At 39.0% G+C, this 144,179-nt stretch overlaps 1 protein-coding gene and 1 long non-coding RNA gene across 2 annotated transcripts; one reads left to right on the top strand and one right to left on the bottom strand.

The window, feature by feature from the left end:
* Positions 1-57,737: 57,737 nt before the first annotated feature.
* Positions 57,738-97,665, bottom strand: LOC140519923 (uncharacterized). Its single transcript, XR_011972323.1, has 4 exons — positions 97,578-97,665; positions 72,510-72,590; positions 70,021-70,098; positions 57,738-57,834 (listed from the first exon to the last, which is right to left on the bottom strand). It is a non-coding gene; the product is annotated as an uncharacterized lncRNA (long non-coding RNA).
* On the top strand, positions 97,497-119,105 carry CIMIP1 (ciliary microtubule inner protein 1). Its single transcript, XM_072633447.1, has 4 exons — positions 97,497-97,683; positions 105,230-105,311; positions 107,731-107,835; positions 117,243-119,105. The coding sequence occupies exons 1-4, from the start codon at positions 97,616-97,618 to the stop codon at positions 117,396-117,398; spliced, it is 411 nt and encodes a 136-aa protein (XP_072489548.1). The 5' UTR covers positions 97,497-97,615; the 3' UTR covers positions 117,399-119,105.
* Positions 119,106-144,179: the final 25,074 nt, after the last annotated feature.

Here is a 144,179-nt window from a genome sequence, read left to right as displayed (position 1 = left end):
TTTTTTTCTTCCTCATCTAAAAGGATGGGGGAAAATACCTGTTCACCAAGAAAGTAACCTTCTATAGTCTTATTTTTTCCCTTTCTTGGGCTTTTTCCCAGTCAGTTATTTGATTTTTAAGTCATTTTTCAAGTTGAGAGTATACTCTAGGGACCTGTAAGTTCTCATTTCCTCCAAAATGGCACAATCAAGCGAGAGGAGTTTACTCCTCTCCTGGCCTGAGCTCTGGTCTGGGAGCAACCACAAACCTTTCTGCCCAGGATCTGTGAGTAGGGTTCCTTCTCCACAACTGCCTCCAGCTCCACTACGCCAGTGCTCCTTCTCACCTCAGGGCCACCACTCAGGGCTGAAATTCAGATCAGCTGCTTGATTCCCCCAGGGTCTTTAGGCTGAGGGCTCCAAAAACTGCCTGGGGCTGGGGCTAGGGCAGGACCCTGCTTCCTCCTCACCCAGGTGAAAGAGCTTTCTCACTGACCTTTGAAGCTATCTCTGGCATTTGTGTATTGAATAATCTGGGAACCACAGATGCCCATGATTCTGTGCCCTGAAGCCTGCTCCAGTCCTGTCCCTGCCATACCACATGACCAAGGCTGGGCTGTGCTCTGCTCTGAAACTGGTGGGATAGCCCTTTTCTGTCAGCCTTCCAGGCTGCCTTGGGCTGGAAATCTCTTTCATTCTGTCATTTTGTGGCTTCTGCTACTCTAGAATTTGTTTAGAGTCATTTTTACAGGTATTCTATGGGCTTTGGGGGGAAATCTATAGCAGGTTCATCCTTCTACTCTAATATCTTGGCTCTGGCCCCACCCCCCTTCAGCCAGATTTTAAAGGGGATTCCCAACAATCTGCTAGGATTCAAGGTCCACCAGAAATTCTGTTCTAAATGTAATCCTCATTCAGGAAATAATCAACCAATTATTAAGTGCCTTTATGTTCTTCACTATACTATTTTCTGTGAATAAAACGACAAAAGAAACAAAAATATCTCTACCCTCAGAGAGCTATTGCAACTGTACAATTATTGGAGGCACCAGAGAATCTTTCATGTAGCAGGTTTCCAAGGGCAGGACCAGCATTAAAGTAAGACTTCTGGCTATAGCTCCTCCTAGACAACAAAGCATCTAAACTCAAAATTCATTACTGCTTGCTCTGATGACTGGCTTCATTAGGAAAAACCCAATAAATTTAGCTTTATTAAATTAACAAATTAACTTTATTATTGTTACTATTATTATTATGGTTTTGTGATAAAAATCTAGAAAGAAAGAAAAAAAATTACTTTTCTTTCTCCACTCACCAGGGGTTAATTAGAATCCTGTTTCAGTTCTTCTCTTTGCCCCCATCACTTTGTTTCAAGGAGGTGGAAGGCAAAGAATAAAGATTTGGTACTTTTCCTAATGTATGAATTAGGAAGTTGTCCCAGTTACCATTGCTCCCAGTTAAAAACCATAGATAAAATTCTTATCTACATCCACAGCTAATGAAACTTTTCTTCTTCCTTGGTAATTGTGACTTGAGATAATACAGCAAAGCCATAAGAAGGAAGAAACAGAGAGTTAAAAGTATCATAAATTAACAAGTCAGAGCCCCACTTGAAATAGGGTAGTTATTCTTCTGTATCGCACAAACATATCTCTATTAGGTGGCCACGGAGGGACATTTTTTAATAACACTTGAGCTCATCTTTTAAAAAACAGCACGTTAATTAAATTCACAGATGATACTAAATTGGGAGATATTTCAGACAGCAGTGAGGACGGAGGAATAACATAAAAGGCCCCAGAGAGGTTAGGAACATGGGCAGAAAATAACAAAATGATATTCAATTTGTTAAAAATGTAGGCTAATGCATCTGGGAAAAATAAATCCAAATACTGATCTTTTGGAGGCATGATCAAAGGTAGAATGTGTATCAAGGCCAGTAGGAAGCCCCAGATGATGGGGAATGGTCAGAGAATTGTCAATTTGGGATGTGATCTGAGAGCAAAAATGGACAGCAAAATTTAGAACTTCCCTGATCTAAATCCTGTGTCCTGCAGGGCAGGACAGGGCAAGAACAGGGCAAGAATGGTGCCTTTCTAGGGGAAGCTGATCTCTCCTGGAATTCTTTTTCCTTTGGCTCTGTAATTTCCTAGTAATAATATATCCCAGAGTGAATTCAAAGAAGAAGCTGCAAAGAGTGATCCAAAGAAGGAAAAGCACTAAAGGTCTGTAACTTGGGACTGTGGTAACTGCCTCTGGTACTGGAGAGAGGCACAAATATCACAGAGGAAGAGAACCCCATCTTCTAGTAAATATCTGCTTTCCTGGTGCCTCATCTCTCCCTGTCCCCTTGCCATGGAGTGGAAAGGACACCAAACAGGTAGTCTGCAGGTCTGCATTGATTCTCCTCCAAGATTGGCCACCAGCTAGCTACATCACCTTGGGCAACTCATTTCCCCTGTCTGAGTCTCAGTTGTTGTACTTGGAAAATGGGAGTATTGAACAAACTAGGTAATTTTTAAAGTCTTCTCTAGCTCAGAAATCTATGATTCCATGAGGAATCAAAAGATAATATCCACCAAGATGCTGAGATCAACTAGTAGGAGATAAAAGGAGTTAAGAAAATTCAACATCAAGATAATTGATGACTAAACTTATAAATCAATCTCTCCTTCCACAACCTCCAAGAGGATTGAATGACAGCTACAACTGGGAGGTCATCAACAGAAATGAGGTCACTTTGAGATATCTCAAGAGTGAAGACATCTTTTGGCACTGAAAAAGGGACTGGTGGGAAGGAATAGATCAAAACTGCGAATACATTTGTTAATATGCTTCCCCCATATTTCTAGGCCTGATTCTTTCTACCACATCGAGAGGTAGCTAGGTGGTACATTGGTAGAGCACTGGGTCTGGAGAGTCAGGAAGACCTGCATTCAAATCTGACTTCAAACATTTGCTAGTTATATGAACCTGGACAGGTTACTCAACCTCTGTGTTTCAGTTTCCTCATCTGTGAAATGGGGGAAATTATAATATTTACTCCCCAGGGTTTTAGGAGGATCAATATCTCTTGCAAATCTTAAAGATTTCTAGGAATGTTAGTTATTATTGTTCTGATTACATCCAAGTCTAGATCTTCTTCTAGGTCACTTCCACCACGAAGCCTTCCCAGATCAAGTAATAAGTTTTCCCCACTCTAGCCTCACAAACCACTTGGTTCACACTTACCACACTTAGCATCCATTATACTGGGACCTCCTGTAGATCAGGGACTTTGTTTTGCCTCTTTTTGCATTCTCAGTGCTTAGCATAGGTCCATACACAGGCACATAGAAGGTATGTGGCATGCACACAGTAGGTGCATAATAATTTATTTATTGACTATTGACTATGAAAGTAAGATGAAATCAACATCTTGCATTTTTCCTTCATTAATATTCTCCTAGGGAAATAGCCTTTTAATTGCTTTCTGTTTCTCCTCTCTTCCTGGTCCATTCCATCCTATATACCAGCTGTCAAATTAATCTTCCTGCTACATGTTCTTTAATTGTAATTCCCCCACTCAAAGCCTTCAGTGACTCCCTATTGTATACCAAATAAGGGTCAAACTCCCTAACATGGCACTCAAGGTTCTTCATGTTCTGGTGGCACCCTATGTTTCCTGTTGTATTTCCATCACTCACCTCCACACTTTGTAATGCTCTAGCCAACTTGGATTCTATGCCCCTATGCTTTTTCTGGAGCTGTTCTCTAGGTCTAGAATGACTTCTTTTTCCTCTACTTCTCCATCTCCACTTCCAGAAATTTTTCTCCTTTCAAATCCAGCACAAACATCACCTCTTCTACAAAGCCTTCTCTGATCCTCCCAGTTAACAATGACCCTTCTTTTCTCTGTCTTCACCACACACTTAGTTTGTACCTTTTATATAATCTTCTCATGACCCATTTTGAGTTATTTGTGCATTGTCTTACCTTCCAGCCATATTATGAACTCCAGAAGAAGAAGGTGACTGTACCTTATCTAAGCTCTGGAACTTACTAACTGTGACCATGAGAAAGCTGATTCATGTCTCAGAGCCTCAGTTCCCTCACTTGTAAACTAAGAATAATAATTATCTATCTTATATTATTGATGCAAGGAAAATATTTTGTAAATATTAAAGTGCTAGAAGAAAACAGAAGGACAACCAGGAGGAGACACAGACAAACAGGACAACTTGGAAAGTGATGAGTTGAAGTGATTATATTCCTTAAGGAAAAAGCAAGATCTACTTAAGACAGGTTTACATTTTCATACGCAATCCTTGTCCTCCTATGTCCTATTGTGTGCATGGAAATGCTAATATTACTGTTTGTTAAATTCAAAAAATTTATAAGTGTAAATGATAAGTGCCAAAGAACCATGAGTAAATATTTTTAACAGCTACCCATAACGCATGATGAACTGTGCTCAGTACCATGGAAGATACAAAGATGAATGAGACTTCCTGACCTCTGTTTGGAAAAAAAGGCTTATTATTTATTAATATTGCTTGAACCTAGCTTTAGATGACTAGAAATTGTGTAATCCAAAGCTTACCATGGGTCATATTGCTTTCAGAGACCCTCCAAGGTAACTGGTTTAAAGGAATGCTTGCAACCTGACCCGTCCACCAAAGTCTGAATCCACTCAAAAAGCTTGTGTTTTTAGTTTCACAATGACTTGTATTTTGACTTTGACAAATTTTTATTGAATATTTATACTTGCCTGCTGATATATATCTCAAGAAAACTGCCTACATGCAGCAGCAGTACCCGTGCTGGTACCTTGTTTGGACTCTATAAAATGTAATATTTAACAGAGATTAAAGAGGGGAGGTCACACCTTTTCTGGATCTCATCTGCCAAATGATTCAATAATATTCTTTCTAAAAAATATCTTTTCAGGTTACAGAGTTTATTCTCCATCGACACCCATCAGTTACATGAAAGGAAACCTAATAATACAAGGAAGTATAGGAAGGTATAAAAAGTCATGGACTTCTAGACAAAAGACTGAAGTTTGAGTTCTGGCTCAGGGAAGTTTTGAACTATATGATTCAGACAAGTTCTGAGTGTAGTCTAGTACAAGAGAGCTCTGATCTTAGAATCAGGATATCTGGACTCACCTCTGCCTCAGACACCAGTTGTGGATCCTTGGGCAAGGGCCTCACAGCTTGTTTCTCCATCTATAAAACGTGAATAATAACACTAGCTACCTACCTTACTTGGATGTTTTAGGAAAGACCTTTGCAAACCTCCAAACACTAAATAAATGTGAATCATTATTATCCATCTTTGTATCTCCTCCAGCACTGGCTATAGTGGTTTGCAAATAGATGGTGCTTACCACATGTCTGCTGCAGATGAAGTTTGCAAATAAAGAGGCAGGAGTCTGTGGGGACAGGACACAGAAGGAATAAGAGGCTCCTTATACAAGCAAGATAGACTGCAGTCATTAACAGCACTGAGTTTGGAGGCAAGAATCCCAGCTTTGCCTCCTCTTATGTGTATGACCTCAGACAAATGACCTCCCTCTCTAGACCTCACTTTCCTCACTTATAAAACGAGAGAGTTGGACCCACTCTTCTTGGGCTACTTTCCAAGCCCACTGTTCTACCCTCTATTTTAGGATATGAGGACCACTCCCCAAACTCATTCCCAAATAAAAGCCCTACTCATGGTACTTCACCAGGTTAATACTTGTGGAATCCAAATGAACAAAGTAAGGGGTGAGGGTAGGGTACCATCTTAACAAGTGCCACCTACATTCCATGTACAGTCCAATTATTTACTTAAACCTCCTGTGCACAGTGTTTCCTGGGAGTTAACACAAAAACATCAAACAGAAGAGACCAAAGGAATGTTTTTGTTTTTTTGTAAGTTTGGCCAAAGGTATTTGAGTTCAAGGGGGTAGGAGAAAGCTCCAGTAAGCAAAGTCAGCATATAACCCTAGGTCTAGGATTTAAGTTTAAAAAATTCCAAGATTCACATGGACCCAAGAAAGGAAAAGTACTAAAATCTCCCCAGGGTTCTGTAAGATTTCAAAGCAGTTGTGAGGTTTCTTTTGTTTTGTGTGATGGCTCTTTTTTTTCCCCCACACATTTTTAAACAGTCATACCACTGGCTTTCAAAACCAGTGAACCACTTTCATTGTTGCAAAAGAAAGTCCTTTGATATTTTCCTATAGACAGACTCATTAATGATATGATATTACCCACTATATATCTCTATTTTCTACCCACCTCCAACCATCCCTATTGAACGGATCGGTACCATGGCACCCAACCAAATTGCTTCTTTTCCCAGGAACATCAGACTTGCTGATCTGAATGATCATCTCTTGAGTCTCTAAACAGTAATACTGACCTGCTGGGAGCACCGGGGTTTTAACAGATGGGTTGAGTTAACATCCTTTATAGATAAAGTAGGGCAATTATGGGACACACAAAAATGCCCGTGCACACTAACACAAACACGCACATTTCTCTATATTTTTTCCATAGTCTGCTCTCTATCTGGCTTTCCCCCCTCCACCATATTGATTGGCAGTTAGGTGGCACAATGGATAGAGCTTTGGGCTTGAAATCAGGAAGGCTCATTTTCATGAGTTCAAATCCAGCCTCAGACATTTACTAGTTCTAAGGCCCTGGGCAAGTCACTTTATTCTGTTTGCCTCAGTTTCCTCATCAGTAAAATGAGTTGGAGAAGGAAATGACAAACCACTCCAGTATCTCTGCCAGGGAAACCCCAAATGAGGTCACAGAGGGTCAGACACAATTGAACGAAAGAAAAGGCATCTGCTGGAGAATCGTAGGATTCTTTAGTCCAATCCTCTCATTTTACAGAGGAGGAAACTGAGGCAGCAAGAGTTTAAGTGGCTTACTCATGGTCACAGAAGTAGTAAGTAGCAGAGTTAGAATTGGAAACCCATCCCTTGGCACCAAATCCTGTGCTCTTTCCACTGAGACACACTGCCCCTTGGGTTTAACAGGTAATCTCCTAGACTCTGACCTTTCGGGGCTCTGATTGAGCTGCGGGGTAGAACTTTATGGTATGCCAGGGTGAGGAGAGAGGTAAAAGACCCTAAACTTTGGTGCAAAACAGCCCTGGAGTGAGTGTGGTTCACAACTACCTGGTACAAAGGGAAAACATTAACTCTGGAGTCAGAGGAACTGGGTTTCTATCCTGCCTCTGAAACCTACTCCCTGTGTGGCCTGTAAAATAGAGCAGGGAAGGGCCAAACTGGAAGGCCCAGGGGTCCCTTCCATCCCTAGAGCAATGAATCCCCATGATTGAGGACCACCGAAGAGCTATATTCCCAGAGATGTGCCAGAGCGCGCACAAGGAAAGACTAAAAGATCATGTAGCAAGCGCGGCTTGGGTTTGACTGAAACAAATCACTTAGGGGGACCTGAACTGCAAGTTTCTCCTTTCCTCTAAATAAGAGGTGGCAGACTTGAAGCCTGGGAACAGCATTTGCCTGGCCACACTTCCTAGTACTGCCGAATCAGATTACGGCATAATTGGGAAATGTTTAACAAATTTTTTTTAATGCAATAAGACATAGATAGTGTGAATATGTGGTTTTTTAAGTCAACGTACACCGCAGGGATCCCTACGTATGCTTTAGCAGCCCTCATTTTTATTTGAGTTTGACACCTCTGCCCTAAACCAAAACAAATTAAAGTAGGCACTTTCCTAGCCCCGAAGCATTTGTCTGGCTACCCCATACATTAGTGCTTCACGTCTTGAAACAAAGAACCAGTGGTATCCTTCGAAGGGTCAGTTAGGTTGGAATCCAAAGCATGTTTTGCAAAGAACAGGAGGATTTGATGAGTGGGATTCCAAAGCTGGAGTATGCTGGAAATGATCCCAAACACAGCTACTGGTTACTCATTGACCTCGACTGTCTAGAACTGATGAGAGGTAAAGCTCTCTCCAACTATCGCAAATATTTATTTGGAAGAAATGGCATTTTTGAGCGGAGTAGATGCAGTTATTTCTGGAGTGAACCCCTATGCAAAGTGATAAAAGACCCTTTGGGAAGCAAGTCTGGCTACTAACCTGACATGTTAAAGGCTCTTAATGCTAATTGTGCATATCGACATCTATTCCTTGACTAGTCTAAGGCTGAGCTCAGCAGAAAGAAAGATTTACTTACCCTTGTCCCCTGGCTAAACCCTCACCACCTTTTTAAACATTACAACTGAGGCAGCAAGAGGGAAGGAAAAATACTTTTGGAACAACTGTAACATAAAAAGCAAAGCCAATTTAATTATCAATACATGGCAAGCATGTGATATATATCAGTATTAATATTTAATGCAATTATAAATGCAGGGAAAGTAGGACTATAGAAATATTTCTTTATTGATATTTAATTATAAATGTATCTACATATGACATTATATTACATATCTATATTATATAACATATTTAAGCATTAACATTTAATAAAATTCTATCTGGCAAGGATGCATATGTTTATATATTATATTTAAGTATTGATATTTAAATTTAATTATAAATGGCAAGTATGTCTATATATACTGTGTAAAATATTTAATCATCAATATTTAATTTAATTATAAACATGTCTCTGCATGTAATATATTTACAAACTATTTATTAATATTTAATTATAAGTACATTGCAAGTATGTCTATACATGTAATATATTTATAAACTATTAATATTTAATTATAAACACATGGCAAGTCTATACATATGTATATATTCACATATGGCATTTACTGATGAATATTTAATTTAATATATGGCAAGTAGTCTATACTTATATGTTTATAATATTTACTCATTAATATTTAACTATAAATACATGGCATCTATAAATATATTTATATGATATATATTTGATTCAAGAAGCAATAAACCCCACAGATTATCTAATTAATTATCTGAAGGCTGTCTTTTTAAAAATTTTATTTATTTTTAGCTTTCAACATTCACATCCACAAGATTTTGAGTTCCAGATTTTGAAGACTGCCTTAAAGGAGTTTGGAGATAGATTTAATTCTCTGTTGGGATGAGATGGAAACTGGGGGGGTTATTGGATGATTTAAGGTCATCGAGAAAATCTGATATGGAGCCAGGAATAGGAATCTGCAAGACTATTTACTCTTCAAGAGCAAAACTCTGCCTGTCCAGCTCTACCCCTCCTCCCCCGCCTCCCCTCTCCCCCACCAACTCCCCACCCCCAGCATTTATCACTATTTATCATTATTCTTTCACAGCAGCAAAATTACTGGTCCCCACCCAACGATAAATGAGGATTTTAATCCTTTATGTAGAGTTTTATTTTTTTTAATTTATACATCTTAAAAGGAGCATTTCTATATACACAGAGAAACACAAAATCAAGATTCTCTATGAAATCATGAATCTCCATTTCATACCACTTGCTTTTCTTTTAAGTAGATAATATTCTGCACATGACTTTCAAAATAGTCCTGCTTCTCTGTGCTTCCTTCAGAACCTCGCTCAACCACAGTGTTCTTAAATGGCAGGTGCTAAACTATTGATAACAGTAACAGTCGTCAGAGAATGAGTGAAAAGCTAGGTCAGGCAGTGAAATCAGAAAGACTCACCTTCCTGAGTTCAAATCTGGCCTCAGGCACTTACTAGCTAAGTGACCAGAGGCAAGTCACTTAACACTGTTTGCCTCAGTTTCCTCATTTGTAAAATGAGCCAGAAATGGAAAACCACCCAAGAGTCAGAACATGACCAAACAGTAACAGTGAGTGGAAACATGATGCAAAACTACCATCTATCATTTATATGGCACTTTAAGGCTTACACGTCATTTTATTTGATCCTCATAACAACGGAAAGGAGGTAGATGCTCTTACTAGACTCATTTCAGAGATGACAAAAGCATTAAGTGACTGTGCAGGGTTTCGTGGCTGGTAAGTGTCTGAGGGAGGATTTGCATTCTATCCACTTTGTCCCCTAGTTGCCCTTCATAATGGATTTGGCTTTAAACTCTGCATAACCTAAGTTCAAATCCTGCCTTTGTCACATACTGCTTATGAATCTGGAGGTGAGTTCCTTAGCCTGTCAGTGCCCCAAGTAATCCACTAAACTGTAAGTTACAGATAATTTGGTGACCTACATCAATGAGGGAATTTAGACCAAGACCTCATTTCACAGATAAAGAAGCTGAGGCTAAAACTAGTTAAATGACTTGCCTCTGCTCCTAAGGCTGAATTCAAACCCATGTCTTACCGACTCCAATTGCAGTACCTTTTATGTCACCTTGACTCTTTAGGGTTTACCAAATATGCTCCTCCCAACAATCCTGTCAGAGGTATTGTGGGAGTAGTATAATATCCATCTTAATGAAGAAACAGAGCTTCCAAAAGATGAGTGCACTGGACACAGAGTTAAAAAATGTCGGAGCAAACACTCAAATCTATATCTCTCTACTCCATTTCCAATGCCTTTAGACTTTGAATGAATAAAAGAATGGATTATGGGATAAATGAAGAATGAAGGGGCAGCTAGATAGCACAGTGGATAGAGCACCAGGTCTGGAATCAGGAAGGCTCATCTTCTTGAGTTCAAATGTAGCCTGAAACACTAGCTGTGTGATCTTAAGCAAGTCATTTCATCCTGCTTGTTTCAATTTCCTCATCTGTAAAAATTATCTAGAGAAGGAAATGGCAAACCACTCAAGTATCTTTTCCAAGAAAACCCCAAATTCTGTCACAAAGAGTCAGACACAAGTGAAAAATGACTGAACCACAATACTCCCAGTCAAACTCCACCTCTTGGACCCTCCTACCTAGGAAATGAAAACCATTCCACGCATTCACACTTTGACCAGTGTTATTACTCATAAATCTAGGTATCAAAATATTTTAAATTTTAGTGCTTTCATTTTGCCTAAACTCCTCGTAGGGCATACTTAGAAGCTGGGAGCCATTTCTAGTTAAGTGATTAATGAACAGAAGTTAGGAATTCTGGGCATCACCAATTCAAAACAAACAAACAAACAAAAACCAACTAGACTGGGCAGGGGGAAGAGGGGGAATAAATAACTTCACATTCAACCAAACAAATAAAAACCCTCAGTCACTTGATATTTCCAGAAATGAAGGCAAAAGAGCAAAGACCCAAACCTTTGTTCTTACTGGTCTTCCAACTTAAGTTTTGCTTATTATATTGAGCAAGCACGCAGCAGAGAACAGGAAAGCTGGATGATAAAACTGGCTGCAAAGCACCTGTCTCCACCTCCACCCTTTCCTATCACTCTCTCTTAGGCAAGAGAGATGATTTTGGAAGAAAGGGGTTTACAATTCCTATGCATCAGACAGACTACAATTAAACTTTTCAAATTGTCATTTCTTGGCCTTTTTATTCAATCTAATCTCTTGCCTTCCCCTGTCCCCTTTTTTTCTTCAAAGCCATCATGAGCTAGAGGCTCAGATTCATCCAAGGAGGTGATACTTTACTGTTGTCTGCACCATTAGTAAAGTTTAAAAAAAAAACCCTCAGACTGGAAAAATCAGACAGCTGCATCTCCCAGGTTCACATGTGCTGGCTCCATCTGTTAAATCATTAAAACCCCGGGCTTGGCAGATTCTGTAGAAAAAATCCATTTGTTTTCACTATAAAGAGAAAGAGTAAACTTTCCTTCAGTTCTTATAGGTCTTTTTCAATTACTTTAATGTGCAAAGCTACTCATACCCAAGCAGGAAGCGTTTAACATGCTGCCGAGAAGAGATGGGGGCTTTCATTAAATTATATTCTATGTTAAATTATATGTTCTATAACTCCAGTAGCTTAACAGCCATTTAACAATAATAAGATACATTATGGCAAAGCTTGTAACTCCATTAAGGGGCTTCACAATTTGTTTCCTTCTAACATTCATCTTTGTGTAATGGGGGTTGGCACCCATGTTCAGAGAAAGCCTGGCCAACATGGAGAGGTGCTGGTCATGTCCATTTTCTGGGCCTCAGTTTCCTCATCTGTAAATTGAGAGGGGTTGAACTAGATTAGGGTTGCTAACTTCTTTGTGGTGTCATGAACTCCTTTGGTTAGCTGGTGACCATCTGTGGATTCCTTCTCAAAATAATGTTTTTAAATGCATAAAACATGTATAAGATGGCAAAAAAATTATATAGAACTATTAGAATTGCAGTTTAGCTCAGTCCTTACAGAGCACAGTCCCAGTTCTAAGTCCAAAAACCCTCTTAGGTTCAAGTCTCATGGCTTGAGTCCCATGGTTCCTCAGGGCTGCCATGCCAGGCTGGCTGACTATACCATCCTGCCTGTAATCTTGTCTCCCCATGGTTCAAACTCTTGAATCTGCATGGACTATCTCCAGCACCTAAAACTGAGGATAAACACAGAGAACAGAAACAAACACCTTCATCCCATTTCATAGAAATGGGGTAAAAGAATGTGAGGGGGAAGGAACATTCTTTCTTCCTTATTAACTCAGTTCATGGCATCCTTGCTATGGATAGACTGGGATCCTCACCCTGTGATGAAAAGAGCGCAGCTAAAAAGAAATTAAGTGGTTAGTCTAGTCAGTTTTTAAGTTACAGGCAGTCAGTCAAAGAAATTCTCATCCAGTGGTAAGGGATAAAGCAGGCTCCATATTAGGCAAACAAAGCATGCTCAAAAAGCCCCTCAAGGGCATCTCCCTAGTAGAACTGGGCATGCCCAGTGAAGCCCAGTTTATATCAAAATATTTTAAAAAACCAAGTTCACAGACCCCCAGGTGTATTAGCAAGGACCCTGGCATACACAGGAGGGCCTGCTATTCTTAGATCTGCTTTTCTAAAAGGAAAGAAACTTTTGAGGGGTCAACGATCACTTTAATCAAGCACATATATCAATTCTCTTAGTTCAGGGGGAAAAGTCAGCACCCTGAACTTCAGAGAAAATATAAACAGAGAAATATAGACCAACAGACAGGGCTTCCAACTGTCTGACTGTAAGCAATACATACATCACAGATAAACAGACAGCTGTCTGACCACAGTTACCAGAGAGAGAAACACTAACTTCAGGGCTGCTTAGTGGCTGCCCTGAGTCTCTTATGGCCAAACACTTCCAATGAGTAACCCCCAAAGGAAAACCTCACCTCAGAGTATTTATACACTTCTCAGAGCCAGAGGACATCACAACCCTTGAGAACCTTGCCTCATTAGAAAAATCAACAAAAGGTATTTGAGGCTTATTAATAGATGGGGTAGATCTAATTTACATTACACCAGGTTAAGAGCCCATGAACTGGGTGATCTTCCTAAATTCTTAATTTGGATGTAGAAGGTAGCTTAGAAATTATCTAGTTCAATTTTCTCATTTCAGAGTAGAGACCTAAAATGACTTGCCACCATCCATACAGTGGCAGACCCAGGGTTAGAAACCAGGCCTTCTGATTTCAAAAATAGTGTTCCTTCTCTATGATTCATTCCAACTCTAAATCCTGTGATTCCACAATCCAGTACCCTGAGAGAGAGGATGGAGAGTTGGGGAGGAGGGGAAGGAAAGATACTTAAATGAAGATGACAACTAAAAACCTTACCAGTCCTATCTGATTCCAAGACATCCTCAAAGAGTGGTGGATAGAGGGTTTGGGAGCAAGAGAAAAGTCCATTTTTTTTTTGTAATCCTAAACCACATGACCTAAAAGAAAAGATTTGGGATGACAGAAGAGTAAATGAGCTAAATCCAAAAACCAAAAATCAAATTGAGCTTGAATTTCCCAACTCAGAAAGCCATAGCTTTATCCTTAATTAAGACATTTTTAGAAACTCCATGAACTCTCTAGATGAGTTGTGATCTACACTGGTGGAGTGGGTACTCACACTAATAAAATAGAGACATATACAAGTTGCAGTTGGAAGAAATCTTAGGGCTCATCTCATTAGCCATTTCATTTTGAGAATAAATGAGATAGAAAAGTCAAGGCATGACTTCTAGGGGTGGAGCCAAGATGGCAGAGTATGTACTCAGCTGAGCTCTCCCAACATTCCTCTCCAAAGAACTTTAAAATAATGCCTCCAGATTGCTTACCATCATGGGGGAGGATGGCAAGGAAGGGAAGGAAAGAATTTGAAACTCAATTTTTTTTAAATGTTTAAAAAATTGTTTCAATATGTAATGGGTGAAATAAAATGTTATATTAAAATAAAAAATTGCATGGAATAAAATAATGCCTTAAATCAAATTCTGAGTGACAGAGCTAACAAAAGGTCAGAGTGAGACATTCTTCCAGCCCAAACTTTGTTAAACTTTCCCAATTCAGAAACAGATATCTGTGACATGGGGAAGAGGCTGGCCCAGTGCCCACATGGATGAAATACTAGTGGTGAAACTAGATGGTGGTAACAGAAGCAGCAGAAACTTTCAGAGATCCCAAGCTTCCAAGTAAAGGGGCCTAACAACTGGTCAGAAAGAGACTACAAGAAACCCGTGTTAGCACTGTACGCAAAACCAGACTCTTTTTGGCAGTTCCATGGCCTATACCCACTTCTGAGTCATAGTTCAAGGGCAAAGAAGAGCACTTTCAATCAGAAGGGAGTGGATCCCTGAAAGGTATAACAGTAAGCATCCCAACATACATGGGGAGGAGAGGGTGCTGCTATCACAGGTTCTTAGATCTACATTCATAAAAGGAAAGGCAACTTTTGAGAGGTTAAAAATCACTTTAATCAAGCACAAGTACCATTCTTTTAATCAAGCACATATATCATTCACCTACTTCAGGGGAGCCAGCACCCTGAACTTCAAAGAAAATACAGAGAAATCAAAGATTAACTGACAGGGCTCCCTCTGCTTGACCATAATTCAATAGACATGCCCAACTATCTGACCATAGTTACTAGAGAGGGAAGCACAGACATCTGGGTTTTCAAAGCCAGGGGGCCTCCTTGGTGGCTTCCCAGAATTCTCTTCTGGCCAAACAAACACTTCCAATCAGTAAGCCCCAAAGTAAAACTTCACCCTCAGAGTATTTATACCTTTTGTAGAGTCAGAGGACATCCCAACCCTTGAGAACCAGTGATTCATTAACAAAAAGTATGGGCCTTCCTACAAATCTTCCCTAATCCAACTCACTTTAATGGGCATGCCCATTAAAGGGTGGGGGGAAGATCTTTAATCACATTAACAATAAAAATACATATACTGTTTCTAGTTAAAGAAACTCTTGTTTCTGTGCATTATTCCTAGTAAAGACTCTTGGTTAATAAAGGCAAGATTCAATCAAAGGCATTTGATTATACTAAAACAAAAACAGCAAAATATCCCCCTTTACTTGACATCACAAAAGGCAGTCTCACTTCCAATCTCCAGGAATCAGCCTTGAGGAGCAGTATCAAATGAAATCCTAAGAAATCAGGGACCCTTCCTGGATAAGACTAGAGTGCAGACCAGGAGAGTAGTGACCATGCCTCTCCCAGTTCATACTATTTTGGAAGCACTCCAAACTCTCAAGTCCCCAGAACTAGTTCTGAAAACAGCAGTGCAAAAAAACCTGAAGCTTGAAACAGTGACCCTCTAAATTCCCTCCCTCATAATGGGAACAGAGCCCAGAATTAACATAAAGTTCCAAATCAAGAAATAAAGTGGAGAAACAAGCAAATAACAACAAAAAAAGAACCTAACCATAAAAAGGAATATCAAGACAAGACAGAATATCAAGTCAAGACAGGGACAAACTCAGAAGAAGACAATGAGGTCAAAACAGCTATAAGCAAAGCCTCAAAGAAAAATGGGAATTGAACACAAGCCCAAAAGGAATTCCTGGGAGAGCTAAAAAGAAGACTTTTCGAACTCAAATAAGAGTGGCAGAAGAAAAAGTGGGCAAGGAAATGAAACCAAAGGAAGAAAATTATGAAAGGACAATAGTTTGGTAAAAGAGGCACAAAAAATACTGAAGGAAATAGCACCTTAAAAAGCAGGATTATCCAAATGGAAAAAGAGGTACAAAGGCTCACTAAAGAAAATATTTTCTTAAACATTAGAGTTGGGCAACTGGAAACTAATGACTCCATGAGACATCAAGAAATAAAAAAACAAAGTCAAAAAACTGAATAAAAGAAGAAAATGTGAGATATTTCATAGGAAAAACAAACTACTTGGAAAACAGGTGCAGGATAGATAATTTAAGAATTATGGATTACCCAAATGCCTTGACCAAAGAAAGAGCCTAGATATCATATTTCAAGAAACTGTCAAGGAAAACTACCCAGATATCCTCTAAACAGAGTAAAATAGAAATTGAAAGAATCCACCAATTATCACCTAAAAGATAACCCAAAATGAAAACTTCTAGAATTATTATAATCAAATGCAAAAATTCCCAGGTCAAAAAGAAATCCTTCAAGCAACCAGAAAGAAACCATTCAAATATCATGGAGCCACAGTCAGAATCACAAGATTTAGCAGTAGAGAGCTTGGAATTGGATTTTCTAGAAGGCAAAAGAGCTGGGATTACAACCAAGCATAATCTAGCCAAAAAAAAAAAAAAAAAAAACTGAGTCTAATCCTCAGAGAGAAAAAATGATGTAACAAAGACCAAGAGATAGGAGGTAACTCAACCAAAGTCATACAGGCAAAAGGTAGCTGATCCAGGATCTGAACCCAGCTTTATGTCTCTAAACTCAGTGCTCTTTACACTAAAGCATGATGCTTGTGTCATACATATTCTTCAAGAATTAAAATATTAATTCTTTAAGGCCAACTACTCTTTCATGATCATGAAGACCAAGATGAAGTTCTTGGTCCAATTCAGTTTCACCACCATCCACTTTGTGCAAAGTCCTGTGATAAGGATCAGCAGTACAAAGGGGGAAAAAACCAATCCCTGTCCACAAGGAGATTACATTTTATGGGAGAATTCAACATATATGAAGGTATATAAATCTTCTCCTGATTACTATGTGGCTTTAAGGACAAGTAATCTATGGAAGATTTCTTTACTTTGATATGTGTTGCATGGAATGTAATAAATTCCTTGTGGTCAAGGACTGGTTTTTGTTTTTATTTTTGTACCTTCCTATTCTACTTAAGAAAATAAGATTAGTTTGAATATCCCCAAGTTATAAACTCTCAGGATAGTTATGAGGAACAAGTTTTAAATAAATTGCATGACATTTATCCAAAAAGAGACAGTCTTAGCTTCTGGTCCAGCTGATATGAAACATTAAAGAATGCCTTTTTTCCCGAGATGGCCCCTCCTGGTTACCCATAGGGATATGGGAGGGGGAAAAAAATCATATTGTCCTTGGGTATGGAACAAAGATTTTCTGTCTATAGTCCAATTCAAGTGGTATCTTTTCACATGCACAAGCTGATTGGAATATACACGCACACACAGAATGCTCACAAAAATAATTTCTCTCCAAAGCAACATACTCTGCCCTATGTTAACTCAATCTGTTTAGCTTAATAGAACAGGCTACATTTGAATCATTAAACTGTGTCAGTCTAGAAGTGAGAACATTCATGATTCTCTGACCCTGCCTTTCATATAAGAAAAGTGAGCTTCTCCTTGAGTATACATTTTCATCTCAGCAGTGCCTTCAGTAACCAAGAACAGGAGACAAGATTAGGCACCCTGAGGCAACACTAAAGAGTTTTGTTAAAGCAATAATTGTGTTTTACAATACATCAGGAAGAATGGGCTGTTGGCCACAAGTTGGGTGACGTCCACAGGAGCATTGAAGCAGTTATTTTGATAGCATTTCCATCTATTTGAATTTGACCTTTCCATTTTTTTTCTTCTTGCAAAGTGTCATGTGAAATACTCATTATTTTTTTCCATCACAACATGTTCTCCATCACGATCCCCATATTGCCAGACTCACGCATTCACAGTTGTGCTAGTGCCCTAGTAATGAGCCCTCCCTCAGCAGAAGAGGATGCAACTTCAGTTTGCTGTCCCTGGTACTTCTCCTGATGCAGGTGATGCTTGTCTTCTTAGCTCATCACTGCTACCAGAGTCTCTCATTCTTTGGAACATGTTCTCTTCTATTGGGGGAATTGTTGACTTAGCCCAAGAGTGTGCTGAAGATATTAGAATCCTCTACAGAATGAATTTGGGACAAAGACATCAGAGGGCATGTTCTTGTCATAGTACTTTGCTGATGGGCAGGAAGTCAAGGATCCTGTTTAAACTCAATATTCAAATCTTCCCTTAAATTTCATGTCTACCTTGCAAGTAGCTCTATTCTGGGATTTCTTTCTGTCAGGGCTTCACCCACACAAGACTACTATTGAAAATCCCTGAACTAGCTCTTTTATTTGGGTAATATGCTATTTTTAGAATCTTGAAGTTGGAGAAAATCTCACTGGTCAAATACTCCAACACCAACTTGAGCAAGAATCTCCTTGAAAACATTAAACAAGTGGTCCTCTAAACCAGTCTGTCTGCCTGAAGATCACTACCAATGGGAAACTCACAACCTCATGAGTCAATGCTTTTGTATAGCTCTAATTCTTATACCAAGGCAAAAATAAATAAAAATAAATTGTAAAAGGAACATGATTATGATTTGCAATTTAATCTACTCATTAAACAGAGAGATAGGAAGACAATCTTATGTGCAGTAGAAATCACTGATAAGCAATAGTCATTCTAAAAACAACAAAGTCACTGACTGCCAAGCAAGAAAGAACTCTCCCTGTGACACCTTGATCCTCTGTCAGGTTGGCTGCAGTTTCTTATGAATTATCATTCTGGTCTATAGGGCAGAGTAGATAAATGTCTATCCTGTGTTATTTGCAGACGCAGCATGGTATCATAGCATAAGTGATGTATTTGGGGGCAGGGCACATATACATATATAATATACACATACAAATAATATATGCATATATACTCATATAATATGCATATACATACATTTATACATATGTATATACACACATAACATATATATGCATAATCTATATAGCTCTACACATATATACACACTATATATTACATATGTGTATATGTGTGTGTGCATGCATGTGTGTATATAATACCCAAGGAGCCTGAATTCCTTACCTTTGATCATCCTTGACCTAATAATGGACACTCTTATAATTCATTGAAATTTCCCACAAGTTTTACATACACTATCTCATTTGAGACTCCAAAGAACCATACAAGGCAATCACTAGAGCTAATAATAAGTTCATTTTACAAATGAGTAAATTGATCCTCAGTGAGGTTAAATGATGTCCATCCATGATCATGCTGCTACTAAGTGTCAGAAATAGAATTTGAACCCAAGACTTTCTGATTCCAAATGCAATACTCATCAACTACACCATGAACTAAATGAAAAAGCAGTACTATTTTTGTTCCAATTGAATTGAAGTTGAGAGGCCTGGCTTCTAGTCTGAGCTCCACTACCAGAAAAATGTGACCAGGCAAATCCCATCACTCCTGGTTCCATCTATAAAATGAAGAGATTGGTCTAGAATGTCTTGGGCCCTTTTCATCTCTAATATTCTATGTTCCATAAATCCTTCCTACCTCTGATATTCTATGTTCTAAAGTGCCTTCTAATTCTGATATTCTATGTCATTACCAGAAAGAAAAAAAAAAGGCCAAGGACCCCACTGCATCCAGAGCCATTGCTAGTCATCTTCACCCATGCCTTGCCACTGGCCTCCAATGACTCTGGAGGACAGAATGAGTCTGATGACTTTGCACAGCTCCGCTTCACTGTAGCACCAATGTGATATTCAAAGTGCCTATGACAGCTATGAATATGCCAGCACAGTTCTGAATCACAAAATATAACAAACTTTCCACATGGAAGATAGAACCAAAACACTTATTCAAACACCAGAAAGCTCAATCCCAACACCAGAAAACCAAATCAATTATAGCAACAAAGAAATCTATACACAAAAGCAATGAAAGGAACACTACCATCCCCAAGCCTTCCCTCTGTTAGGCTTCCCACAAACCAACTCCCTTAAACAAAATCACAAACAAGCTCTCTCATTCATGCTAATTGCTGCCTGCTCTCTCTTTCCCAGATCTGACTGCTCTAAATCACTTCCTGCTCTAACCCTTCCTGCTCCATCTGTTCATCAAACTCCTTCCACCATGGCTCCATGTGACTCAGACCCAGGCAGGTCACATGGGCCTATTAATGGATGGGAAAGATCTTCCCACTTAAATTACCATTGCACTCACTTAAATCCAATTCACTAGCAAGTCAAGACATATCCTCCTGATGTCAATGGTCCTCTTCTAGAAGAAAGGGGGACAACAATGTCATTACCATAATCAAGAAGCCAAGACAATTGTTTTATTTCTGATCACCACTACCCCCAATCTGCCCTCCCTTCTATCAGTCTCCTACCACCTTCTATTATTCCCATCCCTTTTTACTTCCCTATAGAGTTAGATGGATTTCTGTATTCAATTGAATATGCATTTTATTCTCTCTTTGAACCAGTTCTGATGAGAGTAAGATGCAGGTTTTGCTCACCACCACCACCACCACCATGACCCAACTTCCCCTCCATTATAATAGTTCTTTCATGCCTCTTTTATGTAAGAATTTACCCCATTCTATCTCTCTCCTCCCTCTTCTCATAGTGAAATCTTCCTTACTCCTTTATTTTGGTTTTTGGAGCATGATCCCATCAATGTCACGTCATAGCCATACCTACTATCTATGTATACTCCTTCTAGTTGGCCTTATAGGAATAAAGTTCTTAAGAATGACAAATATTATTTTGCCATATAGGAATTTAACAATTCAATCCTGTTGAATCTCATGTTTTCTCTTTCTTGTTTCTTTTTTACCTTTTTATGTTTCCCTTGAGTCTTATATTTAAAGATCAATTTTTTTTGCTTAGCTCTAGTCTTTTAATTAGGAATGCTTAAAGTCCTCTATTTTATTATACATCCATTTTTGCCCAAATGATTATACTCAATTTTTCTGGGTAGGTGATTCTTGCTTGTTATCAGAACTCCTTTGTCTTCCAGAATATCCTATTCCAAGCCCTCCAGTTCTTTAAGGTGGAAGTTGCTAAATGCTGTGTAATTCTAACTGCAGCTCCACAATATTTGAATTGTTTCTTTCTGGCTTTTTACATTATTTTCTCCTGGACTTGGGTGCTCTGGAATTTGGTTATGATGCTCCTGGGAGTTTTCATCTTGGGATCTCTTTCAGGTGATGATTGGTGAATTCTTTCAATTTCTATTTGCCCTCAGGTTCCAGGATAACAGGGTAGTTTTTCTTGATAATTTCTTGAACGGTGTTGTCCAGTGATTTTTTTTTTGTTTTTTTTTTTTTTTAATCATGGCTTTCAGGTTGTCCAATAATACTTAAATTATCTCTCCTAAATCTATGTTCCAGGTCAGTTGTTTTTATAATGATGAATTTCACATTTTCTTCTATATTTGTATTCTTTGGGTTTTATTTTATTGTATCTTCATATCTCATGAAGTTATTAGCTTCCATTTGCCTGATTCTAATTTTTAAGGAATTATTTTCTTCAGTGAGCTTTTGTGCTTCCTTTTCCATTTGGCCAATTCTATTTTTAAGGAGTCATTTTCTTTGTGAGTTTTTGTATACCTTTTCCCATTTTTTGTGCTTCTTTTACCAAGCTATTGACTCTTTTTTCATGATTCTCTTGCATTAATCTCATTCCTTTTCCCAATTTTTATTCTACTGCTCTAATTTCATTTTTAAAATCCTTTTCAAGATGACAGAGAATAAAGATGCACACACTCTAGTTCTCCCCCCATAGCCCAGAAAATACCTGTAGAAATGGCCCTAAACAAATTCTAGAGCAGCAGAAGCCACAAAAAGATAGAGCAAAAGAGATTTCCAGCCCAAGACAGCCTGGAAGGCTGACAGGAAAGTTCTATGGCACTGGGCTCAGAGTGGAGTGCAACTCAGCCTTGACTGCAGGCCTCAGGGTACGGAGTCCTTGGCAACAGCTTCAGTTCCTAGATTACTCAACCCACAAATGCCAAAGGCAGCTTTAAAGGTCACTGAGAAAGCACTTTCACCTGGATGAGAAGGGAATGGGATCTGGCCCTGGTGGCCCTAGGGAGGCAGCAATCACTATGACATAGAATCCATTTTAGGAGCCCTCTGCCTAAAGACCTTGGGGGAATTGAGTGGTTGACCTGGATCTCAGTCTTGAGTGGTGGTCTTGGGGTGAGGAGGAGAGCTGGCTGGTGGAGCTGGTGAAGGTTCTGGAGAGGGAATTCTACTCGCAGACCCTGGGCAGAAAAGCCTGTGGTTGTTCCCAGACCAGAGCTCAGGTCAGGAGAGGAGTAAACTACTCTCGCTTGAGTATGCCACCTTGGAGGAACTGAGAACTTACAGATACCCAGAGTATACCCTCTTCTTGACAAAGGTCTCAAAAGTCAAGTAACTGGTTGGGAAAATGCCCAAAAAGGGAAAAAAATAAGACTATAGAAGGTTACTTTCTTGGTGAACAGATTTTTTCTTCCATCCTTATGAATGAGGAAGAACAATGCATTCAATCAGAGGAAGACATAAAAGTCAAGGCTTCTACATCTAAAACCTCCAAAATAAATATGCAGTGGTTTCAGGCCATGGAAGAGCTCAAAAAGGATTTTGAAAATCAAGTAAGAGAGGTGGAGGAAAAATTGGAAACAGAAATGAGAGCGATGCAAGAAAACCATGAAAAGGAAGTCAACGGCTTGCTAAAGGAGAAGCAAAAAATGCTGAAGAAAATAACACCTTTAAAAGTCGACTAACCCAAATGGTAAAAGAGGTCCAAACAGCCAATGAGGAGAAGAATGCTTTTAAAAAGCAGAATTAGCCAAATGGAAAAGGAGGTTCAAAAGCTCACTGAAGAAAATAGTTTTTAAAAATTAGAATGGAGCAGATGGAAGCTAATGACTTTATAAGAAACCAAGAAATTACAAAACAAAGCAATAGAATGAAAAAAATTGAAGACAATGTAAAATATCTCATTGGAAAAACAACTGGGGGGCGGAGCCAAGATGGCGAAGTAGAAAGACGCACATACACATAGCTCCGAACCCACAAACCACAGAACGGCAGAGGGGACTAACCCAGGGCGAATTCTGCACCCAGAGACCACGGAATATTGGAGCGAGGGAGATTTCTGTTCCAGAGAGACCTGCAAACCTCTCGGGGGGGATCCTTCGCGCCGTGGACTGGGCGCCGGGGCGAGAAGCAGAGAGCAACCCTACCGCGGCAGCGACAACGTGGGAAGAAGATCCTAGAGGGCTGCGAGACGGGATCTCCAGCGGCCACGCGGGTCCCCCCACCCACAGAGGGACCTGCAAACCTCTCGCAAAAGGTCCCTCGCGCTGCAGAAGCAGCGCCCAGCCCGGACCTGCGGCGGGGGCCGCGGCTCTGAGAGGCACAGTCCTAAGAGGGCTCCAGAGGCAGGATCTTCCGCAGCGGCACGGGCCCCCCCCACCAACAGGTGACTGACGGGGGTAGGTGAGAGAGTCTCTTTGGCGGGTTGAGAGAGGAGTGAGGTGCCCCCATGGCTCGGGCCCCCCCCGGGAGGTGGGGACTGAGAGGCGGCTGCGGACGGATCCCCAAGCGGTCGGGAGCCTGGATCCATTGTGGAAGGTCTGTGCATAAACAGCCTGAGGGAATTGAGCCAGAGAGGCGGCCCTGCCCCTGACCACCTGAACTTAATTTAACACTGAATAACAGCCCTGCCCCCGCCAAAAGCCCTAAGGCGGGAAACAGCATTTGAATCTCAGTCCTCCCAAACGCTGGCTGGGAGGAGTAGGAAGCGAGGTGGGTGTGAGGAGAACATTCAGAGTTCAGGCCACTAGGTGGAGAATATGCCAAGAAAAGGGAAAAGAAATAAAACTATTGAAGGGTACTTTATCGCAGAGAAAAAAACACTTCCTCCCCACCTTTCTGATGGGGAGGAACAATGCTTGCCATCAGGCAAAGACACAGAAATCGAGGATTCTGTGTCCCAGCCCACCCAATGGGCTCAGGCGATGGAAGAGCTCAAGAGGAATTTTGAAAATCAAGTTAGAGAGGTGGAGGAAAGACTGGAAAGGGAAATGAGAGGGATGAGGGAGAAGCATGAAAAACAGATCAGCTCCCTGCTAAAGGAGAACCAAAAAAATCTTGAAGAAATTGGCACCCTGAGAACTAGCCTAACTCAGCTGGCAAGGGAGGTGCAAGGGGCCAATGAGAAGAAGAATGCTTTCAAAAGCAGAATTAACCAAATGGAAAAGGAGATTCAAAAGCTTACTGAAGAAAATAGATCTCTCAAATCTGGAATGGTACAGATGGAAGCTTTGGACTTTTCGAGAAAGACAGATATCTCAGAACATACCGCGCAGATTCGAAAAATGGAAGATAAGGTGAAATATCTTATTGGAAAAACAACTGACCTGGAAAATAGAATCAGGAGAGACAATGTAAAAATTCTGGGACTACCTGAAAACCATGATCAAAAGAAGAGCCTAGACATCATCTTCCATGAAATTATCAAGGAAAACTGCCCTGAGATTCTAGAACCAGAAGGCAAAATAAATATTCAAGGAATCCGCAGAACACCGCATGAAAGAGATCCAAAAAGAGAAACTCCTAGGAGCATTGTGGCCAAATTCCAGAATTCCCAGGTGAAAGAGAAAATATTGCAAGCAGCTAGAAAGAAACAATTCAAGTATTGTGGAAATACAATCAGGATAGTACAAGATCTGGCACCTTCTACATTGAGGGACAGAAGGGAATGGAATAGGATATTCCAGAAGTCAAAGGAAATAGGACTAAAACCAAGAATCACCTACCCAGCAAAACTGAGTATAATACTTCAGGAAAAAAAATGGTCTTTCAATGAAATAGAAGACTTTCAAATTTTCCTGATGAAAAGACCAGAACTGGAAAGAAAATTTGACTTTCTAACACAAGAATGAAGAGAACCATGAAAAGGCGAACAGCAAAGAGAAATCATAAGGGACTTACTAAAGTTCAACTGTTTACATTCCTACATGGAAAGACAATATTTATAACTGTTGAAACATTTCAGTATCTGGGCACTGGGTGGGAGTACACACACACACACACACACACACACATGCACACACGCACACATACATAGAGACAGAGTGCACAGAGTGAATTGAAGAGGATGGGATCACATACTAAAAAAAAAAAAAATTAAATCAAGCAGTGAGAGTGAAATATTGGGAGGAGAAAGGGAGAAGTTATATGGGGCAAATTATCTCTTATAAAAGAGGCAAGCAAAAGACTTATTAGTGGTGGGATAAAGAGGGGAGACAAGAGAAAAACATGAGGTCTACTCTCATCACAATCCACTAAAGGAAAGAATATAATGCACACTCATTTTGATAGGAAAACCTATCTCATAATACAGGAGAGTGGGGGACAGGGGCACAAGTAGGATGGGGGGGAGGATAGAGGGGAGGGCATGGGGAGGAGAATGCAATACGAGGTCGACACTCATGGGGAGGGAAAGGACCATAAGAAAACAGAAGTAATGGGGGACAGGACAGGATGGAGGGAAATATAGTTAGTCCTATACAACACAACTAGTATGGAAATCATTTGCAAAACTAAACAGATATGGCCTATATTGAACTGCCTGTCTTCCAAGGGGAAGGGGTAGAGAGGGAGGGAGCCAAAGAAGTTGGAACTCAAAGTGTTAGGACCAAATGTAATGTTATTACCACCGGGTAACAAGAAATACAGGTTAAGGGGTCAAGAAAGCTATCCGGCCCTACAGGACAAAAGAGAAGACAGAGACAAGGGCAGGGAGGGAGGATAGAGGAGAGAGAAGATAGGTCACAGGGGCAATTAGAAAGCTTGGAGCTGGGGGGGGGGGGGAGGGGAAAAAAGGGGAGAAAATTTGTAACCCAAAAATGTGTGAAAATAAATGTTAAAAAAAAAAAAAATAAAAATAATCAAAATTAAAAAAAAAAAAAAAAAGAAAAACAACTGACCTGGAAAATAGATCCAGGAGAGACAATTTAAAAATTACTGGTCTACCTGAAAGCCATGATAAAAAAAAAAAAAAGAGCCTAGACGTCTTTCGTGAAATGATCAATGAAACTGCCCTGATATTCTAGAATCAGAAGGTAAAATAAATATTGAAAGAATCTACCAATCACCTCCTGAAAAAGATTTAAAAAGAAAAACTCCTAGGAATATTGTAGCCAAATTCCAGAGTTCCCAGGTTAAGGAGAAAATATTGCGAGCAGGCAGAAAGAAATAATTCAAGTATTGTGGAAATACAATCACGATAAGACAAGATCTAACAGCTTCTACATTAAGGTATAGAAGGACTTGGAATATGATATTCCAGAAGTCAGAGGAACTAAGATTAAAACCAAGAATCACCTACCCAGAAAAACTGAGTATAATACTTCAGGCATTGTTGATGAAAAGACCAGAGTTGAATAGAAAATTTGACTTTCAAACACAAGAACCAAGAGAAGCATGAAAAGGAACCTGGCTGATGCCACCACTAAGTCTCAAGAAGAAGAAAATTATCCCTCCAGCTAAATCTCCTACTGACTCTCTCTTAGCTTTGGATATCTGTCTTCTTCCATTCCCCTCTGCCAAGAGGAGGAGTTACTGTGACTAAAGAAGAGCATATAGAGAGTATAGTTTTGCCCTTTCCTCTGGAAACCACAGTAAAAGGACTGGAGACAACACTGTATAGTGGAAAGGGTCCTGAATTTACTATCAAAGAGCCTGGGTTTTCACCCTGCCTATGCTATTTCCTAAGGCAGTAGTAGATAAAGCATTTGATTTGAAGTCAAGAAGACCTCTTGCTTCAGACATTTAGCTGTGTGACCTTGGGCAAATCACTTAATTTGTCTGCCTCAATTTCCTCATCTATAAAATGGAAACAATGGCATCCCACCTTACAGGGATGTTCTAAAGTTCAAATGCAATAATAAATGTAAAGCACTTTGCATACCTTAAAAGTGTCACATAAATGCTATCATCATCGTCATTATGTGGTTAGGTGGAATAATGAACAAACTATTGGAACTGAATTCAAAAATACCTATCAAATCCTGCCTCAGATACTTCAAAACTATGAGACCCTGGGCAAGTCACTTATTTCTCTCAGTTTCAGGTCCCTCATCCATCAAATGGGGACAACAATGGTACCTACCTCCCAGGATTAATTCGAGGATAAAGTTATCAAGATATTCTTTGCAAATCTTAAAGTGCTGTATAAATGAATAAAGGTATCACTCGAGTTACTAAAGAACATTCTTTTAAGCTCTTTCAGGAGTTATTTTTGGGCCCAAAACCAAATTACATTTTAATTTGAGGCTTCATATGTAGCCATTTTGACACCATTGTCCTCTTCTAAGTTTGTGCCTTATTCCTCCCTATCACCATGGTAACTTTCTATATTCAATTTTTTTTGTTTGTTTTTTGTCCATTTTTTCCCACCCACTTTATGATTTGGTATGCCACATTTATGTGAGAGTTGGAGGAGTTTAGGGGGGTTCCCTGTCAGCCTCCCTTGGGTGTGGGGCCTTGTTGCTGGATTCCTTTGGAGGTGGTCTCTGCCAGATGACTATGGGCTCTCACTGATGGTCCAATTGACAATTGATCCGTGGGACAGAAAGAGAATAACTATTGCCAGTAACCTTCATGAAAAATATATCAGTCTTTCTCTTTCTCTGAGGATACATGTTTATAAATGCTGAGATACCCCAGCCTTCTGGGCCAGCTATTCTTAACTGGCCCTCTGCCTACAGAGTTGACAATGTTAACAAGAAGGGACCAAGGAAGATCTCTCTGTAGCAAAGTAGTATAGCTTTGGAGAGTCTAGATGGTGAACTGGCTTCTTTTATTTTCTCTTAGGTCATGTGTGCCCCTGGAGAATGCCTTGTACAGTAAGCTATATTATGGCCTTCCAGAAGTATTAGGGTACAGCACACATTTCTGAGCTTGGGCAATAATGATCTGATGCTGTGAGACCAGTGAAGTGTCTCTTTGACAACAACTTCTGAGACCTTTCCTTGCTATCATTCTATCTAAGAATACCTGTGCCAAATGCCATGAGAAGCTCTGAGGCAGATGTTCCAGGATTCTAACTTTAAGTTGTCTATTCCCTATTCTAAGGTCTGAAGGTTCCTTCCAATTCCCACATTCTGTATGTCAGGATCCTTATTGTTACTCTCTCTAAATGACATCTAAAGTCCTTTCCAGTTCTAACATACTGTGATTGTACTTCTCAGAGACTGAGAGGGGAGTTCGCCAGTCAATTTGATAATACCCTTGAGGAGCAAGCACATTAGAGTCATAGAAATAACATTTCAATGGCATATACTTTAGATTTTCTTGCAGCTTCTAAGAAAATGTTTTCAGACATGTTACCTATGTGTAATTGGGTAATGGTAACAGGGATATGCAAAAATAAAAGTTTTCTATTTTTAAAGAGACCCTCTTTTTCTCCTTTATTCTCTTTTCAGGAAAACCTTAGCTTTCTAGACTTAAGCTCTAACAAGTTACATTATTCATATTCGAAACAAAATGATAAGCAATCAAATGAAATTGAAGTTATCTGTGGCAGGGAGATTCTAATAATACAGACTTTTGTGACAATCAATCAACAGCCAATAGATAAAATAATGTGCCTGCTCTGTGCTTACATCTATGAGATGCAAAATAATAATAATATATATGTATATATATGTATATAATACATAATCCTTTCCCTCAAGAAGCTCACATTCTATACAGATTGAAGACACTTTTTATTTTCTTTATTTTTCCTGGGTTTTCTGTCTATGTTTTCTTTCACAGCATGACTTACATGGAAATGTGCTTTGCATGACTACACATGTACAACCTATGTCAAATTGTTTGCCTTCTCTATGGGGGTAGAAGGAGGGAGAGAATTTACAACACAAAATCTGAAAAAAAAGAATGTTGATATTGATTTTTACATGTAAATTGGAAAAAAAATAAATGCTAATTTTTTAAAAGAAGCTCATGTTTTAGTTGGAACTTATGATTATTCACATGATAAAATAACTAAGAATGCAAGGGATTCTAGACAATAAATAATAAAACAACAATTAGTATTTATATACTGCCTTAAGGTTTTCTAAGCACTTTAAAAATGTGATTTGATTTTATCCTCACAACAATCCTGAAAAGTAGGTGTTATTATTATTCACATTTTATAGATGAGGAAACTGAAGTAGACAGAGGCTAAATGACTTGCCTAGGGTCACACATCTAGGAATTGTCTGAGGCAGGATTTGAACTCAGATCTGCCTACCTTTAGTTCTAGCACTCTGACCACTGCATAAATCTAACTGCCTCTAGAATTTAGAAAAGATTCCATTCAATTAACACATTAAATATGTGCTATATGCCCAGCACTGTGCTGGGTGCTGGGAATATAAATAAGAAAAGGAAAGATCCTGCCCTGAAGAACCTTATAGGGGAAGACAACAAAATAAAGGAAACTAAAAAGGGGAAAGACCCTAGCATGGGAGTATCTTGATTCATGGAGTGGAAACTGAGTAGAAGCTACAGATGGAAAGGGGGGACTTAGTTGGAAAGTCCATCTCCTGCTCCCTATAAAAGAAGTCCTTGGGAAGAATTTAGTGCTCTATTCTCTAATCTTTCAATCAGAAGGGAGGGGAGCTGAGGAAGGTAGGAAGGGATTGAGTACCCAAAGATGAGTTAGCACCCTGGTGATGAGATATGAAGTGGTCAGCTTATCTTGGGAGGGGCATTTTGTTTTCTGGAGTTGGAACCAAGCAGAGCCCCAGAGACAAAGTGGAGGGAGCTGGATAGTCCAAATGCTTCCCTCTATAAAGGAAAGCTTTAGGAGACAAAAAACATGCTGATGTATAAGTGCTCAAAGGTTAGGGACACACAATCCTGAAAAAAACTGCAAAATTACCAAGTCCTTTGAAAGACTGATCCCAATTAGTTAAAATAAAAGAAATGCATTTAAAAAGAGCTCTGAGATTTCATTCAACACCCATCAAGTTGGTCAAGATAATATATAATAGAAATGGTCAGTGTTGCATGGGACCATGGGAAGACAGGCACGCTGCTATGATGGTGGGGCTTGAAATGATGCTAACACTCTAGAAAGTAATTTGCAATTACCCAAAAAAAGTCACTAATTGAGGGGCAGAGCCAAGATGGTGGAGTAGAAACACACAAATACGCTAGCTCCGAACCCACAGCCCATGAAATACCTGTAGAAAAGAGCTGCCAATAAATTCAGGAGCAGGAGAAGCCACAGAACAGCAGAGTGGACGTGATTTCTGTTCCAGAGAGCTTGAAAACCTCTTGCAAAAGGTTCTTCATGGTGCGGACGCGGAGCAGAGCCCAGCCCTGTGTTGGCCACCCAGCACCGAGAGGAGCAGATCCGAGCAGGCTTCAGGGACAGAATCTCCAGCAGCCGCAGGGGTCTCTTCACCCACAGGTGACAAGGGTCGGTGAGAGGGTCTCTTCAGCGGGTCGAGAGGGGAGTGGGGAGCCCCCATGACTCAGGCCCCCTCGGGAGGCACCAGTTGAGGTGGGAGCAGACCAGGGCTCCCCAAGCAGGCAGGAGCCTGGATCCATTGTTGAAGGTCTCTGTATAAACCCCCTGAGGGAACTGAGCCCGTGAGGCAGCCCTGCCCCAACCTGAGCAGCTGAACTTGATCTCACACTGAATGGCAGCCCCACCCCCACCCAAAGGCCTGAGGCTGGGAAGCAGCATTTGAGTCTCAGACCCCAAGGGCTGGCTGGGAGGATCCGGAGGCGAGGTGGGTGTGAGGAAAATATTCAGAGGTCAAGTCACTGGCTGGGAAAATGCCCAGAAAAGGGGAAAAAAACACAAGACTATAGAGGGTTACTTTCTTGGTGAACAGACGTTTCCTCCCCTCCTTTCTGATGAGGAAGAGCAGTGCTCACCATCAGGGAAAGACACGGAAGTCAGGGCTTCTGCATCCCAGCCCACTCAATGGGATCAGACCATGGAAAAGCTCAAAAAGAGCTCAGAAAATTTTGAAACTTATGTGAGAGAGGTGGAGGAAAAACTGGGAAGAGCAATGAAAGACATGCAAGCAAAGTATGAACAGCAGATCAGCACCCTGATAAAGGAGACCCAAAAAAATGCTGAAGAAAATAACATCCTGAAAAATAGGCTAACTCAATTGGCAAAGGAGGTTCAAGAAGCCAATGAGGAGAAGAATGCTTTCAAAAGCAGAATTAGCCAAATGGAAAAGGAGATTCAAAAGCTCACTGAAGAAAATAGTTCTTTCAAAATTAGAATGGAACAGATGGAGGCTAATGACTTTATGAGAAACCGAGAAATCACAAAGCAAAACCAAAAGAATGAAAAAATGGAAGATAATGTGAAATATCTCATGGGAAAAACAAGTGACCTGGAGAATAGATCCAGGAGAGACAATTTAAAAATTATGGGACTACCTGAAAGCCATGATCAAAAAAAGAGCCTAGACATCATCTTTCATGAAATTATCAAGCAAAACTGCCTTGAGATTCTAGAACCAGAGGGCAAAATAAATATTGAAAGAATCCACTGATCACCACCTGAAAGAGATCCAAAAAGAGAAACTCCTAGGAACATTGTGGCCAAATTCCAGAGTTCCCAGGTCAAGGAGAAAATATTGCAGGCAGCTAGAAAGAAACAATTCAAGTATTGTGGAAATACAATCAGGATAACACAAGATCTAGCAGCTTCTACATTAAGGGATCGAAGGGCATGGAATAGGATATTCCAGAAGTCAAATGAACTAGGACAAAAACCAAGAATCACCTACCCAGCAAAACTGAGTATAATACTTCAGGGGGAAAATTAGTCTTTCAATGAAATAGAGGACTTTCAAGCATTCTTGATGAAAAGACCAGAGCTAAAAAGAAAATTTGACTTTCAAACACAAGAATGAAGAGAAGCATGAAAAGGTAAACAGCAAAGAGAAGTCATAAGGGACTTATAAAAGTTGAACTGTTTACATTCCTACATGGAAAGACAATATTAGTAACTCTTGAAACTATTCAGTATCTGGGTACTGGGTGGGATTACATACACACACATGCACACGCACACACACATAGAGATGAGTGCGCAGAGTGAATTGAATAGGATGGGATCATATCTTAAAAAAAATGAAATCAAGCAGTGAGAGAGTAATATATGGGAGGAGAAAGGGAGAAATGGAATGGAGCAAATTATCTCTCATAAAAGAGGCAAGCAAAAGACTTTTTTAGTTTGGGGAAAAAGAGGGGAGGTGAGAGAAAAACATGAAGTTTACTCTCATCACATTCCACTAAAAGAAGGAATGCACACTCATTTTGGTATGAAAACCTATCTTACAATACAGGAAAGTGGGGGATAAGGGGATAAGCAGGGTGGGGGGGATGATGGAAGGGAGAGCATGCGGAGGAGGGAGCAATTTGAAGTCAACACTCTTGGGGAGGGACAGGATCAAAAGAGAGAATAGAAGTAATTGGGGGTAGGATAGGATGGAGGGAAATATAGTTAATCTTATACAACACAACTATTATGGAAGTCATTTGCAAAACTACACAGATTTGGCCTATATTGAATTGCTTGCCTTCCAAAGGGAGGGGGTGGGGAGGGAGGGAGGAAAAGAAGTTGGAACTCAAAGTTTTAGGAATAACTGTCGAGTACTGTTCTTGCCACTAGGAAATAAGAAATACAGGTAAAGGGGTATAGAAAGTTATTTAGCTCAATAGGACAGAGGAGAGGATGGAGACAAGGGCAGAGAGGAATGATGGAGGAGAGAGCAGATTGGTGATGGGGGCAATTGGAATGCTCAGTGTTTTTGGGTGGGGGGAGGGGACAAGGGGGGAGAAAATTTGGAGCCCAAAATTCTGTGAAAATGAATGTTAAAAGTTAAATAAATAAATAAACAAACAAACAAATAAATAAATAAACAAACAAATAAATAAAAAAAGAAAAGTCACTAATTATATTGCTCCTATCTTTTGATTTAGAGATCCCAGTGTTAGGTATATACTCTAAGAGAATTGATGGCAGAAAAAGGTTCAACATATGCCAAAATATTTATAAGAAAACTTTCTTTGGTAGCAAAAAAAATGGAGACAAAGCCAGTGTCCTTTCATTAGAGGAATGAAAGAACAAACTGTGATATATGAATGCAATGGAATATTATTGTGAAATAATGAAGAATATTAGGAATTCATAGAAACATAGGGAAGTTTGTATAAATTAATGCAAAATGAAATAATCAGAAGCAAGAAAGCAATGACTATAATAATAAAACAAGAATGTTTTATATGGTGCCCCAAAGGCTAACTTTAACAATAGGAGAAATTGAGGAAATAAGCATAGGCAGAGACTAGAGGAAACAAAATTGCAACTTTTCTTAAATGATATGATGGTTTACTTAGAGGACCCTTGAGAGCTAATTTAAAAATTAATTGAAATAATAAATTCAACAAATTGGCAGGATGTTAAAAAAATTCATATATATCATAAACATTTCTATATATCCCCAGGAAAGCCCAGTAGAAAGAAAAAGAAAAATTCCATTTAAAATAACAATAGAATGTATTAAATACTTGATGCTCTGTCTACCAGGTCATACATGGAAACTATATGAACATACCTACTTAGCACTTTTATGGAAATTAAAAATAGACCTAAATAATTGGAGAAATATGACTTGCTCATGGGCAGGCTGAGCCAATATGGTAAAAATGATGAAGCTATTTAAAGTAACTTACTAGTACCATACCAATCAAGCTACCATAGGATTATTTTATAGAACTAGAAAAAAATAACCATGAAATTTACCCAGAAGAAAAAAAACACAAGAACCTCAAGGAAAACAGTGAAAAAAATGTAGATAGGAAGGGGAGCCTAGTGGTATCAAATTTTACATTATTCTCAAATTATATAGTCATCATTAAAAATTATTTGATTTTGGAGTGGAGCCAAGATGGAGTAGAAGCAGGGACCTGCCTGAGCTCTCCCCCTCAAAACCCCTCAAAATGTCTGTAAAAAAATAACTCTAAACAAATTATAAAGTAGGTGAAGCCACAAAATGACAGAGTGAAACAGATTTCCGATAAAAGACAATCTGGAAGGCTGATAGGAAGGGTCTATTGCACTGGGCTTCGAATAGACCATAGCCTGGCATTGACTGCACCAGCACAGATGGTACTGGAGCAGGCCTCAGAGTACTAAATCACTGGCAGCTGTAGCAGTTTCCAGACTTCTCAACCTACAAACACCAAAGACAGCTTCAAAGTTCAGTGGGAAATCTCTTTCACTTGGGTGAGAAAGGAATGTGGTCTGGCCCCAGTCCTAGGATGGTAACAGCCACTGCTAAAGCAGCTGCTTCTGGAGCTCTCAGCTTATTGACAGTGGGGAAAACAAGTGGCTGATCTGGGTCACAATCCTGGGTGACCATCCTGGGGCAAGGAGCAGCACTAACATGGTACAGTGTGGAGAGAGAATCCTGCTTGCAGTTTCTGAGCAGAAAATCATGCTTGTGGTTGCTCACAGCCCAGAGAGCAGATCCGGAGAGGAGTAAATACCTCTTCTTTGATCATACCACTTTGGAGGAACTGAGAATTTATAGGTCCCTAGAGATATCTCTGAAAACAGCTGCACAAAACCCCTGAAACCTGGGGAAGTATACCCTCCACTTAACAGAGAGCTTATAAGACAAGTAATTGGCTGGGAAAATGACCAAAAAGGGGGAAAAATAAGACTATAAAAGGTTATTTTCTTGGTGAAAAGGTATTTTCTTATAATGAGGAAGATGAAAGCATAAAACTGGAGGAAGATCCAAGCATACAACTGGAGGAAGACAGCAAGGTCAAAGCTCCTACCTTGACCTCTAAGAAAAATATGAAATAATCTCAGGCCATGGAAGAGCTGAAAAAAGATTTTGAAAATCAAGTAAGAGAAGTAAAGGAAAAGTTGAGAAGAAAAATGAGAATGATGCAAGAAAACCATGAAAAATGAGTTAACAGCTTGCTAAAGGAGACACAAAAAAATGCTGAAGAAAATAACACTTTAAAAAAATAGACTAACCCAATTGGCAAAAGAGATCCAAAAAGTCAATGAGGAGAAGAATGTTTTAAAAAACAGAACTGGTCAAATGGAAAAGGAGGTCCAAAAGCTCACTGAGGAAAATAATTCCTTAAAAATTAGAATAGAAAAAATGGAAACTAATGACTTTATGAGAAATCAAGAAAGTATAAAATAAAATCAAAAGAATGAAAAAATAGAAGACAACATGAAATATCTCATTGGAAAAACAACTATCCTGGAAAACAGATCCAGGAGAAATAATTTAAAATTATTGGACTACATGAAGGCCATGATAAAAAAAGAGCCCAGAAATCATCTTCCAAGAAATTATTGAGGAGGGGGAGGAGCCAAGATGGCGGAGTAGAAAGATACACATATGCTAGCTCCTAACCCATAGCCCATAAAATACCTGTAAAGAAGAACTCCCAACAAATTCTGGAGCAGCAGAAGCCACAGAACAATGCAGCAGAGGAGATTTCTATCCCAGAGAAACCTGAAAAACTGAAACTAAAGGTCCATCCTGCACTGGACCCGGAGCAGAGCCCAGCCCTGCCTTGGCTGTGCGGCACTGAGGGGAGGCTTCAGGGATGGAATCTCCAGCAGCCTCGCAGGTCCCTCCACCCACAGGCACCAAAGGTCTGTGAGAAGGTCTTTTCAGCTTGCCAAGAGGGGAGCGGGGTGTCTCCATAACTCAGGCCCCCTCAGGAGGTAGCAGTGGAGGCAGCAGTATACAAGGGCTCCCAAAGCAGGTAGGAGCTCAGATCCATTGTTGAAGGTCTCCATGTAAACCCCCTGAGGGAACTGAGCCCCATGTGGTGGCCCTGCCCCCACCCAAGCACCTGAACTTAATCTCACACTGAATAGCAGCCCCACCCTGCTGAAGCCCTAAGGCTGGGAAGCAGCATTTGAATCTCAGACCCCAAGCACTGTCTGGGCAGATCTGGAGGTGAGGTGGGTGTGGAGAGGAAACTCAGAAGTCAAGTAACTGGCCGGGAAAATGACCAGAAAAGGGGGGAAAAAACATAAGACCAAGAAATTATTGAGGAAAACTGCCCTGATATTCTAGAATCAGAGAGTAAAATAGAAATGGAAAGAATCCACCAATCATCTCCTGAAAAAGATCCCAAAAGGAAAACTCTTAGGAATATTGTAGCCAAATTTCAGAGTTCCCAGGTCAAGGAGGAAATATTACAAGCAGCCACACAGAAACAATTCAAGTATTGTGGAAATACAGTCAGGATAACACAGGATTTGGTAGCATCTACACTAAGGAATAGGAGGGTTTGTAATATGATATTTCAGAAGTCAAAGCATCGAGGATTAAAATCAAGAATCACCCACCCAGCAAAAATGAATATAATACTTGAGAGAAGGTGGAATGGAATTTCAATGTAATAGAGGACTTCCAAGCATTCTTATTGAAAAGACCAGAGCGGAATAGAAAATTTGACTTTAAAATAGAAGAATCAAAAGAAACAGGAAAAAGTAAACAGGAAAGAGAAGTCATAAGGGACTCATTAAAGTTGAACTGTTTACATTCCTACATGGAAAGATGATATGTGTAACTCATGAGACCTTTTTCAGTATTAGGGTAGTTAGAGGGAATATAGACATAGATATATATTTGTGTGTATATTATATATGTGTATGTATATGTAGTGTGTATATGTAAACATATAGTGTGCAAACATAAACAAATTAAGGAAAGAAATTGCCTTTCAGATCTATGGAGAAGGGAATAGTTTATGATGAAAGAAGGGATAGAAAGGATCACAGAAGTCAAAATGGACAACTTTGACTGCATTAAATTAACAGGCTTTGCACAAACCAAACCAATGCAGTTAAAAGTAGAAGGGAAATGGTTAACTGGGAAACAGTCTTTACAGGGTTCACAAAGATCTCATTTCAAAGAAACATAAGGAACTGATTCAAATTTATAAGAATAAGGGCAATTCCCCAATTTAAAAATGGTCAAAGGTTACAAATAGGAAGTTTTCAAAGGAAGAAACCCAAGCTAATACTAGCCTTACAAAAAAAATATTTCAAATAAGTGAAATGCAAATTAAAGCAACTCTGAATTTCCACCTTATATCCATTAGTTTGCAAAATTGACCGCCAAAAAAGAAAAAAAGAAAACAACCAATGTTGGAGTAACTGGAGGGAAAACAGGCATATTAATGTAGCACTAGGGTAGCTATGGATTGGTCCAGCCCTTCAGCAGATCAGGACTGTGTCCCCTAAATTACTAAACTCTGCATACCTTTTGACCTATTGCCATCACTATTAGTTCTGTTCCCCAAAGCAAGCAAAGAAAGTGGAAAAGGGCCCATATATACAAAAAAAAAAAAAAACCAGTTCTTTTTTATAGTGACAAAGAACTAGAAACCAATGAGGTTCTCTTTAAGTACGAATAGCAGAATAAATTCTGGTGACTATATGAATGTAATGGAATACTAGTGTGTTTATTAAAGGCTTCGTTGCAGTGAAACCTAGAAATATTGGTATGGATTTGATGCAAAGTGATTATGAACAAAATCAGGAGAATAATTTATACAATAATAAGGACATTACAATCACAAATAACTGTGAAAGACTTAAAAATTCTGATTGATGCAACGATCACTAATGATGCTGGAGGACCAAAAGTGAAGCATTCTAGTCATTGTTTGACAAAGAGGTATTGAACTCAGGATACACCATAAGACATACTTTTTTTGGACATGGCCAATGTGGACATTTGTTTGGACATTTGAGCTTTGTTTTGATTTTGTTTTTTAACTGAAGGTGGAGGTAGGAGGGAGAAAAAATAGACTTTACTCAACTGGTAGGAAAACAAATTTAAAAGTAAATAAAGAATGGGGGAGGTATGGTTAGACTAATGAGGATTTGTGTGAAAAATATTTGAGAGTGTTTATGGACTAAAAAATCAATGAGTCAATGAGGTGACAGCAAAATAAATAAATTTTAAGTTGGATTATTAAAAGCATAATGTCCAGAATGAGGAAGGCAATAATGAATTTAATTTATTTACCTACTAAACTATAAGATCTTTCAACATAAGATATATTTCATTTATGTTAACATTCCCCATAGCCTTAATTCTGGTGTTTTGCACATACTTTAATAAAGAAAAAATATTGCTTAATGTAAAGAAAATGTGGTATTATGGAAAGTCTGGAGAAACCTGTGTTCCTAATCTGGGAACTGTCCTTGGCTTTTCTCTCTCCCCTAATTCCCAAATTCCTTCTTGCAATCCAACTTCCACACCTCCCAAGTTCTTTCCATTCTCTCTATTCACTTATCTTCTTCCCTAGTTCAGGTCTGTGTCATCTCTTACCTGTTTTGTTGCAATTGCCTCCAAATTGGTCTTCCTACTTCTTGTCTCAACCTTCTCAAATTCCTTCTCTGCAGTCTGCATGACTCCCAATCTGACATATCTAAAACAAATCTAACTATGTCAATCACCCCTAAGACGCTCCAGGGGTTCCTTCTTGCCTCTAGAACAACACCACCATCAGCCAAGTCTCTTTAACCTAGATGTCACAGCAGCTATATAATCTACTTCTCATTTAACCTACCTGTTTTATTTTATCTTAATCCCCCTTCATACCTTCTAAAACTCATTCAAAGTGATCTCTTCTAAGGGCCTGAGTCAAGTGGAGTCAAAAGAAGCAATGTAGCTGAACATTCATTGAACTAGAAAATGTATCAGATAGAATCCTGATGGGGAAATTCAGGAAAAAGTCCACGCCAGGCCCGAGTTGACACAGAGAGAAAAAGAAGCCTACAGACACTGGGGACTAAGTTGTGGCAAGAGCACACAGCTCATGGTATGCTCTAGTGCCCAGGAAGAAGCTGTGCCCCAGGGCAAAAGAAGGGCTGAGACCCATAGAAGGACAACCCATACTTCTATCAGGACATTGTGAAGCAACAGATGCCAAATACCTCTGTTTCCCACTGCTCAATTCTGAGTCACAGATCCAGGGAAGGATCTGTGCACAGGGATAGTATTCCTGAGATGGGAGGTCCTGCTCAGTTTACTGAAAAAAAGAATTTTTTTCTGAAACTTGAATTTCAGAAGCCAGCAGACTGTAGGAACAGAGGAATATCTCAGTTCCAGGAACTAATCCAGCCTGCAGAGGAATCACCAAGAGGAGTCTGCAGTTCTGTCACTCTGAACTAGCAGAACTTCCTAGCTGACTGATAGGGGCTGAGTCCAGCAGAATTCTATTGTTGCTCTGATTGAAACCCAGGTCAGAAACCTGTGCAGTTCAGACCAGAAGAGTAACAATCAGAGTATGCCCTGGATTATATCACTTTGGGAGTGCTGAAAACTTGAAAGTCCCCAGCTTGTCACTGAAATCTAGAAGTAACACAACACGCAATATACCCAAGAAAACAACAAGACCAGCTCAGACTTTCCCTCTGTGTAGCAAAGTCCAGCCTTAACACCAAATTCAAAGTGAGAAAGTTGACTGGAAGAATGAGTAACGAAAAAAGAACTCTACTGTAATGAACTTTTATGGTGGCAGGAATGCTTAAGACACAAACACAGATGAAGAGAATGACTCAAAAACATCTACAAGGAAAGACTTAGAGAAAAACACAGACTGCAAATAAACTCACCTAGAATTCTTAGAAATGAAGTAAGAGTTTAAAATTTTTTTGTAAATGAAATGAGAGTGCTTACAGAAAAAATGGAAAAGAAATCAGAGTATCCAAGAAAGAATAAGAAAGAAAATTAACAGTTTCACGAGGTAAAAAAAAAAACAAAAAAACCTTGCCCAAGCAACAAACTCCATGAAAATGAGAATGAACCAAATAGAAGTCAATGACTCCATGAGACAAGTGATATTAAAACAAAGTCAGAAGGCTGAAAAACATAAAACAAAATATAAGATATCTCATAACAAAAATCAACTGATCTGGAAAACAGATCAAGGAGAAAAAAATTAAGAATCATTAAACTGTTTGACTGTCATGATGAAAAAAAGTCTATATATTTCAAGGGATCTTCAGAGAAATACTTCCATATTTCTTATAGCCAGAGGACAAAATTGAAATTGAAAAAATTCACTGGTCACCTCCTGAAGATGCTTCAAAATTATCACTCCCGGGAAAATCATAGCCAAACGCCAGAGATTCCAAGTCAAAGAAAAAAATAATGCAAACAGACAGAAAGAATTCAAGTTCCAAAGAGCCACAGTCAGGATCACCCAGATTTAGTAGCCACTACTGATTATAAAGGAGCAGAGAACTTAGAATATGATATAACAGAAGACTAAACATCTGGATTTACAGCCAAGAGTAACACCTACAAAACTTAATATAATGCTTGCAATAGGGGGGAAGTGGGTCTTTAATGACACAGAGGATTTTCAAGCTTTCCTGATGAAAGGAACAAAGCTGTGGAGAAACTATGAAGTTCAAACAAAAGAGTTAAGAGAAACATTAAAAAAATATATGAATGTCAAATAGCACTGTTAACTGACTTAACAAGGAAAAACTCTACATTCTAACCCAGGAATATAATAGATTGCCTCCTCTTTGTCTTGTCATTATCCGGGTTCATAGAGGAAGCTCAATGAGACAAGGCCAGGAGTGGTTGGTTATGTTATGTGTGGATGATCTTATGAGAAGAATGCAAAGATAGCGGAATAGGAATACTTTGAGGGTAGGAGAAAGAGCAGAAGAAGGAAGAAGGGAAAGGAAGGTTAGGGAAAATTATATCACATAATCTGGGTGCACAAGTAGACATCCATACAAACAAAGGGGAGTGAGTAGGGGAAACAACAGATACTTTAACCTCACTCTCATCTTAACTGGTTGAAGGGGGGGAAAATATATACACACACACTGCATATGGAAGTATATTTCATTCATCAGGAAAGTAAGAAGGAAAGGGAAAAATGGGAAGCATATTTATAGGGTTTTGAGATGGCAAACAAAAGGAATCTGAGGAGGTGTCCATAAACTGAGGAATGCACAAACTCGTTGTGGCATATAAATGTTATGAAATACTACTGTGTTGTAAGAAATTATGGCAAAAACGATTTAAAAGAAATCTGGGGAGAATTATAAGAACTAATGAAGAATGAAGCAAAAAGAAGGAAAACAATTTATACAATGACAGCAATATGACAAAGTTAACCATCTCTAAAAAACATTAGGAACTCTTATCAGTGTAACGACCAACCAGGATTCCAGAGTACTAATGATGCCAACAAGCTACCCGCCTCCTGACAGAAAGGCGAAGGACTGAGATTGCACAATGAGATTTTTTTTTAACGTGGGCCACATAGAACTTTATTTCTATTGACTGTACATGTTTATAACACAGTTTGTTTCTCTTTCACTCTGGGGGGGGGGCAGTGAATATTCATATTTTTTCTAATTGAAAAAAGTACAGTTTTTAAAAATTGGTTTTCTAGGTGTTCACTTGGTATAACATTCAATCCCCTACCCCTAAGCCTTTGCAAAAATCATCCATCTAGATGCATCTGGAATATATTTTCTTCTTAGATGTCCTGGCTTCCTTGAAAGCACAAATCTGGCTCACTAGCTAGGTCTGGTATTCCATGACTCCCTCAGGTAGTAACACTGTCTCCCCTTGAATTTACTTTGTATTACTTAGCATATACTTCTTACTTGTTTCCTGTGTGTTTACTCTCTTCCCAATAGAACAATGAGCTCTTAGAGGAGAGGCACTGTTCCTTTTTATCTTTGCAGATCCCCTCCTGGCAGGATACCTTGCGCATAGGTGTCATTTAATAATGTATGTTGAATTCAACTTGATTTCCTACTTCTGCCACTTCTTGGCTATGTGACCAGGGACAAGTCCCTTCAGCTCTCTGATCTGTAAAGCAGGAATAAACATACCTCCCTCACAGGGTTGTAATGCAGATCAAATGAAATAATACATACAAGAACTTTGTAAATCTGAAAGCCTTAAATCAGTGTCAACTGTTCTTAATTAATGTTTGCAGATTACTGAGAGCTATTAAAATTTATACACAATGTTTAGAGTTTTAATGATAAATGAAGTTAGAGGAGAGTATTCATTGCCCCTCACCCTGATCTCAGGTTTACATTTCCTGTAAAAGGAGCAGGAGAGTCCATTGGATGACTGGATTCAGAGAAAGGACTCTGCAAGTCATCAAGTCCAACCCCTTCATTTTGTAAATGAGAAAACTGAAGCTCAAAGCAGAGCAGTGACTTTATGCAAGGATGCAAAGATTCAATCAGATTTTATGGCTCCAGATCTAGGGATCTTGTCACTGTATCACTTTGAGCCCCTGGATTTTATCTGTAGCATTTGTCTGAGAGGAATCAGGGCAGGAGAAAGGTCCTAACTTTATTACCAGCCCCATCCCCAACTTACACCACCTCTCTCCTCTCCTTTGTTTCTTAGCCGTAGGAAACAAAATTAAACAACATCAATTGCTGTTATTTTACAAATAAGCCTTACTTGTACCACATTCTTTTATTTACTTTTTTAATTTAGCATAACATAAACAAAAAATGATCCCTCAGGAAGGCAACATTCCATATACACACCTTCATACAGAAACAATAACCATCAGATTCTACCTTCCCGGTCACTGGCCTCCAGGTATGTAAAACTGAAATATCTGCGTGGTCATTATTATAAGACCATTGGGCCAGAGACTCCCTCCTGACACAATGGGTCCAGGTACCCACTGGGAACCCTTCACTTTCCTAGTTAATTGCCCCACCCGGATGGAACTTGGGATATTCAGTATCTGGTACTCCCTTCCCCCTCAATGATAGCCACCATATCCCCTTATAAGCAGTCATAAGACTTAACTTACACACTATGGACCACTCTTCTCCCTCAGGCTTTGGTTTTGTGTCTGAGATTTATAGTACTGCTTTGGCTGAGGCCCAAGGAAAGAGTAATTCCAGGATTTATTCCTATGTGTCAGTGTTTTACACATCGTTGCTCTCCTCCCAGTGATGCTTCATTACTCCTTTGCTACTGTCCTAGTAATGGTGTTGTCCCTGCTCCTAGAAAGTGTCATGGAGTCTTCTCCCTCATGTAACTACCCTCTCCTCTGCTCTAATATTCCATTCTGTTGGCTTTCTTCCAGTAGATGGTACTACTGTACTTACCTCTTCTCCAGATCCTAACTTATCCATGCTTGCCTGATATGTGTGACTCCTGTCCATAACCTCCCATGAGATCACCACACAAGATCCACTCAACATGTTAGGGGTGCTCTGGAGTTTTCTTGACCTCACAAATAACATAAAAAGTCCAAATTACGTAGCAGTTGTCCTCATTCTTACCATACAATCAGCCTGTTTCCTCTTTCATTAATGATATCCTTTATACTTCTGCATAATTTCTTATTTATAATATTCTGCAACCCATTCACCATGCACCCCTCCATTGCCCTTCATATGACATTCAAATTTAATTCTTTAGTGACTATGGTGTTCTATGACTTGCAGCCAAACATCACCAAAAGAAGATTTGTATTTTTTAATGGACCTTAGTTTCAGAGAAAATCCTGGTGTCACTAAAAGAATTTTACAATTTCCCGAGAAAATCCTGCCTACTCTTCTCTTCTTTTACAATTATAGACCAAACTAATGGTACATTTGTAGTGTCTTCCCAAGATATAGATCAAGAGAAGATAGATGATGATGAAGATAGATAGATGACAGATATCAATATAGCTATCTAGACATAGAGCTATATCTATATCTGCACAAGTATATGGAGAGACAGAGACAAAGAGAGATGGCCTCTTCAGATTGTCATCAACTTACATGTTATCTACTGTGCAATAGGAATACTGCATATACTTGGCTTTTCCTGTGTGGATGAGGAGGTTATCTCCTAGGAGTTCAAGGATGCCTCCATCGTCCTTCTCTCTAAAGGAAAAAGGAAATAGGTTGTCATGTGACAATCATGGGTCAGGGGAGGTCTCTCTCAGTCATTGCCAGCAAAATTCTTGCCAGAGTCCTCCATAATTGACCGATGTTTCACCTGGAAGATGATCAGCTACCTGAAAACCAATGTGGCTTCAGAAAAGGCTGAGGAATAGTAAATAAGAGATTTATTGCTCAAAAACTACAGGAGAAATGCCAGGAGCAGAACAGAGGCCTGTATATAATGCTTATTGATCTGACCAAGGCCTTTGATACTGTTAGTCATGAAGACTTGTGGAAAATCATAGCAAAATTTGGTTGCTCAGAAAAATTGATCAGTATTGAATGCCAGTTCTATGATGGCATCCTTGCACAAGTTCTGTATAATGAATGATGCTCTCATGCTTTTCCAGTCACCAGGGGAATGAAACAAGGTTGTGTGCTTGCTCTCATGTTTTTTAGAATAATTTGTTCAGCAATGTTGTTGGATGCTTTCAGTGAAGATGAAAATGCCATCAAGGTCAACTACCACACTGATGGTAAATTATTTAACTTGAAAAGATTACAAACCAATACTAAAATGAAAGTAGAGTTAGTGCATGACTTTTTGCTTCCAGATAAGTGTGCATTCAATGCCATCTCTGAAGCTGAGATGTAACAGAGTATGGATCAATTTTCTACCAGTGGTGCTAATTGCAGTTTGCCAATTAACACCAGAAATCAGATTATCCACCAGCCAGCAGCATCCCATTCATACATGGGAACCATTGGTTACAGCAAATGGAAAAATCTTGAATACTGTGAATAAATTCACTTACCTTGGCAGAATATTTTTCAGGGATGTACACATAGATGATGAGGTTGACACATGCATTGCCAGAGCTATCTCAGTGTTTGGAAGGCTCTGAGGAAAATGTGGAAGAGAATATATATTAGGCTGCCTACCAAATAGAAGGCCTGCAGAGCTGTTGTGCTGACCTCATTGTTATATGCTTATAAAACCTGGACAATATACTTTTGCCATGCCAGGAAATGGAATCACTTCCATTTTAATTTCTAGGAAGATTCTGAAGATCACCTAGTAATATAAGGTTTTAGACACTGAAGTCCCCTCTCAGACTGACTTGTAAAGCATTCAAACTCCACTGCAGAAAGCACAACTCCAGTGGGCTGGCCACATTGTTCAAATGCCAAACTTATGTTTGCCTAAAAGACTGTTTTACAGAGAACTCACACAAGGCAAACATTCACACAGAGTCCAGAAGAAGTGATATAAGGACATTATCAAGGTTTCTCTGAAGAACTTTGAAATCAGTTGTGAGACATGGTAGACACTAGCACAGCACTGCCCAGCATGGCATGCCCACATCAGAGAAGGTGCTGTGCTCTGGGAGCAAGCAAAATTGCAGAGATTCATAAGAAACATGAGATATGCTCATTTAAAAACCTCTTCATTCCAAATGTTCTCATGGGCCATTTGTGCCCAACCTGGGATAGAGCCTTCTAAACTTATATTAATCTGATCAGTCACAGTCAGACACACTATACATGACACTGACAAAGTGATGTCATTTTGGTCCTTTCCAAATGTGAAGGACAACAACCAACCAACTTAGGCCAAACTCTTGAGTGATGATGAATCTCCTTTATGAGGGTTGGTAGTGTTCTCAGATTTGATGCAACTAGTGCAATTTATCTGCAAACAAGAACATCTGGAGGACCTCAACATCCATAGGAAAACCCTCCTCTACTTGGACTCTATTAATCTCATCCACAATGGTAGCAAACAACTTTGTCAGGCATACACCTCCTCATTTTATGCCTTGCTTACTATGAGTAATCAGACAGACATTGAACAATACTGTTTATAGTTAATAAAAATAAACATTGAGGGATCTCTTATATTTTACACTGTTCAGTCACTTGTGTGATGGCAAAGTTGTGGCCTGCTCAATCAATCAGTAAGCATATATGAATGGATAAATAAGTTATGGCATATGAATGCTATTGTGCTGTAAAAATTATGAGTAGGCAGATTTCAGGAAAACCTAGAAAGTCCTGAGTGAACTGATGCTGAGTGAAGTGAACAGAACCAGGAGAACATTGTATGCAGTAACAGCAATATGGTGCGATGATCAACTATAACTTAGCTTTTCTCAGCAATACAATAATCCAAGACAATTCCAATGGACTCATAATGGAAAATGCTATCCATGCCCAGAGAAAAAACTGATGGAGTCTGAATGCAGATTGAAGCATACTATTTTCATTTTCTTTCGGTTTTTTTTGTGCTTACCATCTTAGGGAAGGGATGGTAAGAGAGGGAGAGAGATAATTTGGAACTTAAAATTTTTTTAAATGAATGTTAAAGGGACAGCTAAAAGTTGCAATGGTTGGAAAACTTTTCCTGAATTCGGAGGATCTGAATTCAAATCCAGCCTCACTCATTCACTAACTATGTGACCCTGGGCAAGTCATTTAACCCTGATTGCCTTCCAAAAAAGAATATTAAAAATTATATTTACACAGAATTGGAAAAAATAAAATATTACTAAAAATCAATCACAAATATGTATTCTTCTATGTGTCAGGAACTGTTTGGTGCTAGGGATAAAACTACAATGAATGAAACAAATTATACAGTCTGTACTTGTAAGAGCTTATATTCAAGTAGGAGAGACAATAAGTCCATTTGTAAGTATATAATACATAATGAATAATTATAAGGGTCAACTAGATTTCCACCAGGGATGGAAGGGTTACTTCAAGGTGAGTGTGGCCAGACAAAATAATAACAGTGACTGTGCTGCCTTTGTATTTCAGTATTGCTAGTACCTGGCCCTGTCTTAGCCCTTCAGCTTCACATAGCTGGACATACCCAAATGTTGTTGGAAGATCTACAAAGAGCAATGTCACTGCAAACTCACTGTGTAAGCCTTGGACGCAGGCCCCCAACTCTAATGGAGGTTGGAGAACAATTTTCCAATCTCTGACTTGAAAAAAATCTATTCCTTTTTCTCCCTGGATAGCCATGACTTCCCCATATAGCTGTTTGGTTTTCGTACTTAGACGTTTCCCTTGGTTTCTGTTTTAGATCTATTATGTAAATATATTAGCATATAACATATAATGAATATAAAGAAAATAAGCACTAAGTAGTTCAATAACAATTAGCCTAAAGGGAATGTACTAGTAGCTGAGGGGATTGAGAAAGGCTTCTTATAGAAGGTGGTGTGTGAGATGAAGGGTGTACATTCTAGGGATGGAGGACAGTCCATGAAAAAACACAGAAAGAAGAGATTGGTTACCAGAGGCAAGACCAGTTTGGCCAGATTGTAGTAGAAAATCTATGGGATGCTGTGAAAGCTTCCTTTACACATCTAAGACTCTCATCAAGGATGTTCTCAATACATGGATTGATTATTCCAAGAAAAAAAACATGTCTATATGGGAAAGTACATCTATTGGTCACATGACAAACAAGATGAAGGATAAAATCTTTTCTCTCATCTTTCCAACCTCTCAAAATTCTCCAAAATATGAATTATACACCAAAGGTTAAAAAAATAAATTTCAACTTCCTCCACTGCCTAGGATACCAATAACCCAAACAAGGTTAAAAACTCAATGAATGGCACAGAAAGTCAACATTCCCCAACCCCTACGAACTGTTCTCTTAGCATCCTCTCCCCCAACATCCAACATGCCCTTGGAATCAAGGTTGCACAGGTCAACCCATGGGCTTGCAACATAATTCAACACTACACTCTGACACTATCCCCTTCTTCCTAGTGCCTCAGAAATTCAAATTCCAAACTGCAGAAATATGCTCATGCCACAATAGCCCAGTGGCAACGTTCTGTGCTGAAACAGACCTTGGCCAGAGAGGAAGAACAGAGGGAACAGGGCCGGACACAAATCTGGACTTGTAATAGAGCTCAGCTGTAGAGATCCATACTCCAAATGGTAGAAATTTGTTCAAGCTGCTATAGCAGTGTGTGCCACAGGGTCAGAGAACTGAGGAACAGAAGGAACTGGGGTAGGACATGTGGAGATTGGAGGCAGTCAGCTAAACCTGAGGGAAAAAGCCCAGCATTAATTCGGGACCAATTCTGTCCTCTTATAAAGTTACTTAGGGTAGAGACCTAGGCTGGTGAACCAAGCCCACCATGGGATGAACCTGAGACACTTTGAGATCCAGCCCCTAAGGAAACTGCCATCAGAAGGGAGGGATTCAGAAAGTGAGCAATAGGGGGAAATAAGGAGAAAGATTGAAATTACCAAAGATCTTAGGAAAAAGAAAACTTAAAGACCTTGAGAATAAGCAGATAAATTAACAGGGAAGACAGTAATAATTGGAGGAAATTCAACTTCCAGATCTAGTAAAAGAGTTCAGACATCTATAAATAAATTTTGCAATATTATTCAATTATTCAATATTTGATGAAGTAGAAGACTGTGTATTTTAAGAACATGGAACTGTTCTTAAATAATGTTTCAGAATGGTTTTAATGAAAAATAAGAATTATGAGAGTAGAATCTATGGCCTACACAATAAAAATATTAAGGAGACTAGAAACATTTGAATACACAGTGACCAGTCTCAGTGAATAAACAAAAGGTAAAATAATTGATTGGGAATGAAAATACAAAGAAGTGAGAAGCAGTCTGGAAGATGAGAAACAAAAAGCAATCATCTTAAAAGAAATCCTGCTCTCTATACAAGCAAAATTAATTATCTCAAAAACAGTATATATAGAGACAACTTAATGATTACAGATCTAGAAGGACACAAGTCAAAAATTCTGAAAACAATAACACAAGAAATGATACAAGAAAACTGGCCAGAACTTCTGAACACACAATATGTGTGGTTGTCCTTCATTGAGAAGAAGACCATGCCATCAGAGAAGTGATAACATGACTTGCACTTGACTTTGTTTTGAGTGAGGGAGGGCTGTGCAGGTCACCAGCCTCACTTCTCCTCCAGAGCCATCTGAATCCAGTGACCAGATATTCATCAGGATGACTGGAGATGACCCAGAAGGAGGCAATTGGGGTTAAGTGACTTGCTCAAGGTCACACAGCTAGTGAGTGTCAAGTGTTTGAGGTGAGATTTGAACTCAGGTTCTCCTAACTCCTGCACTGGTGCTCTATCCACTGTACCACCTAGCTGCCCCAACCTCACTTAAGAGTAGGTTCTTTTTAAAAGGGCAAAAATACTTTCAAATGATGATTCCTGTCTTCTATATATATTAGACGGATGAAAGAAGAAGAACAAAAACTCAGTTTTGGAAGGTACCTCAGATGCTGTCTGGTCCAACTTGAACCAAAACAGCAATTCCCTTTCCATTATAATTGACCAATAGTCACCTTGTCAAAGTCTAAAGACTCTGCTAAGAATCCACTATCTTCTGAGGCAGCCTATTACTTTTAGGTAGCTATAAAACTTAACTGAAGAACAATGAGGATTTTGAACAGCTTCAAAACAGTACCAGCTAAGGATTTTTATTTAACCTGAAAGAGGAAGCAGCCTTAGAAGAGACAGGATAACTTTCTTAAAGTAATTGAAGGGGTATCATCTAGAACACATAATAGAAGAAAAAGAAAGGAAGAGAAAGGGAAAAAAGAAAGGAAGGAAAGAAGGATGGAAGTAAGTAGGGAAGGAAGGAGGGAAGAAGGGAAGGAAGCTTAATATCTGAAAAGCATGGTCAAGCAAAACAAATTTGCACATTGGCCGAGAAGAAAAGGACTCATATGTACAAAATATTTATAGTAACTCTTTTTGTAGCGACAAAGAATTGAAAACTGAGAGAATGCCCACAAATTGTGGAATGGTTGAGAAGTTATGACATATGACTGTGACAAAATACTGTTGTGCTACAAGAAATTATAAAGACGATGGTTTAAAAAAGCTGGGAAGAGTTGAATGAACTGATACAAAATGAAGTGAGTAGAACCAAGAGAACAATTTTTATAATAATAGTAATATTGCAAAAATAATCAGCTTTGAAAGGCTTAGCATATCTGATCAACAAAATAACTAAAATGACCACAATTCCAAAGAAATTATGTTGAAACATGCCAACTCCACAAAAGAGAGCTGATATACTCAGAGCACAAATGGAAGCATTTTTTTCTTTTTCTTAATTTTATTTTGGATATGATGTGATAATATGATAATTTGTTTAGTATGACTATGTATGTATATATAGATATATATAGACATATATATAGATATATATAGTAATGGGTTTTGTTTTTCTTACTTTCTCAATGGGAAGGAGGGAAAGTGAGAGGGAGAGAATTCCAAACTGAAAATAAAATAAAATTGAATTTAAGAATGTATTTCTTGTTCTTTATATTAGCCCACTATCTCTCATATTAAGGATATTTTTCAAAGTATTTTTCATCATCTTATGATTATCAAAGCATATGTTGAATTAATTTGAATTAATTCTTTGTTGAATTCCTTTCTTGGTCAGAGGATGAACTGTGCAACAGATGCTGGCACATAAATTTCAATTATTTGTCATGGTGGCCATTTTTCAAATATTTGTCATGATCACTGTGATACAAAATAACCAAATGTCCAATTAAATCATATATCTTGTGTTTCAATGAATGATTAAAAACCAACTTTTCCCTTTCTTTTATTTGCCTCTCAAAGGAGAATCCATATGCTATCTTTCCATTTAGCTGCAACTCCCTTTCATCTTTGCTTTCACTTGTTTGGAATGTCAATATTGATATGTTTCATTTCTCTGGTAGTATGCCCACTCGTAGGTCACTGGACAAAAAAGATCACATTGAGATTGTTGATAGATAAATAAATATTTGTAGAGAAGGTAAAACTTGTGTGATTCCTAGCACCCTCTGCCCCGTTTCCCATTACTCTGCCATCAACACCTCCATATTACAAGAGAGCCACACAGTTTAGAAGGCAGTTTGTATTTTTCTTTGTTTTATGGGTTGCCATGGGTACACTACCAGTAATGGACTTCTCCACACTTAAATAGTTCAGTCCTGGAAAAGCAATTTGTCTTTCCAGTGTGGTAGAACCTGCCAGGACTTGGCTCCACTGGAATAGCTTTCATAACTCATATATCATATGTTGTATAAATGTAAGAAAACACAGACTGACAATATGACTTTAGTCAAGTCTCAACACCTCTCCTACCCTTAGTTTCCTTATCTGTAAAATAAAAGGATTGGCTTAGGTGACTTCAAAAGTCCCTTCTAAGCTCTTAAATGTTATGTTTCTGTCTCTATGTCAAGATCATTAATATTACTGTTATTTTTAAAACAGTGGCAGGAAATTTTTGTCTATTCAGTTCCTTAAATAGGTCTGATCCTCCCGCTCATCACTGTCACTCCAGTAATGGGAGCCTTCATGTTTTTATGGCTCAGAGGACCTTTCCTGAAGGTGGATTCAGTTTGACTGAGATTGCACATCTCACTTATTGTACACCCCCTCCCCCTGAATCCAGCATCTAAGAAGAGAGAGGCTGAGGAGGAAGAAGAAAAGGCTTTAGAGAGGGGGGGGGTTGCATACCATGACAGCTATCTTCATGTATTTGAAGGGCTGTCAGGGGAAATAGATTTGCCCTATTTTGCCACATAAGGCAAAGGAAGGAACAATGGAGCAAGTTATAGAGGGGAAAGTTTTGCTTTGGTATATGGAAAACTTCCCAATCAATGCTCTCCTAAAGTGAAATGGCAGTTACAGTAAATAGTGAGCTCCCTATCTGTGAAGTTCATCAAGTGGTGGCTAAATGGCTACTTGTCCAGACCTCAGGGAAAGGATTCCTACTTCATTATGGGTAGGACTAGATAAGATCCTTCCTGCTCAAACATTCTGTGATTCTGTGGGAATCACACTGTAGTCTTCCATCAACTGTACATGCATACACACATGCATGTGTGCACACATATGTACACATATTACATACACAACATGGTATGTTGTATGATATATGTGTATACATGTGCACACGTGTACATACTTGTGGGTGTATCTACATACATGTATATATTCACATGCACATATACATAGCAAGGTCTCCCTATGTGCTCCAGGTTGGGAGTGCAGGAACCATTTATGAGCCCAATTCTACTCAATGCCCCAGGATCTTTGACCTGCTCTTTTTCTAACCTAGGCTGCTTTACCTAGCCAACCTAGTGGCTATTGAGTATGAAACTAGCATGGACACTGGATTGGCTTAATCCACTGAAGCTCAGTACTGCCAAGTTCAACCTATTCAGAAGCCTTAGCTTTCTGGGAAGCAAGGAGTATAGCCATATGCCACTACAACCAACCATCCACAGCGTTTTGAGCTTCATAGCGTGAGTTAGGGTTGAAGCAGAAACTAAACATATGCTCATGTGTGTGTGCGCACGTGTGATTTGGTTATAAATTTCATAATTGCCAGGCTTGCCTTCCTCCTGCAATCATGACCCCTAGTTTGCCTCCTGGTTGCCTGATGCTTTCTCACTTACTATGGACACCATACCCATTCTTCCTGTTGTTCCCCATCCCTGTCTTAAATTATCTACTTCTAAGTCACCAGTAGAGCCTGTATGGCATTCACTATTCTGAACCATGCAGATAATTATGGATTTAAAGAAAAGAGGGTGTTTGGGAATGGCTCCTTGTGTTCACCTAATTATTTCAGAGATGGTTTTCATTTAACTTGGTCAGAGAGGCATATGCACGCTCAACTCATTCCTTTAGACCCAACAAGCCAACTAATAAAAACTGACAATTTTTACCTCCCTGGGTAGTTTACAAAGTACTTTTTGGGCACAGTCTCTCATTTGATCTTCACAAGCACCTAAGGCAGGCCAGTGTTGGGGGAGGAGAGGGGAGTGACTTTCATCATTTTAAGGAAATTAAAACACAGAGAGAGGGAAATGATTTTCCTAAGGCCACACATATAGGACGTGGCAAAGCCAAAACCTGAACCCAGGTTCTCTGCCTCCAGTTCTAATAATCTTTCTACCACCCTGTACCCCCTGTCAACACTGAAGCATCATTCCCATGGAAGTGTGCTAACAGAATGCTTCCTCCTTAAAAAAATTAGTGACCTCCTTTGGATATTTTTTCCCTTAAAAAGTGCTACCTATACTTTCAAATAAGGATCTGGGACTTCAATGAGTATTTGCTAAGTGCCTACTAGCCTATTGTGCTGCAAAATATGTCCTAAAAAATAAAGGATGAGGGAAGCATCCATCAAGTTATTTCCTTGAAAATGAGAGGAAAAGGATTATTGACCTGCTCTGACAGGGCCTGGACTAGCTTTCAACCAAACTGTGAATAAGGTGAAAAGTGATTTCATTCAATTTTAGCAAACTTTACTGAACACCTGGGCCAGGTACCCTGCCAGGTCCTAGACATATAAATATGGAAAAACAATAGTCCTTCCCTTGAGGAATTTGCATTTTAATAGGGTGACTGCAGCAGATAAGCAGATAAATCTCATCCATGGTAAGAACTGAGGAGGCAAAGACAAATCCAGACAAAGAGACATGGCAAAATTTGACCACTTTAGTGGAGAGGGGTTTGGGAAAACTTCACAGAGGAGGTAGCTAGCAGCTGAATCAAGCTCTGAAGGAAGAAAATAATTCTGACCAGTGGCAAAGAGGAAGGAGGGCATTGGAGAGATAGGACTTCTTCCCCCTCTTCCTGTTGTTTCTACTATTTAAATTTGTCTGCTCTTTAGCTGCCCACCTAACCCAGGGGTAATATACATCCTGGATGTGGTTTTGCTCTGAACCCATATCAAAATTCACTTAACTTTCCATTCTTTTAGGGCTCTAGATCACAGGAGCATAGAATTCAGAACGAGAAGGGAGCTTAGGTGCCATTTGACTCATGCTGCTTATTTTTTATTTTATTTTATTCTTATTTTATTATTTTTATTATGAGGCCCAGAGAGGTTGACAGATTATCTAAAAGCATACAGCTAATAAGCGGCATGGCTAGAATTGAACTTCACTTCCTCAGGGACCTTTAAACTATACCATGCTGCCTCTCTGAATCCAGACTGGAAGAGATCTAAGTGGTCAGTCTCATACTCTCACCTTACATACTGATAAGGAAACTGAAGTCCAGGAAAGGATCATACAGAGATGACATCAAAATCCAGGTCTTTTAACTCCCTTTCCACTTCCCTAGTGCCTGCTAATGTGATGAAAATGGGTTACTTCGTCCTGGGAACATTCACTCCTATGGAGGCCTTCTAGAGATTAAGCTTTCATCCAAGGAGTGACAGAAATGGTGAAACTGCAGGTGTTAGTGTCAAATGGTTGCAGAGGTCTGTTTCTTCAAAGGGATCTCCCAGATCCCTCCTCTTATCATAGCACTGAGGGTGTGCAAGGCCAGCTCTATTGGCAGGATCAATCGACCACAAGCCATCCACATGGTCCTGTCATCAGGTAAAAGCCAAGAATATTGATCACTCCAGAAGGGCTATAGTAGAGAAAGGTTGCATTGATTCTTTTGACCACAAGTTATATGCAAAGAGTCCTCCCACCACAGAGTACACATGCAATATCAGCAGACAGCTAGACCTGCCAATATTAGGCAGGATTCCAAACTATTCTAGAAGTGTGATCCTGTGAATAAAGACCATATGAACCTCTTGCTATGTGTAACTTTTGTTTTTTTGTAAATTGGAACATTGAGGCGAGTGCCCTGAATTCTGTTTAGTGTTAAGTCCCGATTCCAAATACTTTGTGTTCTTTTGCCTATATGTAGCAGCTGCATTAAGCTGAGGGTTGGAGCCTTCTCAAAATTTCCATTTCTCATTTAATTGGAAGGGAAATGTGCTTTTCAACCAAACATAATATCAGATCATCAATACTATTTGTCCAAAATGTTTCTCTCCTGAGCTATAACATGGTCTGTGTATGACTTGAATGAAGTAACACATCCTTAAAATTTTTGGTTTAAAATTATCCCAGTCTACCCCCAGATTTCAAGCATGGGAAGAGATTCCATGTGTGGTGTGTATACATTTAAAAATTCAACCTTTCTTTCCAACACAATTCAAAATTCACATCTTGACCTTCAGCTGCCAAGCAAGAGGCATCTTGTTGATTCAACAACTTCTCAGTTCCATTGATGAGCTCTTTAACAAAGCTACATGTGTTGTTGGAGGTGGTGGATGTGCGCCTGCTTAACATGAAAACATGAAAAGCTCTTAAGAGGACTCTTTGAAAATGCACCATTGTCCCACCCAGCCTAAAAACCAAAGCCTCACAATCTACTTTAGCTTCAACATTTCTATTGCTGTACAAGCTCAGGACTCCCCCTCTACCAGCATCACTCCCTTGGTTATACATATGCCAGAATGGTTTTTTCCTTTCCCTCAACACCTACAACTCTCCTCATCTGCAACTCAGCCTCACATTTGCACTGCCTTGGTCTCTCATTGTTTTATGGTCTAAGCCTTATCTTCTCAGGCAAAGATCAACTATTCAAAGACAGGCTATCTTCTTTTTCCTTTATATCTTCTACAGCCTCTGGCACCATTCTGGGCAGACAGTAGGTCCTTAATTTCCTTTCATGAGTGAAAGGCAATATTGACATAGAGGAAAGATCAATGGATTTGGAGTCAAAATTTTGAGTTCAAATTCCATTTCTGTATTTCTGAGTCCATGTAATGATGAGCCAGTCTCTTCCACTCTAAATCTCATTTTCTTTATCTGTAAAATGGAGAAATCCATTTTTAGGAAAGTTTTCACTTGAGGCAAAACTGGTTTGGGGGTGGGGAACAGGAGGTGGTGGTACAAAATATAGTTCAAAGGGGAAAGGGAAAGAAGAGCAGGAAGTATGTAGACGGATGAAAGATAATCTGACTTCAGGTACTGTCATGCTTGTTCCTGAGGGTCTGGCCCTCAACTCTGAGGAATTGAGGATAAGCTCTCAGAAAGGGATAGCCTGGGAGTGGCAGCCTGGAAGAACTGTGCTACATGACCATATAGGCTGTCAAAGGACCAGAAGGTAAAATATAAAGATAACAGGTGCTATGATGAGGACTCACCCTTCCCAGTTAGAATCAATGGACAAAACCCTAGTAACCCAGCATCCATTACTGTCATGAAACTAGGTATAAAAACGTCTGCACTGCCTATCTCTCTAGGATATGGAGCTCAAAGGGACTTTAGAGATCAGATAGTTCCACTGTAGGGCAGTCTAGGTGGTACAGTAGATAGAGCGCTGGGCCTAGAGTCAGGAAGACTCAACTTCCTATATTCAAATCTGGCCTCATTTAGTATCTGTGTGACCCTGGGCAAGTCACTTAACCCCATTCATCTCAGTTTCTTCATGTGCAAAATGATCTGCAGAAGGAAATGACAAATCCCTGCAGTATCTCTGCTAAGAAAACCTCAAATAGGGTCACAAGGAGTTAGACATGACTCAACAACAATAGTCCAACTTCATCATTTTACAGATGAAGAAACAGAGGCATAGTGAAATGGAGTGACTTTCCCAAGGTTGCTTTTTGACCTTCATCCTCAAAGAGGACCAAAATAACATTACCATGTTGGGGTCAAGGTACAGTGTCTCTGCCTATGGATGATCAAACCAGTAGAAGCTAGGAAGACTCTCACACAGGTGAGGCACAAATAGTCTATATGAATCCAAAGTTGTAGATGACAGAGGCAGAATTCAAGTCCAGATCCTTTGACAATAAATTCAGCACACTTTCCACTGTGACATATTACTAGGAGAAAAATGTTTTATAAATGCTACAGCTTACAAAAAAAAGAAGCTACTGTTGTTTAGGAGACTAGACCAAAAAAAAAAAAAAGGTATTTAGAGAAGATAACTAAAGAATAAATACGATTAGCTGTCATTGTTCATGCCCCTCTCTTTTCCTCACTTGCTCTTTGCTCTCCATATGCCCTCAGTGCCAGCCTGAGCCAGCTCATGGGCAATAGCATTTGCTCTTTGACTGTTGATTCCAGTCGCCTAACAAGAATGACTAAGGATACTGGCTTAGGTCTGGCTCTCCACAGAGGTGCTGCTTGTTGTGTCTCTGTGCTCCAACCATGTTCAAAGAGGAGAACAAAGGTGCAAGCGTTTTCATCTTCATCCTCAGTGAAGCCGGTAAACTTTCAAATGCTGTTTCTAACAGATTCCCTCTGGGTCGTGTACACCAGCCACAGACACCAACCTCCTCTATGGTGTTTGTCTGTTCACTTCCCTCTCATATCCAATTTGCCTCTCCTCATCTGTATTCCTATTAGGTGTTGGGTAATCATGTTTTGCTGATGGTTTTGAACTTAGTTTCTCAGGGGGAAAGCTTGTGGTAGAAAATGAGCACACCATTCACATTGGTTTGCAGTTTTGTACCTCTGGTGAATTCTTTTCTTATTTTCATCCTCACTATTCCTTTGTAACATAGTACAGCCATCTTTGTCTTTCCCCTTCTCCCTTAGTTGAATGAACTTAATTAGAAAAACTTGTTTTTAACAATGTTGGAAGATTTTTAGATACTGAAAACTCCTCAGGAGGCCAGGAAAACGTGAAAGATGCCACCTTTATGCTTGGAGCAAATGCACACAATGCATTTGGAATTGTGCCTTCTTTTTTGAGGACTTTGGGGAGGAAAAGTATCACCTAGAAATACATATTCTCAAAACAAGATAAAATATTTAAAAAATATTTAAGGTCAGAACCTGTGTTTAATTACTAGCTGTCATACTTCGTGAGCTTGGACAAATCACTGTCTGAATGTCTGTTTTCTCGTCAGTAAAATGAAGCCAATAATATTCACACTAGCTACCTCACAGACTTGTCATGAGTTCAATGCAGGTTAAGCCTTGGCGTAGTAGAAGGATATTTGGAGTGGGGGGATCTGTGTTCCAATCCTGGGTCTGTACCTGTGTAATATTAGGCAAATCATTTAACCTCTCTGAGTCTCAGTTTCCTCTTCTGTAAAATGAGGCAGTCGGATTAAATAAGTCCAGTGTCCCACTCTAGTAATAAATCTATGACCTTATAAGAATTGAGGTGTGGCCTGAGGAAAGGTACTTGGTTTGAAAGGGCCTCTGTTTCATCGTATGTAAAAGAAAAAGGATGGATGATTTACTAAAAGCTTTCAACATATAAATGCTGTGATCTTACTTAGTATTACTATTTCAAAAATATTAGTGTTCAGTATTATTACATCAAAAGAACTGATGTTTATTACTGTCAGTACTCCCTAAATGATGGAGATGGTAATCCTTCCATGCTTCATAAGGTACTATACCCCAAAATAGAAATTCACCTGGCAGTCAGCCTTCTAGTGGGAAAGCTTTACATCCTTAGACAATAGATATAGACCTTAACACGGAGGCAGCGTGGTGCAATGGAAACACCACTGACTTCGGAGTCAGAAGTCCTAGGTTCAAATCTTGCCTCAGTGTGGAAAACCTATGTGAAAAACCTATGTGAACCTGAGCAAATTACTTAATCTCCTTGAGCCTCATTTATTTCAACTGTAAAATAAGAGGATGTACTCCATGGCTTTTGAGATCCCTTCCATCTCTCAATCTATGATCCTATGAGTATTCTGGATATCTATATGATCCTATGATACTTTTCAATGTGGCAGGACCTGTTTGTGCTTGTTTGGCATCGTAACCTTTGAGAACTTAGGGAGACAGCATGGCAAAAAGAAAAGAGAACTGTTTTAGAGTCAAGAGGACCGGCATTCAAATCTTGGACCTGTCACTTACTGTCCATGTGACACTGAATCACTCTTACCCTCCCTGAGCCTCAGTTTCTGCAATTGTTAAATGGTGGGATTGGTCTTAATTATTCCTAAGGTCCCATCTCTCTCTCTCTCTCTCTCTCTCTCTCTCTCTCTCTCTCTCTCTCTCTCTCTGTCTCTCTCTCTGTCTCCCTCTCTTTCTCTCTCTGTATATATTCATATATGTATATATAATGTGTTATATATTACATATAATGTATCCATATATATACATATATACACACATATATGTATGTGCACCTGTGTGTGTTTGCATAATCTTGCTATGCCACAGTGTAATATCAGAGAAGGACTTTAATAAATAATTTTTAAAATGTTCTTTCAAATTTAAGTGTGTCCTTCACCAAATTCACTGTGGGTCCAAAAATTACTGTTCATTCCTGTAATAATGCCTTGTTCTCCCTCCCTCTGCTTTCTTTGGTCACAGCATTGTCTCAAGGCAAGAAGGGCAACATGTTCTCAAAATTATTTCTAAGAAACAATATGAAACTCTACCCCCCAATCCATCAGCAGAATAACTAATTTTAAAAACATTCTTAGAGTCTCCTTGGGTCACAGATATATCCTCTATATTCAGTCAACTTTTAGAATAACAAATCTTTCATTATTAGACAGGAAAATTCTAAGTACAAAAGACCCAAATTCATGGGCAGCTCTGGTCAAGCTCTTGTATTCTACTTTTCCAAATGCAGAGGAAACTAATGATGTGTACCCCAGAGGTGATTAGTAACTACTTACAAGGACTCTATCAAATTATTACTCCCTTCTCTCTTAAAAAATGCAGTAGTATTTTATTGTTACTGTCTACAGCCAAATTTCTCTAAATATTTTAGTGAATGTCAAAATACTACATTTACAAGTTCAAATAATAAAAAATTTATCGGACATTTTGAAAAATTTAGTGGTGGGATTATGCAAGTTTTCTTTAAATTTGAGTCATACTCAAAGACATGCTCTTCATTTTAAAGATAAATTATGTTCTGTGGGAGCTATTCTAAGACTGTACTGGAAGCCCTGCCAACCTCAGAGCTTATGGATGTTTCTAGGACTAACATACAGTTCTTCTGTTTTAGCCCTATTCCACTAAATTGAAATAAAAATCAGCTCTTCTTTCTGTCTTTCCTGTTTATATAGCTGGAAGGGGAAATGAGTAAGGACCATGTGACACAATGGAAGAACCACTGGTCTTGGACCAAAGTTTGAATCATGACTCTGACACTTGGTAGTTGTGTGACAACTGGCAAATCACTTTTTTGAGTCTCAGTTTAGCCATCTTAAAAATGTGTGTAGTCTTATTTGTACTACAACACAGGATTGTATAAGAGAAGTACTTTGTAAAGAGTTATAGAAAAGTGATTCCCAATTCAGTAGGGTATTGAAAGAAGAAGCAGCCTTGAGTTTTATTTAGTTCTGACTTTGCTCCTAACTTGCTCTGTGATTTAGAAAATTATTTAATTTCTCCAGGACCTGGTTTCTACATGTGTTTAATAAGAGAGATTGGCTAGATGATATGTAAGGTGTGTGTGTGTGTGTGTGTGTGTGTGTGTGTGTGTGTGTGTGTGTGCGTGTGTGCGTGCATGCGCAAGACAATAGGGAAATCACCTCCCCACAGAATCAAATATACTACAATCACAAATGATCTTTGTCTAAGTCTGAAAGATGGCTATCTCGAATTATAGATCTGTGGGATACTTTTATGACACAACCAAAAATAAAATACATGAGCCAGAGTAGGAGAAAGTGGCCTACTTCATAGTTGGGTAAGCTAAAATAAATCACTTCCCCTCTCTGGTCCTCAGTTTGCTCATTTATAAAATGGGAGGAGAGGAGAGGAATTGGATTTGATGCTCCCTATGGTCTCTCTCAGCTCTGGCAGTGTGGAGGACATTACCAGATAGTAGTCATTTCCTCTGCTGGGCTCTTCTGAATCTCACGGTTCCTTTTCCCACCCTGAGACAGTGACAGAAACTTCAGGAGCTGTCACCCCATAACTCAAATCCTGACCAGACTCAATGTCTGGTCAGGCAAATAATCATAGCATATTTGTGAGGGTAGAGAGGAGAGAAAGGGATACAGGTGGGCATTCTCTTCCCACCTTCCTGGCTAGTATATGAACCATTCTAATACCCCTTTTTCCTGTCAGAACAGCTTGGCAACCATAATACCAATCAATTCTCATTTGCAGAGCCACTGAGGTGGAGCTATCCTATCAAAAGTAAAGAAGAATTACAGGATTTGGACATGGTACATTTGAGTGGGAAATATGCTGGTGGAAGCAATCCATCAATCAATGCACAAGCCTTTACAAAGCATCAGCTCCTTGCCAACTACTGTGCAAGGCTCTGGGAATGCAAAGACAATCATCCCTGTTCTCATAAAGCTTACACTTTATCAGACATAAAAATACTTTTAAGATGAATCCAAGGAAGATTGGGAGGAGAGGGCATCACAGTTGAGGTGGATGAAGAGAGGCTTCCGGTAGAAAGAAAGTGGCACTTTAGCAGAGTTTTGAAGGAAACAAGGAATTCTGAGAGGTAATGATAAGGAGGGAGGACATTCCAGGCATGGGGGACTGGACAGGCAATGGCAAGGAAGTAGAAGATTTAGTGCGATGTGTGAAAGATAAGAAGAAAGCCAGTTTGGCTGGTCTATAGAGTGTGGTAGAGGACTATTGTTTAATAAGGTTAGAAAGATATGTTGAGACCAGGTGGAAGAGACAAACAGGATTACTTTGTGAGCTTGGACAAGACATGAAACTTTCTCTGAGCTGCAATGGGAATTGGAATGGAGGATACATCCATGGAATATCAAGCCTGTGTCTTGGACAATTATAGGGAAACAGCAGTTCCTGAAAGACTAGGGCACTTTCTGATGATGAAGCAAAACTCTTCTTGGTGGATAAGCAGAAAAAGTGGAAGAATCAATGGATCTTTAGAAAAAATTGACCCTTCCTGGGTCTCTCTCTTTCCTATGAGGCTAGAGATTATATACAGGAGAGGTATAAGGAAGACCCAGTCCTACTGGATAGCCCATTTGCACAGACTTGAAGAAAATTCTTTGGACAATTCAGAGCCAATGTAAAATGCTTTTCTTCAGCATTTCCACAAACTACACCATCAAACTTCCAGGAGGGAAAAGCAGTAGTAAAGTTATCATTGCTGTTTGTTAGGTTTGCTGTCAATTAGCCCTTCTGGGTCTTATGTGTGCTAAGCATTTATTTTGTGTAGAGGAAATAAATAGCTGCCCTAATCTGATCAGTGATGTCCACTAAATACTTTTTTGCTCTCTCATTTTGGGAGACCATAGACATGAGCAAAAATGGAAACTGCAAGTAACTTTCCCTGGGGCACTAAATTGGGGGCATAAAGAGTGAAAGAGTATGAGAAAAGGAACCTAACCTCTTTCATTAGAAGCCAGATTCCCCAGGATTACTGGGGTACAGTTACAAGGTTATTCCCCAAGTAAGCCTGGTTACTATGACTATAGGTCCAGAGATACAGGGACCCCTTAGTGGAGAAGGAGAAGGCATGGTGCCACAGCCCCTTGGGTTCAGCAGTAGTTCTAAGTGTTAGATCTATACAAAGGAAATACTAACACCTTCCCTTCCTACTTCACACAGTTGAAAGAATCAAATGGGATGATGAAGATAAAAGTTCTTTATTAATGCTAAAGGACCATAAAAATTTTAAGAGTATTATAGAAGTAGAAAACCCTAATCTAATAGAATCTAGTTCAATGAGCTGGGTGTTTGGAAAGACAAAGACAAAATGAAAAACAGCCCCTGACGTCAAGAAGCTTAACTTCTACAGAGGAAGTGAACAGCGAATAAAGTCTCTATGTAATCATTTGAGGAAGGGAAAGACAGTATTAACGACTAGAGGATCAGGAAAGATTTCCCATCAGAGATGACACATGAACTGAGCTTTGAAGCAAGGGGAAAACAGAGAACATTCTAGACATGAGGGACATGTGCAAACACGTAGAGATGGGAGACAAAATGCTGGTTTCAAAGAGCAGGTCAACCAATTCAATTGGATTTAAGAGTGCATGAAAAGTAGCCATGTGTAATAAACCTAGAAAGATAGGTTAGAGTCAGGCTGTGAAGGTTTTAAATGCCAAAAGACATTCAATTCAACAAACATTTAGGAAGCTCTGGTTTCCTGGAGAGCACCATGCTAAATACTGTAGAGGACAACGAAGTTTAGGTAAGATACAGCCCCTTCCTTCATGGATTTAGAGTCTAGAAGGGGGATATGACATAAACAGAAGTAATTAGAATGGAATGAATGAATGAACTGAGTGAACTGAATGAATGATTGAATGGAAAACACCTGTTCCAGAAGAAATGATAGAGCCATTGATTACTATTCCCAAAAGACAAGATGCCTGGGATAGATGGGAGAAGGCATGTATAGGAGACAGTCAGATATATTGAGTTAGCTGAGCTTATACTCACTTGCTCACCAATCAGGACGGGGCAGAGTTCCAAAACTGAATGGATTAGCTCATATTAAATGATAGGCAATGAAAAAAGAACAAGCCAGTTACTGTGGGCAAACTAAAGGGAAAAGGGCATCACTTCTATAGGGAAATGAAGAAGGCTTCCTTGATTAGGTTACATGAGGTATTTAATGGGTGGGTAGAAATTCAAATTCAAATGGTGAGGAATGTAGAAGTGAACATTCTGGGCACAGAGAACAGTAAAAGCACAGAACATAGAGGTGAGAAAAGCTCAGGAATATATCAGGAATAGAAAGCAGTCCACTATGACTGGAGTATAGAGTATGTGAAGGAGAATAGTTTGAGAAAGAGAGGAAAGTTAGGGAAAGATGATCATAGGGTAGAGTTAACTCAAGGGATACTTCATAGAGAAGATGGCTCTTAAGATGCTCAAAGACAAAATGAACCAAGGTCACTTAAAATGAATCTGTCCTAAAAGAAAATGCCTTTTTATTGGCTTTCCTATTGAGAATGTAAGTTAGCAATGAGTTGAATTAAACTATTTTTAAAAAAACTTCAAGCATGAACAATTTCATGGAAGGAAATCAATGTTCATAGCTCATAGAACCATAACTCTAAGTATAAAAGGGACCTTAGAAGTCATCAGGGCCAACTCTTTATTTTTTTTTTATAGACAGGGATTTAAGATCCAGAAAGGTTAAATGATTTGCCCAAGATCTCACAGGTAGTATCAAATTCTGTCAGAACTGGGATTTGAACCAAGAGTTTTTACTCTAATTAAAGTACATTTTTCACTGTACTCTTCTGTTGGTTCTTACTACTACTGACAATAATAACGATAATGATGATGATAATTCCCTTGGGGTCAACCGTCTGACATGAGTCAATGCACATAGCCTGGTACTCCAATGATAGATATACAATCCATTGCCAGGCTCATTCCCCTAACTCCCATTAGATTGGCAGAGCTTGCATTCCATTGGCATTTGTTCTAGAGGTGAGAATAACCTCTGAGCTGGGAGAAGTCATTGGAGTGGGACATTTTGATAAGATGAAGTTTGCAATTTTGAGTAGCATTTAACAAAATGAAGACAGCATCTTGAAAAAGGTGTAAAAAAACACATTTTTGTTCATACAAGGTAAACTCAAATTATTCTTTCCTTGTATGCAAGAGTCAAGATAGTGCTGGCCCTTATACCAGGAATTAACTCAATTAAGTTAAAATACTAGAATGTCCCTTTTTGTGATCAAGGAACAATTTCAAAGGGATACAATGGCATGAAGAAATTCCAAAGGGAGACAATGACATGAAGAAAATAATAATCATTGAACTTTTTCAAAGTCAGAAGGAAAAGGATCTATGTCCAAAGGACTTGTCAAGTGCATACACTTCCTAACAATGCTACTTTTACCCAGTATTCTGGGATCAAAATATGATTTCCAGAAGAATATATTTTCTGACATCCTCCAAGAAAAAATTACTGGTTTCTTCCCACTAAGAGGATTTAGACGGAATAACATCTGTGTTGAGAATATTGTGAATATGTTAAACTGGCAGAATGTCTCTAAGGGGTGCTGTTCATTAATGTTCTGTGCATAAAATTAAAACTTGAAATATATTTTTAAATCCATTTTGAATCATTTAAGCAATTCTCCTGCAAAGAAACTATTGTGCTGAAATAATATATTTGGAGCAAGGAATATGAAAGCTATTAAAATGTCTTAGACCCCCTGCCTTTCATGGGGGAAAAGAAAGCTCTTTCTTTGATTTGAAACATGCACTGTATAAAACATACCCTAAAAAAGTGACTTTGAAATAACATTAAGAGCTTGACTTAAACCCCCCAAAAGCCAGGAAATTCTAAGTTAAGTCTTCCCACTTTTGTCTTAATGGATGTTGCTAAACTGAGATTGTTTCCAACCAAGGACCTAATCAAGTCCTGGGGGCCTCCTTCGGTATTCTGTTAGGAAATTCTGCTTCCATTCTGCATCCTCCCTACATCTGATAACATTCAGTCTTGAGATCAAGGAAATATCCAAAGAAGGAAAGAATGATGGACCAAAGGTCCCCCAACATCATTGCCACTATTTTGTCATCCAAACAATACCTTACAATTAATAAATATACAATCAAGTATCCTCTTATGAGCTCAGAGAATGGTTCACATTTATTATCACGCTCATCTCTGGGCAAATGTGTTTAGGTTCTCTGAGAGACAATTGTGCCCAGCAGCTCCTTGCTTCAAAATGATCCACCCGGGAGCTACAGTGAAGGCCTGGAATACTGAATGTGGAACCCTATCCCTGCTGGAGGTGCCATAATATGAGTTGGTATTAAGGAATAAAATGTGAGGTTTGGACTCTTTTCTTATTAAATAATTAAATGAACTCGATCGAAGCAAGGCTTAAAAGATAGCCAAGTTTGTCTAACCACAGACAGACACTGAACTCCACCAGAAGAACACACAATGAGCAAAGGTTTCAATTCCCAGATCTTCTGCTGTCACCAGATTTCTCATGCATGCACTATTATAACAACTCTCCAAACCTCTGTGGTACCAGAGCCTCTCATCTATTGTTTTCTATTGTCCTGGTAGCTAAGGCCCTTGGGGCACATGGGACAAAACACCAGCTCCCACAAGAAGGGTGAAATATTAAAACCCATTCTTTGAGTAGCGTACAGGCAATGATTCCAAAAATATACTTTCAACGAGCAAAATCTAATCTCGCAGTATTCTGAGTGGTTGGTTAGAATTGAAAACTAAAGATTTTGTTTTACTTAATAGATAGATTACTTTTATTATTACCCTCTGTCTGGTAAAGACACTGTCATATTCCAACCTGTCTCTGAAAGCTGAAGTCTCTTCCTTCTCTCAAGGTTCAGTTCAGGTGACAATTCTTCCACGAAGTCTGCCCTTACCACCTTCCCAGCATCCTCCACTGAAAGAGATCTCTCCCTCTTCAAATTTCTCATAGATTTTTCCTGGACTTTCCCCTTGAACTCTTTTCATGCTCTTCTCTATTGTAGTTGTGTACATGTGTGAGTGTGTGTGTGTGTGTCCAATCCAGTTGTAAGCTTGAGAGCAGTGTTGTGTCATATTTAACTTTATGTCCTTAGTACCTAACACATTTTAATCTGATTCAACTCAATTTAACAAACATTTATTACTTGCCTATGATGTTAAAAAAACACTGTGCTAGTTGCTGAGAAGGTTACAAAATAGATAATAGAATATAATGTCTGATTTTAAGGTGCATACAGTCTAATATCAGGGATATGGATACATATGAGGTAGAATGTGAAGGGGTAAAGGAAAGGATAGGACAAAATACTCTAGGAAAATCTGAGGAGAAAAATATCATGGTTAGGAGAGGAAGATCATCTCATGCAAAACAAGGTGGCATCTGAGCTGGGTCTAAAGGAGAAGAAGAATTTCAGTAGGCAAATGAGGAAGAATGAACATACATGGTGAACAGACCCAAGCTGCTCTACCCAAGCAACAAACTCCCAGAGAATTAGATCAGGAAATGCCTGACCCTTGTTTGTCTCAAGTGTAGTATTTGCATGTAAGGTATCAGAAGAGCCAGATTGTGGAAGGCTCATGTGTCTAGAGCTAGAAGGGAGTTCAGAAGCCATTTAATCCAACCCTCTCATTTTACAAGTAAGTAAACTGAAACTTAGGGAAGTTTAGTGACTCTCTCATGATCATACAATATTACACACTAGAGATAGAATTTGAACCCCAGCCCTCTCACTCCAGAACCAGTGTTCTTTCCACTGTGCAATATTTGCTTACCTCTGACACATGAAGTTAGAGAATTTGTAAAAAAAACAAAATGTAACAATAAAACTTTAAAAATTAAAATCAAAAAGAACCACTAAAAGTTCTGTACACTGCACATATCAGGTACAAAATAAATTCTTGTTGAACTGAAATATTCTAGGTTAGGTCTCAGCTTATCCATTGTCAAAATGCAAATAGAAATTCCATCCTTCATGACAAGATGTTTAAAAATTTTCAGATGGAAACTACTAAATCCATTTAAGAAGTCAACACTGGTAAAACCAAGATGGCAGAGTATCAACAAGAAGGACAGCAGAGTTTGCTCCCATGATAATACCTCCAAATGGATCTAGAAAATTCATCAGACCAAGTTTTGTACAGAAAATCCAAGAAAAGATCATAATGAGTCACTTTTTTAGGCCAGGTAGATCTAGGAAGATAGAGGTCTGAAGATATGGGAGTTGGGGAAGGGGAGTCTAGCCAGGAATGGCCAAATGTAGCATTCTAGAGCAGGAAGAGGCTGGGATCCAAGAAAATAAGAAGTTCAAATCCAGCAAAGAGGGGTTCAACCTTGTTCAGTGTGTAAAAATAAATGCTAACTGGAGATCAGTTGCTGATTACCCACTTCTGGGTCTCAGATCCCTGAATAACTAAAGAGAGGACCTATTCCTAGGAGTGGTTTCCAAAGGTAAGAAGAATCCACAGACCTCAAGCTCTGGAGCAAGGAGCAAGTTCAGAAGCGAGCAACAGCTATGTGATTATGAGCCCAGGAGCAAAATAGCATCACACTTCTAGCTTCTAGTCTGAAGCCTGAGCAGAATAACTATGACAGGAAACCCAAACCAAAGAGGCATCTGTAATTCTAACATGGTGAACCAGCAGAGTTTTCTAGCTGGCTGATAATGGATGAGTCCAACAGTAGTCTACTAGAACTCTAAATAGGGTAAACCCACAGGTATATTTCTCAGATGCAAACCTAAGTTAGGAAGATAAGCCCAGGAATCCAGGAGTCAAGTTTTAACATGAAGTCTGAAATCAGAAAGGAGGCTGGAAGAACGAGGAATCAAAAAAATCCAAACACCAAAAGCTATTATAGTGAGAGAGACATTGAAGACAAAAACCTAGAAGAAAATGACTCCAAAACATCTACACATAGAACCTCAAAGAAAAACATAGCTTGGGTACGAGTTCAACATTCCTAAAAGAGAGAAAGCAAGGGATTTTAAAAAGAATTTAATTTTTTTTTTATAAACAAAATGAGAGGACTAGAGGAAAAACTGGAAAACAAATGAGACCTGTTGAAGGAAGTATAAGAAAAGAAATGAACAACTTTTGATCCAAAAGATACAAAACTCCACTGAAGCAAGAAACTCCCTGAAAATTAGAATGGACCAAAATGAAAGCCAGTGACTCCATTAGACAGTATTAAAATAAAATCAAAAGACTGGAAAACAATAGAATAAAATGCAAGGTACCTCATAGTAAAAGCAATTGATGTGGGAAAAAATTGAGGAGAGATGAATTAAGAATAATTGAACTTCCTGAAAACTGAGAGAGAGAGACAGAGTCTAGATATCATACTTCAAGAAATCATGAAAGAAAACTGCTCATATTTCTTAGAACCAAAGGACAAAGTATAAATAAAAATAATTTTCCAGTCACCTCCTGAAAGATACCCCAAAATGTAAACTCACAGGAATACTATTTATAGGTCATATGCAACATATGACCTAAAAATCAAGGTCAAAGAAAAAATCCTGCAAGCAGCCAGAGAGAATTAATTCAAAGACCAAAGAACAACAATTAGGGTCACACACTTTAGCTGCCACCACTCTATAGGAATAAAGATCTTAGAATATGATATTCTAGAAACCAAAGAATATAGGTTAACAACCAAGAATAACTTACCCGGAAAAAAAAAAACCCAACTGTAATTCACAGGGGAGGGAAATGGATCTTTAATGAAATAGAGGCCTTTTAAGAACTCCTGATGAAAAAATCAGAGTGGCGTAGGAACTTTGAAGTAAGAGTCAGGAGTCAAAAGAAACATAAAAAGTAGCTCTTACTGCAGTGGCAAAGAACTGGAAACAAAAAGGATGCCCATCAAATGGGGAGTGGATGAATAAGTCATATCATCTAAATGTGATAGAAGACTACCATGCTATAAGAAATGATGAACGGACTGGTTTCAGGGTAAATACTAGCTGATTTCAGAGAAATTTAGGAAGGCATGTACAGACTGATGCAGAGTGAAGTCAGGAGAACCAGGAAACAGGAGAATGGTTTATAGAATGGCAATAATATTATAAAAACAAACAACTCTGAAAGACATAAGAATTCTGATTGGAGTGACCCACCATAATTCTAGAAGACTTATGATGAAGCATGCTAACTACTTCCTGATAGAGAGGCAATAGATTCAGAATGCAAACTGAGATATATTTTTTTGAACATGGTCAGTGAGGGAATTTGTTTTGCTTGGCTATGAATGTTCATAATAGGGGATTTATTCTTCTTTCTTTCTTAGTTGGAGGTAGAGGTAAAAGAGTTGTTAGATTTTTGTATATTAAAAAAATAAAATTTAATTTTAAAAAAAGAAGTCAGTATTTTAGGTTTACCAAGATTATTAAGGTTTTGCAACTAACTCTAAGATAACTAGGAATCTGAGCTGTTTCCTTGAGAGGGTACAAAAAAAATCATCTTTCAAAGATTCCTCAGTCTAGAAGGGACCTTAGAGATCTCCTAGAAGTGTCCTTAGCACTAAGGGAAAGGAAGAATAGTAAAGAAATGGATCTTGCATTTAATCTAATTTAATTAGATAAAGATTAATTAGATGAAGTAGCCTGAGTGAGGCTTCCAAACAGAACTCTCCAGTTTCTGGCCACAGCAATTATCCTAGTACAACAGAACTGCATATAAGAAAAAGAAAAGATAAAGGAAAGTGAAAATTTTCTATATAGGAGAAACCATATAAAGTATGTCTCTCCCATGAAGAGAGATCTTTGTACTTTACATGTGACTGATTGATTGCACAAAGTTAATGAAAGCAGAAAATGTAAGAGTACCTTGTTCTCCTCTGATTAAGGTACAGCTTGTCAGGAAATCAAGGATCTGATCTTTGATTGTTGCTGGACAATGAGATTCTATATGAGATATAATGTGAAAAGAAGATGGAATGAGAGATTGAACACTGAACACCAGATCAATTCCAGGTCTATAATACAAGCCATGCACCACTGAAGGTGTTCTTATGTAGCCCCAGGCGTTCATTCCCCTAATCTATCTGAATGGACTACATAGCCTGTGATGAAAGAACCTCAGAGCTTGCCCTGAGTAAGGCTTTTGTTTTATTAGTCACACAATTAGGGTCTTTAGTAAATGAAACAGCCTAGCCTAGTAGAAAAAGCACTGGACTAGAGGTCAGGAGAATTGGAATTAAGTTCAGCTCTAATAATCTAATAACAATTAGAGCTGGACTTAATTCCAATTCTCCTGACTACCACAGGAAAAGATAGCTCAAAGCTCTGTGTACCTGATTTTTGGAGTTGGGAGGAAAAATAGTGAGTACCACGGGAGGAAAAGAGGGAGTAGCTATAAAAAGTCCTACAATATTTGCTTTATCAGAGCAAGTCATTCAATTGTTCTTCATATTTTTTATATACGTTAGTTGTGTCTCCCTAAGTAGCCTATGATCTCCTTCCTGGAGGTCAGAAACTATATAAAATTGCAAGATTATAGCTTTAGAACTGGAAGGTGCCCTCAGAGGTCATCTAGCCCAGTCCTGACATTTTTTAAATGTGACAGGAAGAGAGAAAGTGACTAGCCCACATCATATGGATGAGAAGTTATAATCTTAGTATTCAGAAATTTTGTTTAATTATTTCAAGGGGATGTACTTTGTGGTAGCAGTTTTCTAGGTTTTCGTTGGGAATTGTTTCTGTGTAAAAGCAAATTTTCTTAAAAAGATGATTTCCCTTCACTGTCTTCTCTACTTGCTCAAAAAATCTTGGACAGTGAAGGAAGTTCAAAGACTATATCTAGCTCAATACACAATTGTCCAAAAAATTGCCTTTATAGTAATCAATCTAATTGAATTAAATATGATAAGCATTTATTAAAAGCCTACTATTGCAAGACACCATCATAGGCTTGCAGCCTGTGAGAGAATGATCCATATATAACTTGCATCTCCACAAGTGATCAACAATTGAAAACTTCCACTGCAGAGAGACCCATCACCTTGCCCGACAAAACTCATTCCACATTTCAGGGAATGCAACATGCTCATTAGCCACTTGCTATCTTTGACCCCACTGGAAGCCACAATTCTTTCCATAGGAAATCCAACTATAATAATGAAAAGAAGGGGCTGGGAACTTTTGTTCATTTGGACAAAATCTATTGTGCCTGAAACATCAAGATCATATGGCAAAGCTAAAGATGTCATTGGAGATCACCTTGCACAATATCTGCATTTTACTGATGAAGAAAGTGGTAACTTAGTCAAGGTCAATCGAGTAGTCATAATGAAAGCTCATATTTAAATTGTTTTAAGTTTGTACAGCACTTTTTCACAACAACCCTAAGGGGTAAGTAACAAGTAAAATGATCAATGTCATTGTACAGAAGAGGAAATTTGAGCTCTGAAAAGTTACATAACTTGCCTGAGATCACATAGCTACTAATATATTAGTCAGAATTTAAACACACACCTCCTCCTTCTAAGCCCACTCTAAGTGCTTGATTTACTGAATCACACTGCCTCTTGTAGGAAGGAACAATGAACTGAACAACTAGGACTTCACACCTAGGGTCAAATTCTTTGCTCTTAACTACATTGTCTATGTTCTGTCTTTGACATGGTATTCCAAATGGAAAGTCAAGCAGTATGGAAGAAAGCAGAGTGAATTTGGAGTTGTTGGGCTTCAGCTGTAATTCTGGCCCTTCTTTCTGTGGGGCCTTCAATAAGTCAAGCTAACCTCTCTGTTCTCAGTTTCTTCATCTGCAAAAAGACAGAGTTGTATTAAATGATCTTTAAGATCCTTTCATGATCCTATCATCCTGTTAATACTTCATGTTTTCCTCTATTTTAAAACACAGTCAGGTGATGATGCCTTCTACATATGCACCTCTATCCCCACCCAAACCCAAGCCCTCATTATCTCTCACCTGGTCTATTGCAATTGCCTCTTAATTGATCTATCTCCAGAGTCTGATTTCTTCCACCTCCAAACCATCCATCACTCAGCTGTAATGTTAATTAGATCTTCCCCACCCATTAATAGGACTCAAGTACCTTTTATTAATTTTCTAAAGAGGCACTGGTTCTCTAGGGTTGTGACGCCCTCTGGCTCTGAAAAATGTATAAGTACTCTGAGGTGAGGTTTTACTTTGGGACTTACTCACTGGAAGTATTTGTTTGGCCAGATGAGACTCTGGGCAGCCACCAAGGAGCCCCTCAACTTTGAAAACACAGATGTTGGGGGGAGGAGCCAAGATGGCGGAGTAGAAACACACACATATGATAGCTCCAAACCCACAGCCCATAAATTACCTGTAAAGAACTCCCAACAAATTCTGGAGCAGCAGAAGCCACAGAACAACGGAATAGAGGAGATTTCTGTTCCAGAGAGCCCTGAAAAATAGACACCAAAGGTCCATCATGCACCAGACCCGGAGCAGAGCCCAGCCCTGCCTTGGCTGCACAGTACTGAGAGGAGCAGACCTGAGCAGGCTTCAGGGACAGAATCTCCAGCAGCCACGCAGGTCCCTCCACCCATAGGTGCCGGGAGTGAGTGAGAGTCTTTTGGGGTGGCTGGGAGGGGAGTGGGGTGTCCCCATAACTCAAGCCCCCTCGGGAGGCAGCAGCAGAGGCGGCAGCAGACAAGGGCTCCCAAAGCAGGCAGGAGCTCCGATCCATAGTTGAAAGGCTCCGCATAAACCCCCTGAGGGAACTGAGCCCTGCCCCCACTTGAGCAGCAGAACTTAATCTCAAACTGAATAGCAGCCCCTCCCCCACCCAAAGCCCTGAGGCTGGGGAGCAGCATTTGAATCTCAGACCCCAAGCGCTGGCTGGGTGGATCTGGAGGCAAAGTGGGTGTGAAGAGGAAGCTCAGAAGTCAAGTCACTGGCTGGGAAAATGCCCAGAAAAGGGAAAAAAATAAGACCATAGAAGGTTACTTTCTTGGTGAACAGATATCTACTCCCTTCCTTTCTGATGAGGAAGAACAATGCTTACCATCAGGGAAAGACATAGAATTCAAGGCTTCTGTATTCCACACATCCAAAATAAATATTCAATGGGCTCAGGCCATGGAAGAGCTCAAAAAGGATTTTGAAAATCAAGTTAGACAGGTGGAGGAAAAACTGGGAAGAGAAATGAGGGAGATGCAAGAAAAGCATGAAAAGTAGGTCAACACCTTGCTAAAGGAGACCCAAAAAAATGCTGAAGAAAATAACACCTTGAAAAATAGGCTAACTCAATTGGCAAAAGAGGTCCAAAAAGCCAATGAGAAGAATGCTTTAAAAAGCAGAATTAGCCAAATGGAAAAGGAGGTTCAAAAGCTCACTGAAGAAAATAGCTCTTTCAAAATTAGAATGGAACAGATGGAGGCTAATGACTTTATGAGAAACCAAGAAATCACAAAACAAAACCAAAAGAATGAAAAAATGGAAGATAATGTGAAATATCTCATGGGAAAAACAACTGATCTGGAAAATAGATCCAGGAGAGACAATTTAAAAATTATGGGACTACCTGAAAGCCATGATCAAAAAAAGAGCCTAGACATCATCTTTCATGAAATTATCAAGGAAAACTGCCCTGAGATTCTAGAACCAGAGGGCAAAATAAGTATTCAAGGAATCCACCAATCACCTCCTGAAAGAGATCCAAAAAGTGAAACTCCTAGGAACATTGTGGCCAAATTCCAGAGTTCCCTGGTCAAGGAGAAAATATTGCAAGCAGCTAGAAAGAAACAATTCAAGTATGGTGGAAATACAATCAGGATAACACAAGATCTAGCAGCTTCTACATTAAGGGATCGGAGGGCGTGGAATATCGTATTCCAGAAGTCAAAGGAACTAGGACTAAAACCAAGAATCACCTACCTAGCAAAACTGAGTATAATACTTCAGGGGAAAAAATGGTCTTTCAATGAAATCGAAGACTTTCAAGCATTCTTGATGAAAAGACCAGAGCTGAAAAGAAAATTTGACTTTCAAACACAAGAATGAAGGGAAACATGAAAAGGTAAACAGCAAAGAGAAGTCATAAGGGACTAAAGTTGAACTGTTTACACTCCTACATGGAAAGACAATATTTGTAACTCTTGAAACTTTTCAGTATATGGGTAGTGGGTAGGATTACACACACACACACACACACACACACACACACACAGCACAGAGTGAATTGAATAGGATGGGATCATATCTTTAAAAAATGAAATTAAGCAGTGAGAGAGAAATATATTAGGAGGAGAAAGGGAGAAATGGAATGGGGCAAATTATCTCTCATAAAAGAGGCAAGCATAAGACTTTTTAGTGGAGGGAAAAAGAGGGGAGGTGAGAGAAAAGCATGAAATTTACTCTCATCACATTCTACTAAAGGAAGGAATAAAATGCACACTCATTTTGGTATGAAAAACTATCTTACAATACAGGAAAGTTGGGGAGAAGGGGATAAGCAGGGTGGGGGGGATGAGGGAAGGGAGGGCAATGGGAGGAGGGAGCAATTTGATGTCAACACTCTTGGGGAGGGACAGGGTCAAAAGAGAAAATAGAAGCAATGTGGGGCAGGATAGGATGGAGGGAAATATAGTCTTACACAACGTGACTATTATGGAAGTCATTTGCAAAACTACACAGATATGGCCTATATTGAATTGCCTGCCTTCCAAAGGGAATGGGTGGGGAGGGAGGGATGAAGAGAAGTTGGAACTCAAAGTTTTAGGAACAATTGTTGAGTGTTGTTCTTGCATACAACTAGGAAATAAGAAATACAGGTAATGGGGTATAGAAAGTTATCTGGCCCTACGCAACAAAAGAGGAGATGGGGACAAGGGAAGGGAGGGATGATAGAAGAGAGGGCAGATTGGTGATAGGGGCAATTAGAATGTTTGGTGTTTTGGGGTGGGGGAGGGGACAAATGGGGAGAAAATTTGGAACCCAAAATTTTGTGAAAATGAATGTTAAAAGTTAAATAAATTAATTAATTTAAAAAACCCAGGTGTTAGCGCTTCTCTCTCTGGTAACTATGTGTGTATATAATGGTTAGACAGTTGGATCTGCCTGTTGATCTGTGGTGTATGTATTGCTTACAATCAGACAGCTGAAAGCCCTGTTTATTGATTATTATTTCTTTATATTTTCTCTGAAGTTCAGGATGTTGACTTTTTCACCTGAACTAAATGAATGATAAATGTGCTCAATTAAAGTGATTGTTGACCCCTCAAAAGATAATTTTCTTTTAGAAAAGCAGATCTAAGAACCCATACAGCAGGTCGTCCTGTGTATGCCTGAGTCCTTGCTTTTACTCCAGCTACCAAAGAAATCTTCCTAACACCATCACTTTTATACCTCACTCTATACATCTCCTCATTGCCTATAGGATTAATATCCAAACATCATAACCTGAAATTTAAATTTAAAATGACCAACTCTCTAGTCTTAATTCCCGTTATTCTCTAAAGGCAAATCTTTACTCCACTGGGGCTGGTCTTACTGTCCTCCAAGCATAGCATGTATATTTCTGCTTCTGACACTTTGTTCATGAGATTTCCTCCAGCATGTAATGTTGAAACATCCTCCCTCCACCCCTTCAATCCACTGTCAACAGCAAAACATAGTGGCAATCACACCAGATTGGAAGTCAGATGAAATGGATTTGAAACCTGGCTCTGTCACTGCCTGTATGGATTTGGAAGAGTGACTCTACCCTCACTTTGCTTATCTGTAAAATGAGGATGTTGATTATATGAATTCTGAGATTCTTGCCCATCCTAAGTCCTGGTCAAATTTTCAAGATCCACTTCTTCCATGGAATACCCTTCTTCCTCACCCCTGAGCCTTTGGCAGTCCCTTGATGATCCCTCCCTTCCCTCAAGTCCTGTAGCACATTCTATATGACTACTCATTTGGCCTTTGGACATGCTGCCTGTACCATACTGCTTGTTTTTACTTTTCATGTATGTTGATAATAGGACCTGGAAGGGTCCTCAGAAGCCTTTCGTTTACTAGATCTAGGAAACTGAATCCCATAGGATGAATCCACAGGCCCAGAGTCAGGAAGACCTACCTAAGATACTGCTGTGTGACTGAGCAAGTCATTCAGCTTCATTTGCCTCTGTTTCTTCAACTATAAAATGGAAATAATAATAGCACTGACCTCCCAGGATTGCTGTGAGGATCAAAAGAGTTCATATTGTACAGTGGTTGGCACATAATAATCGTTATATCAATGCTTAGTCTCTCTCTCTCTCTCTCTCTCTCTCTCTCTCTCTCTCTCTCTCTCTCTCTCTCTCTTTCTCTCTCTCTCACACACACACACACACACACACACACACACACACACACACACACTTTGCTTTTCTAGGGTCACATAGCTAGCAAGTATCTAAGTCATACAGCTATAAGTATCTGAGATGGGATTCTAAGCCAAGCCTTCCCATCTCCAAATCCAGAGCTCTCTGCCTTCTATCACTACATAGTCTTATTTTCCAAACCAGACTGGGAGTCTCCCAAGAGTTGGGTTGGTGTTTTATACATCTCCATTGCTTTCCTATATCTACCACTGAGTATCATAATTGGTGACAAGGACCTGTGATTTCACTGGAAGATGAAGCTTCCACTGAGAAACTTCCTCTACCAAAGGAAGTCATCAAGTCATGTCCCCAGTCACACAGCCAGGATGTATAGGAGGTAGTACCGGAACCCAGGTCTTCCCAGATTCAAAACCAGCTTTCTTTATCCTCTCTATAATGCTTGCACAAAGTGGTCATTCAATAAATATTGGACACTAGGCAAATAGCTAAAATTCCCATCCAAAGGAAAGTGTAGGAAGCAGAATCCTCCATCTTTTTTGGTAAACCTTTCCTCCGCTTTTCCTGAGAGCCCCTGGTGGCTGAGATGACCGTCTGTGACTCACTGTTCTGTGCAATGAGGCATGCCATTATGACCACAGCTGTGTTAGAGACACGTTGTGTGCCTGAATTATTGATGCTCCCTTATGCATTCCGATCCTCCCCCTCCCCCTCCTCATGTTGTTGTTTTCTCTTGACCTTACTCTGGTTTTCGTTCTAACTCTGGTACCTTTTTCGAGCTTTTGTTGCATTACAAAGAGCAAAGAGAAGGTTGCAGGAATACAACAGAAACTCGACACAGAAAGACTGACAGATGTGGTGGCGAAGAAGGCAAAGGGGGCATTAGTGACCATTTGGGGCCATTTTATAGAAAATCTTACACAATGTTAGGCATGCAAGAACATTTTCATAGGCTCATTAAAGTGAAATCAAGTTGGAAAACTTAGTCTGAGAAAATAAGCATGATTTTTATATTCCCTTCGATGAAAATTGGGTTGGGGTGGAGGGCAAATTCATCTTCTTGTGTATTTTAGGGTAAAATGGTCTCCTTCAACTAATTCCTGGCATAAAGCCCCAGTATATACCTGGAGGGGCAGTGTGGTGTAGTCAAAAGAGTAGTAGACATGGATTTCATAAACCAGGGTTTGAATTATGGTTCTGACACTCACTAGCTGTGTGATCTTCAGTAAGTCACAACCATTTGAGCCTCAGTTTCCTCCTTTTGAGGGTGGCACAGTACATAATGTTCTGAACTTGGAGTCAGGAAGAATGAGTTCAAGTCTGGTCTGAGACACTTACTAGCTGTGCTACCCTGGCAAGTCACCTAACCATTTATCTGTCATGGGTAAAATGGGAATATAATAGCACTTACTTCATAGAGTTGTTGCAGTGATGTTTTCGAAGCGTTTTTACAGACTTTAAGGCACTATATAGACAAGCTATTATTATTTAAATATGTAAAATATTATTTGTACTAACTCTCCATGGGACTATTAGAAGAAAGTCATTTGCTAACCTTACAAAAAGAGGTACATAAATGTGAGTTACTATAGCAAGCCTCTGAAATTCATCAACAAGTTGATCCAGTTGAAATGTCTCAAATAATAATAGCCTACATTTCCATAGGATTTCAGAAAAGAATTCTCCTCCCATAAAAACTTTATGAGGTAATAAGAGGTCCACGGGTTACAACCCCATTGTATTGATGAAGAAACTAAAGCTCAGAGAGGGAAACCCAGCTGGTCACAGTCTTCCAATCAGGAAGAGGAAGAGCCATGATTCAAACCTAGGTCTTCTGACTCAGAATCCATTCCTCTGTCTATGCTGCCTCCTGAAAGATGGTGACTCTCCCACCTGGTTTTCATAATACCCCCAAGTTTTCATTTAAATTCCATGTCATGTCAGGTGACCTGCAAAAGGAATAAGAAAAGCCTTAGTGGAAGGCTTCCCAGGACATTTGACACAAGATGCTAAAGGAGATCAACTCCCAGACACATCCTAACTCAGCTCCAATACATGGAGTTCAAAATACTCACACCTTTGTTTTCACTGCAAGATGAATGTAAAAACAATCAAGCTGCTAAGAATTGCAGCACCACACACTGTGGTTCTGACTGTTCTCTCTTTATTTCTAGAGTTATTCCACAGACTCACTAGAATATGAGGACTGGAAGATGACCTCAGAAATGACCCAAGCTTAACCTTGTTGTTCAGGTGTTTCAGTCATGTCTGATTCTTCATAACTCCATTTGAGCTTTTCTTGGCAAAGATACTGAAATTGTTTGCCATTTCCTTCTATGGCCCATTTTACAGATGAGGAAACTGAGGCAAACAGGTTTAAGTGGCTTCCCCAGGGTCACACAGCTAGTAAATGTCTGAGGCTGGATTTGAACTCAAGTCTTCCTGATTCCAGACCCAGCACTCTATCTACCACACCACCTAACTGTAGTCTTACCCTCACCTGGCCAGATGCCCCCCTCTGCACCACCTCCTAACAAGCAACCTTCCAGTCTCTGCTTGAGCACCTCCAGTGAATGGGAGTATACTTACTTCATCATCTAACCTGTTCTACCTCTGCCATCTCTAGAATCTGGTCATTTTCATCGGCTGTTCCCCATGCCTGAAACACTCTACTTCCTCATTCCTACCTCTTGTCTTCCCTGGCTCCATTCAGGTCCTAGCTAAAATCTCATCTTCTATAAGAAGTCTTCCCTGAACGAGGGTAGTTGGATAGTGCAGCGGATAGAGCACTGGTCCTGGAGTTAGGAAAACCTGAGTTCAAATCGAAACTCAGACACTTTCAAGCTGGGTGATGCTGGGCAAGTCATTTAGCTTCTGTCTTCATCAGTTTCCCCAAATGTAAAATGAATTTTAAAATAGTACCCACTTCCCAGAGCTGTTGTCAGGATTAGATGAGATAATATTTGTAAACCTGCACAGTGCCTGGCTCATAGCTGGCACTCAATAAAAGATTGTTTTCTTCTTCCCCCTGAATAAAATGCCTCCCCTCTCTTGCTTATCTCCAGTTTATCCTGCGACTGGCTCTAGTTTATCCTGTACCTCCTTGCTTATTGTTTCCCCCATTGCACTGTGAGCTCCTTGAGAGCAGGGATTGTCTTTTGCCTTTCTTTGCATCCACAGCAGAGTGGTTAATAAATATTTGTTTCCTCCCTTCCTTTATGGTGGAGCCTTGCCTCTGTTGACTATCTCCAACTTATCCATTTGTTGTCTCCAATTTATCCCTTGTCCTGTATAGATCATGCTTCATATTCACATTTTTTTTATTGTGTCTTTCTCATTAAACTGAGCTCCTGGAGGGGAGGAACTACTTTTTGCCTTTCTTTGCATCCCCAGCACTTAGCACCATGCTTGGAACATAGTAGGAGCTTCATAACTGCTTAATGACTGGCTGATTTCTAGACTCTAATTGTTAAGAAGCTATTCCTTATAGCAAGCTAAAATCACTGTACCTTCCACTTATTAATTCTGGCGCTGCCCTCTGGGGAGAAGTAGAATAAATAGAATCCTTCCTCCCCATAAGAGACCTTCAAATACTTGATTACAGGTACGATGTTCCTACTAAATCTTCTCTTCTCCAAGCTAAATATCCACAGTTCTTCAGCTTACCTCCAATTGATATAATATTATTGCCTCTTTTTTTAAACCATCCTGATTGCCTTGCTCCTAGAAGTGTTTTAACTTGTCAACAACATTCCTAAAATGTGTTCCTCAGAACAAAATACCACACTCCAAATGTGGACTGACCAGGGCAGAGTAAAGTGGAACCATGAATTCCCCTTCCAGAATTCTTCATTTCTATTCATGCAGCCTGAAACCACGTTAGGTTTTTTGGCTCCCATGTCAGACTGCTTGTTCATGTGTAGCTTGTGGATCCACTAAAAACTGCAGGTCTTTTTCATACAAACTGTTACCTTGTTACATCCTTCCATCTATTCTTGGAGATGGAGTTTTTCAAGCTGAAGTAAAACACTTTATATTTCTCTTACTAATTTTCTTAAAGATTTGACCTATTGATTCAGCCTATTGAAATCTTTCTAGAGCCCAGTCTTTTAGATATTCCTACACCCTTCCGAGTTTCATGTCATCTAAACATTTTATAACCAAATCATCTATCTTGATCCCAAGCACTGATTAATATTGAATAGGATAGGGTCACGACAGATACATGAACCACTCTTCTAGGAATCTCCCTGCACATTAATATTATCACATTAATCACCATGTTAGGAATACAGTCCTTCAGACAGTTCTGAATCCCTCTAACTCAATAGTCCTAAACCATTTTTGTCACAAACCCCTTTGGTCATCTGGTGAAACCGATGGACCCCTTCTTAGAATGATGTTTTTAAATGCGTAAAATAATACGTATGGAATTATGAAACAAACTAACTATAATGAGATACAGTTATCAAAATATTTTTAAAGTCATGCTTATGGACCCTTGCTTAAGAATTTCTGATCCAAAAGGATGCTTTTATTAAATGTTTTGTTGAAATCTAAGCATACTATGTCAGTGGCATTCTCTTTTTTTTTAAATTTTATTTTATTATTATTATTTTTTAATGTTTAATAATCACTGCCATAAAATTAAGATTTTATCCCAGCCCCCACCTACCCCCCACTACCCCCCTCCCTCCCCATGACCGCATATAATTCTGTATAGGTTCTACATATACTTTCCTATTGAGTACATTTTCACTATGATCATGCTATGTAGTCAAACTAAAATAAATGGAAGAAATCATATAACAAATCAAAACATGATACACAAAAACACACATACACACAAACATGATCTGCTACATTCTGCGAATGACTTCCATATTTCTTTCTCTGAGTGTGGAAGGCATTTTGCCTTAGAAAACCACCACTGGGATTTTTTTTTTAATAAGTTCTTGCATTATTACGAAATTCCAAGTCTACCAGAAAAAACTCTCACACACTGTGGTTGTTGCTGTGCACAAAGTTCTCCTGGTTCTGCTCCTTTCACTCAGCATCAGATCATATAAGTCCTTCCAGGCCTGTCTGAAGTCTTCTTGTTCATCATTTCTTATGGCACAATAGTACTCCATTACATTCATATACCATAATTTATTCAGCCATTCCCCAAATGATGGGCATCCCCTTGACTTCCAGTTTTTGGCAACTACAAAGAGTGCTGCTATAAATATTTTTGTACATGTGGGGCCCTTTCCCATTTTTATGATCTCTTGGGGATACAGTCCTAGTAGTGATATTGCTGGGTCAAAGGGCGCATTCTCTCTTTCTACCACTCTGATAAATTGTCAAAAGGAGAAATAAAGTTGATCTGCTATGACTCATGCTTTATAAACCAATGCTGGCTCTGTCATTTTGTTCCCTTTCTAAATGTTTACAGCTATCCCTTTAATAATACATTCTAGGAATTTGTCTAGGAATTTTCTAGACTCTCACTGGTCTATAATTTGAAATAAGAATATTACACATTGCATAGCTTTCTATCTACCAGTGTTTAGTATTGTCCTGGACACATAAAAGGTACTGAATAAATTTTTACTAACTAGCTCAACTCCAGTCAGCCAGCATTTATTGGGTACTAATTATATGCAAAGAAATGTGTTAGGTCTTGAGAACAAAAAAATTGAAATCTCTCTGTTCTCAAGAAACTTATGTCTTCCTGATATGATGTGATATATGACAAAAACGTATAGTAAGAGAAAAATAAGGAGAGAGAGGACATGAAAAATTAAGAGATCAGGGAAGGCTTCACAGATTGGACAAGATTTCACATGAGTCATGAAGTAAAACAAACATGTTATGAGGAAAGGACAAGGATGAAGTGCATTCTGAGGAGAGAAGACAGTTTGTTCTAATACATGGAGGCAGAATATGGAGCATCACATCTGAGGACAGTTAGTTGTCCAGTTTGGGTGGAATGTAGAATTCATGAAGAGGAACAGTATTAAATAAGAAGCCTGTCATCCTAAAATTTTTTAAAAACAAACCACAGAAACTATGCCTAAAGGACTATAAAAATGTGCATACCCTTTGACTCAACAATGCCACTTCTAGGGCTGTATCCCGAAGAGATCATAAAAATGGGGAAAGGAACCACATGTACAAAAATATTTATAGCAGCTTTTTATGGTGGCAAATAGTGGAAATTGAGGGGATGCTATCAATTGGGGAATGGCTGAACAACGTGTGTTATATGAATGTAATGAAATACTATTGTGCAATAAGAAATGACAAACAGTCGGACTTCCGAAAAACCAGGAAAGACTTATATGAACTGAGGCTGAGTGAAATGAACAGAACCCAGAAAACATTGTTCGCAGAAATAGTCACAGTATGTGATGACTGATTTTGATGCCCTTAGCCCTTCTCAGCAATGCAAGAACCTAAAACAATTCCAAAGGACTCAGGATGGTAAATGCCATCCACATCCACAGAAAGAACTATGGAGTTGGAATGCAGAGTGAAGCAGACTATGTTCTGTTTTGTTTTGTTTTGTCTTCTTTCTCATGGTTTCTCCCACTTGTTATAATTCTTCTTTGCAACATAACTAGTGTGAAAATGTATTTAGTGGAAATGTATGCATAGAGCCCACATCCGATTGCATGCTCTGTTGGGGAAGGGGGAGAGGAGGGAAAGTGAAAAAATTTAAAACTTATGGAAGCGAATGTTGAAAAACTCAAATTTATTTGTTTGTTTGTTTGTTTGTTTGTTTACCTATTTATTTTTGAAGACACAGAAAGTGTTGTGCCCCATGCCCTCTCCATCATTCTTCTTCCTCCAGTCTTTACTCCTCTCCCGGTTACCCTACTGACAACTCCGCAGACTTTGTCTACCGTGCCATAGAAAGCTCTTCCCTCTGGAAGTTTGCTTTGCTCTTGGCCTATTTCTTACGTTGGAAGTGTTCCCCAGTACTGCAGCCTCTCCTTCTGACTGACTGGTTCCTCTCAGAATTCCCAGTTTGAGGATGTCCATGTCTTTATTCCCCAGAATGCACAGCTACTTCATCCCTCATCTTCACACTACTTTTTCTACCCTTCCCCCAGTTCCTTCCCTTCCCTCTTTCAGTTCCCTTTTGTGTGTGGTCTTCCCATCAGAATATAAAATTCTTGAGGGCAGGGACTGTCTTTTTTTCTGCTTTTATCTGCATTCCCAAAATTTAACACAAAACCTGAAACACAGCAAGCACTTAATAAGCGTGTGCTAAGTTATTTTTGATCTTAGCCATCTCTCTCTGTATTCAACCTCTCACTGTGTTCAACTACCCTTAAAGCAACTCTTGATAGAAAATAAGAAATTACCAAACTTTAGAGGAAGTGTGCTGTGGTAGAAAAAGCATTAGACTTAGGGCCAAAGCCTATACTGCAGTACAAGCTCTGCTATGTAACGTAGAGAAAGTCATTTCACCTCTCAGACTACCAACCCCTTAATTTAGTACTTTAAATGACCTTGAATCAATGCAGGTGCCCCCTCCATGGACGCAGGTTACAATCCCAACAGGACTAGACAAATGGTTATATGAATGACTGTGCTTATCCTGCCCCCCCACACCCCCTACACCTTCCAAATTAACCTCTCTACATGTATAGCCTCTCTACATGTATCTGGATTTGTCCCTAGTCAACATGCTCATACATGTCAGGTTTCTATCTAAAGCTTTTCCAGTTGGGAGGACCCATCAGAGCTTGTACTCTACTGTATAATTTTCAAGAACCCAGGGTCACCTCCATACCAGAAAGCAAGGGACATTAAAAGAGCGTTTCAGGAGAAGGTCAGAAATCTTATCTAGTATCTTATTAGCAGAAATTTCTTGAGTTAGCTCAAAAGAAGCAAAGAATTATATAAATACAAAGATCCTATTCAAGTTCAATATTTTTTACTTAAAGCGACTTATAAACAATTTAGAGTCCAAACAATATACCTTAGACTGTTTTTCTCTAAGTATATGCAGTACTAAAATAAAGAGTCATTCCCAATACATTAAGACTTAATTGCAAATTGAATTGGAACAATCTTCCCCATAACCATCTACTAGCTCTGCTTGGATTGGTAATGGAGCTGAAAGAAAGGTTTCTATGCACTTAAGACCTTAAATTATCAAGATTACTAAGCATTATTCACACTTTGAAATGAAAGTAGCTTGTTTCCCTTGCATTCAAATGACATTGATTTTCACTAGTCTCCTTTTCCTTGCATGCAGTACTTTCAGGGGAGCCCCTGTGGCCAAAGAGCCGAACAACTGAAAACCAGCAGGAGCTAAATAAACAGGACACCGTAGAGCCTCAGCCATGGACTCAGAGTCCTCTAATTGGTGACCTAATTGATAATTAGGCCTAAATGAGAATTTCTATGGTAGTTATAGGAGGGATAATGATTTTTTCCTTCAGACCCAAGGAGTGATGCTAATTGTTAGTGTAGGTGTATGGCATGGAAATGATTTGTCTGTGAAGGAAAGAAGTGTTTGGCTCTGAGAAAAGGCTTTATAATAAATCAAGGGGTGAAGACTAGAACTTTCAGTTTCCTGGGCTGAAACACACACATGTCAGTGAGCTATCAAGAACAGTACCTGCAAATTGGCACATTTAGCTCAAGTCTTCATGGTGTTCATTGTGTCTCAGAGATAATAATCATCCCATGCTGTGGGAAAAGACGCATTAACGGTAATAGTTCAGTGCACAAAGCATTCTTTGGTTCAAAAAAATAATAATAGTGAAATAAGAAAAAAAGAAAGAAAACTGTTTAAGCTTATAAACGAAAAAAGCGCCAGTTGGCTCCATTGTTGTTGAAATGTTTTATATAGCAACAGCAAGGAGAAAAATTGTACTGAAAAGTTGATTGAGGGCCAAAAATATTAATATACTGGAACATAGTGAACTTTTTGCAAGCTGTAAATATTTTCCTGGTTCCCCACATAGAATCATAAAGTATAGCAGTCCTTTTCTCTTTCAAATCCTTCCAGTTTGAAGTCTATTCTGAATAATAAATTTTACACAGACACACACAGCACACACACACACCTCACACCACACCACACTGCACATGCACACACACAAAATACCACTCAGTAAAATTATTGTATTTCGTCAGGGGGGCACAAATTTCTTGCTCTAAATACCATAAAAAAGATGGTTTGGGCAACAGCTATCAGGAAGTTATGGAAAGGAAAACAACAAGAGAGAAGCGTGAACATCCATGACAGAGGGTGTTTGTTTGCTGGTTAAAAAGCCCAGGGCAACAGACATAGGATTAGCCAAATCCAATGTAATTCCAAAATACCTGCTGAGGAAAAGTAACTTCATAATCCAGACAACAAAGAAAGCTTGGGGGACTGCTGAGGTTTCACTTCCCAGAAAGAAAAAAGAGGAGACCATGATATATTAAAAAAGAAAATGTTTGAGATCCAGTTTCTTGCATCATCCTACTTTGGTGGATGGAATGAATTTAGTTTTTCTTTTATGGTAGCATGGCTCCCTTATCCTGCAATCAATCAACAAGTATTTATTGGATACCTATTACATGCTAAGCACTGTTCTTCATTTCTATCTACTCCAACATTTAATACAAGATGTCATTTCACATGAGTACTTAAATAGTTTTTCCTCAAATGAACATATGAGAAAGTACTAGCATGTACCTAAAATACACCAGGCATTGCACTATGCAAAAATGAGGTGATCGGCCCTGGCCTCACAGGGATTGCATTATAGGAAGAAGAGACAGGAAAGGGGAAAGAGTATTGGTCTGAGGAACCACAGGAATTATTAATAGGGCCATAGAGCAATCCGTTGTTACACCCTTTCTAATAGCAATGGCAGTATTGATATTTTACTTTTCCCAAAATAAGAGATATAAAACACTGAGGGGCCTTGACATGAGGAAGGGTGGATAGCAAGAACCTAGGGCAGGCCCTGGTTTTCTGGTGGATGACTGCATGGCACGTAAAGCTGGCTAAATATAGGGAGTTAGGTGAGTCTGTACTAACTCGCTTATCAATCAGAATATTCAATCCCAAGCTGGAGATCTAAAGCCAAGTAGATCAATGGGACAAGGAGATGTAGTCTCTGAAGGTCAGGTCTGGAGTCTGGCTGTCACAGGTGGAAGGAAGGGAAACAGTGGCAAGGCAGACAGCAAGATGTATAAATGGGCTCTTTTTTCCTGGTGAAACAAAGGAAGGAAACAATCTTTATTAAATACTGACTATGTGCCGGGAAACTCAGACAAACAGAGATTAAGTAATTTGCTCAGAGTCACATAGCTATTAAGTGTCTGAGACATATTTGAACTCAGGTCTTCCTGACTCCAGGTACAATTCTCTATTGTGATTGAATGATTGTGAATGAAAATTCACTGCCATGTCAAAAGCAACCTTCAATCTACTCCATGAACTGGATCATAGGACCACATATTTAATGTTGGGAAGCACCTCAGAAGACATCTAGATCAATACCTTTATTTTACACATAACCTATAAGCCAGGATTCCCCAAGGACTCAGGAATCACACAGACAGGATCTGATCCTGGTGGGTTGATACCAAAGATTCAATCTCTCTCTGGCTCCCTGTTCCTATCCCCAGTAAAAATGCAATGAGATGGTTTTTTTAAAAAGTCAGGTATATATAACTCATGTCTAGGGTGTTTCAAATGTGAATGGGAAGATCTCTAAATTTTGCAAGGTGTCTAATAAAAAATATGCTTTTAAGTATAGGGCAGTCTTTATCTTAACTCACATGTATAGGACTCCAAGCAGTCACTGGAGTCTATGATCAAATACAAAAGAAAAATTTATTCAAATAATCCATCAGTCTTTCCTACTTCACACCCTCCAAGGGTACTGAACTTGAGTTTGCTTTTGGGTCAATATTCTGTAATTCCAGTGAGTCCTTCTTTCCCTCAGTACTTCAAAGGATTCCAAGACTCATCATACCACCCTGTGGTTTAGACTCCCCACAAAAAGCAAACACCTTTGGAGCTTGCTGAACAGCAAATACTATTCACATTGGACCTGTGCTTAGTCCAGGCTTTGCTTTCCAAACAGGATGTGCAGAAAGCATTTTAGAATGATATCTTCCTTTAAGGAGCAGGATGCATTAGGAAATCTCCCTCTAGAAGTTGAGTATCCAAACTCTTAAAATCAGGAACACTTGAACTTGGAGTTCCCCCACAAGGTAACTCTTAAAGAGTATGCTACACAGGAAGTCTCCTTTCCATGTTAAAAGGCAAAATTCCAGCATCATTGTGTAAAAAGAACTCAAAATCCCCCTCCTATACAAAGGAGGCTGGGGTTCTGGATTAGTGTCCTTGAATTCTCTTCTCAGGTTTTGTTCAAGCAAATGTCTTCCACTTCCAGGTGCTCCTGCATAAATCACCTTTCTGCTCCAGGTTGGACAGAAAGAGAGGAAAGAAATTAATTGAGCCCCTGGCCCCTGTACTTTGGGGAAAAGGTTTAAGTTGAAGATCAAATTCTCAAAAACCAGAGCCCCAGAGAATCGAACTAGCTTTTATAAACTGTTTTTTTAAATAAACTTTTGTAAGCCATAAGTAGAGATTTTCATTGTTTTTCAATCATGTCTGGAGTGAGATTATTTGGAGTTTTCTTGGCAAAGATACTGAAGTGGTTTGCCATTTCCTTCTACAGTACATTTTATAGATAAGAAACTTGGGCAAACAGGGTTAAGTGACTTGTCCAGGGACAAAGCTATTAAGTGTCTGAGGTCAAATTTAAACTCTAGAAAATGTGTCTTCCTGACTCTAGGCCCAGCACTCAATCTACTGCACCACATAGCTGTGCAGGTTTTTGCTCTTCAATCCAACAAATACTAGGCATTTCCTGTGTCCTGTCAACAGCCCTCAAACAATAGTGTACTCCTTACAATCTCACAATATTATTTTAAGAACTCCTTAATTTAGAGATAGAACCAAGATGGTGGAATAAAGGCAGGAACTCACCCGAACTCTCCAAAATTTCCCTCCAAACAATGTTAAAATAACACCTCAAATCAAATTCTCAATTGGAAGAACCAACAAAAGGCCAGAGCAAAACAATTTTCCAGCCCAAGACAACTTAGGAGATAGATGGAAAAGGTCTGTCTCACTGGGTAGTGGTAAGGGCTCAGGATCTGACAAGCCAGCAGCAGATCTAGGAGATGGCTGCATCAGTGGCAGTGGAAGTGGCAGGTTTTGGAGCTCTTAGCCCCAAGAGTGTAAGGGGATTAGATAAATGGTAAGAAGGGAATTACAGGCTCTGGAGAAGAAAGTGAGGCTGGTGATCTTGCACAGCCCTCCCTCATTCAAATCAACATAAACTATAAGTCACGTTATCATCTCCCTGATGTTACAGTATTCTTCAAGAGCAAAGGACAAACACAACCTGTGACTAATCCAAGCTGCCTGAATGGCAATTGACCAGTTCCAGATGGATACCTTAGCTCCTCCTCTCCTCACCTCTCCTCTCCTCTCCTTTCCTTTCGTCTCTTCTCCCCTTATCTGAGGATTTTGTGCCCAAAGGAAGGTAAATTTTGATGGCTGAAAGCTACCTATTTACCTTGGGGTTTACTGGCTAGATTTCTTTCTCAAAGACCAAGCCTTAAATCCAATTCACTCTGAAGCTCATAGATTGGGCAACAATAGGTCCCTGCCCAGGCATCACTTAATGGCTATTTTGGGGGTTCTCCCAGCTCAGAGTGAACATAAATAGTAACTGTTTCTCTTTTGGCCAGCAACCCTGAGGCTCTTCCCTTCCCAGTTTTCAAATATCATGGAACCACAGCCAGGATAACACAAGATCTAGCAACTTCTACATCAAAGGATCAGAGTGCTTGGAATATGATATTATAGAGGGCAGAGGAGCTAGGATTACAATCAAGAATCATCTACCCAGTAAAACTGAGTAAAATCCTTTGTGGGGGAATGGATATTTAAGGAAATAAAGGACTTTCAAGCATTCCTAGTGAAAAAACCAGGGCTGAATAGAAAATGTAACTTTCAAATGCAAAATTTAAGGGAAGTATAGAAAGGTAAACATGAAAGAGAAACCATAAGAGATTCAATAAGGTTAAAATTACTTACATTCTTATGAGGAAATGATACATATAACACCTAGGAACTTTATCATCATTAGGGCAGTTAGGAGTATATAGACAAAGGGCAATGGATTGAGTTGGTTATAATAGGATTATTTCAAAAAAATAAAATTAAGGGGGTGAGAAAGAGAGATGCACTGGGAGAAGAGGAAAAGGAGAGGGTGAATAGGGAAAACTATCTCATAAAAAGGCATGAAAGGAAGAGCTTTTACAGTGGAGGGGAAGATGGGGGGAGGGAGTGGCATGCAACATTTGAACCTTACCCTCATGGGAATTGACTTAAAGACCACTGAGTTAGATGTAGAAATCTACCTTACTCTAGGGAAGTAGGATGGGAAGGAGGAAGCTGATAGAAGGGAGGGCAGGTTAAGGGAGGCAGTGGTCAAAAGCAAAACAGGAGAATAAAAAGAGAATGATAAATGGGAGAAAATAAGATAGAAGGAATACACAGCTAGCAATCATAACTGTGAGTGTGAATGGAATGAACTCTTGTATAAAACAAAAGCCAATAGTAGAAGGGATTTTTTTTTAAAGAATTTAACAATATGTTTTTACAAGAAGCATACTTAAACAGAGACACACAGAATAAAAAAAAAAGGGATGGGCAGAATCTGTTATGCTTCAGCTGCAGTTTTAAAAAAGAGACAGGTAGAAATCACTGCAGGTAGGTGATACAGAGGATAGAGTACCAAGCCTGGAGTCAAGAAGACCTGAATTCAAATCCAGCCTCACAGACTTACTAGCTGTATGACCCTGGGCAAGTCTCTTAATCTTATTTGCCTTAGCTTCCTCATCTGTAAAATGAGCTGGAGAAGGAAATGGCAAACCATTCTAATATCTTTACTAAGAAAAATCTAAATGTGGCCATGAAGAGTAAGACATGACTGAAACAACTAAACAACAAGAACAGAAACCATGATCTCAGACAAAGCAAAAGCAAAAATAGATCTAATTAAAAAGAGATAAGTAAGGATGCTACATTTTGTTAAAATGGTACCATACACAATGAAGCAATATCAATACTAAACATATCTGCATCAAATGGATCCAAATTCTTATATAATGTATTCCATACAATGCATCTAAATTCTTAAAAGAGAAGTTAAATTAGTTAAAGGGGGAATTAGAAAATAAAACTAGACTAATGGAAGACTTCAACTCTCCTTTCTCAGAACTAGATAAATCTAGCCAAAAAAATAAACAAGAAAAAAGTTAAGGAGATGAATAGAATTTTAGAGAAGTTAGATATGATAGATCTCTGGAGAAAACTGAATTTCATCTATATGGCTATATATAGCACCTTCACAAACACAAACCATTTATAAGGGCATAAAAACCTCACAACCAAATGCAAAGAAGCAGAAACACGAAATGCATACTTTACAGATCAAAATACAATAAATATTACATTCAATAAATGGACTTGGAAACATAGATTAAAAATTAATTGGAAACTAAATAGCCTAATTCTAAAGAATAAGTGGGTGAAAGAACAAATCATAGAAATCATAAATAATTACATTAGAGAGAATGACACCAGTGAGGCAACATACTAAAATTTATGAGATGCAGTCAAAGCAGTATTGAGAAGAAATTTATATCTTTAAATGTTTATATCAGTAAGAAAAAGAGCAAATCAATGAAATGGGTATGCAACTAAAAAACTAGAAAAAGAACAAACTAAAAATCCTCAATTAAATACTAAACTGGAAATCCTGAAAATCAAAGGAGATATTAATAATGAAATAAATAATGAAATAAATAATGAAAGTAAGAAAACCATTGAACTAATAAATAAAACTAGAAACTGCTTTATGGGGAAAAACAATAAAATAGATAAACCATTGGTTAATTTGATGCTTTTTAAAAGAAAGAAGAAAACTAACTTACCAATAACAAAAATGAAAAGGTGTATTCACCACCAGTGAAAAGGAAATTAAAGTAATTATTAGGAGCTTTTTTGCCCAATTATATGTTAATAAATCTAACTCTCTAAGTAAAATAGATGAATAGTTACAAAAATATAAATTGCCCAGCTTAACAGAAGAGGAAATAGAATATTTAAATAACCTGTCTTAGAAAAAGAAATTAAATAAGCTATTAACAAGGTCAAAATGGGTACATGATTTATATATAAAGGGTGATATCATAAACAAATTAAGGGAGCATAGAATATTTTGCCTGTCAGATCTATGGATAAGGGGAAAATGTATGACCAAACAAGAAATTATAAGATGAATAAACAAGAGAATTTTAAGATGTAAAATGGCAATTACATTAAATTTTAAAAGGTTTTTCACAAATAAAAGTAATGCAGCCAAGATTAGAACAAAAGCAGGAAAGTAAGGGAAAAAATTACAGGAACTTTCTCTGAAAAAGGTCTCATTTCTCAAATATAGAAAGACTGAGTTAAATGTACAAAAATGTGAGTCATTCCCCAATTGATAAATGGTCAAATGATATGATGGGCAGTTTTCAGGAGAAGAAATCAAAGCTATCTTTAGTCATATGATGAAAAAATGCTCTAAATCACTATTGATTAGAGAAATGCAAATTCTCTAAATCACTATTGATTAGAGAAATGCAAATTAAAACAACTCTGAGGTACCTCACACCTATCACATTGGCTAATATGACAGAAGGGGAAAATGATAAATGTTGGAGGGGGTGTGGAAAAATTGGGACACTAATTTACTATTGATGGGATTGTGAAATGATCCAACCATTCTGGCAAGTAATTTGGGACTACGGCCAAAGACTATAAAATTGTGCATACCCTTTGACCCAACAATATCAATACTAGATCTATATTCCAAAAAGATCAAAGAAAAAAGAAAAGGACCTACATGTAACAAAATATTTATAGTAGTTCTTTTTGTGGTGGCAAAGAATTGGAAATTGAGGGGATGCCTATCAACAGGAAATGGTTAAATACATTATGGTATATGATTAAGACAGAATACTACTGTGCAATAAGAAATGATGAGCAGGACGCTTTCAGAAAAACCTGACTAATTATTTGAGCTGATACAAAGCAAAATAAGCAAAACCAGGAGAACATTGTTCTCAGTAACAAAAATATTAGTAGTCACAATACAATGATCCATGATAATTCTGAAGGATTTATAATGAAAAATGCTATCCACCTCCAAAGAAAGAACTGATAGAGTCTGAATACAAATCAAACCATGTTTCTTTACTTTCTTCATTTTTCTTGGTTGGTTTTTTTTTTTGGTGGAGGAGGGGGAGTATATGTTTATTTTGAGCCTTGGCTAATATGAAAACATGTTTTGCGTGACTGCACATGTACAATCTATATCACATTGTTTGCCTTCTCAATGTGAGGGTAGGGATGAAATTTGAAACTCAAAAAATGTATTAAATACATGTAGTTGAGAAAAAATTATTATTTTTTAAACAACTCCTTATTGTGATAAGGGACTACCCTGAATAACTCTGCCACAGACATCTAAATGAGGAAAGTAAGACTCAGAGAGATTCAGTGACTTGTCCAAGGTGGTAAACAACGAAGCTAGAATTTGAACCTTGGTCTTCTGACTTCTAATCTATTGTGGCATGTAATAATTATTTTATCTCCCTATTTAGAGAGAAAACTTGGACTCATAAAGAAATCTTATAGCCTTCCTGTTTGCTGTAAACCCAATTTCAGTCACTGGCATATTGTGAATACATGTTAATTAATCCAGAATCAATTCCTGTTCCCTCTTTTAACTATTTTGGTTGAGTGGGCATGTGTGACCCACCCTGATTTTGAGTTTTTGCCATGCATTTCTAGCAGCCAAGAAGACACCACCCGGCTAGGGTCTGGGGAAATTGGTTACAATAGGAAAAAACACCAGCTGTGAAACCTTCCAACTCCCCGTTAAAGTACAAATCTGTTGATAAAGGGAGGTCAGGGAAAGGGAGAGAGGCAAACAACCCCCTGGGATTGTGACAGAACAAATAAGTGCTATCAGACCTGGGAAAAACAGCCTTCCTCTGCTGCTGAGGAGATGCTTGGCTAATTAGCTGCCATGGATTCTGTTAGTCAGCAACGAGCCCCATCACACAAAAGGAGTTCACTCACTGCCTTAGATTTCTAGAGCTTGACAAGCATGGGAAAACATAACCAATAGAGAGTTTGCTTCTGTGTCATTAAAGTTTACCAAATTTTCTGTTCCTCTCATTTATGCCTATTTAACAGATCTACATCCTTCCCTTTCCAGGCATCATAAGATTTTGAAATCAGAAGGGATTTTAAATGCCACCCAGTCTAACCTCTTCTTATGGATGAGGGGCTATGTGGCTCGTCCAGGGTCACATAGTGACCATGGCAAAGCTGGGATTTGAACCCAGTTCTTCTAATTCCAAATCCAGTGCTCTTTCTAGCTCCATCAACCTATCTGGGCCCTAACCTTCTTCAGAATGTCAGCTCAGGTCCCACCTTGAAGCCTTCCCTAACCACATCAGCCACCAACAGCTCTCTTGTCTATCTCTGTCTCTGTCTCAGTCTATCTCTGTCTTTTTCTCTGTTCCTGACAGTCTCTGCTTGTCTCTGTCTCTCTGTCTCTGTGTGTGTGTCTATCTGTCTGTCTCTCTGTCTGTTTCTCCCTGTCTTTGTGTGTGTGTCTCTGTCCCTCCTTTCTCTGTCTCTGTCTCTCTCCCCTCTCTCTATCTCTGTCTCTGTCTCTCTCCCCTCTGTCTGTCTCTCTGTGTGTCTGTCTCCTCTCTCTCCCCTCCTCTCCCCTTCTTTCCCTCTCTTCCTTCCTTCTTGCTTCCTTTACTGTCTATATCACATATGTAAGATTTATAGAATGGCAAAGCTGGAAAGGACTCAGGAGATCATTTAGTCCAATCCCTTTATTTTTCAGATGAGGAAGTAAGCATATATAGCTTTGTATAGTTAAGTTTTCTTTGCATGCCTGTAGGTCCTGCTTCCTAAAATAGATTGTCCGCTCCTTTATGGCCCATATCTTTTGTCATGTACATCACTGTCACCCCCCCAAGTGTCTAGTAAACACTGAATTGCTTATTACATGAGCAAAGTCAGGAGGAAAGCTGTCTCATTACAGTAAGTAAATTTCCTTTGTTGGGGGGAGAGGGAGAGATATGGGGTTGAAGGTTTTGAACATCTAGGAGCTATACTCCTTTTTTGGAGTGTAGAGGACTAGGTGACATCACTGGAAGGGAGAAGAGCTTTAGAGTGGGGGATAATTTTGATTATCTAGTCTGAAGCAAGGTTGGAGGGGTAGATGAAAAATACCAAAGAAAAGCAGAAGTGGGAAAGGGATTAGAGGAAACTTTAGAGAATGAGGTGATTTGAAGGGAGGGTAAATTTCACTGTTATTTAGTTTGTGAATAACACTTTATACTTGGTTATTGAGGGTTAGTGTTTATAAAGCATTGTCATATCCATATTCATAATTAATCATAGCAAAATCCCTGAGAATCAAGTGTGATGATATCTTCATGAGGAAATAGAAGTTGAGGTTGGTTGAGCTATATGCCCAAGGTTCTACCTTTGATAGTTTAGTATAAAACAAGGATCAATCAATCAAAAACCAATTTATTAAACATTTACAAAATGCCAAACACTTTGCTAAGCAATAGCAAAAGCAAAGGAAAAAGCAAAAACAATATCTATCCTCAGGGATTTTTCGGTCTTTCAGGCAAAGACAAAATGTACTTATTACATAAGCATTTGTATAAAATATATATTGAGTTCAAATATGGCCTCAGACACTTCCTAGCTGTGTGACCCTGGGCACATCACTTAACACTGTTTGCTTCAATTTCCTCATCTGTAAAATGAGTTGCAAAAGGAGATGGCAAACCACTCCAATATCTTCACCAAAAACAAACAAACTAACTAACAAATGGGGTCATGTAGTCAGACACAACTGAAACATCTGAACAAATATATAAAATAGATACAGAATAGATACAGTGTGAGATAGTAAAGTGCTAGGCTTGTGGTTGGGAAGATCTAGTTTCAAATCCTGCCTCAGACACTTTTAGTTATGTAATCTGAAAACTTTAGAGAAAATTTATGCTCTGTGATTTGGGGGAAAACTACAACTTTCAACCTCAGTTTCCTTATTTGTAAAATGGGGATAATAAAGCATCTACCTCACAGGGTTGTTACAAGAAACAGCTGAGATAACATTTGTAAAGTTCTTTGCAAACTTTAAAGTGCTACCTAAATATTAGTTTTTATTATTAAACAAAGTGATAGGGTGAGAGGTGGGAGAGACACTAGCATCTTCAAGGTTCAGGAAAGGTTTGATGTTAATTAGAAGACAGTGCTTGAAAGCTCTTTTTGTGGTAGCTAAGACCTGGAAATTGAGAGAATGTCCATCAAAATTGGAGAATAGCTAAACAAAACTGTGGTATATGATTATGATAGAATATTGCTGTCCTATAAGAAAAGACAAGCAGGACAATTTCAGAAAAACCTGGAAAGACTTACATGAACTGATGCAAAGTAAAGTGAACAGAAGCAGGAGAACATTGTACAGAGTAACTGTAATATTGTACTATGAAGAACTGGAAATGACAGCTATTCTCAGCAATACAATGATCCAAGAAAATACCATAAGACTCATGATGAAACATGCTCTCTCCAGAGAAAGAAATGATACTATCTGAATACAGACTGAAACATGCTATTTTTCACTTTATTCTTTTTTAATTTGTCTTCTTATACAAAATAATTAATATAGAAATGTTTTACATGACTATGCATGTATAAACTATAATGGATTGCTTACCACCTAAGGGAGGGAGGAGGGGAAAAGAAGGAGGGATAGAATTTAGAACTCAAACCTTTTTTAAAATTTTAAAAATTATTTTAATATGTAATTGGGGGAAATATATATGAGGAGGAGGAGGAAGACGAGAAGAAGAAGAAGAAAAAGAAGAAGAAGAAGAAGAAGAAGAAGAAGAAGAAGAAGAAGAAGAAGAAGAAGAAGAAGAAGAAGGAGGAGGAGGAGGAGGAGGAGGAGGAGGAGGAGGAGGAGGAGGAGGAGGAGGAGGAGGAGGAGGAGGAGGAGGAGGAGGAGGAGGAGATGGTGCTTGAGCTGAGCCTTGAAGAGAACTAAGAATTCTGAAAGGTGAAAAAGAAAAGGGAGTACATCCCAGGCATGGATGTCAACCAGTGCAAAGATACAGAAGGAGATGGAGATCGCTGGATTTGGAATCAAAGAATTCAGAGGACAGAGGTTCCATTCCTTGCCAAGTTACTTTATGTGATGCTGGACAAACAAATCATTTGTCCACTCTGGGCCTGTGTCCTCCTCTATGAATGAGAGCTCAGAATGGCATAAGGACAGAACCTTGGGAAACACACACCTTAAGTAACCATAGAATGCTACATTCAGAGCTGGAAAACACCCTCCAGGTCATCCAGTCCAACAAACTCATTTTATACATAAGGAATCTGGTGAACAGAGAAGTTAAAGATTTAACCTAGGCAGCAAGCATTAGGGCTGGGATTTGAATACAGGTCTCTTGACTCCTGAGGTTCCATTCTTTGATGTCTAAGGTTCCTTGCCGCTCTGACATTCTATTTCGTGAAGTGGCATAGCAAAAGCTGGTTGAAATGCAGGGAATGATCCCAACCCCACCTTGATTGCCAAACCAGGGTTCTTTCCGCTGCCTCCCAACACCTCTGAGGAAGGGAAAGTATCTCTTTCTTGACGGACAAAGGCAAAAAGATATAAATAAGGCGAGAAGGTGGAAGGGAACACAGAACAATGTATTTCGAGCTTAAGGTACCTTAAGTGAAAGGGAAGAGGGAAGGGGCGGGGCCCCCAGCAGCTTCAGAAGAGAAACTGGACAGCGACCTGACCAGCTGGCCTCAGTCTCCCACCCACCATCTCCCAGCAACACCCGGTTGCCAAGGGCAACTGTAGGGACACAATGATCCAGGCAGGAGCCCAAGCCACCTGTGTCATTTGCACTCCGACTCGGACCAGAACCAGCCATGGCTCAGAAACCCCTCACCAGCTCAGCCGCGGATAAACTCAATTTCGTTGCACAGGATGAGATCTGGTAACTGCAGAGCCGCGGGGCCCCAGCATCCATCTGCCGACTGACCCTGACCCCTGCTCCAGCCAGCTGCTCCATCCCCACCTTCTTTCCCTCCTCTTCCTTCTCACACCCGCTCCCCAGCTCCGAAATACATTCACTTCCCTCTTCCCGACTCTCCCAGAAAGCAGCCTGAGATCCCGTGACCATTCCCCGAAACCAACACTACTTTCTCTGTGGCCCTTTGACCAAAAATGTCGTACTCCTACTCAGGATATTTCCCAGTACCCCATTCCCTTATCCGCAATCTCCGAATTCTTTATTCTAGAATCCTCAACCCCTCCTTCCCTAATCCTAACTCCTTAATCCTTCAGTCTCTGATTTCCAACCGTTCACTCACCAATCTTTTATTCCCCCATTCTCTAGTCCCCCAAACTCTAATCCTTCATTCCATATTAATCCCCAAACTTCTTTTCCTAATCCACAATTCCCCATTCCTTAATTCCCCAAATCCATTGCTTAAGCCTTCTTTATTTAAATCCCAAATGTTCACTCTAGAAAACCCAAACCCACATTCACTAATCCCCAAACCTCTTTTCTCTAATCTTTCAAACCCTTGTTCCCCAGTTCCCAAATCCAAGTATTTTAGTTCAATATCTATTTTAGGTTCTAGCCTTGACTGGGAAAGGTAAAGCAGCCAAAAGTTGGGCATAAGGGAATCTGGTTGAAAAACTGTCCCCAGGGAATTATTCCTGGAATGATATGACTAACCTCTGAACTTCCACAGAAATGGTTTGCCTCATAACTTTACTTCTTCCTGACTCATAACTTCATGAAAAATCATCCTCTAGGACTGGAATGTGCCAGGGAAGGTTTTGTCCCTGGTTGATTGCTTTTTTATATTGTAATCAAAATGAATTCAGTAGTTTGGGACTTCGTCTAATTTGAAAACCATGTTCTTTTTGAGCAATTAAGATTTGGAGGTTACCAATGTTTTCAGTTCTCTGATGAATTTTAGTAATAGTTAAACTCAGACTAAAGTTTCCAGATGTCTGATAGTCCAAGTAAAATATTTTTTTGTGGCAGTAGCCACAAGTTTATGAATGTCCAGAATCCTTTTGTGACTTTTTTTCTCATATATTTTCACCACTGAGAAATCTCTGTGCACCTGGAGCAATTTTCTCCTTCTGTTTTTCCACACTATTCAATATTAAAGAAAATGCATGCTAATGTGAGTTGAATAGTAATAGAAGTATTTATGGGTTATAAGGGATAATGCTTTCATATTTCAATGGGGCATAAGTGTGGTGTCTCCCTCCACTGATGAAGATATAACTTCCTTAGTAGGTTGTTATAAGAGTTACTAAGACAGAGAAGGAGGAGAGGGGGGAGAGTACAATGCCTAGTAGCCAGATTTCTGGTGATATACCTCTTCACATTTGGTTAGACTGGTTCTCCAAAGACCAACATAATCCATTACCTCCCACACTCTAAACTTCTTCATTTCAGTTGAACCTGTCAGAGTTCAACCAGACACTCTGCTGTCTGCAAAAATGAGCAAAATTTGAAACATGAAATTTGTCTATGCTAAAATATCATAAGATAGTCTTCCCAAAAAAAGTGATGTAAACTATGAGAGAGGTGCATTTTCTCTGGAAGTAACATAGAGAGGAAAAGTTGAAAGGAAAATGGAAATCCCATTTTAAGCAAAACCTCTGTTTGTTTGCTTGATTTTGTTAAAACATTCCAAACATCCCTTGTTCAGAATTTCAAATGATTCTCTGATCTCTTGGGTAATTTTTATTTTAATCTTGTTCTAAATGAATACATTATATAAGCAATGAGGTTCTTGCTTAAGCAACATTCCTTATGACCTGCTATGACATGCATGGCAGAAATTTGGAAGACTAGATTTCAGTGGGTTCAGAGAAAGTGTAAGTAGGATCCCATAGACTAAAATTCTACAGGGCAAGTCAACCATGGTGGAAAGAGAAATTTTCAAAAATGAGATTCTTAAGGCATAAAAATAACTCCACTGTGGTTAAAAAAAGGGATTGTCCAAAGAGATTGCTATAAATGCACAAGGAAGGTATTGTCCAACTTAGAATGTGAAAAGAAACTGCAGAAGATAAAAGTGAAGGCAGGTAATAAAAGCTGAATGCAAGTCCTACAAGAATAGTGTCAGGAGCCCTACCATTCAGAATAAACTGAGTTTGGCAAAGAATGCTAAGGGGAAAAAAGAGCGAGAGCTATGTTGAGGACAAAGGGGGTGGGTAGGACAATGATAACTGCCAATAAGGGACATACCAAAAATTATTACTGAGGCATTGATACTCAAGATAAATAAGGAGAGTAAAAGAGCATTCAGGTGTCCTTGATAAGTCCAAGTCACCAAGCCCAGATTAAAAAATAGCCTAGGACTATGACAACTCTGGCAGATGAGAAGGCAGATCCTCTGCTAAAGATTTCTGAAAGATCATAGAGAATAGGACGGAAAACAGAGAAGGGCAAATATTGACCCTATTTTTAGAGACTTCCAGCTATAGGCTAGTGAACTTGATTTTTGTTCCTGGAGAAGTTTTAGAACAAATTATAAAGGATGATTAGTGAATAGCACGAAAAGGAAGCAGTGACCACAAAGAGTCATCCCAACTTTGTTAGGAATCAGTAATGACAGAACAGCCTTATTTCCTTTTTGGGCAAGGTTATCACTGAATGGGACAAAATTATATGTTGCATTCTTATTCAGTTTGCAAATGACCCAAACAAGAAGAAATAACTAATCCATTGGATGACAAAGGGAAAAGCTTCACAGAAATCTTGAGAGGATAAACCTTTAGCCAAACCTAGAAAGATGAAATTTAGTAAAGACAAATGAAAAATAATCAACTTACTTGTTTTCTTCTTAATCACTTCTGCAATTATATAAGAAATGGGATGCATGTCGAGATTGCAATTCCTCTGAAAAAACAAAAAGACCAGGGATATTTAATGGAATGCAGCTGAATATCAGTCAATGGGGTAATGTGGCAGCCAAAAACCAAAACTAAATGTAATCTTAAACTACATTTAAAAGAAAAAAGAAGAAGTCTCATGTCCAGGACTAGGGAAATGAGGATGCTACTATATATATGTGGCCTGGTCAGACTCTCTCTGGAGTGTTATGTTCAGTTCTGGGCATCCTATTTTAGAAATGACATTGGTAAGCTAAAGAACGTTCAAAGAAGAGCCACCAGGATCAATTAACCAAAAAAATATTTTATTAAGTGCTTACTATGGACCAAGCTCTGGGGATATAAAAACAAAAATAAAAGGGTCCCTACCCTCAAGGAGCTCACATTCTATTAGGGAAGACATGTACTCATATAAGTACATACATAGAAAAATATATATGTCATATAATACATATTTGTACAAATATATTTTATAAAATATATATTTATATGTGTATGTGAGATAGAAATATAGATACATAGATGCATATATAAAAAACACATACAAACTGAATCTTACTGACTTAAAATCTGACCTCAGACACTTACTTACTGTGTGACCCTGGGCAAATCACTTAGTCATGTTTGCCTCAGTTTCCTCATCTGTAAAATGAGCTGGTGAAGGAAATTGCAAACCATCCCAGTATCTTTGCCAAGAAAATCTCATTTAGGGTCACAAAGAGTTGGACCCTACTGAGCAACAACAAAATGTTCCTGGGTCTCCTTCTGACCTTAGCTACCTGGCTGACAGATCTCACCTTGATCTCAGAATTCTCTAATTCTGGATCAAAGAAGAGGAACAGTCAAAGTTGAGGCAGGCTTTCATCAGGCATTTCAGGATTAATATTTCTGCCTAAGTTACTGCAGATGGGGGAGAAGGTGATGGAGAGGCAGAAATAAAGCCAAAGGGGCCCAAAAGGAAACGTAACTGACTTGGGAAATGAAACTGACTTGAGTACAAACAAGCAAGTAACCAAAGAATTTACAGAAATATGACATAGGTTGCTTTGCATTTTTTTCTAGGTTGAAAAGATGAGCCATACTTTATACTGATCAATCAATTAATAAGTATTTATAAAGCATCTACTATAAGCCAGGCACTATCAGGTGCTGAGGATAAAAGTAAAAAGAAATAATCCCTAATCACAAGGAGTTTACAGTCTAATACTATGTATAAGAATATATAGGGGTTAAATAGAAAATGAATTAACACAAATATATACTAAGTGGTGAAATACAAAGCAGTTTGAAAGAGGAGCGCTTGAGATACATGGAGATACATAGATAGCACAGGACCCAAACAACTCAGGAACCCTTCCTTACTTTATGTTTTATGTGGGTTATTATGGGTGATGATAATTCTTCACAGTTAAACAAATACATAACTGAAGCCCTGCCCATCCACACACTTCCCCAAGGCATTCTCCACCAACAGACCAAGAATAATAAATTAAATTGCAAAGCCTTTAATTAGGACAGAATCGTAAAATAAATCACACGAAAATTAATTACTAGACTCTTTCTCCATCCTGCTCCCCTCCACAAAGGTGGTGAGGTGGCATAGGGGATAGAGAGCAGGGCCTGGCATCACGAAGAACTGGATTCTATCTGACCCCGGGCAAGTCACTTAACCTATTTGCCTTAGTTTTCTCAATTGTAAAATGGAAATAATAATAGCACCTACCTCGCAGAGTTGTGAAGATAAAATGAGATGTTTGTAAAACTCTTAGCACAGCGCCTGGTATATAGTAGGCAATATATAAATACTAGACATCTTTGTTTATTACCGAGAGCTGTCTTATCCCACAGAACTCCATGCCAGTGAAGTAAAGGAAATGCTCATCAGACAGTTCATACTTTTAGGATTGCATGCTGACTGGAACATTTCTTTATTAGTCCTTTTATAAAGCAGATAAATGAGCTAACAGGATGTAGTGAGTGTCCCATCATTGAAGGTGTTCAAGAAGAGGCAGAATGACTAGTTTTCCATGAATTCTGTGGAAGAATTTTTGCTTAGGTAGAAGTTGGATGTATGATGTCCCTTCCATCGCTAAAGGTCTGTGAAATCTTTGAAATATGATTTTTAAATAAGAAGTGCCTATTTGTTTTATTTCCTAATTAGCATACATTGAGGATTTGCTTTGCATTTAAATTTTAGCCCCAATCACTAAGGCTTGCTAGATTTAGTAGTTCTAAATTATACCTGAATTTTCTATAATAAAAGGAAAGTATTCAAAATGGGAAAAGCAATTGTCCGGCTATCACATGCCCTAATAAGCAGCCTGTATCTGGAAAATTGAATTCAGTTCTGGGCAAACTTTGACAGTAAGGAAATCACTGACAAATGAAGCATGTCCAGAAGTAGGTAACCAGGATGGTGAAAAGATCTTACACAGGGATCAAAGAAGTAATGGTGGGGCTTACCCTAGAAAAGCCTGAATATATGATCATAGCCTTTAGATATTTGAAGAAAAGTCATAAGAAAGAGTTTTTTTAACTTGGCTCTGAAGAACAACTCCAAGATGGTGGAAGCATCAGTAAACACAAGTTTTGGCTCTTGTAAGGAAGAATTTCCTAACAATTAGAACTGTCCAAAAGTGTAAAGCAATGCCTCAGGAAGTAGTAGGTTCTCTTATCTCCGTTCAAGCCAAGAGTGAATGACCACTTGTTGAAGTTACTGTTGAGGTGATTATACATCAGATCTTAGATATTCTCCCCTTTATGGGTTCCACGATTCTCTCCTCTCTTGGTTGACTCACAGCCTGTCTAACCACTCCTTGGCAGTCTCCTCTGCTAACTCAACATCTATGCCCCCTACTTTAACTGTGAGTGTTCCTTAAAGCTCTCTTTCAAGTCTTCTTCTCTTCATTCTGTATATACCCTCTCTCAGTGATCTTATCAGCTGTCTCAGGTTCAAGTTTCATCTTGATCATGATGACTCCCAGATTTATGTCTCTCTCCTAAGCTTAAGTCACTAATCACAAATTGCCTATGGTACAATCATTAGATGTCCCATAGACATTTCAGGCTCAAACAGAACTCATTATCTTTTCCCTAAAACCCACCTTCTTGCTAATTTCCCTATTTCTGTTGAGGGGACCACCATTTCAGATATCCAAGTTGACAACCTCAATATCATTTTAAGCCTTTTATTTTCCTTCACTCCCCACTTCCAGTTAATTACCAAGTTGGGTTGAGTCTTCCCACACAACATCTCTACTCATGTATCCATTACCCTACCTCAGACCCTGATCTCCTCTCTCCTAGACTATGACAATCACATTCCAATGAGTCTTCCCACCTATCCTCCCTCCATCTATCCTCTACACAGGTGCCAAAGCAATATTCCTAAAGGCAGAGGTGCAACTATGTCACTTTCCTGACCAAAATTTTTAGTGGCTCCTCACAATATGGCTCTAGACTACCTATCCAGGCTTACCGTACTTTCTTACAGTACATTACTCATTCTTACTTACACATTACTCTCTTTTTACTATTTTCTAGGGTGGGGTGGGGACTCTGTGGCCTCAAGGTCACATATGGCCCTCTAGGTCTTCAAGTGCGACCCTTTGACTGAATTCAAACTTCACAGAACAAATCCCCTTAATAAAAGGATTTGTTCTGTAACACCTGGAGTCAGCCATAAGGCCTCACCCAAGGATGTAGAAGGCCACATGTAGCCTTGAGGCCAAAGGTTCCCCACCCCTGTAGACAAACTGACTGGTCTGCTGTTCCCCACATTCAACATTCTATCCCCTGTTTTCTCCATGCTTGGAATGTACTTCCTTCCTACTCAACTCTGTCTTAAAATCTCTGGCTTCGTTTAAAGTTTGGTTCAAGTGTTATCACACATTTAAGGCCTTTCCTGATTCTCCCAGAGGTCAGTGCCCCCCTGAAATGATTTTTATGCATATATTTGGTATTTACTTACATTTATGCCTATTGTTTCACCCAATAGAATGTAAGCTCCTTGAGGATAGGCCGTGTTTTTTTACTTCAGTGTTTGTATTTCCTGCACTTAGCACACTGCCTAACTCATAGCAAGCACTTTCTAAATGCTTTTCAAATGAATGAATAAATGGAGGAGCCATACTAAATGCTCTCTGAGGTCCCTTCTAACTCTGAAATCCTGCCATTTCATAGTGGTCACCATATAAGTAGGGATAGGGAGGTAGATCGAGTGCTGTGTCTGGAGTCAAGAAGACCTGAGTTCAAATCTGGTCTCAGATACCTACTTAACTGTGTGAAGCTGGGCAAATCACCTCAGTTTCCTTGACTACAAAATAGTGCTTACCTCCCAGGGCTGTTGTGAGGATTAAATGAGATAAAGTTTGTGAAGCATTTAGTACAGTGCCTGGTTCACAGAGTGTACTTAATAAATGCTTGTTTCCTTCTTTTCGCTTTGCTAATTCTAGCCCAGGTTTGTTAGGTCACTTTAACTGTCTAACCTGGGAAATTAATCACACAGTACAAATTCATAATGTAAGTCAACGATGGAGCACAACTTCATGGGTCTGATTATTTGCTAATATAGCTCTGAAAATGTGTTTTCATAACTCTGAGATTATTCATTTCAGGAAATATCGCCTTCAAGCTGAGACAGATGCACGGCATAACTGGTCTAAGAAGTGGGGATTTTTAACAATCTCTATGGAAGAGGTAATAGTTGAATAAAATTGTGATATACTAGATACTGACCCAAATGACTATAATCTTAGTTCTCCAATTTTCTTTGTTGTTGCCCAAAACATCACCTGTGTCAGGCAAGATACCATTTCCTTTTTTGGGAGGGAGACACAAATGAGGTTTTATAAAAACAAATATTTAGAAACCAGAAGAACTTTTCATTAATTCCTATACAGAGTTGTGGTAATCTTCAGTGATGTTCTAGAAATCAATAGGGAAAAAAATCTGCTTCACCGAAAATAAGCCAGCTCCATCATGCTATTTATTTGGGGCATATGTTCTATGATGTAAGGCGAATAATATTAGAAATACTTCAGGTTACTATGATTTAATGGAGATAGCAGTGGATTAATAACAGTCAATAGGCCTGGGGTCAGAGGATCGGAGTTCAAAATCCAGTCTTTTTAGTATGTATATGACTTGAGAAATTGTGTGACCTTGGGAAATTAACTTCAGCTCTCCTGTCCTCAGTTTCCTCATCTGTAAATGAGAATGATGTCCTCTAAGGTCGCTTCCAGTTCTCTGGCCTTCAGGCTCCATCTCTAAAACGTAGGGGTTGGATTGGATTACTTCAAAAGTTCTTTTTAACTCTTAAATCTTGATGCTAAAGTGCTTTATAAAACTTAAAATGCTAGGGAAGCAGCAGAGTATAATGGAAAGCACATTGGATTTGAAATTAGAGAAACTGGGTTCAAATCCCCTCCTGCTATTTATTTCCCATGTGATCTCAACTTTACCATATCTTCTCTCTGGGCCTCAGTTTCTTTATCTGTAAAATGAAGAGGTTGAACTAGAAAACCTCTAATGTCCCTTCCAACACTGAATCCATGACTATGTAAATGGGAGTGGTCCAAATTTAGGTTATACTTTTCTCAAAATTTGTCCTAAAAGTGAGCCACGGTGGTGCACTGCGATTACAATGTGACCTATGTATTTTTTTCCTTTTAAATATACTTCACTTGAGGGGAGTAGTCTACATTTAGGTAGGTTAATGTGGTAATTTTCATCTTGGTGAAGATAATTCATTCTCTATGGTTCTGTTACCTAGAAACCACATTCAAAGGCAGTCTATATCCAAGGGTGTGCTGGAACCAGCTCTTAGAGTCAATTGTTAAACTTTTTTTGGGTGTGAATGCTTATACCTCAGAAACTGGCAAATTACAAATCAAGAGTTGATTTGTTATTTTGTTGATTGTCTAGACTTAAGAAAGTGATGGAGAAAGTGTTATGAGGCAGGTTAAACTTTTAAGTGTTGCATAGTTTTTGAGAGCAAGTTATTAAATATTTACTAGCACACTATTTCCTATATCAATGTATTTATTCAAATTAGGAATTCAATAAACCTAACCAATCTGACATAAAATTGGGCAGGCCATTTTGAATTAGCCAAAAAGCCTGAATTGCCTTTAAAAAGAAATTCAGTTTATAATATCCCCTTCAGCAACTCAATTTTGGCTAAGAAAATGTTAACTAATAAAAGCTGGAGACCCCTAACTGTAACCCAAATAGCAATTATTTATATCTCTATTGTGATTTAGCATATACAAAACACTTTCTTCAAAACAACCCTTGTGGGATAGTCAAAGAAATTTAAAGAGATGCCAGCTATGACTTTAGGCAAATCTCTCAGCTTCAGTGAGCTTCATTTTCCGCACCTGTAAAATGAGGAGATCTATGCCATCTAAAGACCCTTCCAGCCGAAAATCTTTTAGGTTTTTAATCCTATAGGGTAGAGCAACTTACCCAAAGTTACATTACTAAGGAATTCTAGACACCAAACTTGAGTCAGTCAATCATGAAACATTTAATGCCAGGTGTATGTTAAGTGCAAAAGAGAGTTCCTTCTCTCAAGGAGTTCACGTCTAATGGAGAGACGGCATTTAAACTCATGATGACCTTTTGATCCCTGCCTTTTCCACTACAGAACAAATATTGTTATCATGGTGTTTGAAAAGAGAGTTATGACTGACTCCAGAGTCTAGAAGTCTAAATGCAGGGATAGGTTACAATGCATCCAAAGACTATTTTATGAAGAAGAATTTAACAAGGTAAAACATGACCCACTTGTCATTCAAAAATCATTTGAAGTGGTCTACTCTAGGCAGTTACTTCCAAGTTCTATGAGTATTGGTGTGATTACACTAGAGATTCCAAATATTTGAGATTTGGTACAACGGTGCATGTTATACCTCTGTCCTTGCAAAGTGCATATATATGTAATGCCAACATTTAGACTATAGTCTTAAGAAACTGGGCAGATTTTCAGGTATGAATTCATTAACTCTGAGTTTAGTTTGGGGAATTAAGTTGGAAACAGGTTGGACAGCTTTCTGGGGAAAATAATCATATTGAATTCAAATATTCTTTGGTGACCCAAGACATTCTGTTTTAGCTACTGAGGAGAGAAGGGGAAGTACCTAAGCCTCTGAAGCCCAAGATAGAACTTCCAGGACATTTACGCATCCGGCCCGTGACACCAGTGGAAAAATATATTAAGGTTAGAAAATGGAATTTTCAATACTGTTTTCATAAATAAAAAATGAACCACAATGGAAATCATGCTTATTCTGGATGCAAAAATAAAAATTCAGAGGCAAGAAGAATACACCACTGCACTGAATCTTAATTTAGAACTATAGAAATATCCCTTTCTAGTTTTCAGGACATTGAAAGCTGTGCTGCATTGTATATCAGACACATCAAATATTAGAGCTAGCAGGGTCTTTAGAATATAGAACTTACTATATTAACACTGGAAGGGACCTTTGAATATGCAAGATAAAATGTTAGGCTAGGAAGGAGTTAGTCAGTCAGTAAACATTAATTAAGCACCTAATATATGCCAAGTATTGTGCTTGGGATATAGGCACTAGGGATATAAAGAAAGATAATAGAAAGTCCCTGCTTTCAAGGATTTCACAATCTAATGAGGGAGAAATCATGTAAATAACTGTAAAAATGAACTATATACAAGATACATTAGAAATAACCCACAGATGGGAGACATTGGAATTAAGAAGAACTGGGAAAGATTTTTTTTCCTGTAGATGGGTTTTGCCTGAGATTTGAAGGAAGCCAGAAAGGACAGATAAGGAAGGAAAGTATTTCAAGCCGGTGAAAATACCCAGAGTCAGGAGATTGGAAGGTCTTGTTCAAGGCCATTGTCACTGGATCAAAGAGTACTTGTGGGCTGTAAGGTGTAACAAGATGGAAAAAGTGAGGAGGGGAAGACAAGGCAAGTTATAAAGGCTTTGAACTTCAGAGAATTAGATATTTGATCCTGGAAGCAATAGGGAGCCTATGGAGTTTATTGAATGGGGGAGGGGAGAGCGGGTAATCAGACCTGAGTCTTAGAACATAGATTAAATCTGGAAGGAATTTTAGAGACTATCTAGTATAGCCTCATTTAAGAGATGAAAAGTGAGGCAGCTTACCTGAGATCACACACTGATTAAGGGAGCAGGAACTAGATTCCAGGTCTCTTGGTTTCTGGTCAAATACCCATTCTTTCTGTGTCTACATAGGAGACACTTATAATTCTCTTTTCTCTCTATTATAACGGAAGGAAATTATGTGAATAATGTGATGCCCAACATAATCTATAAAATCATAAAATTTAGAAATAGAAGAAATATAAAATTTAAGAGGCAGCTAGGTAGCACAGTGGATAGAGTGCCACATTCAGAGTCACGAAGATCTGAGTTCAGATCCAGTTTTAGACACCTAACTAGTTGAGAAAATCATTTAACCTCAGACTTCTCCAGTTTCCTCATCTGTAAAATGGGGGTAATGGCAGCATTTTTCTCCCAAGGTTGTTGTGAAGATCAAATGAGATAATATTTGAAAAGTGTTTTGTAAACCTTAAAGCACCATATACCTGCTAGCTATAATCATCATCATCAGTCTTAGAGGTAAACTTAGAGGTAAAATGACCCTGAATAATGGAACCTTAAAATTGGACAGTACCTCAGAGATCACTTAATATAACATTTGTTGTTCTTCAGTCATGTCCAACTCTTCATGATCCATCGTACCATACTGTTCATGGGGTTTTCTTGGTAAAGACATTGGGGTGGTTTGCCTTTTCCTCCTAGGGTCACACAACTATGAAGTATCTGAGGCTGAATTGGAAATCAGGTCTTCCTGACTCTAGGCCCAGCTGTCTCTCTATCCACTGAATCACCTAGTTGCCTCCTAGGCAAACAGAGGTGAAGCAACTTGCCCAAGGTCACACAGATAGTAAATGTCTGAGGTCAGATTTGAACTCAGAGCCATCTAGCTGCTCCACTTGTATAACACGCACCTGAACAACATCCTCTCTACAGCACACTGATAAACTATTATCCAGGCTTTCCTTGAACACCTTCAATGAGGATCGGAGAGGGGTGTGGCAGACTAACCTACTACCTCCTGAGGTAACCCATTCCACTTTGGAACAGCTTACATCTAGCCTAATTTGCCCATTTGTAACTTCTACCCATTGTAGAAGTCTTGCTCTTTGGTGAAGGAAGAACAAGCCTACTTTCTCTTGCAAATGGCAGTCATTCTAATACATAAAGACAGTTAACACTTCCTCCCTCCCTTACTCTCCTTGAAGCTAAATATATCCAATTGCTTTAATTATTCTTCATATGGAAAGATTCTGGTCTCTCTTTTCTAAACCTTCTTAAAGTATGGTGTGCAGAATTAAACATAATACTCCAGATGCAATTTAATCTGAACACAGTAAAATCCTAAAGACATCATTCCTCTCTTAATGAAGCCTGACATTGTATTAGCTTTTCTTGGCTGCTCTGCCAGATTGTTGACATGTTGAGTTTGTGGTGCATTAAGACCCCACCTCCCCAGATCTTTCGTAGACAAACCGCAATCTAGGCATGTCTCTACCATCTTATAGCTATGGAATTGAATTTTTGAACCCTAAGTGCTAACACTTTACATTTATCCCTGTTAACTTTGATCTTATTCAATTCAGCTAAGATTTCTAGCCTGTCTTTTTGGATTCCAGTCCTTTTATATCTTTATATCTTTACGAATTTACCTTTACGAATATACCTTTATATCTTTACGAATTTAAAAAGAATGCCATCTATGTCTTTATCCAACTCACTAATGCAAATGTTAAAAAAAACAAATTTTACATAGCAGAAGCATATAGTTACATGTGCAATCTTCTTTCTTATTATAACCTAACTATAATTTACACATACTTGTAAAGTTTAGGAACAGCTAGGTGATGCAATGGATAGAGCACCGGCCCTGGAGTCAGTAAGACCCGAGTTCAAATGCAGCTTCAAACACTGACCCTGGGCAAGTCACTTAACCTGGATTACTTTGCCAAAAGTAAATCAAGTTTATAAAGCACTTTAAAAATATCATTTCATTTAATACTACAAACCCTGTGGATTGTGTTATTGTATCAGTTTTACAGATAAGGAAACTGAGACTGTGAGGCTAAGTGATTTTGTCAGAAGGACATAGTTATACAGGGTCTGAGCCAGAATTTGAACTCAGGTCTTCCTGATTTACATATCACCTAACTGATCTACGTATGTTAAAATATTTATGTTTGCTGATGTTTATCTTGTTATAAAAGAAATTAATATTTTGCATTTGAGAAACAAAAAGGCTAAATACGATAGGGCCAAATCAAATCTCTGGGGCATTCCAGTAGAGATCTCCTTTTAAGTTGAAGAGGAATCATTAATTACTATTCTTTGGGTTCAAATATTCAAACAGGTCCAAATCTACCTAAAGATATTATCATCTAGCTCACATATGTCTTCCTACTCATAAGAATAGCATAGTTTGCCAAAGGATTTGCTAAAATCTAGGTAAATTATGTAGCATTCTCCTCATCTACTATGCTAACAATCCTGACCCCCCCCCCCCCCCCCACAAAAAAAGTTCAAACCTTTCATCTGACACATAAGGACGATGCTGTCTGGAGTCTATGTGTCTTCCTCAAGCTCAACTAGCTACTTAATGGCAAAGCCAGAACTAGAACCCAGCTCTCCTAATTGCCTGGTAGATATTGCCTGGTGTCTAGTACATATCCATGCTTTCTTGTCGCGCCTTCTCAGGAAAGATGCCATATCACTTAAGGATAGAAAAATAAAGATTTTTTTTAAAAAAGTTAATAAACCAAAATAAACTAAAACATTTCCTTCACCCCATTTTCCACTCTAACCAAAAAAGTTCCTATCTGCATCCAAATCTGGTTCCTTCCTGTGTCACTCCATGCCCCTTTCTTCTTCCATTTCTTCTCTCACCTTAAATATCCACCCTTTTTTCTTCCTCTATCCAAGTCCTACCAATCTTTCAAGACCCAATTCAAGTCCCACCTGCATGATGATGGTGTTGATAATGAGATATCAATCAATCGATAAACACTTATTAAATGCCTGCTATGTGTCAAGCTCTGTGCTAAATGCTGTGATTACAAAGAGAGGCAAGACATAATTTCTGCCCTCAAGGTGCTCACAGTCTAATGGCAGGGGAGACAGCATGCAAACAAATATGTACCAACAAGCTATATATTGGATAAACAGAAGGAAATTAACAGCGGGTAGGCACTAGAATTAAAAGAGGTTGGGGAAGCCTTCCTGTAGATGACAATAATAATAGCTAGCACTTATATAGCACTTTAATTTTTTCAAAGTGCTTTAAGAAACAAAAAACAAAATAAGATAAGTATTAGCTATTGTTTTCTAAAACTCCAGACACCACAACAGATGGAAGATTTTCTCCATATAAAGCTTCAGAGAACACAGTTGCTGTTCCCTGAGGGGTAAGAAATGGAAAATTGGGAGGGAGAGTGAGTGCAACTTTTAATTCTGAGTCTGGAGTAAATTGCCTATACTTAAAAAAAAAAAAGCAAAAATCACTAGTTTCTTATTAGAAACAGCATGGTATAGGAGGATAAATGGGTGGACTTGGAAACAGGAAGGGCTGAAGTTGAACCCCACCTCAGCGATATTAGTTTTGTGACCCTAGTCCAATCACCTAATCTTTCAGGTCTCAAGTTCCTCCTCTGTAAAATGGGGAGAAGAGGAAGGTTGAATTCGACGACCTCTAGGGTCCCTTTAATTTCTAAATCTATAATATTGTGGTCATTAAAATTAATCATCATAATCATTGGTTATTTATTTAACCTCCTATATGCAAAGAATTGTACTTTTTTTTTTTTTTTGATAAGATGGTGGCTGACTCAGATCCTGATCCTGATCAGGGAGTTTTTACAGCTGAGAGTGGTAATATAAAACACATGACTGATACAGTTAGAATTTGCTGAGTGCATGAGAGAGATATCAACAATGTAAGACAAAAAATTGAAAGAGGGAGACATAATCTAAAGGGTAAAAGATGGGGAGAAATTGGGAAAGTTTCATAGAAGAGATAGATTCTCCCCCACATGCACCGTAACTCTTAGAATTGGAAAGATTTCAGCAGGCAGAAACAGATGAATCTGATATGGGAGATAAGTGAATAAAGGTATGGAAGGGGGAGAGTTTCAGGAAAAGGCCTGGTTTGGCAAGACAGCATGAATGGGATTGGTGTGAAAGATTCTGAATGTCATCTTGAATTCAAATAGTAGGAATGATCATTATGATTTTTATGATAAATTATAAAATCATAGATTATTAGAGTTGGAAGGGAAACTTAGAGATTATTGAGTGTAGTCTCTTCATTCTATAAGTAATCAGAGGACCAGAAAGGTAGAATGGTTTCCCCAAAATTACTCAGCAAATTATTGCTAGAGTCAGAAGCCATACCCAGATTTCCTGAATCCTCAACAGAATATTCTTACTACTCTCTTGTACTGACTCTAGGCAAACAGTTGAAGCCGGTATAGTGAAATAACAACAGTTAGCCATTATGTAGTACCTACTATGTTTCAGGCACTGTGCTAAGTGCTTTTTACAAATATGACCTCATTGGATCCTCACAACAATCCCAGGAGCTAGGTGCTATTGTTATTCCCATTTGACAGTGGAGGAAACAGGCAGATCTAGGTTAAGTGACTTGCCCAAAGTCAAACAGCTAGAGTCTAAGGAGGTATGTGAATCCAGGTCTACTTGACCCAAAGCCCAGCGCTCTATCCACTGCCTCATCTATCTATGTGATGATAGAACGATAACTCCTTGAAGGCAGATATTTTGTCTTTGTATCCCTGGCACTTAACATAGTGCCTGGCATATAGTAGGTATTAAATAGATTTGTATTGATTGATTGAGGATGACAATGATGCTGATGATGCCGGTGATGATGATGATGATAAGGAGAAAAGAGGAAAAGGATACCTATGAAGGCAGTTTTCTTTGTTTCAGCACTTTGTGCAGTACTTAGTACATAGTCAGCCTTTAATAAATGCCTGATGACTGAACACACGCACACACACACACATACACACACACACACACATACACACATACACACACACACACACGCACACACACAGAGGAACCTTTCCTCTTAATGAGTTTCTCTTTCCTCTGTACTGCTATGAGTGTCTGGTCTTCCAAGACACTACCACATTTTCTAGCGTACCCTTGATTTATGCTTCCAGGTTCAGAGCCATCCCAGCTAGAACTCTGTTGGAGATCTGTGTTGGGTACCCAGAAAAATGCCAAAGGGGGGAAAAGTGATTATTAATCCTCTTCACATCTGTGGGTAAAAATGACACTGTCTGCTTTTCTTGTTAGCAATGGATCATCTGACTGTATCCTTTCCACTGAGGTGGATTAGATTTAATCCCCCCTCCTACTCATTCCTTTCTGGAGTCTGGCTCCTGGTGGCTTCGGCACAGAGGAGCATCGGTTTCTCCATTCTGCTGCTCAGTGGGTGGCACTTGTGACCGCCATAATTATCTTTTCAAAGGAAGGGGCTCCACCTAAGTATCACAAACAGTTTCCAGCCTTGGCTGGAGAACAAAGAAGAATAGTCCTGGCAAGAGAACAAACCGAAACATTGTTTTCGCTCTGTGTGTTTCTCTATTGAGTAAGTCCCCAGATGTGAAAGCCATACAGCAGAGTGCTGTTTTCCTGCAGCCCAGGCATTCCAGCCAAACCCTAGCCTAGCCCCAAGCAGAGAACAGGGCTGTTTGCTTGGCTCAGAGCTACAGATATATATATACACATACATATCCATAGGTATGTACATACATACATACAGAAACAGAAAGATTATATATGTACATATATGTAGGCACACATACACATGCATGCACATGTATCCGATGAAACTGGTCAGTTCCTTTACTTTGCCATCTTCTTTTCTTATTGAACACAGAATTAAAAGGTCCAACTTAAAGTGTTGGTTACAAGAATCCCCCGGGACCAGTTTTTTTTAAAGCTATTTGGCCTTAAAACTAATTTCTCTTTCTAAGCTGTCCCAGTAGCAACTCATGCTCCTTGAGCATCTCTTTGACTTCTTTCTCTTTCTGTGGATTTTCTTAGAGATTAATTTTAGTACTTGATAGAGAAAATCTATTAAAGGGCAGATTTTTCTTCTCTCTGAAGCAGTTTAAGCCAACCTAGACAGCTAAAGGGGTTATTACAGGCAGAGATTGAAAATAAAAAGATAAGGATGAGTTCAGTAATCCATAATATATTAAACACCCTTGTCTCTCACTTAACTCTGCTAGATCTAATATCCCTAGTCTGTGTCTTTGTCTAAATCACCTTGTAATAGCAGAACAGATGATTATGTAAAATTACAATCACAAAAAAACCTTTCTAAACATTTACCATCATTTTCCAAAATGCTCAAATCTGTTGATTGAATTGACAAATTGAACTGTGTTCTTTCATTCCAGATACGATGCTAGTTTCTTCATTTTAATTAGATTCAGTTTTATTCCATGTGGTCTAGACAGTGAAGGACTTTTTTTTTGTTTGGTGTGTGTGTGTGTGTGTGTGTGTGTGTGTGTGCACGCACTAAAGCCTTTTAATCAAAATAGGAAGGTTTTGCACAGCCGCAATGTCATCTGACACAATTGCAATAGATTGTATAAAGGGCAGCCTGGACACAAAAATGTCAAACATTTTAGACAAAATTCTTCTTTGTTAATGAAGTTATTTTACTAGAAGAAAACTATTAAGGATATTAATAATTATATCGTAAAAAGTATTTAATTGACTTTCAGGAATGATGTGAGCAACAGAACGTCTCTGATTTTGATATGCATTCATATTGTTGTATCTTCTGTGGATATTCTCCCTTGATGAATCAGTGGGGTGCTAGCATTTCTGCAGTCTCAGAAGCTTTGGCAGTGGGATACAAACTCTGACAGGTCCTTCCTACCAAGCTAAAAAGTATTCAAAGAGCATTGGCTCCACTGATGCTCTATATATGTCTGCCATCATAGAACCTTAACTTTCTGAGCCTTGACTTCCACATCTAAAAATATGGATGACGATATTTCCTCTACCTTCCCCACAAGAATCTAGCAGGGGTCAAGAGATCTGGGTTCTAGTTCCAGTTCTGTCACTAATTTACCCAGTGACCTTGGGCAACTCATTTTCATTCCTTGAGCCTCAGTTTCCTCACATGTAAATTGAGGCAGTTGGACCAGCTTGGTCCCTGAGATCCCTTCCAGTTCTGATATTCCATGTTCTAGGACCAATCTAACTAATATAAGAGAGGTTCAGCACCTCTCTAGTGCAGGTCACAGAACCACCACCACCAACAACAACATTTATATAGCACTCACTCTGTGCCAGGCACCATGCTAAACACTTTCCAATTAGTATCTTATTTAATCTTTATAGCAACCCTAGGAGGTAGTTGCTATTATTATCTCCATTTTATGGAAAAAAAAACTGAGGAAAACAGAGGTTAAATGACTTATCCTAGGGTCAGACAGCTAGTAAACTATCTGAGGCTGAATTTAAACCCAGGTCTTCCTGACTCCAGGCCCAGCATTCTCTCGGTTGCACCACCAGCTGCCAATATTTTGGTGACAGAAATTCTCTAAGACCGTATAATTGTTAGAAGATGGAGGGGCTATGATCTGTACCAGCAGAGGGCGTACCCAAAACAATAAAATCTCACTTGTTTTAAGAATAGGGTCAGTAGGTTACTTTTTTTAAGTTCAATTCCACACATACAGGTCTTCAGAATGTTGATTTGTCATGTAAAGCTCTTCATAACATGGTCCCCTCCTACTTTCAAATCTCCGTGCTTTTTCCTCCCTTCCACACACGATCATCTGGACTATGTTCCTCTTACACAAGGCTCCATCTTCATGACTTTGCAAGGACTACTGCCCATACTTGGTTTGCTGTTCCCTCTCACCTCCATCTCTTAGAATTCCTCACTTCCTTCAAGACTAAGCTTGAGTTTATCCATTCTTCAGGAAGCTTTCCCCAGTCCTCCTAGCTACTAGAGAACTTCCCTTCTAGGGTTATCTTCTACCTATATTGTACTGTACCCTCTACATATCTATTTGTACAAAGGTCTCCTCCATTAGAATGCCTTCCTTGAGTAGAAGGAAAATATGTGTACCTGCACACATACATATATATGTATATATATATATATATATATATACACACACAGAGATGCATCATATATCTCATATATATATAATATGCACCCACATATATGTGTGTATGCATATATATGAATATTTATACAGGTAGAGAGAGAGGCAGAGAAAGACCCAGGGAGACACAGACTTGTCTTTGTATCCTTCAGCTATTAACAGAGTGCTTGACATACTATAAGCCCTTAATAAATAGATTAATAGTATAGTGTATCCTTAAGAATACAGTTTATTTCATACCTTTCTTTGTATCTACAGTGGAACAGGGTATGTGGTAGATGCTCCGTAAATGTTTACTAAATTGAATATGAATTTGTTAGAAAGATAACTTAAAGTCCTGACTTTTTCCATTTCAGGTCTATCCTTCACCACCGGTCCCTCAAACTACTCAGGGTTTTATCGGTTGGAGATCCACAGTTCCTGGTCTGGAACTTGAGAGGAACTACAAGATTCTAAGCTGTAAAGGTGTCTATGGCAAGGAACTTCAATGGCCTAAACAGGGAATCTACTGAAGACAAGGGTATAGTAGAGTAGGGCCCAGAGTGGGCCTTGTGTCTCCTCAAAGAATAAGAGAAACTTGATCATTTTAAGAACAACAAGAAGTTAAAATAACTATGTGAGTTGGTAGAGAAAAAAAAGGATGCTGATGAGGCACTTAGCATAGGCTAAAAAGAAATCTGTAAACTTTTTGGAATTCACACAGGTCACACTTACTTCAAGAAGCCAAGTAGATTTATTCTGTTGAAAGAAGTGTCTTGATTTTATTCTTTGTGGTCAGTATATCTGTACATGCAAAGTGTTTTCTGATGTATTTTTATGATATTGTGAGTATTTCTATGTTTATTATGGGTATTATATAGATATTTACTTGTATGACTTTAAAACTTCAACTTTTTTGTTAAAAAGTTGACTAATCAGAATTACAAATGGAGTTATCCCTTCCACATTGCAAAGGTTAAGGGTCCAGGGCCCCTGGGATATGAAAAATCCATGTGAAATATTTTGGCCCTCCCTTCATGCCAGAGAAGAAGTCTGAATTATTATGGTATTTAAAGATAAAGTATGTTTATATTATACAATACGATACATGTATTTTATGCATTTGTGAGCCTCTAAACTTTTTCTGTGCCATCTGCTGACCTTCACATGTCATCTGCAGCTTCCACAAAACTCACAAAAAATTCCCATTTAATTTTTTATGCTGATCCATAATGCAGCAGAACCACGATGGGGATAGTCACAATGTGTAAGGGATAATTGTGGTCATTTTCCTTTTTAAACAAAAGAATGAGACATGAAAGTCTTTCCTGCCTCTAAAATTATAGATCCAACTTTTATCTTGCTCCATACTGTTACAAACAAGAATTGGAGGGTAGGGTATAGAGTGCTCGGCTGGGGCTGGAGTTGGACCCTAGAAATGATTTTCAGGGGCTACACTCACTCACATGTACAAGCATATACACATACATATATGCTCTAGGGAAGAAATAGGTATTTAAGCTGGATTAAGTTGGCTTCAATATTGGTGTACCCTGGTCAGATTGACCCAACCTTTGTATGAGTTGATAGCATACAAGAGAAAGACAAAGTGACCAGAGGTAGGGCTCCTAGAAACTCAGAGCATCTCAGCGGCAGTGGTCCCAGTTTTTTCCCTCCTTTCTTCCCTGGTGGTGTGGTGTGTGACTTTGTCTACTGCACAGCCAAAGAAAACAGTCATTTTTTTCCCATTTCCTCCTGTTTTCCCATAGGAATCTTATGAAGGGGTTCTAGGTTGCTTGGGAGTCAGAATACATCATATATCCAAGAGGATAGAACAATGCCATTCTAGCCTGGAATTTTGGCCTCAGAGTCATGCTTCCAATCTTTACAATTGAGTTTAATCTCTTCTCACTAGGAAAGATTGCCCAGAATGGGCATTTAGTGGACATAGTGATAGTATACCAAAAGGATCACTGAGATAAGGCTCCCATGTCCTCAGGCCATTTTTAGGCAAACAGTAAGTCCCCTGATTTCTGGCTTGCTTTGGGTGCTCCCCCAACTTTGCTATAATAAAGAGACAACACAAAAGTAGAATAATTGTAATATTGTCATACATCATGTTTATATTATATAATTATAAGATCTATGGTAATAAAGAAGAGGGTGACGATGAATCTAAAAACTTAGCCAAGTAAATGTTCTTATGCCCTACTCCTGGAATAAAAATGACATAGAAATAATCACTATCTCTAATTAAACTTTTTCCCATCACTTCAAAAGGGGAATACACCTCCCCTCCTAAAGCACACATTGGGATGGAAATTATCTCATGAAGAAGCTAACTCAAGAGTTGGGCACAGAAGAAATGTCATTTTCCAAACCTGATTATCTCTGAACCTTGCCCTCTCTCTGGAGGTCAACAGTTTGCCAGACAAAGGAATAACATGGCTGTACTTGGTACAAAAAGCAGAAAAACTGGCCAAATATTTCATCCTCCTTTCTTTGGGGACAGAGAGTCACCTGTTGGTAACATCTTGTTCATAGGTCGTGCCAGGCAATATTAACCTTTACACAAACCATAAGAGCTGTGTGTTATGGGCCCTTGGGCCATTTAGTTCTGGAACAAGTCAAAGGAGAGGAAAGACTAGTTGAAAGTGAGGCTCTGGAAAGTATTTCAAGCTTCAAATTTCCTCGTAACAGCAATAGCAAATAATTGAAAAATAACACAGGATTCAACAAGCAGGCAGGATCATTCTTACAATATATTTTCATATTGAGTTCCCATTCCCATCCCCACCAGTCTGTCTTATAGCAGAACTATGAGTAGAAATTTTGGCCCATAGAGCAAGTTTCATAAAACGTGCCCAAGGCAAACAGAACCTAATGACTCTCAAATCAACTATATAAGGCAAATTTAGTTGTTTGATGAAAGAAATGGAGTGCTCAGGATGCTGACACGCTAGAGGCCAGAGATTTTTAACCTTTTAATCTGGGATCTGTGAATTTGTTTACAAAGAGAATAAGAATATATTGTTGCATATGTATAATGATATATATATATATAATTATAAACACACATTGAACTATATCAAAATATAGACTTTTTATATCTGTTCCATTATGCTTAGTTTCCTTCATAATCCTATGTATTTTATTTTATGCATTTAAAATATTATTCTGAGAAGACTTCCATAGGCTTTACCAGACTGCCAAACGGTTTCATAACATACAAGAAAGGAACTCTTCACCCAGGAAAAAATAACTTTACATACCCATGAGTCAACTACTGGGCCCTCTAAGATACAGCCACCAAGGGAAGGAAGTCCACTATCTTTCACCTTTCTATTTTAACTAATTATTGATAATTAGATGCTAAATTCAGTTGTTTCTGGGTGAAAAGGGTGTAAGTACTGTCATTACTCTTGAGATTTTAGTGCCCTGTGGCAAGACTCTGGTCACCTCTCCCTAATAATAGCTCTATGAAGCAGTTACGTTTGATGTGAAGAACCTGCTTTCTTTTGTACTTCAACTGGTATTTTGACCTTTATCTCACAACAGCCAAGAAAGTTTCATAATCAATTAAATCACCTACAATACCATGAACATGGGATCTTTTATCCTTCAGTCATCCAATCTTGGTAGTGATATTTTGGATGTTCAGAGATACCTCGGTATCTTGCCCCCAGACTCACTCTAGAATGGAATTTGAGAACTAGAAGGGAACTATTAATGTTATGTCCATTCCCCTCATTTTACAAATGGGGCTCTATGGTGCCACAGTGCAAGAAGAGCCTCTGGATCCCCTTGGCCTCATTTTTTTTTCTCCTAACAGCAAGCCCAGATCTTGGATCACTAGTTCTCCCATTCAGCTTTCTAGCTGCCAATCACTTCTTACTAGAGTTCCCTAAATTGTAGGTCTCCCATAGGACTTACTGTTTCTTCTGTCCTTGCTCCACAATAATAGCACACCATTCCCTTGGGCGACTAAAAAGGATTTGACTGTAAGAGAGAGACTATAGCCAAAATACATAATGGAAAGGGGAGAGAGAGGCCCAGGAAGAGATGATATTTAGAAGGAATCTTATACTTAATCCTGGTCCTCAGGATTACCAGCTAGGAAGTATCACCAGATACAGACAGGTGGATAGATAACAGAAAGATACATAGATAAATGGCTAGAAGGCTAGATGGATGAATAGAGAGATGGTTAAATAGACAGACAGATGAATAGATTGATATACATACATACATGCATATACATATATCAGATTCCTAGTCTTTTTGTGAGTGTCATGAACCCCTTTGGCAATCTGGTGAAACCTATGGACCTATGAGCCTCTTCATATAATAATGTTTTAAATGCATAAAATAAGATACAGAGATTACAAAGGAAACCAATTATATCAAAATATACTTATTAAAATATTTTTGTAAAACCATGTTCATGAGCTCTAGGTGAAGGATCCTTTGTCCAAAGACTTCCTACCAAACCCTCTCTAGTTCATTCTGGCTTAGGCTACAATCCACAGTGCTCCAGAATGTACTTCTCCTCAGCCCTCAGGATGGTAAAGGATTTGAAAGCCTAGGCAAGAACCTTTCTCTTACAGCTCCCACATTTGATCCTCTGGAAATAATTTGTCCTCATCACTGGCCAAAGGGCTTGGGAAATTCTATTCTTTCCCCCCACAGAAGAAAAAAACATTCCAGTAATACATAACTTTTTTTATTTGTGCCTCAAACTATCTTTCTGTGCTCTGACTCTTTCAAAAGCTATCAGCCCTTTCAATCAATCAGCAAGCATTTATTGTCTACCATGTACCAAGCTCTACACCACGTGTTGGAAATACAAACACAGACATGAAACTGTCCCTGCCCTCAAGGTGCTTACGTTCTGAATAGGGAAAGAAAACCTACAGATAGATGTGTGTGTATGTGTGTGTATCAGTATAGATATATATTTATATTGCTGTTCAGTCATTTCTGAATTCATGATCCCATTTGGGGTTTTCTTGGCAAAGATAATGGACTGGTCTGCAATTTTCTTTTCCAGCTCATTGTTCAGATGAAGAAATTGAGACAAACAGAGCTAAGTGACTTGGCCAGGGTCACACAGCTAGTAAGTGTCGAAGACCAGATTTGAATTCAGGAAGATGTGCCTTCCTGACTTTGGGCCTGGCACTGTGTGCACTATGGCATCACCATCAGCACCACTTAATAAGTGCTTGTTGCTTGTCTGATTGATTGTTTTTGTTTCATGACTAGTGTATCACCTTTTTCAGTTATACTAGTCCTTGATAAATCCTTTAGATCTCCTTCTCTTTGAAATCATTGATGGTAACTTCCTGCCTCCATGGATCTTTGCACTCTGTCTCCTCCAATCATGCTTCCTCTGAGATAATTGTGTTCCATGATTCCCAGCTATATAGAATTACTAGGTGAATATTAGCATTAGAAAGATATATGCTTAGAAGACATTAAGGGACTTTTGTAGAAAATACAAAGCAATAGCAAAAAACGTCAAGCTCTTAGGACCTCTGAGGTTTTGTGTTGGCATGAAAGTAGGTGATCCTGGAGTTCATAAGGAGTGTGGGAGGATCAGAAACCTCAGTTACTTCCAGTTTGAGGCTAACTTACTTTCCTCAATGTTCCTGTTAAATTACCCTCTGTTTCTCTCTCTTTAAAATGAGGGAAGACAAACCGAACCTCAAGGCACAATCTCTGTGCAAGAGTTCTGAGGAACCCCAATTACGTGTGCCCAATTAGTGGTGACGGTGATGGTAGGATGAGCATATAAGTTGATCATGCTATATGACGGGAACAGCTTTGGTGACTATGCCAAAGAGTGGTAGTGGTGCTTTGGAAGTGAAGGTGTGAGGGAGCAGCCTCTGACACTAGGAAATTCAAGTTCCAAATTAGAGAGCAAAGTAGTTGTTCAGTTGTGTGTAACTCTTCATAACCCTATTTGGGGTTTTCTTGGCAAAGATACCATTTCCTTCTCCAGTCCATTTTATAGATGAAGAAACTGAGGCAAACAGGGTTAAATGATTTTTCCAAGGTCACAGAACTAGTAAGTGTCAGAGGCCAGATTTGAACTCAGGAAAGTGAATGTCCTTGACAGCAGGCCTGATACTCTATCCACTACACCACCTAGGTGCCCTTAATAAGTAAAAGCTAACTTCAGTGTTAGGAAAACTTGTGTTCAAGACCCACTGCTGACACATATTGGGCTGTCTGACCCAAGGCAAGTCATTTTAACACCTGAGTGATCCGGGCAATTCTTTAAGATTTTAAGTTCCAGAGAACTTATAGGTATTGTTATAGGTTATTGTTATAGGTATTCCCTATAACAGTGAAATCACAAGCAGGAGACACCTGGGTACCTAGAAGAGTTTGGATGTGTCTTGGTAAAGGAGTACTCGCTAGTGCTGGGGCAGAATGCCAAAGGTCCAGTATGCTCCAGAGGTCAGGGTTTTCTCCATCATTCTCTTCAGAAGAGGCTCCTTTTCTATTTACACCTAGACATTACTGTGGGCCTGACTTCTGCTCCTCATTTAGCTTTCCCGCCTCTCACAGGTGGCTGTGTAAGTCCTCACAGTGGTGGAAATGCAGAGCTTGTAGACCAGCTTCCCCAAGGCAAAAGAGTCTGGTTACTTAAAATAAAACAGGAAAACTGCATTCTGAGCACAAAGGAAATGGCCTTAGATAGATGTTGGGCAGCTTTTGTCTGCTTCTCCCCTTGACACACATCCTACTTTACCTGAGTTATGTTTTGCTGTGGTAAGATGGCTATGTCTACCAAAACATCCAGACCATGAGAAAAATGCAGTCAGTCATCCAGACGTTTCCGACAGCCCAGATGTTTAGTATTAATGTAGACTAAACAACTGGATGATTGTCCACATGATACCAAAACATTAGGATTACAAATGAAAATTTTAACCAGAGTCTCCTCTTGAAGTCCCCCCACCCCCACTCTAGCATTTTGTTGCATGTGGCACATGAAAAACAGAACAGAAAGAAAAAATAAAGTAGATTGCTTTCAAAGCCTGTCAATGGCTTTTGGCAGCTAAGTTAGAGCTGTGGCTTTCCTTTGTATTATACTTTATCTCTCTGCCACAAGAATTTCATTTCAATCTGGTTTCAACATGTGAGATGCTCACAAGTGAGGTTTGGAATGGACCTCTCAGCTGAAGTGTCACTTTCGACGCTGTTTCTTGCTGCTTCAAAATGAATCCAAGCTCAATATTTAATTATATATTTATTACATTATATTTATATAGGCATATATTATATTGTATTTTACATTGTTATAGTATATATTCTATTTATACCTTTATATGTATATGTATACATTTTATATTATGCATGTATATACATATATACACACATACATGCATACATATGCACACGCATGTTGAGTTGACCTTTTGATTGAATCATGGGATCTCAGAGTTGTAAGGACTTCAGAAAATAGCTAGTAAAACCCAGACATGAACAGGAATCTTCTCTGGAGGCAGCTAGGTGGCTCAGCAGATAGAGTGCTGGACCTAGAATCAGGAAGACCACAGTTCACATCTGACTTTAGACACTTAACAGCTCTGTGACCCTGGACAAATTATACAGCCAGTGTGCTGAGCAAGTCACTTAACTTCTTTGTCTCACTTTCCTTAAATGTAAAATAAGGATAATGATAGAACCTACTCCTCAGGACTGTTATGAGGATCAAATGTATATTTGTAAAGTGACTAGCACATAAGAGGTGCTTAATAAATGTTTCTATCCTTCCTTTCTCCTTCCCTCCCTCTCTTCCTACCTTCCTTCTTTCTTTCCTTCCTGCTTCCTTCCCTCCCTTGCTTCCCTTCCTTTCTTCTTTCCCCCTTCCTCCTTTCCTCCCTTTCTCCCTTCTTCCCTTCCTTCCTCCCTCCCCTCTTTCATTCTTTTCTTCTTTCTTTCTTTCCTCCCTTCTTTTCTTCCTTCTGTCCTCCCTTCCTCTTTTCCTCCCTCTACAATATCGCCAACAAATGATTATCTAGGGTCCAATTGAAAGCTTCCAGTGATGGGGAACTTGCTATGTCTCAAGGTAACCCATTAAAATTTTGGACTGCTTTAGTTGTAATGAAAGTTTTTCCTTAAATTAAGTCTAAATCTGCCTCTGTTCAATGTCTACCCATTGCTTCTACTTCTGCCCTCTGAGACCAAACAAAATAAATCTAATGTATTTATTTGTATTTGTTGTTTTCATATTTATTCTGGATATATACACATATACATCCTTCAGGTATTTGAAAATAGTTGTTGAATCCACAGAGGCCGTTGAGTCTTCACTTCTCTAGGCTAATGTTCTTTCAGACGACCCTCACATAGCTCTGTCTCCAGTCCCTCCTCCATCCTAGTTACTCATTTCTGGAAGTTCTTGAGCTTATCAATGTTCTTGATAAAGTGTGACTCCAAGGAGAGTCCATATAACACTTGAGCTGGAGTCTGAGTGGGCAGAGTATCACAAGCCTCTCAGTTCCCTTATCCTGGACACGCCTCTATTAAGGTAATCTGATTTTTTGTTAGTTTTTTTTAATATATGTCATATCACATTATTAACTCCAACTGACTTTGGAATTTTGACTGATTTCCCTGGTTGTCAGTCAAAAAAAAAAAAAGAGTCAAGTATGAAAAAAAATCAAGTTATAAGTCAAACAACCAATTTGCTTTTATCAAAAATTGTTTTCATGACAGCTCTATTTTGACAGTTAACATTTGAATGTAGTCAGTCTACACTGTCAGTTGGTCTAGACACAAAAATCTGTTAGACCAACAGTCAAGCCGCTGGCTGTGTTTGCCCTCATCAAGCAGACATTTCCACAGAAGCTGGGATAGGCCTGAGGCATGAGGTCAAGCCTTTTGAACCACAGCTAAACAAGAGTGTTTTAAATTCCCAGGAAACTGTGCTTGGGTATTTTCCCACCTAGGCTTTGAATTACCTAATACCATCTTTATCAATAATTCAATAATGTGTTCACCCACAGACCAGCACATGCACTTGTGTTTAAAAAAGAAAAAACCAGTGCTTCTGCAGGTATCAAATTACACCACACTGATTGTCCTGATTCCCCCTAGACTCATATTTTGACCTTTTGATGTTAAGCAATTTCAGTTGCAATAGTGAGTTGGTAAGAGAGAGAACTGTCCAGTCAACTGCCCCAATTGTGAATGCAACTGGACAACACCAGAGTATTAAATTACCCAGTGCTGTTTCGAACTTGACATTTAATCTATGGAAATCAACCTCTTTATTGGAGTCCAAATGGGCCCATAAATGTCACTGCACACTGTAAAATACCACAACATTTCCAAGGTCAGAACAATGCTAGTAAACTCAATGTACACATTAAAGAAATACATCAAGACAATGAACTCCCTAGTGGATTTGTTTTTAAATGACTAAACTCGAGAATGATGCAACATGTAATTGGGATGTGGGCACCAAGTAGAAGCTGCGGCTATGCATTTCATTCCCAGCCAAATTAAATCTCCGGCATTTGGAATTATAAGAGAATTGCATGTTTGGCACTAGGATATGAAACCAATGTAAAATAAACATATTCTTCTCATCCTTTTCTTTTTCATTTTAAGCATTAGTTAAAGATGAGGCAGTGTGGTATAGTGCATAGGACTTAGAAACAGAGGTGCCTGGGTTTCAAATCATAGCTCTGAAACATACTAGTACAGTGGCCTAAGGTAGGTCCCTCAGTTTCTCAATGCTGTAAGTAGCTTCAGGTGAAGGGAATTCCCACCCTTAAAGTTAGTCCTCTATGATAATGAAACACAGGTGATGGTGAAACTGCCCCCCGCCCCAAAAAAACAATACTTTACTTAATACTGATTACAATTTCCCTCCAACTCTGAAAAGTGTAACAACATATGGCATGACAAAGTAAAGAGAAAAATTCTTTTGTTAACAGAGTAGATTTGGGAGGCTGGCCACTTATTTCAGTAATGTCCCCATGGTTCTATAATGCTTTTTACAAACAGCCTAGCTAGGTGACTCAAGATCCCACCTGACAGCCAAACCTGTCTTCCCATCTTGATACTTTAGAGTTTCACATTGTTTTGGACTCCGAATGGTATTCTCCACAACTTGACTCGCCAAAGGTATTTGCCAGACGTGTCTTGGCTCAGTAGCACGCCTCAGAGTTGATTTCATTTCTGGAAGTAGCACTGAACATATTCAAAACAAATGCTGTGAAAGCCACTCTCCAAGAGGAGCTTCCTAGTTATTTGGAACAAGGACAACATCATTAGAATAAGGGCACAGGCTTCCAAGGGAACGACTTTAGTGGGAACAGGTAAATTCCAATCAGCTTATAAAGTAATGTGACTGATTTTTTAAAGTCACACTTCACATATAACTACAATATCAACAGAGGAAAGGAAATTCCCTCTCTACATATCACAGAAATCTAAATTTAGAGGCAAAATGAACTTCAGAACTAGTTCAACTTTCTTATTTTACAGATGAGGAAACGGAGGCTCCCCAAGTTTTAGTCATATGAGTTGTTTTGACTTGTCATTTATTGGTTGAGGTGTTTTCCCCCACCCATAGACCTCCAATAGTCTGTGAATGCTTTGAAGACAAGAACTTGTTTTAAATCTCTCTCCCATTGATGAAAAATTTGGGCCTGGCACTCAGTGGGTGCTCTATAGACACCTAATGGTTTGATTTGTTAATAACGTCTACTGTTCAGACAGAACCAGAAGGTTTATAAATGACTTTCCTTACAACAGCTCCATGAGATAGGTAGCCCAGGTATTATTTTTATCTTTTTTTAATAGATAAAGAAATTGAGACTCAGAGAATTGGTGTGTTTATTCTTTCACAATGATTAAGTGGCAATTTAGGATTCAAACCCATCTCCTGACTCCAAGTCTGGAAGCTTTTCTTACTCTACTGCGTTCTCTCTCTAGACTCTGAATGAACTATTGAAGCAATCAGACAACAGAAATGGCCAGCCTTAGTATCTAGCACAGCACGTAGAGAATATCTATACATTCTGAGCCTTGGATGAAGCACATTCTTCTGGGAGGAAACATATCATTTTAATTTCTCTCTTTAGCAAAGGTCATGCTAGCCACTGGAAATGTGCACCAATAAGCATAGGGTTTCAATGGTCCTGGGCACAATGACACTTGTCCATTGTCTTTTCCAATCAGATATTATTTGTAATTTAAAGGTTAGCAGGAAAGTCAGTAAAACAATCCATGGAACCAGAAAAATAGACATTTTTAAGAAAATTTTTTTTCTTAAAATAGTGAACAGGTGAAGGAAAAGGTCCTAGCCCCGTGAAATTAGAAAGAAGTTTGGAAAAAAACAGATGAACTACTGCAAAGTGAAATAAATAAAACCAGGAAAACTATATATAATATAGATATAGATAAACATAGATATATACACACACACATATATATATACACAGAGGGACACATGTGTGTATACACACACATTTACACATTTGTCATACATAGGGGTATGTGTCTATATTTATCTTTCTATAAAGGTATATGTACATGTATACACACATACACACATGCCTATATATGTTTGTACATATATACACACATAGATTCATAAGTGTATATATAGGTATATAATTTAAATATATAGATATATGCCTGTGTATATATGTACATATATTTCTATGCATATACTATTATATATTCGTATATTTCTATGTATATACCATGCCTATATATACATAGGGATGTGTATATACACATACACATATGCCTATCTATATTCATATATATACCTATATGCATAAGTATATAAATAGATATATAAGGTAAGTGTGTAGATAATAAATCTATATGTAGATAGGTACATATGTAGGTACCTGTACATATATGTCTATGTATATCTCTATGTGTGTGCTCATATATACATTGTGTATAGGTATGCTTATATATGCATACATACATGTGTGTATACACACACACATAGGTGGCACAGTGGATAGAGTGCTGGACCTGGAGTCAGGAAGTTGTTCAGTTGTTTCAGTCCTGTCCAACAATTTGTGACCCCATTTGGGGTTTTCTTGGCAAAGATACTGGAGTGGTTCTCCAGCTCATTTTACAGATGAGGAAATTGAGGCAAAAAGGGTTAAGGAACTTGCCCAGGGGCACACAGCTAGTAAGTTTCTGAGGCTTTGAACTCAGAAAGATGAGTTTTCCTGACTCCAGACCTGGCACTCTATTCATTGTGACACCTGGCTGCCCAAGTTGTGTTAAATTGTGTCAGGAAGGCAATAAATTCAAATATGGTCTCAGAAACTTATTATCTGTATGACGCTGGGTAAGTCATCTAACCCCATTTACCTCAGTTTTCTCATCTGTACCATGCGCTTGAAAAGGAAATGGCAAACCATTCCAGTCTTTGTCAAGAAAACGCCAAACGGGGTCATAGAGTTGGACATGACTGAAGTGACCAAACAACAATGCCAGTATATTTACTTATATCTTTATATACACACCTATTGTGTGGGGGGGAAAGCATGAACCCCCTTACTCAAATTGACTACTCAGAGGCGTCTCAAGGTAAAAACAGAAAAATGTCCTTTATTCGATTCTTGCCAAAAACCAGGCGGTCCCTTCACCAGTAAAGCTGGAGTAGGGAGGCACCTTACAGAAGCAGAATGGCCATTTATATAGACCCTGACGCGAAAATCCCCCTCCCACCACTGACCATTATTCTCATTGGCTGAGAAGCAAGGTCTTACATTCTAAGCCCGAAATCTAACCAATCCCTTTTGAAACCTGGTTCAAATTTCCCGCTCCTAAATGTTACAAAGCCCTCGAAAATACCTATCATCATATGCAAATTAGGCATTGAGGAGTTTGTGAGTCATATCCAATCATTGATCTTAATGCAATACATAGCCTTATACGGAAATCACCCAACTCTGGAGGAATGGAAACCTGGGCCTAAGGTCTCCTCCACTCCAGGGAGAAGGCTCCACATTCCTGAGAAGTCTTCACTAAATCTGTTCCCATTCATCTATAGATCTAGATAGATAAATAGATAGATAGATAGATAGATAGATAGATAGATAGATAGATAGATAGATAGATATGTGTGTGTGTGTGTGTGTATGTATGTATATCTGTGTGCGTATGTGTCTATATAGCTGGATTGTACAGTGGATTTGGAGTAAAGAAGTCCTGAATTTGAATCTTCCCTCAGAAACTGCTTCTAAGACCTTGCACAAAACACTTAAAATTCACTGTTTTTTAATTAAAATTTATTTTCCTTTCAGATGCACATTCTCTCCCTTTCCTCTCCTTCCAACTGAGAAAGCAAGGTGAAAAAAAAAAAACCCTGTTATATAAAACATGGATAGTCAAACGAAACAAATTCCCACATTGGCTATAACGTACACTGAAGTCTGTACACGACGTTGGTAACTTCTCTTTCAGGAGGCAAGGATCATGTTTCTTGAGTCCTCTGGAATCGTTGGTCATTGTGTTGATCAGAGGTCCTAAGTCAGTCAGTCAATTGATTAGCATTTAGTAAGTGCCTACTACATGCCCTGCACCATGCTAATGATGAGGTAGAAAAGAGTGTTTGAGGCAGCCGAAGCAAGAAGGACATGGATCAGGATGCAGCTAGCCAGAACAGTGATCAAAGATGACAACGACCTTCACCCCTTCACCCTCCCCCAAAGATTTCTCCAGCCTAGTGATTGGGGGAGGAAATTATGGGGATACAAACAGTGCCCTAAGGCTTAAAAATAATATTAAGGTTTGCTTTTCCAGTACTTTGTGAAGCCTCTTGTTTATTCTGTAACTTGAAGGCGCCCTAAAGTCCTTTTCCCCTTATCTTGAACCTATACCAAAAGAATTGCTTTTGTCTCCCTTATCTTGAGTTCCCGGGTCCTTTAATTTTTAAATTGTGTCTTCTACCCTGTCCTTAAATCCTTAAAGCCTAAAGAATTCCTTTCGTCCTCCTCATCATCTTGTCCTGTCTTTAATCTTCAACCCCCATAAAACTTCTAAAACAATATCAGCATGCTGAAACCTCTACGTAAGCAAGCATAACTCCCCCAAATATCGCAGTCTCACTTAGCTCTCTTGCTAAGGAAGCCCGTGATGCTTTTTCACATAAAATGAAAGCCCCCTTTGGCTAAAAGAGAAGGTCTAAGTGAATTCTTTCACACCTGAACCAGCTCTTCCCAACTCTAAGCCTCAATAGTAAGCGCTAGAAATGCAAAGAAAGGCAAAAAGACAGTCCTTGTCCTCAAGGACCTTGCAATTTAATAGATTCTAAAGCCTTAAATCCAAGGCTTTCAGAGTTATTTTTCTTTACGATGTTGCTGTTATAGGACAAGAATTCTTAACCTGGGGCTGTGAATTTATTTTTAAAAATATTTTTATAACTGCATTTCAATAAGTTGTTTCCTCTGTAAACCTGTATATTTTATCTAGTTCATTTAAAAATGCTATATTAAAAATACTATTTATCAGATTGCTAAAGCCTATGGAACCCCTTGGAGTCCTCCATTCAATGGAGGTTTAATAAAGGTTTGTTTAAGCAAACTGAAACATTTTCATTGAACCTAGTCATCTTCCATTTAACATCCACCACATGTCCAGCAATAGATGCTATGGGGCTACATAAAAACCAATGGGGGGGGGAATCCAAGTATGTAACACTAGCCCCCTCCCCCCAAAAAAGAATCTGGGTGGTTTTTTTTTCTTCACATTATTCTTGATATTATGTTGATTTAAAAAATGCCCAAAAGCATCCTAGGCTTTGCAGCTCCTGCTTATGATTGTGTTACCATAAGGAACTGAGTCTTAGTTTGGGAAGGTCGGTTCTTGTTTAATAGGATGTGTTCTGCATCGGTGCATACAGATTCTGATTAGATGAAATTCAAATGATGATTTGGTTTGGGAGTTGTATTTGCCAATAGAGAGCATTTTTTCCTCCACAGAATAAAGTTAACTACTAGTCGAAGCGGCTGCAGAATGCATGTATGTAAGGTTGATTTATTTACTGTACAGAGAGCTCTTATTTAATTAGGAAATAAATCTTGCTTCTCAGTGTATAAGTATCCCATTCCTATAAATACGTACATTGAATTTCTGTGTGCTTGCATCATTTATGTTCACGGGCTCCCCTACTCTCCCCAACCTTGGTCATCATAAAGCCACAAGGGCAGCAAGGACAAAGGACATGGATATGTTCATAACCTGTAATAATGCTGGAGCTCTTAACGATAGGGTAGGAGTGGGATAGAATATAGTAGGGGAACTGGTATGAAGAGGGCGGTGGCCTGAGACTCTGATGACTGTCTGTTGTCATGGTGCTCAGACTCCATCCTACTCAAGTGGATACCACCATCTATCTGGGCTATTATGGAACTTGTCATATTTTTTCCCTAAACCCACCTTTCCTCCAAATTTCCTCATTTCCGCTGAAGGTACAACTATACTTCCAGTCACCCAGATGAATAATTGTGGTTTCAGCTTTGACTCCCCTCTCCCTTGACTCCCATATCCCTCTCAACTCCCATACTCAACCAGTTGCCAAGTTTTGTTGATCCTACCTCCACAAAATTTCTTGCAGCAACCCCTTCTCTCCATTCACACAATTTGAATCTTATTTCAGGCCCTTAACACTTTGACGTGGACTATTTTTTTTAAAGACTCTTAACTGGTCTGTCTCTTGTTCCTCTTGATAATCCATCCTGCACACAGTTGCCAAATTGATATTTTTAAAATGTAGTTCTGACCATGTCACCCCTCCTTGCTCAATAATATTCAATTGTTCTCTACTTCCTCAAGACAGGGATCCTAAACCCTAAAGGGTCTGGCAAGTTTTTGGTTTTTTTTACAAAATATGCATAAATTTCAATATTTTGTAATTTGATGTATTTTATGCATTTAATAACATTATTCTGAAAAGGTTTCCATAGGTTTCTCTAAATTGCCAAAGAAATTCGTGCAAAGGTGTGCTGGTAAACATTTAACAAATAGCTCTGGGAGGAGAAGATATTGTGCAAATTACAACCTTTTAAGTTTAATTTGAATTATTTTCATTTTATCCATCACTTTCTTAAGTCTAAACAATCAATGAAATAATAAGTCAAGCTAATTTGTAGTTTAGAGATTTCCAAGGTACAAATTCTCACGCTGAAAATTAAACAATTGGCTTTACAAAGCCAGCACAAACTGGTTCCAGCACACTCTTGGATGCACTGCACAAAAGAAAGGTTTTAAATTCTTGCTATAGAAGAATATATAAAATCTTCAGGCTGGTACTTACAACCTACTACAATCTGGCTCCCATCTTGTCTTTTCAACTTTCTTTTATATTATTCCCCTGCATGAACTTTCTGCTTTAGTCAAATCAGGCTGCTAGCTGTTCCCCGTATTTGGCATTTCATCTTCCACTACTATGCGCGTCTGGAATGCACTCCCTCCTCACTGCCACTGAATCCCTAACTTTCTTCAAAGCGCACATCAGATACTGTCTCCTACTTGAGGACTTGCTGCTCTGATTCCTCCAGTTACAAGCACTTTCCCCCTTGAGGTTACTTTGTATATATTTCTGTTTATTTATTTGTGTTCACGTTGTATTTTTCCCTTCCCAATAGAACCTAAACTCCTTGAGGACAGGTACTATTTTTGTTTTGTCTTTGAATGCACAACATTTAGCCAATTGCATTGAATGTAAAAGGGGTTTAATGAATGTTAAATTGAATTAAATTCCATCAAATTGAGTTATCAAGTCAGGGAAGTTCTCCTCAGATTTGTTAGCCAATCCCTCCATCTTCCCATACAAACTTTGAACGTTATCTAGATTATAGTAACTTAGAGTTTTCTTTTATTCAAGTCTTCTTGTACAAAATGACCAATATGGAAATGTTTTATGTGATTGTACATGTATAACCTATATCTGATTGCTTACTGTCTCAGGGAAGGGGGAGGGGAGGGAAGGAGAGATAGAATTTGGAACTCAAATCGTTACAACAAAATGATAAAAATTATTTTGACATGTAATTGGGGGAAAATTATATAAAGATACCACATATATATACATATGCAAGCACATATATATATGTGTGTGCATATATACATATGTGTGTATATACACATATATATACATGTGTGTGTGTATATATATATATACCTTCATGGTAATGGAGTCCAAGCTCCCCAAATGAATTGGGCTACCTTGTGAGAGTAGGAGAAGTCAGGTTATGAAGACATTTAAATTCCAAACAGAGGAGTATATCTTTTAATCACTGAAGTAATAAGGAGTCACTGGAATTTCTTGAGTAGAAGCAGGGTGACATGGTCAGACCCATATTTTAGAAAAGTCACTTTCTTAGCGGTGTGGAGGCTGGATTGGAGTGGAGAAAGACTTGAGGAAGGGAGTTCAAAGAGGCTATTGCAGTAGGAGAACCAGGTGACAAGTACATGAAATAAATTGAGGTCTATATGAATAGGGAACAAAGAGCAGTTGCCAGGGAGCTCTCTGGTATTTAATTATCTCCACCTTGAGGGCAGGACTACCTTTTTTTTTGTCCTGGAATCCTCAGCCCCTAGTGCAGTTTCTTGTAATGTTTATTGAAATTAATTGTTGACCAACTGAGTAACTCCCCCATAAATCTCCAAAGTACAATATACCCCAATGTCCTGTGAACTTGACTCTTGCTCCAGCTACAACGGAACAAATGCAATCAGCCCCCAGGTACCCTTGTTATTCAATTCACCTCTCACTAAGGACTGAATAAACAGAAGACTGCCAGCAGTAAACAAGACCAAATGAGAATTAACTGCAGAGCCAGAGGCACCTAAAAATCCCCCAGAAAAGGTAAGCACTTGGCTCTACCTAGATTAGGAAAATAAATGAACAGTGTGGAACAGTGATAAAATAAGGTAGATGAGTGGCTATGGGATGGTTGTGGCATAAATCTAATCATATCCCAAGGGAGCTTCTCTTTGAAGAGATGGAATCCTTCACTTGATGGATTTTAAAAACACATGAAGGTTTACTTGTCAGTTCTCATTCTACCCTACCCTGTAACATGTCCCTACCCCCATCTTTCATTTTCCATGGTGCTGGACCCATCACAGATAGGAAATCTTGCTAGAGAAAGCACAGAATTGGCCTGAGACTGCAAATTCCCATGAAAGAGAATGTGATGAGCACATTTTTACTAAAATCATTTCCAACCCAGACAATCAAACTCCAGAACAGCCATTAGCTGTTAAATGGCTTACCAATTTGTGACCCAAAGATTTCTAAACATGGAGCACATCAGGTAATGTAGAAGAGAAAAGAGATTTTTTAACTTTTTTTCAAACTTGTTTCCCTTGGTGTCTCAGATTGTCCTTTAAAAACTCCAGTCCCTTAAAACCACAAGCATTTGGAGGTAGCACAGTGGATAATGCTCTCTGGGCCTGGAGTCATGAAGATATGAATTTAAAACCAGCCTCAGACACTTACTAGCTGTGTGACTCTGGGCAAGTCACTTAATCTCTGCCTCAGTTTTTTCAGCTCTAAAGTAGGCACCTAACTTTGGAGGGTTATTGTAAGCACAAACGAGATAATATTTGTAAAAAGCACTTGGCACTATGTAAATATTTATTCCCCTTCCTCACTTTCATAGCTGTATTAAAATGAATAATATGGGCAAGAGAGAAACGCATAATGTAGTTGACAGAAAGCTGGCTTAAGGTCAGGAGGACCTAGGTTCAAGTCTTGCTTCTGTGAACCTCTCAGTGCTTCCAGGCAACCCTTAGTACAGTTTATTGTTCACTTGTCTCAGTCACGTCCAACTCTTTGTGGCCATGTTTGGGGTTTTCTTGGCAGATTTACTGGAATGGTTTACTATTTCCTTCTCCAAATCATTTTATTGATGAGGAAACTGAGGCAAACAGATTTTTTTAAGTGACTTGCCCAGGGTCACACAGCTTGTAAGTGTCTAGGACCAGGTTTAAACTCATGAAGAAGAGTCTTTCTGTAATTGGTTAAGATTACACTAAGACTTTGGGGACATGCTGTATTTCCTGCAAAGAATGTCACCATCCGCAGTGATAAAGTTCCTCACCAGGAGCTCCCTACAGGAATTAACTGAACAATTTATTCCCTCTTAGTGGGAGATTGGCAATATGTTGTTGTTCCCAACCATGGATTAGTTATACAAGTTTGTCTTGGGGGTAGTATATCAGTCAAGAGGCAGAAGAGTTAAGGCTTGGAATGTGAAGACTGGCTGCTACCAATCTTCTCCCTCCCAAACATGCCAAACAGCTATCTGAGTACCTGTGTGTGTGTGTTCGTCCTTTGTTGCCAAAGAAGACCATGCCATCAGAGATAATGACATGACTTGCACTTGACTTTGTTTGGAGTGAGGGAGGACTGTGCAGGTCACTAGCCTCACTTCTCCTCCAGAGCCATCTGAATCCAGTGACCAGATATTAATCAGGATGACTGGAGACGACCCAGGATGAGGCAGTTGGGGTTAAGTGACTTGCCCAAGGTCACACAGTTAGTGAGTGTCAAGTGTCTGAGGTGAGATTTGAACTCAGATCCTCCTGACTCCTGCACTGGTGCTTTATCTACTGCACCACCTAGCTGCCTCAACTGAGTACCTACTCTGTGCAGAGAACTATGTTGTGCAAAGTTCAGGGAAGTTGTGTACTGGCCCTCAGGGAGTTTCCATTGTGTTATGGGATATGATGTGTCTGCTTATCTCTTGTCCTGGTCTGACCTGTGGGTCTAGCCTGACTACAAGGAAAGACGAGAAATTCCATTCAGCTCCCCACCCCCATCATGACCCCACAAATACTCCTTTCTCCTGAGCTTCCTCATACCCTAAATGGATGGCTCTCTGGGGCCAAACTCCTAGGGCTGGTAATAACTTACTTGAACTCATTCCTCAATGTGTAACAAATAACCACCCGCCTATATCCTCCTCATCCCAATGATTCAGAGAACCCAGCTATATTCACACTCTAATCTTCATCCTCTATTGCTCACTCTCTTATACCCATTGACTTTATACCCATCCACTAATTCTACCCCCCTTCACCATGCCCCATGCTAAAACTACCCGTCCTTTCCATGGTGCCACCTGGAGTGTTTTATCATAATTTTTTTCCTTTCCTTCTCCTTCCAATATGTGGCTCTCCTTTAGCACTGACTCCCTTCTGATGACAAAGTCTCTCCAAACTTTCTCATTCCCCAATTCACTGCTTAAGGTGGGAGTGTGGGAATACTCTTTACTCCCCTTAATACTTCAACCTCTACTACCCCAATAATTTCTCTTCCTTTAAGATTCATTCCATCCATATGTATCATTCAAACAAATTTCTGGAAGCTGTTCCTTTCAACAGCCCTCTCCTTTCTTCAAGGAGTTTAGTGCCTAGCTTTTTCTCCTTAAACTAGGTGATTTCAAAATACAGATTAATATTCTCACAAAACCCCTAAACTCCTAATTCCTCAGTTTATTCATTTCCCATGACCTGCTCCTCCACTCCATCTCAGCTACACATAAAGATGGTCATAACTTAGGAGCTGCTAAGTGGCACAATGGATAGAGCACTGAATCTGGAGTCAGGAAGCTTCCTAAGGAAGGGGGTGAAATGGTTACATCCAAACTTTAGGAAAATCAATTTTGGTGTCTTTGTAGGGGATGGATTTGAAGCATACTGTTCTAACCAGCTGAGCTGACCAGTCCCAAAGAGGATTAGGTAAGAGAGTGTGGGTGGTTTAGGACAAATCATGCTATCCACTAGAAAAGAACTTTAAATTCACATGCTCTTTCGATGATGGGTCAGTAGCATCATCACCCAAATGATGACTGGTAAATTAAAATGATGAATAATTGTAGGTATTGCAATATCTTTGATCAGAAATGTCCCTAGACGGGAGAGCTTATGCCATCTCAATTCACCATCCCATGTGACCTGCCACGAACAACACAGAACAGAAGTAAACTCACCCAGGCCCATTTCTCGGTGCTGGGGTAAAAGAGAGAGCAGGGGAAGACAATCCTTTCCTTCTTGTAGGTTCAGTTCATTGGGTTTATGCCATGAGTGAACTGGGCTTTCTGTCCTCTGGACAGTGAAAGAAAGAACACAGAGAAAAGATGACTGAAAGGACGGCATAGACAAGAATATCACCAGTTTTAAAGATGCAGGCAAGCAATCAATGCAAGCTGCACCTACCCACAAGACGGGGATGCAGAAGCGTCCGTGTTAGGCGATCCAGACGTGCTCCCAAGGCTCCTTCAGGGAGCCTCCATGCTAGGAGTACTGGTCGTGCCCAGTCAAGTGTGGGCGACATGAAATTAGAGAGTTGGGTTAGATCCTCTCCAAGGTCCCTTCCAGGTCTCAATTTCTAACCCTATGAGTCTTTTCAGGAAGAAATAACACAAGGCCTTAGGGTTAGAATAATTAGTGGTATTTCATATTCTCTTAGATAGTTACATAGAAAACTCAGAAAACGCAAACTAGGAGAAAATGTACCAGGCCATATTTAGTAGAAAGAATATGAGGAACAGCTAGATGCCAGAGTGGATAGAGCAACTGGCCCTTGGATCAGGGGGACCCGAATTCAAATCCCTCCTCAGACACTTGCTAGCTGTGAGACTCTGAGCAAGTCACTTAATAGAAAGAAAGAAAGAAAGAAAGAAAGAAAGAAAGAAAGAAAGAAAGAAAGAAAGAAAGAAAGAAAGAAAGAAGAAAAAGAAAGAAAGAAGGAAGGAAGGAAGGAAGGAAGGAAGGAAGGAAGGAAGGAAGGAAGGAAGGAAAGAAGGAAAGAAGGAACAAAGGAAGGAAAGAAGGATGGAAGGAAGGATGGAAGGAAGGAAGGAAAGAAGGAAGACCATGAGATTTAGTATCAGAAGATCAAATCAACTCTACCTGTATAATAATCAGATTTAGAGTTAAGTCAATAAGCATTTAAGCTAGGAATATAAATGAGAAATGAAAGTCGGTCCTAGCCCTTAAGGAGTTTATATTCTAGTGAGAGAAGACAACACATAAAGGAAAACTAAAAAGCTAGGGAGAGGGATGAAAAAAGAAGGGAGGAAGTGGGGAGAGTCAAGAGTATAGCTAGAGGAGGGAACACATGGCTGGCCTGGACATTTTTAAAATGGAGGTTCTAGGAATAACCACTGGTCAAGTAGAGGAAGAGGTTACAAGGGTGTAGGCTTCTTCCAGTATGAGAAGTCCACAGGGAGAATGGCTTTCTAGTGTGAAAAGGTTTACGAGGCATGGTAGAGAACATCTAGAGAGTCAGAAGTGCTATGTGGAGAGTAATGAAGATGTGGCTGGCCCTTATAATGAAGCTTCTGGGAGAAACCAGCCAATCAGAGGAAGAGGCTTTAAAAGATCATCATTTTACAGATGAAAATACCAAGGCCTAATGAGGTTAAGTCTAACAGGAAGTAAGTAGCAGAAACAGAGTGCAACCTCAAGTCTTCCTGTTTTCTATCAAGTGCTATTTCTACTGTACCACAAAACCCAAGGTATTATATATGACCTTGAACAAGATCCTCCATTTTCTTATCTGTAAAATGGGGTGGGGTGGGGGGGTTTGAATGGAGTAGATGATCTCCTAAATTCCCTTCCCACTCTGGTATCCCATGAACTAGATCCACTTTATTGAAAAATTAGCACCCCTATTTGTTTCAAAAAATCAGGACTCCACTGAGGCCAGAGGTCAAATGTACTCATTATATGTATTTACTTTAAATGCCTAATCACAGAAATGAAGGCTGCTGTGCTGATCCAGTGGGGACAGCTCTGGAAACAGAAAGCAAGTCTATGTAGCTCACAGCTTGTCTATGTAAAACTCCACAGTTTAGGATATTGTTCAAATAAATGCAATATCTATTGTAACTTCATGTTTTTGAAGATAGAAGTTTTTTTACAAGTCAAAGATCACTGCTGGGCATGCAGGTCATGAAAAATTGTTTTGTTACAACAATAACACTTGAAAAGCATCCTCATCTAGCTAGGAACTCTGCTAGTGCAAAAGGCAAATGAAGGCATTCATTCATTCATTCCTTGAAATTTATTTAGTTTTATGTATAAAACACAGGGTTCAGTGCTGAGCAAGATGTAAAGTTTCAGAAAGAGGGACACAGAGTAAGAGACATAGAGTTGAAGGAGCCATCTGGTTCCAAAACACACACATTCTCTCTCTCTCTCTCTCTCTCTCTCTCTCTCTCTCTCTCTCTCTCTCTCTCTCTCTCTGACTCTCCATCTCTCTCTCTCGCCTTTATTTTACAGATGAGGAAAATAGGACCAGAAAGATGAAGTGGTGTGTTCAAGGCCCAGAACTGCTAGAGTCAGGATTCAAACCCAAGTCTTTTGATTCTGAATCTAACACTCTTTCTACTGAGCTTATATCCAAAAAGTTTTTGCTTTGGACTTTATTCAGATGGGCAAATGCTGTTTTTCAGTGTCCTTCAAGTCTATATATTCCAACTTCATTATTATTTTATAGAGGAGGAAACCAACACCCAAACGTCCAAGTAGTTAATAGAGTCAAGATTTGAAAGCTGGTTCTCTGATCCCACATCCAAGAGTATTTCCAAACACCTGCCTTGCTGAATCCTATCCTTTCTTAAAGATTCAGTTCACCTTCCAGCTCTAACTGCTCTTGTAAATTTTGTCTAGTCTGTTAGAAATAACTTTTCAGCTTAGAATTTAAAAAACAATATCAAGCTTAGATAGTAACTATTTTTAATGGAAGACAACATAGCACAGTGGAAAGAGCACTGACTGAAATCAGAGGAACAATTTTCAAATACTAGTTCTGGTTCCTACTCCTTGCATGACCTTGGACAAGTCACTTAAATTCTCTGAGCCTTAGTTTCCTCATCTGTAAAAGTGAGTAGAGAGGGGAGTTGGACTAGATATTTTCTAAGGTCATTTCCAGCTGTAAATTTAGGATCCTATGAATGCTTATAAAGGAGCCAGATTTTACAATTAAGCGACAGACTCCATGCAAGTAGCTTCCATCCTATGCAAGTAGCTTCCATCCTATGCAAGTAGCTTACATCCCCACAGGAGCTGGCCCAGTGAGTGATGGACTAGAGAGGCATATCATGGATGCTCACTTTCTAATGTAACCATCATCCCTGCCATACCCACTGTGCACTACTCTTTGAAGTTTCTTCTATAGCATTAGATCTGAGAGGCTTGTTTCCATGGAATACTTCAGAGAAAAACAGCCTGCCATGGCAGATGCAAATTAATTACCCTTGATCTTTTCCAATACGGAGGAAAAGGTCAAGCTATTAGAGTACAAAGCATAAATTCCTGCCTACCCCATTCCCCAACAACATACCCTATTTTATTTGCAGTGGCAAAAAAGGGGGGCTTGGAAAAGAAGTTTCTCAGAGGCCAGAGACCCCTTTTGTATAAACTACTGTCCACACTGAAGCTCAGCCCTTTCAGATCAAAATGGTTTAGAACCTCACTCCCACCACTATAACTCACTTACTCTGCTAATTTCAAAATAAATGGGAAAGTATCTCCATGACCCACCCCTGAAATGCAAGCACTGCTTGGGGCTTCTTGGGCTACATCCCTACCAATGGCTGCCCTTAGACAATTAATCGCTTCTGTAAGTTGATGAGTTTTACTATTCAGTGCCATGAAGTACTTACCTGTGCTGTGTCATGAAATGATCAAAAAGAAGATAGTTGGAAAAGAAGAGATATCTTTCCTACAACATATTTATTACTTAGGGGGATAAAGATAGATAGGTAGACAGATAAATAGATAGATAGATAGATAGATAGATAGATAGATAGATAGATAGATAGATAGATAGATAGATAGATAGATAGGGAATTTATTAAGCATACGTGATAGGCATTGTGATAAATGCCAGAGATCAAATATATACAACAAAATAATACAGTCCTTAACATCAAAGAGTTAATATTGTAATGGGGGAATATAACAAATAAAGAGAAAATTGAAAGCAGATGAGAATAGAGGATGTTCCTTCAAGAGAGACAAAGTTGCTGATAAATAGAAGTCCAAAACATGAGGCATGGAGGCATGAGTGAAGTGAGTACAAATTGGGCACCTCATTAAATTGTGCTTGGGCCAGTGACTGGGCAAATCAGAAGAGAGGGCCACAGGGCAAGGACTTCTTCAGGATAGGAAGGCTTCTGGCAGGAAGGTAGGAGATAAGGACAGGGACTATACCTGTGATGTCACTGTCGTAGGGAATGCCCAGGTGGCAATGCCCAGGAATGCCTCTAACAATGCAGTTTCTCTGTAATTTATAATCTTAAAGAATTGCCTGGATCACTCCAAGCAACTAAAGTTAAAGTGACTTGCCTTGGGTCATACAACCAATACATGTCAGCAGTGGGTCTTAAACATAAGTTTTCCTAACTTTAATGTTAACTCTCTACCCATTAAGGGCAGCTAAGTGGTCCAGTGAATAGAGTGCTAGACCTGGAGTTAAGAAGACTCTTCTTCCCGGGTTCAAATCTGGCCTCAGACACTAACTAGCTGTGTGACCCTGGGCACTTAATCCCATTTGTTTCAGTTTCCTCATCTGCAAAATGACATGGAGAAGGAAATGGCAAACTGCTCCAGCATCTTTGCCAAGAAAAACCAAAATGGGGGTCATGATGACTTGAACATGACTGAAAAATGACTGAACAATGCCCAGTTGCCTCATTATCATTATCATCCTTATTATTTGTAGAGGATAGATTTTATTGAATGCTGGAGAATTGTAGCAAAGGAGACCAAAGAGACTAATGGAGGTGCTCTAATTTCCGTAGTAGCACTCACCATCTAAGCTCCACAAGTGAAAAGGCATCTGCAACTTTTAAAAATAAATAAATCTGGTTTTTAGATAAATGAAATAGAGTATTAGAGCTGAAAGAAACCTTAGAGTAATCCAACTCACTCATTTCACAGAGGATGAAACTGAAGCTTTGAGAAGGTAAATGATTTGCTCAATGTCATATAGTAACTTGTAGACCCAAGGTTGAAACCAGGTCCTCTCTGACTCCAATTTCAGTGCTCTGATAATTGAAAATGATCTTGAGAATCTCAAAATCAGGATGAGTGAGGAGGGAGAAAGAATCTCCTGTCACATTTATTATAAACTGGATTGTAGTCATCACAATGAACTTTAAAAATTCTACACTGAAGGGGACTTCTTTAGCTTTCTCACATACCTAAAAATTAATATACACTGTGCCACACTTTTTATTGGTAGGTATTCAAATCTATGTGTCAAAAAGCTAAACAAAAAATGAATAGGTGTTGCTCCTCAAAAAAACAAAAACAAAACTGGAGAATCTGCAGAAACAAGCTTCCTTTTTTTAATGTTCTGTTCATTCGCTGAATAAATATTTACTGAACACCTACTAGGTGCAGGATCTTGTATTAGAAAGTGTGGAGATTCAGTAAGTATTTTCCCTACAAAGGCACATGTGTCAAAAAGGAGACTGAATAGAGACACAAATAGCCAACAAACAAGGTCTGTGAAAATGGTGTAGACAGTAAATGGGCTGCAGGAAGTCAGAGGTGACCATGTCTGACTGGGTGGGTCAAAGCAGAAGAGATGGAACTCTTTAATGTTCTGATTTGGACAAGCAGAAAGGAGAGGAAATAAGGGAAGGATTATCCAGTGGAAACAAACAATATGAGAAAGATGAAGGCTTTTCCATAAGGGGAGTGCAGAGAAGTCTATATCCACATAGAGAGTGGACTAGGCTCCTTCTAGAGCAGAAGTTATTAACCTTTTTTGGGTCATGGACCCCTTTCTCAGAATAATGGTTTTAATGTTTAGAGGAAATGAATTATATTAAAATACAATTATCAAAATACTTCAGGGGAGGAAAAGTTTACACAACCTCTGCAAATGGATAGGCAGTGGGAATGACTTTCCGACTCGACTGAGCACTGGAAGTGGTAGGGTGGGAAGAACTTGGGGTAGGGAGAAAGGAAAGGCAGGTATATGAAGGTCCGTGACCTCTTGGATAAATGCACTCAAGGATCCATAAAAGCACGGAAGCTGGGGAAGGGGGGTGAAATAGGCGGGGATGACATTTAAAAACAAGGCTCTGACCAGTGCCAATTTCTCTGAGATGGGTCTCTACAAATAGCAATATTTTCTGAATCTACTTCTCTGAAAGGTCACGTCTCAGCACACCATAACAAAACACAGAGGGGGCAGGGCAGCAGAAAGAAGGGGGGAGCCTAGAAAAACGGTGGGAAACTGCCTTCACCATCCTCCCCATCATCTCCCCACCTTCACCTCC

Source organism: Notamacropus eugenii, chromosome 1, assembly GCF_028372415.1.
Source record: "Notamacropus eugenii isolate mMacEug1 chromosome 1, mMacEug1.pri_v2, whole genome shotgun sequence".
NCBI classification, from domain to species: Eukaryota; Metazoa; Chordata; class Mammalia; order Diprotodontia; family Macropodidae; genus Notamacropus; species Notamacropus eugenii.
The sequence above is the reverse complement of the archived record's forward strand: the minus strand, read 5'-3'. Positions and strand labels throughout refer to the sequence as shown.

Bases quoted from the DNA above. Each gene is read 5' to 3' on its own strand.
- CIMIP1 (XM_072633447.1), top strand. From the start codon at position 97,616: ATGGCTCAGAAACCCCTCACCAGCTCAGCCGCGGATAAACTCAATTTC. The intron at 97,684-105,229 runs GTAACTGCAGAG...TATTCATTTCAG, and splicing joins GTTGCACAGGATGAGATCTG to GAAATATCGCCTTCAAGCTG. The intron at 107,836-117,242 runs GTTAGAAAATGG...TTTCCATTTCAG, and splicing joins CAGTGGAAAAATATATTAAG to GTCTATCCTTCACCACCGGT.